This window comes from Notolepis coatsorum (genome assembly GCF_963971535.1).
Source record: "Notolepis coatsorum genome assembly, contig: SUPER_11_unloc_1, whole genome shotgun sequence".
In the NCBI taxonomy this organism is placed as follows: Eukaryota; Metazoa; Chordata; class Actinopteri; order Aulopiformes; family Paralepididae; genus Notolepis; species Notolepis coatsorum.
This window is the reverse complement of record NW_028174870.1, coordinates 1,468,831-1,613,009: the sequence shown is the minus strand read 5'-3', so window position 1 is coordinate 1,613,009 and position 144,179 is coordinate 1,468,831. Positions and strand designations below refer to the sequence as shown.

Sequence of the window (144,179 nt, the reverse complement as noted above, 5' to 3'; positions counted from 1 at the left end):
ACAGTCGTATGATCTATGAGGCGGAAGTGCTTTAGCACGCGTCTTGCTAAAAACGTCCGCCAGGTCCCAATAGATCTCAGGCACCCCTATCAAATCGGGATTAGAGGGTAGATCAGAATCTGCCACGCTCCCCACCATCCTGGAGAAAGAGGGAGGAGACAAAAGAGAAGAGGGGGGGGGAGACAAGGGTTTGGGCAAACTCCCGCTGACGATCGACTTGACGTCGGCCGCCGTTGAGAGTTCGCCCGTGCTCCAATTAATGACACGAACACATGACGACAACCAGGGATGACCCAACACCATGACAGAATAGGGGGAAAAGATGACAAAAAATGTAACCCACTCCCACTCCCCACCCGCCACCCGGATGTGTAAAGGAACAGTGCGCTGGGTGACGCTCCCACTGCCCAGAGGCCGACCGTCCAGGGCATAAACTGGTAAGGGAACCCCTAAATCCTCCACTGGGGTTCCCCACTCTTTCACCAATCCCACGTGAATAAAATTGCCCGCCGCCCCTGAGTCAATGAGAGCCTTAGTTCCCCTAATGTCACCCCCACAGTTGATCGCCACCTCAAAAAATGTACGGGAATCCGTGGTTTTGGCAGGAATGAGCCCACCTGCTGGCGCTTTCTCAAAGCCCGACGGCGCACCTTCCATTCCCGATTGGCGCCGAGCCGATACAGCCTGGACCCGACAACTGCCGAAGCGGTGACCGGTGCGGCCGCACCGGAAGCAGCGTCGCTCTTTGATGAAGCGCTGCCTCTCGTCGTCCGAGAGCGACAGCGCTCCAAGCTGCATGGATTCATCACCCAGTGGCCCACTCGTGTAATGCATGGAATTATCAACACCAGGAGAAGAAGGAAAACATACCTGGGTGTTGTTGACATGCTCCTTCTCCCTCTCCCGGTGCCGATTGTCCATCTTGATGGTGGTGTTGATCAGCACTTCCAGCTGCTCGGGGATCTCACGCGCGGAAAGCGCATCTCGCATCCGCGCTGAGAGTCCCCTGACGAACAGAACCACGCAGACGTTCTCCGCCCAAGCTGTCTCCCGAGCCAAGATCCGAAAATTGATAGCGTAAGCTGCGACCGTGCGGAGGCCCTGCCGGCAGTCGAGAAGACGACCACCAGCCTCGAAGATCGAGAGTACCCGGGAAGTATCGAATACTCTTCTCAATTCCCGGGTAAAGGCGTCCACACTGTCGCAGATTATCGCCCCCGCCTCTAATTCCGCCGTAGCCCAGGAGAGAGCTTGACCGGTGAGCAGTGTGATAATATACGCTACCTGCGCTGTCCCCGATGGAAATGATCGTGGTTGCAGCCGGAAAACGAGTAGACACTGGGTGATGAATTCCCGACAACCATCCGGTGATCCGTCATAGCGAGCGGGCGCCTGCAGATGTGGCTCGTGGGACCGTCCCTGGACCCCGAACACCCCCCGACTCTCCTCTGCGTGGAGCGCTGCTTCTCCCGTCGCCGACTGAACACCAGCCACTCCTTCTTGGGCTTGTCGGGCTGTGTCCAACGCCGACTGTGCCACCGCTTGGGATGATCCGACGACCCCGTTGAGTCGGATTAACTCGGCGCTGACCAGCTGTTGATGTTCCTCCATCCGTGTCTGGGCTGCTCCCTGCGCCTGGAGCATCTCCATGATGGCCTCCATGGAATTCTGATGGTCAGGTCTTCTGTCAGAATGGAGGTAGGTGAATTCCAATGGGTGAAGGCAATCACAGAGACAGAGAGTGTTTACTCTTGAACAGGTTCGACTTTAATAGTAAGAACACAGAGTAAATTCTAAGAGAGACAAGTGCTAATAGCACAAGTGGAAAATAAGGTAAATGGGAGCTTATTGGAGGTCCAGAGTAGAACCGTCCGCGTTATCCCCGAACGCAATTAGTGAAGACCTGACAATGAACAAGCAGAAGAGAGGTATGTTACATAGACACCAAATACCAACATTCCACACACACCCCCGTGACAGCCAATCAGGAACCACCCCTAAGTGACAGCACTAATTGACAGGGAAATGACAGGTGACAAGCCCAGTGACATATGCCAGGAATGTGGGTGGTCACCGACCACAGTCGGTGTCCAGAACGTAACAGGGCAATACATATCAAAAGTTCCAAAACATCTATTCTGTTTGTATTTGTATGATCCACTATATAAACATAGTAATTATAATATCTACATACATGGCATTTGATTGGAGGCTAGTCTCACTTTGTCCCACAGCAACATTAAAATAGTTTAGATTTGTGTATGTTGTTTATGTAAAAAAAATCTTGAAAGTAACGCAATAGTTACTTTCTGAAGTAACTAGTTACTTTTATAATTTGTAACTGAGTAAGTAATTTAGTTACTTTTTGGAAGAAGTAACTAGTAACTGTAACTAGTTACTTTTTTAAAGTAACTTAACAATGAGGTACAAAATGCAAACCTTTTAAAATGCTAAATGCATTTAGCATTTTAAAAGGTTTGCATTTTGTACCTCATTGTTTAAATGTTGTACTTTAGTTTGTATATTGTTTGGATCCTATTCTTTTAACTTTTTTACTGTATATGAAGCATATTATCAGGGGGCTCATACAGAAGCAAGCATTTTACTGTAATGTACTGTACAATTTATATGTGACAAATACAACAACACTTGAAACTAAACTAGTAAATGTAAAAGTATGCCTTTTGGATAAATAGCTCTGAAACCATTTGTAAGCAGATGTGTCAAAGCCAACATTCATTAACCTTTGCAATAGAAGAGTGATGAACTGTGTCAAATGCTTTTGACAGATCTACAAAAAAGGCAGCACAGTGTTTTCTTCTGTCAAGGTCAGATACTATACCATTTACAACTAGAGTAGTGGCTGTTGCTCTAAACTCACATTCATGTGGTCTTAATATAGAGTGATCTGAGAGAAACGGATCTTTACAAGACAGGATAGCTTGGATATTGGTCGATAGCTATTCAGATGACTTCTATCTCCACCTTTATGTAATGGAACAACATGAGCTATTTTCCAGATACTAGGAACTATACATGATGGCAATGAAAAAATAAATATATGTTAGTTTTGTAATTACTGGAGCAGCTAACCTGAGGAGAAAGAAAGAGTCTAGCTTAACCTCTCCAGTTGATTTCCTGGTATCAATCGTCTGTAACTTCAAAAACAACACAGGGAGAGAAGGGCTGCAAGGTAAACTGAGGCAGTGTGCACCAGCTCATGATCACCAAGAGGGGGCTCCATATAATTATTATCAAACAAATGTCCGGCTTTAGAAAATGTGCCTATTAAAGGCCAGACAAATGTCTTTCTGCTCAGATATTAGACAATTAAATTGTATTTGGCATTCACTACCTCAGATGCACATTTATTTCTAAATTGCCTAAATAATGACAGATGGGAAGGGTCTCCAGAGTGTCTGTGTGTTCCTTTCTCTAAATAAGTCAGATAGTTCAGGTGAGAACCACAGGGTTAATCTATCTTTTATCCTAATTTATTTAAAAGGAGCATGTTTATTGATGACAGAGAGAGAACAACATCAGGAGTGTCTTTTGGAAATAGTGTGAGATTTCGTTTTATCTAGTCAGGAGTTTTTGATACATGCTGTGGGGCAGTGATCTCTGATTCCCAACTCAAATACGCTGCAAGCTGAATTATTATTAGATCTATTTTAGAAAATCAAATCAATTGAGGTGGATTTAGCCATGTTTTTCAGGTTTGGCCTGGTGGGTTCAGTAACCAGCTGGGGAAGATATAAATTACCACTAACCTCCTTAAAGTAGTTGGATGCATTACTTAACCAATTAACATTAAAATCACCAAAGACAATCATCTCAATGTCTGAATAATGGGAGAGTAACTCTGCTAGTTTATCAATGGAGCTGATGTCACGTGATCTAACGTCACGGTGACCAAATGCGTCCACATTTTTATAGGATTCTATCACATTTTCATAACAATAGCGAATATTACTTACCCTGCGCCGTTTTCATTGAGGTTTCTTACAAATTAACAATGTTTTATTTGTCCTTTATATGCGGATAACATTTAAAATCTTAAATTGTACCATTTTGTTTCCATTTAGACACCAAACATTATGCTAATGATGCACTTTTGTTAAGATAATTAGTTTACAGCGGTTAGGTGGCCGAGCGGAGATTGCGTTCGTCACCAACCCCGGAGCTGTGAGCTGGATTCGCCTGTTCGAATCCAGCTCACAGCTCCGGGGTTGTCACCAGCTTGGCTGGCCGTCTGCACTAATACAATTGGCAGTATTAGAGGGTGGGAGAAGCTGGCGGGGTGGGTCCGGGTCGTTGTAAACAGCGACTCCTACAGTTCGGTCGGGGCGCCTGCTAAGCGCGGATAGGACTTGAGGGGGATAGTGTGGTCCTCCCACACGCTACGCCCTCTCGATGAGAATCCGCGCTGCCAGGTGAAAAGAAGCGGTGATTGGCTGGACGTGTGTCGGAGGAAGCACGTGGTAGCCTCCACTCTCCCAGATGATCTGACTGTGGGGGGTAAGTGCGCAGCGACCAGGAAGGGACTGGGAATTGGCATACGACTAACATTGGGATGGGAGAAAATCGGAGGAAAATGGAGGGGGAAAAAGATCAAAAAAAAAATTAGTTTACCATTCGCGGTCACTGTACTGAGGTCGCATTAATAGTTTACCGCTGTTCAGATCGCGTCAAAGAATAGACGCATCCCAGTGACCTGTGACCTGTGCTAAAGGTCTTGGGAAATGTATTCATGTTGTAGTTTTCAACATTTTCACCTTTTAATTTTAAACCAATACTGACAACAGAAAGTGTTGTGTATCGTCACCTTGAGAGGCTACCCTCGCACTTCCTTAAACACTGTCGCCCAAAACATAATGGGGCGTGACCGCATTTGGTCCCAGACAATAAGAGTGACTGAGATTGGTCTACGTTCCGTTAGTTGTTAACACTAAAATATCAGAATCAATCTGAGGGACCAGAATCTTCAGATGATCCATATTTAGTTGTTTTACCAGACTCTTCACATTTAAATTAATTGGTCCCAGGCCTTTCCTTTTTTTTTAATCCACTTTTTCTCCTTATTTTTTTCTCCCATCCCAATTTCGCGTTTCCAATTCTCCCCTCCCCTGTCTTTGAACGTTGCTAGACTATGCCCCCCACTGGTCGGTTGTAGCAAGGATGGAAGCCTTGCATCACGTGTTCCCTCCGGCACACGAGGAGGCAGCCTGTCGCATCTTTGCACCAGACAGCGCCGGACTCTCAGTGGCGAGGAGTAACGCATCAGAGGCTCACGCTGCCCCCGATACTTCCTGTCTTTTGCTGTGCAGGCGTCGCCCAACCGACCTGTAGGGGTCGCTGTCCACAACGTCCAAATCCCCACCCATTGAATTCCACCCGCTACCTCTGCCAATTGAGATAGTATGACGACTGGCCCAAGCCAGAGGCAATGCCGAGACCGGGGCTCGATACAAGAGTCTCCTGCATTGGTGACGCCACCCAGCCTCCATAGTCCCAGGCCTTTCCGATGTTTAAAAGCGTGTGGACTAATAAGGCTGATTCAGGTGATAACACAGTGGCATGAAGGAGGGGGAGGGGTCCGCGAGTAGGGTGTGGGATGTAAACAGTCAATCACGTGACTGGACAGCGTGCTGTAAGTTAGCCACTAGCATACGGCTGCTGTTGCGTTTATCTGATCATCTTCAATAATAAAAGGTAGAATTCATCTTTCAGAGGTTTATTCAAAAGTGAACAACAAACAGGAAAATGATACATTGCACCGGGCAGAATACAGTGGAGACGCCAAGACATTCTGCCCAGAACAGAGAAAACAAGTGTCTTATTGTCAATGAAATGGCTTTTCAGAAAATAGTATCAGACCAAACAAGGACAGGCTTTTTTTTTATTATTATTATAAATAGCAGACTTAAAAGAGGGTCTAGAATTTCAACAGTTCTTCGTTTTAGAACACAGACTCTCATCTCCTGCCACAGCAGGTGGCTGTTGTGAGTCCATATGAATTTGATGACATTCCCTATGTGAGCACAAATATAATTGACTTGTGTTAGCAAGAAAGTCTCACACTACCCAGTCTGTTTGGATGGACTCTTGTCAGTTCTAAAAAGCGAGGAACATTCCCAAAACAGATTCAACTTGTCAATGAAAGCCATGTTCTGAGCACTGGAGCCAGGTGTGAAGGCTGAGGATTCTACTCAACAGGCCAGTGTGGGAATGGGACCAGAGATAAAAACAGACTTTCCACATTAACTTAAAACGTTAAGAAGAAGAAGAATCTCTGGTCAGCTCAAGACTGCTGGCGAGCTAGCATAGACTGTAAACATAACAAGCATAGACCGTAAAAGATGAGATACTCATGTACATGTCTTACTTTATAGCCTTATGTAATAGAAATGTCAAACCTTTGGCCAATATCTCATCAAGTGGAATCAGATCCATTCTGGAGGAAAGCTGGGAACCTTTTCCTTCTCCTCTGATGTTACTGGAGGAGGAAGCTTCATGACAACTTGGTAATAGATCTGACCAACTGTAGTCGATACAGATCAATCAAATCTATCACCCTGATAGCGATATTGGGTATATGATCTGTGCATCCCTATATAGGCCTATTCGTTCAACATGTTACTTTCCTGGCAAGAGTGTAGTGTTTGTTACTTTCAAAAGTAATGGTTACAACCAATTACATTTAAATTATTCTTCTTTCTAGACTCTGTTGCCTTACAACTGTGTATCTGTGAAGAGGAGGTTCCCCCTGAGCAGCAGGAGAGGAGCCCCAGTCTGGACCAGGAGGAGCCAGAGCCCCTACAGATGAAAGAGGAACAGGAGAAACTCTGGACCAGTCAGGAGGGAGAGCAGCTCCAAGGTCTGGAGGAGGCTGATATCATGAAGGTCACATTCAACCCTGTCCCTGTGAAGAGTGAAGATGATGAAGAGAAACCTCAGTCCTCGTGGTTTAACCAAACCCAGGACCCAGAGTCCCTACAGATTAAAGAGGAACAGGAGGAACTATGTCAAGATCTAGAGGAGTCTGATAGGTGCAAGATGATCTTACATCCTGTGAAATATGTAGAATATAGTGAGAATACTCTGTCCTCACAACTCAGCCAAACCCAGGACCCAGAGCTCCTACAGATTAAAGTTGAACTACATCAAGGGCTGGAAGAAGCTGATCGCTCCAAGATCACAGTAGACCCAGTGAAATGTGAAGATGGTGAAAAGAATGATCAGCCTCTTCAAACCCAAAGGGAGAGAAACGGAGAAGCGTACTCTTTACCCAGCACTTCAACTGAACAGATGAAAACAGAACCTGATGCTGAGGACTGTGGAGTATCAGAACCAGCCAGTAACCTAGATCCAGCTGGTGATTTAGAACCAACTAGAGATGGCCAGCTCCTCTCTTCAGACTGTTCGGGAAATGAGACTGATGACAGCGATGATGACAGTCCTGAAACTGAGACTGATGACAGCGATGATGACAGTCCTGAAACTGAGACCAATGACGGTGATGAATGGAAGGAGACTGCAGGGCCAGATTTCATGACTCTGAAACCAAAGAAGACACAGAAAATACAAAGTTTGTGTAACAGCAGTCCTGGGTTCAGAAAGAAGGGAAATGTGAAGATACACATAAATAAGCATATTGGAGAGAAACCATTTGGTTGTTCAGTTTGTGGGAAATGGTTCAGTATGAAGGCAGATCTGAAGAGACACATGATAACTCATACAGGAGAGAACCCATTTAGTTGTTCAGTTTGTGGAAAAGGGTTCAGTCAGAAAGGACATCTGAAGATACACACAATAACTCATACTGGAGAGAAACCATTTAGTTGTTCAGTTTGTGGAAAAGCGTTCAATAGGAAAGACTCTCTGAAGATACACGCAATAAATCATACAGGAGAGAAACCATTTAGTTGTTCAGTTTGTGGGAAAGAGTTCAATATGAAAGCAAGTCTTAAGACGCACATGATAACTCATACAGCAGAATTTAGTTGTTCAGTTTGTGGAAAAGGGTTCAGTATGAAGGGATATCTGAAGACGCACGTGAGAACTCATACAGGAGAGAAACCATTTAGTTGTTCAGTTTGTGGGAAAGGGTTCAGTATGAAGGGAGAATTGAAGACACACATGAGAACTCATACTGAAAAAATAAACATTTTAAATTTAAGCTGGGAGTAGACTTGAAAAGAAGAGAGAACAGGTCCCAAAACGCAGTTTACATAATAGTAACCCCATGTACCTATTCTAAGCAGTATACTCAATAGGATCCCCATGTACCTATTCTAAGCAGTATACTTAATATGATCCCCATGTACTTATTTTAAGCAGTATACTCAATAGGATCCCCATGTACCTATTCTAAGCAGTATACTTAATATGATCCCCATGTACTTATTTTAAGCAGTATACTCAATAGGATCCCCATGTACTCATACTATCATTAAAATCTTAAAGGGGACATGCATTATAAATGGCTTTGTGTTTAGCATGGTTTTATAGTAATAGCGGTTAGTATCAATGGGTCTGTGTCTCTAATTACCATATTGACTCATCAGTCTAGTCTCGAGTTCACGAGATCTTCCCTCACTCAACTAAGCTGTTATGATTTGACGGTTTTGCTGACGTGAATATAGCACTGATTTGCATAACTAACTCTATGGTTGACAGCGACCGCAGAGCGAGTGGAAAATCTTCACTTCCTCAAACAGAGCGAGAGGGAGGGGGAGAGGGAGGGAGGGAGGGAGGGAGGGGAGCTTCTGTTGGGGAAACAAACCGCGCGCGAGGAAGCAGCAGTAGCACATACTCATTTACACACAACCTGGACCTCGCGGGGAAGCAGCAGTAGCACATACTCATTTACACACAACCTGGACCTCACGAGGAAGCAGTGGAGAGATAACTTTATGCTCTGTGTCCCTCTCTCTATCTCCCTCCCTCTCTATCTCTCTATCTCTCTCTCTGTGCCAGTCGCAGACTGTGTGGATGACTGTCACTCAAATTGCTTATGGGCGGAGCCAGGCCAACACAGCCTGAACTCCAAAGGGAGAAAAATTTGGCTTTTGAGTACTTGATTGGAAATATAAAACAATGATTAAAAAAAATTAAAACGTACAGATGTGTTCAATAGTCTCACAGGAATTGTGTAAAGTTGCCCAAATAGTGCTAGGAATAGCAGTGCATGTCTCCTTTAAATTGTACCATAGATATGTCCCCCTTTAGACAACAGACCTAACGCTAGTGTTGCACTTTTGTTATGCTAATTTGTTAGCCAATCTCGGCCACTGTATTCAGGTGGCGTCTCCTCACCTTTAATCCGGTGCTGACCCCTGGACTTGGGATTTGTAGGATTTGTAGTTCTGACATACACAACCTTTTCTGACATAACGTTTCACCTTTTAAACCACTGCTGCCATCTACTGGACTACAGAAAAGTACTGTATGGAAGTTGATTTGTAAATAAAGGCCCCCACAGGCCATTTACAGTTCAAAATGAATGAATGAATTTTTTTTTTAAATGTTTTATATTCATCACTGCTAACACTGAATGAAGTACAACAACAACAACAGTACTGTCATTTATATTTTCTAACAAACAAATACTAATCACAATCACTTGAAAAATATGACAAACTTGACAACCAGCACATTTTATAAACAAACATATAAACAATTGAAAACAATATAAACAATTTACAACACAATTAGGGATGTCCCGATCACATTTTTTTGCTCCCGATCCGATCCCGATCATGTGATTTTGAGTATCTACCGATACCGATCTTTCCCGATCCAATCTTAATTATTATTTAAATTTTTTTTCATCTCAATTTCGCCTCACCAATTCTTCCTTCAATTCTCCCCTCCCCTGTCTCGAACGTTACTAGACTATGCCTCCCACTGGTCGGCTGCAGTGAGGACCAAGCCTTGCATCACGTGTCCTCTCCTCACCTGAACAGCGCAATATCTCAGTGGCGAGGAGCAACGCGTGGGAGGCTCACGCTGCCCCCGATACATCCTGATTCTGCTGTACAGGCGCACCAACCGACCTGTAGGAGTCAGTGGTGAATCCTTATGGAAGCCAACGGATGCCAGGCCTCCCTATTAAAATATGAATTAATATCAAATATGAAATATGAAAAAAAAAATATATATATATATATATTTTTTTTTTAATATAGTTTACATTCTTTTTCATCTATGCATCTGTGTTATAATTTTTTTTTAAATGTTTCCCTCTTCTCCTTCTCACTCCCTCTAACACACTGTCAGACTCACTGTGCTCACTGCAGCTATAGAGGAGAGGAGGCAGGGGGTAGGTCTCTTTCTCCAGCCTCAACCATGTGATTCATGTATGTAGAGTCCAAAACCGATCCTAGCCAATCAGATTCGAGCTGACTGCCACACCTTAAAAGTTTAAAACGGGGCTGTGAGCAGAATCATGAGTGTGGCATCCCCTCTGCACACCTAATATTGCCCCGATCCTCGCAAGATTAAATCCACGGGTACCTCTCGGCGTGCCGAAGCTTTTCCTAAATCACTTCCATCATCGAAAACGAGGGGAAAAGGTCGGTTCGTGACCCTGAAAATGTCGCGTGATTTTGAAAACGCTGTATTAAGTGAGCCTATTATGGGATCCACGCGAGCTTTCTATCGTGGAAACATCTGGGCGTCCCGCAACTTTTACTTATTCACATGTAGCCCCGAAAATGCTTAGAAAAGGAAAACCGAAAGCGTGGAATAAACTCGCCGAAACGGAAAAGTGTCCCACGGGCTCGCCGTGATTCCGATCCGCGTGAAAATATTCACGGCCATAGAGGAGACCGTGGGACACCTTTCTGCAACCGAATATGTGTCTCGAATTTGCTCCCACGCGGCGCGCAAAATCGTGCAAGGAACAATCTGACCAAAAATGAACCAATGCTCCAGCAGTATTAACACTTTAACTGCCGGAGGTTAAATTCATGATATACCATCCGTTGCCAGCTCTATTTAACATGGAGAAGTTCCCCTTCTTTGCAGGGCTATAACTTTTTAAATTCTATTGCTAGATTGCCATTATTAGGGCCCATTCAATGTCCTATATGTATTGTTCATTGTGTAGCAACGTTAAACTTTTTCATTCACATATTCATACTAAAATATGGTCTAAAGTATAAGTATGTTTTCATCTCTTTCTGCAGCTTTCTCCAGAACGTGATTTATAGCCCCAAATGCATTATATTGATGATGAAATACAGTTTGATAGCAATCGGCGCGATATAAAAAATTCCAACTGGACGTACTTCTGGAAGTTACTACATGTCATCTGATGTTGACCGGATGGGCGAGGGGGCGTTTATAATTCCGTGGGCAGCGTTATACCATTCATCTAATGTGGGTCATATGTTCATCATAGCAGTTAGTATCGAACACGGTAATACTACACGCTAAAACTCACCCCAGTCTCCTCGGGCCGTTGGGCGATCAGCGTGGAGTAGACAGTTTTCCATTATGGGATGTCGAAATACCCGGTCCATTTCCAGGTTGTATAATAGTATATACGTCCAAATCATGTTGTTTATCGAGTTATTGGCAACGGATCGCTATGTACAGTATTGTGTCGAGCTCGAGTCCCGGGACCTATAGCGAGTGCCCGGAAGAAATATGGGTGAGCACCACTTCATCCACATGACTTCCTGTTGGGCGATCTGCCGATCGGCCACCAGATGGCGCTCTTGAACCGCTAGAGAGTTGAGTGGGGCTTTTCAGTGGGTCTCAGGGCTGCGGATGGAAAATATGATTCCGATCACAGATTTTTTAAATATTGATATCAAAGACGAGTTACGGCGTCCTCGGCAACTTGAGCATGGCTAGGAAAGACGCCGAAACACGTTTCCGGCACTTAAAGTGTTAATGACCCTGATGTAAACAAGACAAACGTCTTTCTCTGGTCTGCAGTGCATCCCCTTATACAATTGTGTGTATTGAGCCATACTGTATTGTACCCATTCTGCAATCTGTTAAATAAATAAAAAGAAAGTTTGACTGGCCGCACAGCCATACTGTAGTGTACATGGTGACTGCTTGACTTAAAAAAAAATAAAAAATAAAAATTAATAACAATATATAATAATTATTTTTTTAATAATTCCCCTGTTATTTTACCCACGCGACGCCACTGGTAGGAGTCACTGTCCACAACGTCCAATCCCCACCCACTGGCTTTCCCACCCCTAACACTGCCAATTGTGTTAGTATGAACGACCAGCCAAGCCAGTAGCAACGCCGACACCCAGTGTCTCCTGCGTTAGTGGCGAGCGCCTTGCCATTAATAACCGATTTGACACATTTTTGTCAGAAACTGGCGAAGCGAGACTGTTGCCTCAATAGTCCCTCGAGGGGCTCGAGTGCCGGTGGCTCACATTACATTCACCCTGAATGTTGACGTTATCCAGGTGAAACGTTTACTTCATTCAAGCGAGGTATTGCAACCGGAGTAATCTAAAAACTGAATGATGATATGCAATTTAAAACCAAAACTAAGGCCTCAGTATGAGTTTAAGACGTGAACATGGTCATGTTTGTTGAATAAAAAAAAAAAGTACGAAAAAATTATCCCGATCTTTCTTTTTTTTTTTTTTTTTTCTGATTTTCTGAAAATCACGTGATCTGCCCCAATCACGTGATCGGATCGGGACATCCCTAAACACAATACACCATACATTTATTCATTCATTCTCATTCATCCAAACACCAATAGCACCAAACGTCTTCGTCCTCCTCCTCCCACTGTACACAGTTGTCACACTGGACCCACGACACTAATAGTCCATGGGCCAGAGCCCAGAATTTCACTTGTCGGTACCACTCAAGGTGAAGAAACGTACATATAATTTTTTTTAAGATCCATGTCTGTAGATGATATTTTGGTATGATAGCCCTTCCTGAGTGGTAGCTGTATCATAATTATCAAGTCATGAAGTATACCCACCCCCTCAGGAAATTGCATTTCAGATGCTGGTGCATATCATGCTTTAGGCCCGCGGGCAACACAGCACACAACACAACACAGCGTTGGCAGCAGTTATCAATCGTATTGGAGAATTCTGTGTTCACAGATATTAGGCCATTATTATTATTATTTTGTCTCGGTCTCAATGAAGACTGAGCCGGCGAGCGAGAGTGAATCCAATGATGAATTTTGCGTAGCTAACCCGCACAGCACATTGTGCTAAGCTAGGCTAATAATAATAACTGGACTTTGGAGAAGTCAGCCAGTCTGAGCCAGATGGCTTTCTACAGAACGAGTCAATGAATGAATCACGATAGAAATAAATAACGCCTACATGCTGGCTGTGTGTGTGTGTGTCTGCATTCAGTGCTATCTGGTTGCACGTTATTAGCTTAGCTAACCGGCACTATCCGCTTCCATTAATTGTCCTAAGCTAGGCTAACGTGATAAAGCCCAAGACAACACACAACTACTGTATTGCTTTTTGTATAAAGTTGATCAATTGCATGTATTTTAACATACTGCAAAACATCTATTCAGTGTTTGTGAAGATCAACAAGTTGAAAATAAAATGGAACACTGATGTAATGATTTTTTTAGTTTTTACTGTTTATTATTTCTATATGTTTATTATTCTGATTACCACTGCCAGTAGCAGCTCATCAAAATATACAATCCCTCCTATAGTTACACATACACCGTCCTCATATCCCTCCTAGTTACTCATACAAGTAAAAATAACAGAAGAAAATCTAAAGCATGTATTGCTTTTTGTATAAAGTTGATCAATTGCATGTCTTTTAACATGCTGCAAAACATCTCTTCAGTGTTTGTGAAGATTAACAAGTTGAAAATAAAATGGAACACTGATGTAATGATTGTTTTAGTTTTTACTGTTTATTACTTCTATATTTCTATGTTTATTCTTCGATTACCAGTAGCAGCTAATCAAAATATATAATTTACTACTTTTTACAATGGGAGATAATGAATATTGAGCGTAATTAAGTTCAAGTTATCATTGGTTCGGCCCTCCAACACAGTTCAGGTTTCTTATGTGGCCCCTTGTAAAAATGTATTGCCCACCCCTGCTTTAGACTCACGTAGAGGACATCTGTCAATGTTTCACAATATTGTCTTTGGTATCATTTTAAAGGGGACTGTCATCTTTCATTCAAGCTAATATGTGAATTTTTCTGACCAATATAGAGGTCACTGGACCTCTTTGAACAGTCAACACATTTTTACACGATTTCCGCCTAAATTATATACTATATTTTAGCCTACTGTCATCTAGGAGCAACAGGGACACAGAATACAAAATCTACAACACTCTCAGGACCATAAGGATCCAGGAAATGAATAATATGCCTATACTATTTATTGTCAGGGGTGATTGTGAGCCTTAAATTATAAGAGCAGTACTAGGCTCCTATTAAACTATACAGAACAGCCACTAGGATAATGTCAGAGTGGTCTGTCTTTATCATACATATACAGGACACAAAGGACACCACAATGAGATAAGGAACCACTTAGAGTTTTATAAACAACCTATTAAACAGAACAACATTATAAACTAAATTAACAAGATCTGATAGATAAACTAATGTCAAGATCTGATTATAGTCAGGCTATCACGATCTGTGTGTACTTAAGGCTCCTTTTTTATGCTTTTTCAGGAAGCGACTTCCCGTAGAGGGCATTGTGGACTCCCTCCCTATTGTAGGGTCCTCCCGGGTAGCCCCCCTTATAAATTATAAAAGGGGGGACGTCCTCCCCAGCCGCGTTGAGGCAGGCCAGGACCGCGATGTACTCCCTGGTTCCCTGGGCCTGCCTGTAGGCGGGCTTCGTCCCGCGGGCCACGACGGCCTTCCTCCAGTTGGAGTCCAGCTGAAACCCTGTCTCGTCTCAGTTATAAATGTGTTGGAGTCCAGCTGAAACCCTGTCTCGTCTCAGTTATAAATGTGTTGGAGTCCAGCTGAAACCCTGTCTCGTCTCAGTTATAAATGTGTTGGAGTCCAGCTGAAACCCTGTCTCGTCTCAGTTATAAATGTGTTGGAGTCCAGCTGAAACCCTGTCTCGTCTCAGTTATAAATGTGTTGGAGTCCAGCTGAAACCCTGTCTCGTCTCAGTTATAAATGTGTTGGAGTCCAGCTGAAACCCTGTCTCGTCTCAGTTATAAATGTGTTGGAGTCCAGCTGAAACCCTGTCTCGTCTCAGTCATAAATGTGTTGGAGTCCAGCTGAAACCCTGTCTCGTCTCAGTTATAAATGTGTTGGAGTCCAGCTGAAACCCTGTCTCGTCTCAGTTATAAATGTGTTGGAGTCCAGCTGAAACCCTGTCTCGTCTCAGTTATAAATGTGTTGGAGTCCAGCTGAAACCCTGTCTCGTCTCAGTTATAAATGTGTTGGAGTCCAGCTGAAACCCTGTCTCGTCTCAGTTAGCGGCACGCTGGTGTAGTGGTTAACACTGTTGCCTCACAGCAAGAAGGTCCAGGCTTTGATTCCCGCTTGGGGACCAGGTTTCCATGATGCCAGGTACCCAAGTGGGTGATCTCCCAGACCTTTCTGTGTGGAGTTTGCATGTTCTCCCCGTGCTCGCAAGGGTTTCCCCCCGATAAGATAAACCCAATGGAAAAACATGCACAACAACAGATCGCTAACGCTGTGGCGTCCTTGACGAAGACGGGCAGGAGCACTTGATTGGTCCCCGGGGCGCGGCTCACGTTGACGCCCTATCTGCTCCCAGCTGCCCATGGGGGGAAGGATGACGGGATGGGTCAAGTGCAGAGACTCAATCGCATCGGCGACTGAGAAAAAGACAATGCATGTGTGTGTGTCTGTGTATCCCGGTGTGTGTGTGCCGCTCCAATTGCATGTCCAGTTTGTTGCATGCCGAATAAAGACCCCTAAAGAGGTCCTGCATTATTATTATTATTATATTATAAACGTGTTGGAGTCCAGCTGAAACCCTGTCTCGTCTCAGTTATAAACAAGTCAAGTCAAGTCAAGTCAAGAGTTTTAATTGTCACGGCATACAGGTATACAATGAAATGCGGGTGGTCTTGCCCGCAACGATGTGCAATACAGTGGTACAACATATAATAGAATCAAAAAATGAAAAAAAACAACATTGTGCAGTAAACAGGTAACAGGTAACATGGAGTGACATCTCGGTATCTGTACATAGTTATTTACAGAGCATATGGGACATGCTAGTTAGCTTTGGTAGTGCAATACACTGTTCCTGTTATTCTAATTTAAAGTGTCCTTTCCTTTGGCCATAAGTGTGCGTGTGTGCGACATGAGTGTGTGCCCGCTCATGTTAAAGTGTTAGGTGGCTGCTCGTGTGTGAGCGTGCACAGCGTGCGTGTCGTGTGTGTGTTCATGTGTGCTTGTGTGTGGATAGTTCAATGTTCTGAGCACTCAATGTTCATTGATCATGGCTCTGATGGCTTGGGGGAAGAAGCTGAGCCTAAGCCCCTCTGTCCTAGTAGCTGGGGTTCGCAGGCGTCTGCCTGACCTCAGCAGCTGAAACAGGCTGTTATTGGGGTGGTGAGGGTCTTTCATTATCCTGCAGGCTCTGGATTTGCACCTCTTGTTGTATAGAACCTGCAGGCGGGGTAGTGCAATACCCGTGGTACGCTCGGCTGAGCGCACCACTCTCTGTAGGGCCTTCTTGTCCTGTGCCGTGCTGTTTCCATACCAGGCAGTGATGTTTCCGGTCAGGATGCTCTCTACAGCTCCTGAGTAGAAGGACTGGAGTATCTTCCCCGATACTCTGAACTTCCTTAACTGTCTCAGGTGGTAGAGGCGCTGTTTCGCCTTCTTTACTACTGTGTCTATGTGTGTTGACCATGTCAGGTCCTCTGAGATGTGGACCCCCAGGTACTTAAAGCTGCTCACCCTGTCCACGGTGGCCCCGTTAATCATCAGTGGTGTGTGCGTCTCCTGCTGTCCTCTCCTATAATCCACGATCGGCTCCTTGGTTTTACCAATGTTCAGGAGCAGGCTGTTGTCCTGGCACCAACGTTCCAGTACCTCAACCTCCTCCCGGTAGGCCTTCTCGTCGTTGTCCGAGATCAGCCCCACCACCACCGTGTCGTCTGCGAACTTCACTATGGAGTTGGAGCTGAACTTGGCCACACAGTCGTGTGTGTAGAGTGAGTACAGCAGGGGGCTCAGAACAGAGCCCTGGGGGGACCCGATGCTCAGGGTGATGGTGTTGGAGGTCTGACCCCCCACCCTGACCGCCTGGGGTCTTTCGCTCAGAAAGTCCAGTACCCAGGCGCTCAGGGCGGAGCTCAGACCTAGCTCGATCAGCTTGTCCACCAGTCTGGTGGGGACTATGGTGTTGGAGTCCAGCTGAAACCCTGTCTCGTCTCAGTTATAAATGTGTTGGAGTCCAGCTGAAACCCTGTCTCGTCAGTTATAAATGTGTTGGAGTCCAGCTGAAACCCATCTCGTCTCAGTTATAAATGTGTTGGAGTCCAGCTGAAACCCTGTCTTGTCTCAGTTATAAATGTGTTGGAGTCCAGCTGAAACCCTGTCTCGTCTCAGTTATAAATGTGTTGGAGTCCAGCTGAAACCCTGTCTCGTCTCAGTTATAAATGTGTTGGAGTCCAGCTAAAACCCTGTCTCGTCTCAGTTATAAATGTGTTGGAGTCCAGCTGAAACCCTGTCTCGTCTCAGTTATAAATGTCTTGGAGTCCAGCTGAAACCCTGTCTCGTCTCAGTTATAAATGTGTTGGAGTCCAGCTGAAACCCTGTCTCGTCTCAGTTATAAATGTGTTGGAGTCCAGCTGAAACCCTGTCTCGTCTCAGTTATAAATGTGTTGGAGTCCAGCTGAAACCCTGTCTCGTCTCAGTTATAAATGTCTTGGAGTCCAGCTGAAACCCTGTCTCGTCTCAGTTATAAATGTCTTGGAGTCCAGCTGAAACCCTGTCTCGTCTCAGTTATAAATGTGTTGGAGTCCAGCTGAAACCCTGCTCGTCTCAGTTATAAATGTGTTGGAGTCAAGCTGAAACCCTGTCTCGTCTCAGTTATAAATGTGTTGGAGTCCAGCTGAAACCCTGTCTCGTCTCAGTTATAAATGTGTTGGAGTCCAGCTGAAACCCTGTCTCGTCTCAGTTATAAATGTGTTGGAGTCCAGCTGAAACCCTGTCTCGTCTCAGTTATAAATGTGTTGGAGTCCAGCTGAAACCCTGTCTCGTCTCAGTTATAAATGTGTTGGAGTCCAGCTGAAACCCTGTCTCGTCTCAGTTATAAATGTGTTGGAGTCCAGCTGAAACCCTGTCTCGTCTCAGTTATAAATGTGTTGGAGTCCAGCTGAAACCCTGTCTCGTCTCAGTTATAAATGTGTTGGAGTCCAGCTGAAACCCTGTCTCGTCTCAGTTATAAATGTGTTGGAGTCCAGCTGAAACCCTGTCTCGTCTCAGATATAAATGTGTTGGAGTCAAGCTGAAACCCTGTCTCGTCTCAGTTATAAATGTGTTGGAGTCCAGCTGAAACACTGTCTCGTCTCAGTTATAAATGTGTTGGAGTCCAGCTGAAACCCTGTCTTGTCTCAGTTATAAATGTGTTGGAGTCCAGCTGAAACCCTGTCTCGTCTCAGTTATAAATGTGTTGGAGTCCAGCTGAAACCCTGTCTCGTCTCAGTTATAAATGTGTTGGAGTCCAGCTGAAACCCTGTCTCGTCTCAGTTATAAATGTGTTGGAGTCCAGCTGAAACCCTGTCTCGTCTCAGTTATAAATGTGTTGGAGTCCAGCTGAAACCCTGTCTCGTCTCAGTTATAAATGTGTTGGAGTCCAGCTGAAACCCTGTCTCGTCTCAGTTATAAATGTGTTGGAGTCCAGCTGAAACCCTGTCTCGTCTCAGTTATAAATGTGTTGGAGTCCAGCTGAAACCCTGTCTCGTCTCAGTTATAAATGTGTTGGAGTCCAGCTGAAACCCTGTCTCGTCTCAGTTATAAATGTGTTGGAGTCCAGCTGAAACCCTGTCTCGTCTCAGTTATAAATGTGTTGGAGTCCAGCTGAAACCCTGTCTCGTCTCAGTTATAAATGTGTTGGAGTCCAGCTGAAACCCTGTCTCGTCTCAGTTATAAATGTGTTGGAGTCCAGCTGAAACCCTGTCTCGTCTCAGTTATAAATGTGTTGGAGTCCAGCTGAAACCCTGTCTCGTCTCAGTTATAAATGTGTTGGAGTCCAGCTGAAACCCCGTCTCGTCTCAGTTATAAATGTGTTGGAGTCCAGCTGAAACCCTGTCTCGTCTCAGTTATAAATGTGTTGGAGTCCAGCTGAAACCCTGTCTCGTCTCAGTTATAAATGTGTTGGAGTCCAGCTGAAACCCTGTCTCGTCTCAGTTATAAATGTGTTGGAGTCCAGCTGAAACCCTGTCTCGTCTCAGTTATAAATGTGTTGGAGTCCAGCTGAAACCCTGTCTCGTCTGAGTTATAAATGTGTTGGAGTCCAGCTGAAACCCTGTCTCGTCTCAGTTATAAATGTGTTGGAGTCCAGCTGAAACCCTGTCTCGTCTCAGTTATAAATGTGTTGGAGTCCAGCTGAAACCCTGTCTCGTCTCAGTTATAAATGTGTTGGAGTCCAGCTGAAACCCTGTCTCGTCTCAGTTATAAATGTGTTGGAGTCCAGCTGAAACCCTGTCTCGTCTCAGTTATAAATGTGTTGGAGTCCAGCTGAAACCCTGTCTCGTCTCAGTTATAAATGTGTTGGAGTCCAGCTGAAACCCTGTCTCCTCTCAGTTATAAATGTGTTGGAGTCCAGCTGAAACCCTGTCTCGTCTCAGTTATAAATGTGTTGGAGTCCAGCTGAAACCCTGTCTCCTCTCAGTTATAAATGTGTTGGAGTCCAGCTGAAACCCTGTCTGGAGTGTGTTCAGTGTCTTCAGTGTTGCTTGTATTGCGTTGTGTCTCAGCAGTGGGACTGTCTCAGCTTTTATATTCTGCCTCTGGGAGTTCCAGTGTCTTCTGGAATGTTCCTGTCATTACCACAAGTCTCCACTGGGGGGCAGCCTCACTGCAGGTGACGTCTAAACAAACCAATACTCATCTTCTAAAATTGGTCAGAATTACCTAGTCAAGTATATATTATGTGTGTGTGTTCAGATTCAGAAATACTTTTTGAATCACAATATTGCAGACCCTGTGTGACCAATTAGTCATGATGTCACAGTTATACAGTTGGACTAGGAGTCATGTTCTTATTTATTTAAAGCACAGACTTATACATACAGCATGATGACTGTGTTATTAATTTGTAACCTTAGTATGAAAAGATTAGCCAGATCTAGAAATCTTCTCATTGCACACAATCAAAACATTTTACCCCTGAATTCTAAGTAATTTTTCGCTAAACAGTAAATGTGCCTCAGTTATTAATTACAGTGAGTAGTTTATTTAGTAAACATTTCATTATGAGAATTAATATCCAACTCTCTTTACTCTGCAAGACTACTGACTGATGTGGAGACAGAAGAGAGATAATCTGAAAGAGAAGAGAACAATCCATCACTCCATCTTCAGCAGGTTAAACCAGTAAAGTAAAGAAGCCTAACCTTCACTCTACCACCAGGTGACAAATGAGGACCATCAGATATAAGGATGTCGGCACGGCAGGAGACTTTGATAAGATTCAGACCAAGTTATCCTACAATATATTTGAAGATCAGTGTTTAAAGTAACACTCTAATATTTCAGGAAATACACTTATTTGCCATCTTCCTCAGAGTCAGACAAGAATATATGGATTTCATACCTGTGTGTCAGTTTTGGAGTTGTTGGAAGTTGTATTTCTTCACTTTTGATTGAGCTAGGCTAGCTGCTCCCTACTGCTTCCATTCATTGTGCTAAGCTAGGCTAGTGGCACCTATACCTCTCTCTTGGGTTACTACACACACACAGATGTAACTGATATCAATCTCCTTGTCTGACTCTGGGGAAGATGGCAAATAAGTGTATTTCCCAAAATGTTGAATGTGTTATTTATTTTAATATTTTATTCAGAAGTTTTCTCTCAGCATCCTGATCTAGGAAATGACTCATCTTGCAACTTTGAGCTGAATTAGATCAACCACTGTTCCTGAAATCATACATTTGTAAACCCATCATCTTTTAGGTGAATATTTCTCTCACTGAAGTATACAGTATATTATGGAATTAGGCCTATGGGTGAAGGATTTAGTAACTCCACCATATGGAATGAGTTTACTTAATAAAGAGGAATAAAAGCATTATGTTGATACACTTGGTGGTGTCAGTGTGCATGAGAGGTCATCAGCCCCAGGTGTGTTGTGCTGGGACCTCCCCTAAGGTCAGCCCATCCTCTGACTCTTTTACTTGTAATAGTATTGAATTGAATTGGAAACCTTTATTTATCATTGAGGGGAGATTCAGATGTCCTTTACAGCATAAACAGCATAACAGCAATTAAAAAACAGCAATTTAAAAAATTAACATATACTGTAACATACACTTATTAGTATGTGTTAAAAACGAGATGGACAAGACGTACACAGGGATAAAAATAGCTAAAATAGGACTAAAATAGAGCTAAAAAGTGGTGAAAAGAAAAAGAAACAAGTCCAATCATGATGTTAAATAATTAAATAAATGTGTTACAGTCCACAACCCAGCTCCTCCAGTCCACGGCAGATGGCCCGTCCTGGCCCTGCCTGGTTGTGGAGCCTGATTGCCACCGGCACAAAGGACTGCCCAAAGTCACAAGTCTGCCCAAAGTACCAGTCATGCTTCAATGTTTAAAAGAAACCCCAAGGCTTACAGTGTTACAAGTCTAGGATGTTGGAGTCCTATAAGCTGAAGCTATTTTGATTTATTAGTGGGACATGAGTCAAACAAAGGGAAGCACATGGTCAATTTCCAGAATGTTTATTCATCGAATACAATCATATAAAACCAAAATTATGTCAGTTTAAATACAGTAGAAGTTATGAAATACACATTTGTACAAATTTGGTCAGAGACATAACCAATTATGAGTCGATCTTTTCAGCAGTGTCCTGTTTGTTGCCAGAGTCCGTTTGTGTGGTGCTTCCCTCTGTCTGTGTGCTGAGGAACTGTGGTGTTGGTGTCTTCTTCTCCAGGCAACATCTGATGGCAACCTCTCTCTCAGCCTCCTCAGCAGATGGAGGCTTTGCTGCCTGGATGTGGAGCCTCCCGTCCTGAGCCAGGGAGCAGGTGACGGCCTCAGGATCCACCCCTTCAGGCAGATCAAACTCCTGTCTGAACTCCTGCCGTCTGTAAGAGTAGGAGCTTTTCCCCTCCCCCTGCTTCTTCTCTGTCTTCCCACTGACTCTCAGCTTCCTGCCCCCCTGCTTGACAGACAGCTCCTCTGGGGAGAAGTCTTTAGTGTCCAGGGTCAGGCAGGGTTCACACTCGTCATGGAAATTCAGACACTAGATTTCCAGTCATGGAAAACCTGGAAAATTACCAAATATCCTGGAAGAAATATGATGTTGTCCTGGAAATGTACAATTGTATTTTAGCCCCTAGGTGTGCATTTTGATTGAAACTCAACTGTTGGTAGGATTATAGCAGTACCGCCCAATGTTGGGCCTGCGGGTCAAGTTTGGGCCACGCTCCCTTTGTTTTGGCCCAACATGGTATTTGACAAGCACACGCTTATTCTCCTCTTATTTAAAGTGCTGTAAAATCCTGATGTAATGACTACAAAACGTACATTTTGTGACGGGTGTAGCAGTCACTTGTAATGAACATGAGACACACACAAAAGGAGGAATAAAATGTAGTTTAAATGTGTCAATACTAGGCCCATGGCCTCGGTAACTATTTGTAACTATTAATAATAAAAAAAAAAAAAAAATCCCTTTTTTATTTTCTTTTTTTTTGTTATTTTTATTTATTTTTTTGGTCAACGACCAGCCCACTACTAGGCTGGGACAGCGGCCCATTGGTACTGACTGACACTGGGCTGGCCCAATCACATCTCTTACTAAGCACCCCCACGCCAGTCGTGCAGGTACAGTACATGACTGAGAGGGAGGCTGGTACATGACTGAGGTACATGACTGAGAGGGGGCTGTGGTACATGACTGAGAGGGGGCTGGTACATGACTGAGAGGGGGCTGTGGTATATGACTGAGAGGGGGCTGTGGTACATGACTGAGAGGGGGCTGTGGTACATGACTGAGAGGGGGCTGTGGTACATGACTGAGAGGGGGCTGTGGTATATGACTGAGAGGGGGCTGTGGTACATGACTGAGAGGGGGCTGGTACATGACTGAGAGGGGGCTGTGGTACATGACTGAGAGGGGGCTGTGGTATATGACTGAGAGGGGGCTGTGGTACATGACTGAGAGGGGGCTGGTACATGACCGAGAGGGGGCTGGTATACAGGACTGAGAGGAGGCTGGTACATGACTGAGAGGGGGCTGGTACATGACTGAGAGGGGGCTGGCTGGTACATGACTGAGAGGGGGCTGGTACATGACTGAGAGAGGGCATGTACATGACTGAGAGGGGGGCTGGTATACATGACTGAGAGGGGGGCTAGTACATGACTGAAAGGGGGGCTGGTATACATGACTGAGATGGGGCTGTGGTACATGACTGAGATGGGGCTGTGGTACATGACTGAGATGGGGCTGGTACATGACTGAGAGGGGGCTGGTACATGACTAAGAGGGGGCTGGTATACAGGACTGAGAGGGGGCTGTGGTACATGACTGAGAGGGGGCTGTGGTACATGACTGAGAGGGGGCTGGTACATGACTGAGAGGGGGCTGGTACATGACTAAGAGGGGGCTGGTATACAGGACTGAGAGGGGGCTGGTATACATGACTGAGATGGGGCTGTGGTACATGACTGAGAGGGGGCTGGTACATGACTGAGATGGGGCTGTGGTACATGACTGAGATGGGGCTGTGGTACATGACTGAGAGGGGGCTGTGGTACATGACTGAGAGGGGGCTGGTACATGACTGAAAGGGGGCTGGTATACAGGACTGAGAGGGGGCTGGTATACATGACTGATATGGGGCTGTGGTACATGACTGAGAGGGGGCTGGTACATGACTCAGATGGGGCTGTGGTACATGACTGAGAGGGGGCTGGTAGATGACTGAGAGGGGGCTGGTATACATGACTGAGAGGGGGCTGGTATACATGACTGAGAGGGGGCTGGTATACATGACTGAGAGGGGGCTGGTACATGACTGAGAGGGGGCTGGTACATGACTCAGATGGGGCTGTGGTACATGACTGAGAGGGGGCTGTGGTACATGACTGAGAGGGAGCTGGTAGATGACTGAGAGGGGTCTGGTATACATGACTGAGAGGGGGCTGGTACATGACTGAGAGGGGGCTGGTACATGACTGAGAGGGGGCTGGTACCATGTATTGTGCATCATTGTAGGTCAAACCATTAAAAAGTTAATTTCCACGGCAGCCATTTTGGATTTTGGTCTCTCACAAATGTCCCCCGCCTTTTTTTTTTAAATACACCCCGGCTAAATTAGTTTATCAACTCTCCTAGATGACAAATCCATTGACACAGATGACCCAACTACTAGGTCCATATCGTATCATCATAATATTATTTTTTAAATCATTAGGATAAGGGTTCCCTTGATAAAGATGCATGAAAAGGCTGTATAATATACAACACCTGTAGCTCAACTGCAAAAGTTGCTTTTTTGATTTGATTAGATTTATTTGGAAATTAAAAACACATCATAAAAACAAATTATCTTGACCAATTTGTATTCCTGAGGATATCACCTAAAAGCATTCATTAAAACACTTATTTCCAAGGTGGTCCTCGATGGAAGACATAAAAACACAGCACATATACTGTAGCCTACTCAACTGCTAATTTTTCCTCAACTGCAAAAATGTATGCCTACTTATGTATTAGCCTACAGGGAAAAACACATTCACAACAGGCAGCAAAGTTTATTTTCAGCCAAGTATGGTAATAAGGTAACTATTAGGATATGGTATGGATTACTTACTCTTAATAACTTATTACTATCTGTGGTAGCTCTAGTCTCCACCTACACAAATTGTTTTTGTGCTGTCCATTGATCATGCACCTTCACGTGGTAGGCATATTAACTGTAGGTCAAACTCCCCAAACAAACACACCATTGATTTAATTGTCATATAAATCACATACAAAGATCTAACTATTACTCTTCTCTGAACATGAATATAAAACAAGAAGGTGATCTATTAACTGTGTAAACCTTATGCAATATTCATCATTGATATTTGAATACTTGAAATCTGTATGAAATAAGATGGAACAGCTCATGCATTCATTGAATAAACAACTATTTTCTCATTACCAGTATGGTATTGTTTAAATTGTACAGCTTTTTGCACATCTTTGTCAGGGAATTCCAACAATTCTGGACCTGAATGTACCAGTTAATTGTAATCATCTCCCTCTCCTTTTGTCTAATCAAGCCAGGTTGTGGAGGAGAGAGACAGGGATGAACAGGCTATAGACTACTTTGCCCATCCTGAGCCTATGATGCAGGTGTTTTTACATCACCACCCAAAACAAGATTCAGCCAAGAGCGAGGGAGTACACTGGTCCACTTGTCCATGGCACTTACTACCCAGCTTTCTAGTGGGTTGGGGGAATAGTACAGTAGGTACGCATATTTAAGGGGACCGCAAGGATGGTGTACTGGTGGGTGGTGTCCGACCGATTATAGTGGGCCGGTCTGGGCCAAACAAATAAATGGACCTCCCTAATTTCTAAACCCTGGCTACGGCCCTGACTAGGCCTACTGGTAAATTATATGACCGTTTGTGAGCAAGTGCTGTCTTGGATTGTCAAGAAAAACTCCTGGAAAACCTTTTCTCAAAAAGAGTAGATTCAAGAGGTTTATTTGTCATATACATACCAGGGCCAAAGGCGTAGCTGGGGGGGGGGGGTAGCTTAGGATGATTCCAAGGGCCCGGCACTGAGAGGGGCCCCCCCAAAAAACGTTTTTTTTTTTTTTTTTTTTTTTTTTTTACTAGACATGTATTATTGATGCTCTCATTGATACTATGTTTGTTTCTGAAGTGTGTGTGTGTGTGTGTGTGTGTGTGTGTGTGTGTGTGTGTGTGTGTGTGTGTGTGTGTATGTGTGTGTGTGTGTGTGTGTGTGTGTGTGTGTATGTGTGTGTGTGTGTGTGTGTGTGTGTGTGTGTGTGTGTGTGTGTGTGTGTGTGTGTGTGTGTGTGTGTGTGTGTGTGTGTGTGTGTGTGTGTGTGTGTGTGTGAGATATATAGAGAGAGAGAGGGGGGGCTTTGGTAGACTATTGCATTGGTCCATTCATTGAAGATGAACGCAATGCGACATCCTTTACTAGGCTCACCCACCAACAGTGCAGGTGCTGAACTGCTGATCCGAATGTATAGGTAAAAACCATATTATGCGTTTTCATCAATAAAAAAATTGCCAAAAAATTTCTGCTTGCGCGCTTACGCGCGCTCGCATTCACTGGGGGCCTACAAATACATTCTTTCATGGGGCCCAGAATCTGGAGCTACACCCCTGACCAGGGCATACAGTGAAATGCGGATACATGCATACATTCCCAGCAGAGCTAACTTTTAAAGTACTCTGTAAAACTTTAATACATGTGTACATGGTTTTGGGTCCTTCAACAAAATACCAGGCAGTTCTTCCCATATTTTGATTTTATGCCTTGTATTTGCCGTCGTCCATATCGCCATTCAGTGTCTACTGTATATGACCCGTTCAGTTGCTCATATGATTAGCGCTTTGTCCTAACCATGCGACCTGTTTGAGTTGTGTGGAGTGTGCCGGGGGCAGGGCTGGTGGTCGGGAAGGGGCTGGATAGCCTGGAGGGTCTGGGGTCCGAAGGCAACGTATCAACATATATTATCAAACACTGTGATTTTGTGCATCGGGTGAAGTTAAAATCTCTGTTGGGTTTGCGTGTTGATTGGGATAATCTGCACATACACAGCCGAACCTCAAAGTCCAAATGCTGTTTGTCAACACGCCAGGCCTCAGCAGTAGATTGGATTGATCAGGTCACGCGGACTGGACAGTTGAGATTTACCATCTCCGTGTGGAATCACTTCCTTAATGCACAGAATACGTGTAATTTGTTCTAAATATATTCTTGTGTCTAAATATATTCCTTCCCATATATTTGTAATTGTGTAATTCACGTAAAGTTGACTATATAAGAAAGAAAAGCCATTTTTCTGCTCTTCTTCTCTCATCTTTCTGTCTTTCCCTGCATCAGTTACACACAAACAATCCGAGATTGGGTAAACCAACACACACACCTGAATATAGTTTGTAGTCTCACAGGCGTTGTCGTGCCTTCTTCACAACACTGTCAATGTGTGTGGTCCATGTCAAGTCCTCGGATATGTGGGCTCCGAGGTACTTGAAACTGTTCACTCTCTCAACCGGTGCACCGTCGATGCTGAGGGGCTGTAGTCCTTGACCCCCGACCTCCTGAAGTCCACAATCATCTCTTTTGTTTTGCTGACGTTCAGGGAGAGGCAGTTCTCCTGACACCACTGTGACAGGTTCTCTACCTCTTCCAGGTAGGCCCTTTCGTCGTTGGCAGAGATCAGGCCCACCACTACTGTGTCATCAGCAAATAGTTTGTAGTCTCACATGCAGCCTGTACATAATCACTGACGCTCACAACACACACACACACACACACACACACACACACATACACGCACGCACGCACGCACGCACACACACACACACACGCACGCACGCACGCACGCACGCACGCACGCACGCACGCACGCACGCACGCACGCACGCACGCACGCACGCACGCACGCACGCACACACACACACACACACACGCACGCACGCACGCACGCACGCACGCACGCACGCACGCACGCACGCACGCACGCACGCACGCACGCACGCACGCACGCACGCACGCACGCACGCACGCACGCACGCACGCACGCACGCACGCACGCACGCACGCACGCACGCACGCACGCACGCACGCACGCACGCACGCACGCACGCACGCACGCACGCACACACACACACACACACACACACACACACACACACACACACACACACACACACACACACACACACACACACACACACACACACACACACACACACACACACACACACACACACACACACACACACACACACTTAGCCCAATCAAGGTCAAGACAGTTACACACACTGTTATGTACCAGGAGCCTGATCACTCCTGTGTCACTGTTCAGGCAGGCCTGATCACTCCTGTGTCACGGGCAGTGTTGGGCAAGTTACTTTAAAAAAGTAACTAGTTACAGTTACTAGTTACTTCTTCCAAAAAGTTACTAAATTACTTACTCAGTTACAAATTATAAAAGTAACTAGTTACTTCAGAAAGTAACTATTGCGTTACTTTCAAGATTTTTTTTACATAAACAACATACACAAATCTAAACTATTTTAATGTTGCTGTGGGACAAAGTGAGACTAGCCTCCAATCAAATGCCATGTAGGCTATGTAGATATTATAATTACTATGTTTATATAGTGGATCATACAAATACAAACAGAATAGATGTTTTGGAACTTTTGATATGTATTGCCCCTCAACAGGCCACAACTGGGCAACATTAAATTATGCTTGTTAAGCACTATACCAAAAATAAATAACAAATATATACTGATTGATTGAACATTTTAATTAACAGATTTCAGAATGGGTACAATACAGTACGGCTCAATACACACAATTGTTAAGGGGATGCAGACCAGAGAAAGAGTTTCGTCTTGTTTACATCAGGGTCCCCCATTTTCAATTCATGACATTTATGACGAAAGTCTTTCTCTGGTCTGCATCCCCTTAACAATTGTATGTATTGAGCTGTACTGTACTGTACCCATTCTGCAATCTGTTAATAAACTTGTCAATCAATGACATACACAACATACAGATATAAGAATCTAATCGAATCATCTAAACTAATCTAATCATGACATTTAAGACATGCATGACATACAGAGATATATATATCTCTGAGCACCTGAAGCCTGTGCTATTAAACCAGGAAGTGCAGCACTGTTGATAAGGCTGTCAGCACTGCAGTAGAGCCACTCAGTGCCCTGCGCTGCAAAGAGTGAACACAAAACGCTCATGGACCCGCGGTCTCATGTTGAGTCGCTTGTGTTGTTCGTTGGATTCGTTTTTGAGCTCAAAACGTACACTACACGGACCGCTCTCTCATGCTGACTGATCAGTGATCGCTTGTCTTGTCGCGCTGTGTGTCAGACTCTGGATGCTTTAGACACCCGCCCACCTCCACCTCTGATTGGCTTACCATGACAATGTATTCAACCTCAGCCAATCGTCAGCATGTATGCTTGGCTCGCGCACTGCCCACTAAACAAGGAAGAACATATTATTGCCTCTCGGCGCAGAGATATGTCTGATGAAAGAAACAGGTTCATTCATAGTAACGCGCCGCATTTGTTTGTAGTAACGGTAATTACTGAAAAAACGAACGCCGTTAGTAACAAAGTTACTTATAGTGCCGTTATTCCCATCACTGGTCACGGGGCATGCAGGTGAGGGCTGCCAATTAGCTAATTGGTGCTGATTGGTTACCTGCTGGCATGGTTAAAACCAGGCCTTCAGACACACATGCAGGTCTGTCTGTGCTTAGGGGGAGAGTTGTCACATTCTTCCGATCCTTGTACTTTAGTTATACCAATAATTCCTTGTAGAGTAGCATTTTTTAGTTTAAACACGGGTTTTGGTGTTGGTTTGCACATAGGTTGCGTGCCTTTGAGCCAGGGTCATAACAGTTGGGCGCTCGTCCGGGATATTTACCCCTAGAAATTTGTTTGGTTTTTTTTTTTTTTTGTGTTACACAGGGTGTCATGGTATTATGGTTTGGGTGGTGTTCGTTACATATGGTGTAACGTGGGGGCTGAGCCATTTCATCAAACAGGTGAGTATGCCGTATTTGTTTGTAATTTGATGCGACTACTTATGCTGTTAAAATATATAGTTTAGTGGGCACCACATGTAGATAGGGACATTATTTTCTGGTTGTTGGTTAGCATCCTGTGCACCACGTACTCCTGGGGCAGTCAGGGAAGGGATTAGCACCATCTGCTTGTCTGGTACCATATCATGTACTGGACAGGTGGATGGTCAAGTATGATCTTTGACTGGTAGCAGGTGTGGTTGAAGATCAAGTTTCAAGTTTCAAGTTTCTTTAATAGTTGTCATACAGAAGTACAGAATACTTTTATACAAAATGCTTCTTACTGTTACGCTCCAGAGACTGTGCAAGACAAGATAAGTATGAAATAAAATAACATAGTATAGCATGTAAATTAGAAGTAAAAAAAATTAGGTCACAGTGTTCAGTTTAGACATATGTACAATGTTCGATGCAGCATAGACGTAACTGAGTTACCATATAATATACAATACTGTGCAGTGTACTAATATACAATACTATATAGTGCAAGGCAGAAATGGGATGAGGTGCAATTTAGGTACAATTTACAGTAGGTGTACGAGTTGTAGTGCAAATCCTTTATCAATAAATATAAAGTGTGTTTGTGTGATCTAAAGTGTGGAGAGTGGGTGCTAGAGTGTGTTGTTTGTTTGAGTGAGTGTGTGTGTGTGGGTGTGTGTGCTGTGTGCATTTGATGGTTGTTGCATAGTGTTTATTGTTCGTTTAGCAGCCTGATGGCCTGGGGATAGAAGCTTCTTCTGAGTCTTTCTGTGCTCGCCTTAAGACTTTAAGACTCCGGTATCGCTTGCCTGACCGCAGTAGTTCAAAGAGGCAGTTGTTCGGGTGGCTCGAGTCCTTAATAATTCTCTTAGCCTTCCCCTTGCACCGCTTGTTGTAAATGTTCTGGAGGGTGGGAAGCCCCCCTCCAATTGTGCGTTCGGCTGAACGTGTCACTCTTTGTAGTCTGCTACGGTCTTGTGCAGTGCTATTCCCAAACCAGGAGGTGATGTTGCCGGTCAGGATGGTCTCTATTGTACATGAGTAGAAGTTCCTAAGGATCTTCTGACTGACTTGGAACTTCCTTAGGCGCCTGAGGAAGTAGAGGCGTTGTCGTGCCTTCTTCACAACACTGTCAATGTGTGTGGTCCATGTCAAGTCCTCGGATATGTGGGCTCCGAGGTACTTGAAACTGTTCACTCTCTCAACCGGTGCCCCGTCGATGCTGAGGGGGCTGTAGTCCTTGACCCCCGACCTCCTGAAGTCCACAATCATCTCTTTTGTTTTGCTGACGTTCAGGGAGAGGCAGTTCTCCTGACACCACTGTGACAGGTTCTCTACCTCTTCCAGGTAGGCCCTTTCGTCGTTGGCAGAGATCAGGCCCACCACTACTGTGTAATCAGCAAATTTGATGATGGTGTTGTTGTTCCGCTGTGCTACGCAGTCATGTGTGTACAGGGAGTAGAGGAGGGGGCTCAGAAGACAGCCCTGGGGGGCCCCTATGTTGAGCATGATGGATGAGGAGGTGCAGTTGCCTGCTCTTACCACCTGGGGTCTGCCCGTCAGGAAGTCCAAGACCCACTGGCAGAGGTCATAGTTCAAGCCCAGGTCCCTGAGCTTGGCTATGAGTTTGGAGGGGACTATGGTATTGAATGCTGAGCTGTAGTCGATGAACAGCATTCTCACATAGTTCCCCTGCCTCTTGTCCAGGTGTGATGCTGCTGTGTGCAGCACATGGGCTATGGCGTCCTCCGTGGACCTGTTGGGGCGATATGCAAATTGCAGAGGGTCCAAGATGGTTAGGTCTACAGGGCATTAGTTTAAGGGTAGGTAGATTAGGGCGGCCAGAAAACACAGGTAGTGTGGTAGGGCTTGATTTAGTGTTTCTTAGGGTAGACATGTGGTGGGCCGGTTTTTTCTGCAGTTTAGACGTAGAAGCATATGTAGTCATATCAGGTTAGAAGGCGTACCTGTTTGGAATTGTTTGTTGGATTTATTTTGTTTGTTTGAGTGTTTGGTGAGCATACCTGGTAGCACCTAACACCCTGTGTGTATGACACGTCTATTTAGGGTGGGTGTGTTTTTTTTTTTTTTTTTTTTTTTTTTTTTTTGCAACCTAGAGCTCACATTTCCACCGCGTTCCCTTCTGGTTGTTATTATTGGCATTTAGCGTTATTCATGGTTCTTCAGTGGTTCTTCGTGGTTCTTCAGTGGTTCGTTGGGGGGGTCTTCGTGGTTCGTTAGTGGTTCTTCGTGACTGTGAGGTAGGGTGTGTAGCTTGGGGTGGCTGGTTCAGTGACAATGGCTTCCATCAGGGACTTTGTTGATCGCCCGTCTCATGACTTGTTAGAGAAGTTTTCCAAAGAACAACTGCTAGAACTTGCTGTACACTACAGGGTAGAGCTTTCTGCAGGGGAGAAACGTTTGAAGCCGTCTGCCTTGAGTGCGTTAAGGGTGTTACTCGTTAGGGAGCAGGTGCTTGAGGAGAGGGTGGAGGAGCCTCCTTCGTCTGGCGCGTCTCCGCTATTACCTGGTGTGGAGGGTGAGTGGAGGATAAGGGAGTTGGAGTTTAAGGAAAGGCAGCTAGAGCGAGAGCGTGAGGAGAGGAGAGAGGAGCGTGAGCTAAAGGAGAGAGAGAGGAAAGAGGAGCGTGAGCATGAGCGTGAGCGTGAGGAGCGTGTGTTTAAGGAGAAACAAATGTTGCTGGAGCACGAGCGTGCACAGAAGGAGCTTGAATATAAGCATGCTGCCTTGCAGGCGGGTGCTCTGCATCCAGAGTCACGTTCCGGGTTTGATGTAGGCAGAAATATTAGGATGGTGCCACCATTTTTTGAGAAAGACGTGGAAAGATATTTTCCCCTTTTTGAACGGGTGGCAACCACATTGAAGTGGCCTGATACCGCCTGGACACTGCTGCTACAATGTGTTTTAGTTGGTAGGGCACAAGAAGCCTACACTGCTCTGTCCCTTGAACAAAGCGCTGATTATGAGCTGGTTAAAGCTTCCATTTTGAGGGCTTATGAGTTGGTCCCCGAGGCCTATCGTCAGCGTTTTAGAGGTTATCGCAGGTCGGAGGGGCAGTCTTATGTTGAATTTGGAAGGGAGAAGGAGAACCTGTTTGACAGGTGGTGCACTTCTCAGAAGGCAGAGTCAAGAGAGCAGCTTAGGCAGTTGATTCTCCTAGAGGAATTTAAAAGATGTGTTCCTGATACTGTTTCCACACATCTAAATGAGCGTAAGGTATCGAAGATAGGCGACGCCGCTGTCTTCGCTGATGAGTTTGTGTTGACACACAAGTCCGTGTTTTTGGAGGACTACCGTGTTGAGTCCGGGGATAGGCGTCCTGTTCAGGGGGGCCATTTCCCAAAACCTGTGTCTGCTGGTCAGTTAACTTCACCTCCTAGGCGGGGTGGTTCTGCTGGTGCATTCCCAGAAGGGATTATCTGTTTCTACTGTAAAGAACCTGGTCATATCGTTGCTGGGTGCCCGGTGCTTGAGCAGAAAAATGTCAGAACCGTGGCTCTGGTAGAAACCATATGCAGAACGCCAACGTTAGATGGGGATGGGGGAAGTATCAAACGTGTGGACAAAGAGCTCGAGGGTTCCTCAAGGTTTATGATGAATGGATTTGTTTCCCTGACTAATGCACTAGAGTCCAAACAGGCTATAACAATTTGGAGAGATACCGGTGCTTTTCAGTCCCTCATTCTGGAGGGGGTTTTGCCGTTTTCAGAAAACTCTTCTTTGCATTCCGGTGTCGTTGTTCGGGGCTTTGGGGGTGGATTTGTGGAATGTTCTCACATTCCCATAAAGGGGGTGTCCTTCATTCTAGGGAATGATTTGGCTGGTGACAAAGTGTTGGCTACTCCGGTTGTAACTCCCATTCCTGTGGTTTCTGAGGTCCCTAATGAGCTGGCACAGAAACATCCAGGAGTGTTTCCTGTGTGTGCTGTAGCTCGGGAAATGTCAAAGGACAAAAGTGATGTTGTTGACACTTCGACTTGGGACATTACACTTAGTGACACATTCTTTGTTGAATTAAAATGTGTACCTGTTGAGAATTTTGGAAAGCACACTGTGGATCTAACTCTGCATAATGATTCTCTTGATTGTGGCTTTGTGTTAGGCCCGGTGGTGAAACCAGAGTTGACATGCGTGCCGGAGAAGCATGTGGCAGGAGATGGTACGGCAGTGCAGTGTCTCAGGGTCTTCCCAGCCTGTATGGTGGCTGAGGCCACGAACGAATTGGAGGAGGAGTGTGGGAAGGATGCTATGAGAGGTGCTGTTGTTTCATGTGACACCGTTCTAGTTGGAGAGGCTACTAAGCCTGACTTAGGCTGCCAGCCTTCCCACAGTAGCTCTATTGTCCCTAATGTTTCACTTGTGGGCAGGGATGGTCTCAGTATGTCAGTTGATGATTCTGACATTGATCCACATGTCCACACTGATTCTCTGCCATGCACTAGGTGTGATGGTCAACCTAGTTACCTGTGTCCTGTGGGGCAGGAGCCGCCTTCGCAACCTGGTCTGTTGAGTGGCAGCCATTTTGATTTTGATCAGGACAATGTTATTTTGGGTGACGCCATTTTAGATGGTGTTCCAGACGTTTTTGTGACTGTCGTACTGCCATGTTCCAGGTACGGTGGGGCTGTACCTGAGGCGGTACGTCCTACTCTGGATGTTCACGGTTTGCAGTATCCTGGGATGGATATGGGCGCGGTGGTGGTATCAGTGATCTATGGTTTTTGTTTTGCTGTGTTCTGTTCTGTTGAGCGCAGTTCACAGGTTGATTTTGGTTTGCAGTCTATTTTTGACAGGTCGGTATCGGTGGAGGGGCCTGTTGAAAGGGAGCATACAACACGGTTGGTGGTCGTGTTCGACAGGGGCCGACCCGCTATCACTGTTGTGGTGGTGGCCCTGGCAACTAATGGGTCACAGTTGTTTTTTTTTGTTTTGTTTATGGGTTGTTGTGTGGTGGTTGCCTCTGGGGCAACCAGTTTGGTGGGGGAGGTGTTATGTACCAGGAGCCTGATCACTCCTGTGTCACTGTTCAGGCAGGCCTGATCACTCCTGTGTCACGGGGCATGCAGGTGAGGGCTGCCAATTAGCTAATTGGTGCTGATTGGTTACCTGCTGGCATGGTTAAAACCAGGCCTTCAGACACACATGCAGGTCTGTCTGTGCTTAGGGGGAGAGTTGTCACATTCTTCCAATCCTTGTACTTTAGTTATACCAATAATTCCTTGTAGAGTAGCATTTTTTAGTTTAAACACAGGTTTTGGTGTTGGTTTGCACATAGGTTGCGTGCCTTTGAGCCAGGGTCGTAACACACACACACACACACACACACACACACACACACACACACACACACACACACACACACACACACACACACACACACACGCACACACAAATCTCTCTCTCTCTCTCTCTCTCTCTCTCTCTCTCTCTCTCTCTCTCTCTCTCTCTCTCTCTCTCTCTCCCAATTTAATATATGTAATAATATATAATACCTACATTTTCGGGTGTAATTATTATTATAATTGTATTGGTTATTACCTCTCTCCTCCTTGTTTGCAACCGCAGTGGACTACCTGCAACACACTATCAGGGGCCGGATTTGTAGTCATCCAGGTCACTGTTAACTCCCCCTCCTCGACATGCCACCCATTGCCAACAGGTGAAGGGGCACACATTATAGCTGCTTGGTAATTTGCCCTTTTGCAGCGTTGGTACAATGCGCCACTTGTTCTTGTTCTGAGAGTTCTGGCAAAGCCGATGATGCCATGAAGAATGCTTTATATCTGGCATCATTCACATTCTTAGCTGATGGCTGGCCATACAGGTGGCACACATATTTGCTAAGACCATCAAAGGTAGACTGGTCTAGGGTAATTCAGCTTTCCCCCTCCTCCCACACTGTGCAACATCCTGATGTGCAATATCCACAGTGCAATACCCACCCACTACCGTCTGACACTGTGATTGTTATTTGTGTATTGCTATTCTGTATATTGTTGTTATTTTGTATATTGTACAGGACTAACATTGTCTTATTGTATAGCATTTAATGTTTCTAGGATTTTATGTTTCTCTTTTATTACTTGTGATTTTATTACTGCACCTTAGGTTTGAGTCCCAAATCTCGTTGTATGCAAATATAATGACAATAAAGTACAATCTAATCAGGGTCCCCCACTTTCAATTCATCATGACATTTATGACATACACATTTACATTTTACATTTACACTTAGTCATTTAGCTGACACTTTTATCCAAAGCGACTTACAAGTTCTGTACGACAAGTCATCAGGAAGGGCACAACTCCATCAGCTGAGTAACAATGTTCATCAAAGTGTTGAGTGCTACAGTGTAGGTTAGTTAGAGTTAGATATTATTTATTTTTTTCTCTCTTTTTTTTAAATTCAGATAATGGTTGAAGAAGTGCGTCTTTAGTCGACGGCGAAAGATTGGACGGGTTTCGGCTGTCCTAACTGGGGTGGGTAGTTCATTCCACCATTGTGGGGCAAGGACTGAGAATAGGCGGCTTCTCCTTGATGACCCTCCCGGAGCTCGGATAGGAGTAGGTCTGAGGCAGCCAGAAGATGCAGAGCGTAGGGGTCTTGAGGGTGTGTAGTTAGAGACCATTGACCAGAGGTAGGCGGGAGCGGTTCCCTTTGCCGCACGGTATGCTAGGTTGAGGGCCTTGAAGCGGATTCGTGCAGCAATGGGGAGCCAGTGCAGGTCCCTAAGAAGTGGGCCGACTTCGGTAGGTTTGAGATCAGGCGGGCCGCTGCGTTCTGAATGAGTTGAAGAGGCTTAGTGGCAGTGGCCGGGAGGCCAGCGAGCAGTGCGTTGCAGTAGTCGAGGCGGGAGATGACTGTTGATTGGACGAGGAGTTGGGTGGCTTCTTTTGTCAGGAAGGGGCGAATCCTTCTGACGTTGCTCAGGAGTCATCTGCAGGTTCTGGTTGTCGCTGCGATGTGAGCAGAGAAGTTCAACTGGTCGTCGAGGACAACACCAAGGTTCTTGGCGGTCGGGGACACGGTCACAGCTGCATTCTCAACTGTGATGGAAAGGTCGGTCAGGGGGGAGGATTTGGCCAGCAGGTGGAGCAATTCTGTTTTGCTTAGGTTCAGTTTGAGGTGGTTGGTCGTCATCCAGGCGGAGATGTCGGACAGACAGGCCGAGATCCGCTCAGAGACATGGATATCTGAGGGAGGGAAGGAGAGGAAGAGTTGTGTCACCAGACCCCCACGGGAAGTATCCAGGTCTAAGGCTAAGGTGTGCACATGCACGGATACTCTTCCCAAAGGGGTCAGCCGACCTACCACCATGAATTTCCCCAAGACCACAAACAGACACGGGAGAATGCGCCGAGAATCAGTAAGAAAGCTTTTATTGTAGGAAAAATAGATATCTAATACAAGGGTGATACTTTTATATAAATAATTAATAGTTAGCCTATTTAAAAGACCCACGCCTCCCAGGCCTAGGGTAGTTAAAAGGAGGAAGCGCTCAATGTCCTGTAAACCCACCCCCAGACTGTTGCTCCCACCCACACTACCTATCCCCGCCCCTGAGGCACTACACACGTGAAGAAAAAGGGTTTGCCCTGCACACGGGTCTATGATTATCAAACAATAGTCTAGAATCACACCACACCTCAAAACACGGTTCACTGCAAATAGCCTAAAATAGGTATCGATATCACACCATCTCTCGGGGGGCCACGGCAAATGATTATAGGGAATATAGGTAGGTAAATACACACTAAGTGTCACACAGCAACTAAGGGGGCTGGGATAAAATAGTGGGGGCTGCTCACCGCTAGGGGTAGGGCCTAGGCCTAGAATACTCCTCTCATATCTTAACCTAGGTTTGGGCAGTGGAAGCGCTGAGTTTACAAACACTACAAACAAAGGTTTAGTTATGACCGGGGCCCAAAGGTGAGGGCCGGAAGGACGCCACCCCCTTCCACTCCCGTAGTCCCTCACGCCTTCGGGCTAAAACTGTTCTGTCCGTACTGGGGTGTTTTAGTATACTCAAAGCACCAGGCGTACAATAACGTCCTCCCGCCTGTAATGGAGGGCAAAGTCAGTAATAGCAAGGTCCCCCCGTTCCCGGGTTCGTCACAATGCACAAATTAGATATCCTCCATATCAGGGGTTCCCAACCTTTTTTCCCCCAGGGACCCCCAAACATCTCTAATAAAATACCATAAAATACTTTTTTTGTGTCATTTTAATACTTTTTTTGTCATTTTAATAACAAACTGCTTATACACAGGCATATGCATCATAATTAGACCCACTATGCTTCTTTGACTTGTGCCTTCAATCAACAAATCTCATCTTGCACCATATGTATTTCAAAATGTTGGCCAATATTCAAATCCTGTATTCATCCTCTCAAATCAGGCCCTAATGGTGAACGGTTTGCATTTATGTTGAATGAAGTAAGAATCCACTGCAGTAAAAATATCCTCACCTCGAGTGGTGGTAGTAAGGTTGACTGACATGAGAATGTCCTGCTTCAGATCCTCATTTTCGATATAATAATAATAATAATAATAATAATAATAATAATAATAATAATAATAATAATAATAATAATAATAATAATAATAATAATAATAATAATAATAATAATAATAATAATAATAATAATAATAATAATAATAATAATAATAATAATAATAATAATAATAATAATAATAATAATAATAATAATAATAATAATAATAATAATAATAATAATAATAATAATAATAATAATAATAATAATGGATTGGATTTATATAGCGCTCTTCGTGACACCCCAGAGACCCCAGAGCGCTTACAGAGTCCATTATTCGTTCATACACAGTCGTACCGGTGGTGGTAAGCTACAATTGCAGCCAGAGCTGCCCTGAGGCAGACTCACGGAAGCGTGGCGAATAATCATCGCCTACGGCCCCTCCGACCACCACCAACATTCATTCACATGCATACACATTCATACGAGGCAAGTAGGTTAAGTGTCTTGCCCAAGGACACAACGGCAGTGGGATGGACATGGGCTTGAGCGGGATTCGAACCACCAACCCTCACCTTTGGACGACCCGCTCTACCCCTGAGCCACACCGCCCCACTGTGATATACTGCACATAAACGATGAGCACAGCCTCGTCTGCGACAGTTGTAGTTTCATCAAGTTGTATGGCAAATGGACCCTTTCTAAGCTTTTCTGACAGCTGCTGCTCGCAATCACTTGACATCTTATCAATTCGGTATTTCACTACATTGTTCGAGAGTGGTACTGATTTTAGTTTATCCGCCACCTGTGGGCCGCACAGTTTCTAAACCATTTTGATGCAGGCTGGTTTGATGAGCTGCTCGCCAATATTGTGCGGTTTCTTTGCTTTTGCAATTAAAAGCGAACACTCAAAGGAGGCTTCGGTAGCCTTCTGTAAATCACTGCCACCCCTGCTCCACGCTACTCTAACATCAACAGGCTTGTTCGCCTTGAGCGTCTGTTCTTTCCTCCGAAAAAAGTCCGGATCCTTCCCAACGGTTTCTGGGTGCTTAGACGCCTGATGTCTCTTCAGCTTGCTGGGCTTCAGGCTCGAGTTTGCCAACTTTTCTCCACAAATCACACACTCAGGTCGTTTGTCTGGTCCCTCAGTGAAGCCCATGGTGATGTAATTTTTGCGATTGCTGTAGGTCCTAACTTTTTTTGCAGATGAGCTGCCGTCATCTCCTTTTCGTTTGTCACACATTTTCGCCTCTGGCGGCTGACTGCAGACGAGCCGAGAAAGTTAACTAGCGTGCTAGGCTAGCTACGGAAAGTGATACAGTCAACTGATTCGCGTTTTAGCGGCTACCCGGTAGCCTACTGTTAATGTTCAAAAATCATGTCTAGATGTTTATTTATTTATCTTTATTTTTTATTGTAGTGGAGAGACTATTCATGCTTCTGATGATACAAATATGCTAATTAAATAAATCTCTGGAAAGAAAAAAAAAGAAAAAAGAAAAAATTAACTCAAATCATCTGTGGTCTGGCGGACCCCCTGCGCCCCCTGGCGGACCCCCAGGGGGTCCGCGGACCCCAGGTTGGGAATCACTGCTCCATATGATACAACAGAGAGAGAGAAAGGTAGTTCACAGAGGATGGAGTGTCCAAAATACTGGGTTCAAATCTTCTACAGTTTTACTGGCTTACTGCATGCCGTTCCGATAATCTTCAACTTCACGCTACTAACAATATTCCTAATTCCAATGCAGTCACTGTTCTTCTATGTCTTCATTTACCACTCGGGAAACAGTTCGCTTGTCAGGCGCGTATTCTGATATCTTGTATCCATTTACTCACTGCGTGCAGTGCGGCGACAATGTCTCTCCTGTCTGAGGCTTCACCCATTCCACTGCGGGGGGGAACACTGCAGTCGGCAATAGGAACTTGTTTCACTGGAGAAAAAGCACAAAACAAAAGAGTTGCGTGTCCTCGTACTCCTACAGCTCCGCGTCCCCTGGTGCCGTCCTCTCGACTCCCGTTTCCTTCTGCTACTGTCCCCCATTGATCCTCCTTTCAACAGCGCCAGTACTTCCGGGCACCGCCCCGTCACGCCAGCCAGCCAATCCACTTCTCGCTCCCTCCAACGACGCTCCCCAGCTGCGTAAGAAAGAGGGCACACATGTGGAGACTGCATGACGTTACGTAAGCTACCCCCCCTGGTGGTCCTGCACTCGCCTGCTGTAGCTGTCTTCTGCACAAAATCACCATCCTCCCAAGATGGCTCTCTCCTCTCCCACCGGGACTTCCTGGACTCCGTCTAGACAAAAACAGGGACAGCATGGTGCAGTACAGTGACGGTGATTCGAATACCATCATAGGCCGATATTCACTTGCCTGTTATATCAGCCAGGTAAGCCTTTAGGTCCTCTTCCAGACCATCCCGGGACACGTCCTCCTCTTGGGCTCCCGCAGGTACATCCACACCCCCATACAGACACCCATATACCCCCACCCGCGACATATCGTCGGCATAAGTCATAAGCCATGAGTCGTGATAATGTTACCCAGTGATTTAGTGTAGAGGGAGAAGAAAAGGGGTCCTAGAACCGAGTCTCCATAACACTTGGTAGGAGCGGTCATTGAGGTATGATGTCAGCCATGTCAGCGCAGAGCCAGCCACTCTCATATCTGTGAGGGCCGCGAGGAGGATCTGATGGTTGACTGTGTCGAAGGCTGCAGATAGATCTAGGAGAATCAGGACAGAGGAGAGGCCTTTCGCTTTTGCTAAGTGAAGTGCCTCTGTGACCGCAATGAGGGCCGTTTCTGTGGAGTGGCCAGTCCGGAAGCCAGACTGATTAGGGTCTAGGAGGTCATTCTGTAAGAGATAAGCAGTAAGTTGGTTGGATACAGCACGTTCAAGTGTTTTAGAAAGGAAGGAGAGAAGAGAGACAGGACGGTAGTTGCCGACGGTGGGGTTCAGGGTTGGTTTTTTTCTGAGCGGCGTGACTCTGGCTTGTTTTAGGGAGGTGGGGACCACCCCCGAGTTGAGTTAGGAGTTGATGGTTGCAGTTAGGAATGGGAGGATGTCTGGTGCTATGGTCTGGAGGAGTGGGGAGGGTAGCTGGTCCAGCTGGCATGTAGTCGGTGGAGGATTTGGCCGGCAGGTGGAGCAATTCGGTTTTGCTTAGGTTCAGTTTGAGGTGGTTGGTCGTCATCCAGGCGGAGATGTCGGACGGACAGGCCGAGATCCGCTCAGAGACGTGGATATCTGAGGGAGGGAAGGAGAGGAAGAGTTGAGTATCGTTCGCAAGGAAAGATCTAGTTCCGACTTTAAAATTATGATTGCGCAAAATGGGCTAGTTTGTCAATGGAGAACTTTTTGTTCCTAAATCTACACCAATATATCTTTCACCCAGAGTGAAACTTGTGTAGTCCGGGGAGGTGGGAACAAGAATCGTTTTCTAGCCACTTTTCAGCCTTCACCATACGTGGATGCAGACCAGAGAAAGACTTTCATCTTGTTTACATCATGGTCCCCCATTTCCAATTCATAATGACAGTTCATGAGGTTTATCGTGGAATAATGATGGATACGATAACGTTATTTGAAGAAGCTCTTGGTACCCAAACTCCTGTATCCAATAATAATAATAATAAATCTATCTGATAGACGGGACCCTGATGTAAACTAAACGAAAGTCTGCATCCCCTTAACAATTGTTTGTATTGCGTCTGGTGGTTTAAGCTGTCCTGACTGTGGTGGTTTCAGCTGTCCTGACTGTGATGGTTTCAGCTGTCCTGACTGATGGTTTCAGCTGTCCTGACTGTGATGGTTTCAGCTGTCCTGACTGTGATGGTTTCAGCTGTCCTGACTGTGATGGTTTCAGCTGTCCTGACTGTGATGGTTTCAGCTGTCCTGACTGTGATGGTTTCAGCTGTCCTGACTGTGATGGTTCCAGCTGTCCTGACTGTGATGGTTTCAGCTGTCTGTCCTGACTGTGATGGTTTCAGCTGTCCTGACTGTGATGGTTTCAGCTGTCTGTCCCGACTGTTATGGTTTCAGCTGTCTGTCCTGACTGTGGTGGTTTCAGCTGTCTGTCCTGACTGTGGTGGTTTCAGCTGTCTGTCCTGACTGTGGTGGTTTCAGCTGTCTGTCCTGACTGTGATGGTTTCAGCTGTCCTGACTGTGGTGGTTTCAGCTGTCCTGACTGTGATGGTTTCAGCTGTCCTGACTGTGATGGTTTCAGCTGTCCTGACTGTGGTGGTTTCAGCTGTCTGTCCTGACTGTGATGATTTCAGCTGTCCAGACTGTGATGGTTTCAGCTGTCCTGACTGTGATGGTTTCAGCTGTCCTGACTGTGGTGGTTTCAGCTGTCTGTAGAGTGTAGGGGTCTTGAGGGTGTGTAGTTAGAAGATGCAGAGTGTAGGGGTCTTGAGGGTGTGTAGTTAGAAGATGCAGAGTGTATGGGTCTTGAGGGTGTGTAGCTAGAGACCATTGAATGGAGGTAGGAGGGTTAGGAGGGTAGGAGGGTGTACATATCGTTTCTAGAATCATTTAACCGTCTGTAGTGTGGTAGTGAAAGGTTAACCTGTAGTGTGGTAGTGAAAGGGTTAAAGTTATATCACTGCACCAATGTTTACCGTGGGCCAACATAATAATAATAATAATAATAATAATAATAATAATAATAATAATAATAATAATAATAATAATAATAATAATAATAATAATAATAATAATAATAATAATAATAATAATAATAATAATAATAATAATAATAATAATAATAATAATAATAATAATAATAATAATAATAATAATAATAATAATAATAATAATAATAATAATAATAATAATAATAATAATAATTGTTGTGAAGGATCAGATTAAACCAAATATATATATTTATTTATGGATATATATTTAATAGTATTTGTATATCGTTTGATATCCCTTGTATATTCTTTGTACATATACACTGAATATCCCTTTAGTCTACTACAGCCCATAATAGTTCATTCTCTCATTGGAACCTGGCGCCAGCAGACAGGCCCCTTGAGTCAAGTTCAATAGTGCCGACGAACATGTCCCAACTAGCCCCAGTTCCGCGTAGGAATACGGCTACCGAAATACGAATGGTACTATTTGTTCACCGTGCATATAAATAGGGCGCAAGTAAAGTAGAACTTTCTTTTAGTCCATTAGTCCTTTACCCTCCAACCTAGTAACAGACGTGAAGCCTCACCCACGACCCACGTGTGGTGCAGTATGGCCTATTTTGGCCCCAGAATAGGCATTGAGACCTCGTGTAAATTCATAGCTGAATTGTCATAGTTTGGCACTGTACCGTCGAGTGGGACGTATTTCTATTAAGTAATAATAGTCTATTATGTATGGTGCATCGTTCGGTTAAAGTTCTAAAGTGAGCAGCACCCCCATCGTTTCCTCGCGTTATCTAGAGTCTTAACCAGGCTGGGCAGACCACGCGTGGTGCTTTCATCCAAGGAGTTCTGGGCGAGGACGAGTGGACCTGCACATTGGATTACCTACCCGGACGACTGCTGAGCCTATACGGCATGGAATATCTATTTGCTTTGGGTGCTTTGATTTGTGGAGCGGATAACAGCCAACGCCAGTGAGTGTTGGAATTACCCCCGAGAGGAGCCCAGGTGAGACGGCGCTCAACCCAGACCGAGGCCGCCTCGCTTCTCCTTCGTTGTGGACCTACAGCTACCGTCTACAAGAGGGCCCAAGTGTATTCATCTGTGGATCAAGATCCTGCGGGCACTGTTTTCTGTACCTGAATTCTCCCCAGGAATCGTTGGCCAGATGGGATGCAGCTGACGGCTCTCCAAACCCCCCCCCCCCCCCTTACTGACTTACAACCAGCAGGACCCCTTTAGTATCCCGCTATAATCCTTAAGTACCATCGCTATAGTTTCCCTAAAGAACCAGGTTGTATACTTGCTTCCTGCGTAACCAGAGATTGGACATTCAGTGTTGATTTGCCTACGAATACTCATTTGCCTTACAAGTGCATTCAAATCATAAATGTAATTAAGTGAATGTTGTATATACCTTTTGCTATATTAAACCTTCGACTGTTATATTTGTGTGGACCTGGTTTCATATGTGGGAAAGTGTTCATCATACTTAGATATCGTGTACTGGATGGCCAGAAGTTAAAGTACATCAAGCGGTAGTGGTTTAATGATACCATACTTATCAATACAGTCAGGGAATTGTACCCCTCAGTTACAATTGGTCCTTCGAGCCGGAGGGTAACTAGTGTAATATTAATATAGTGTTATTAATATTGAAATGGCCTATGATGAACACTCCACGAAACGGTCCTCCTAACGTAGAACGCCCGCGGCGCAGACGACAGACACCTCAGTACTTAGAGGATTACGCTGTCAGTCAACTACCTAGCCTTCTACAGACGGTAAACGCGGTAAAAGTAGAAAGTAAAATTATGTCTGACCTTAACGACCAGGTTACCCCGACCACAGAGGCCCTAGTGGGTTCTAATGTAACTGACCAAGCTCACGGTGGGGACCAGGAGGGAACAGACATGCCTTTACCCCCCGCCAATACCGAAGAAGTAGTCCCCGACCAGCTCCGGGAGGAAGACAACCCTCCAGAGGTGGAACCCTGCACGGAACAAGATGAGGAGAGCGCCGAGGAGATAGAGCTCCAGGACTCCCCAACGAGGACAGCCAGGAGCGGCTCACCTCTACAAGCGTCTTCCCCCAGCGAGGCGGAGAGGATGCTGTCACAGGCGTTCCTCGTCAGCCTGACAGCCTCTACCGAACGCGATCGACTCCAGGGTGAACGCGATCGACTTCAGGGTGAACGCGATCGACTCCAAACACAGCAGCGGAGCGAAGAAGAGCACATACGCCTGGAGATGAGACGCCTTCAGACGGAAGAGAATATGGCAAGAGACCGGTCCGATACCCAGCGCGCCGCTGACGGTGCCCAAAGAGAAGCCGAGCGCGACAGACTACAAGCCGAGCGCGACAGACTACAAGCCGAGCGCGACAGACTACAAGCGCAGCTAATGGAGCAGCTGATCACCAAGGCAACACCCTCTCCCTCCGCCAGGGGTTCAAGGGCCTCGTCGAGACAACAGTCAAGGGCAGCATCCCCTAACCGACCAAGCGACCCTGAACTTGACCACCAGAGAGAGCCTATACCCCCCGCAGACCCCCTTCCCCGACCGGTCCAAGCGAGTACAGCCCAGGCTATACCCCCGCGGCGCTGCGCTACAGACCCCCGACTCTATTCACGGGTGAGCATGACGCACGACCAGCCCCGAGGAACAGCACCTGGACCAGCGGGCCATGGTACCCTGCCGGTACCAGCCCACAGAGAGGCGCAAGAGGAGACTCGCCTAGGAGGCCTCTCTCCCAACGCTCACCGATGTGCCAGCCATCCACGGCGTCATACATTGGCACACCGACGTTTCCAGACTTCACCCATGAGAATCGAGCACAGTACACGGAGCTCCGGATGTGCTTAGAGACAATGATGGTGGATGTCGTTGACGAACGCCACAAGTATGCAATATTACTGAAGCACCTGAAAGTACCCCGAGCGCACAATATAGCGCTAGCCTATGCCACCTCTACGACCCCATACACCACGGCTCTAGCAGCGCTGGACCAGAGATATGGACGTATATGGGATTACGTAATCCAAGAGATAAGGCATATTGACCGCCTACCCCCAGCAACAGACAATCGCTCACTAGACGACCTGTCTATAAAAGTGCAGTCCCTGGTAGGGATGCTGGGAGCGCAACGAGAAAAGGGTATGCACGAGCTATACGCCAACTCTAACGTCGAGAGGATTTTAGAGAAGCTGCCGCCCGCCAGACAAGAGCGCTTTAGGCGGCAAAGAGACCACCGTGATCCTAACGGTCCCGAACCATCCCTCCTCGATTTAGCCGACTTCCTGACGAGAGAAGTCAGCAGCCTACGCTTGGATACATTCGTGCGGAGCACACCAAGCTCCAGAGAGGGACCTAGGAGAGTAAACGATGGAAGAAGATCAGTGACTGTCATGCACCAATCAGAATCAGTACCGAGCAGTAAGAACCACAGTACCCCCTCAAGAAAAGAGAAGTGGAAGATGGTGTGCCCGTACTGCGAGAAGGAACACTGGCTGTCACAATGTGACCTGTTCAAGAAGATGAATGCAGAAGAAGTGAGTCAATGGATAAAGTCCAACAGGCGCTGTTACCGATGTGCGCGCAGTCACATGGCAGCCGAGTGCCGCCTAAAGAAGAGGTGCAGTCGGTGTGACGGAGCCCACCTAGATGTCCTACACGACAGTAACAGAAGAAAGCCTGCACCTGCACCATCGAGCAGCACAAAGGCAAGTGTCATGTACATTGACCCCGCCAGCAGCAGCGGCGCCCAGGTGCTCTTAAAGGTAGTCCGTGTAACATTGAGCCACCAAGATAAAGTCATGGACACTTACGCCGTCCTTGATGACGGGTCAGAGAAGACCCTTCTCCTCGCATCCGCTGCGGCCCAGCTGGGACTGCGGGGTAGCGAGAACCAGATGACGATTCGGACAATAAGAAGAGATTTAAAGACAATAAAAGGCGAGAATGTCTCCTTCACTATCGCAGCAAGCGGGCAGCCAGAGAGACGGTATAGGATTACAAATGCTTTCACCAGCCAAGAAATAGGACTATCACAGTACACCTACCCCATCGCCAAGCTGATGGATAAATATGTGCACCTGCGTCAACTACCTATCCCGCTCATAGACGGCGCCACCCCGACCCTGCTGATAGGCTCCGACCATGCAGACCTCATAGTCCCGATAGACCGGGTCCATACAGGACCCAGAGGCTGTCCTGCAGCAGTCGAGACCCGCCTAGGATGGACACTACAAGGCCCCCTCGCTAAATCTCTCAACCGAACAGCAGCCACTAGCTGCCTCCACTCCAGAGTGACAGAAGAAGACACCACTCTCCTGCAGCATGTCGAGAGGCTATGGACACTAGAGACAATGCCCTTTAAGAACGAAAAGAAAGACATTCGTTCTAAAGAAGACATTTACGCCATAAACCTCCTCGAGCAAGGGACAAAGAGAGTCACAGTCGGCGGAGTGATGAGATACGCAACTCCACTCCTGAGGCGAGAGGGAATGCCCACCTTTCACGCCACGAAAGAAGCTACGGAGCGGTATCTATTGAACACAGAGCGGCGCCTAGCCAAAGACCCCGCTCAAGAGAGTGTGTACCGCGCTGAGATTGAGAAGCTAATCACAGCGAGACACGTAATGAAGATTGACATTAAAGAGGCCGATCAGACGACCGATTCATGGTACGTGCCGCACCACAAGGTCCACCACAACGGCAAGGATCGCATTGTGTTTAACTGCAGCTACCAGATCGGATCCCAGAATCTGAATAAAGAGCTCTTGCCCGGCCCCACACTCGGCCCCTCTCTACTAGGCGTGCTACTACGCTTCCGCCAGGACAAGGTGGCTATCAGCGGGGATATCAAAGGGATGTTCCTGCAGGTGAGACTAGTGGAGGAGGATAAGCCCCTACTGCGGTTCCTATGGAGAGAGAGGATCGGAGATGAGCACCCAGCCATCTACCAATGGGAAGTCCTCCCCTTCGGAACCACATGCAGCCCGTGCTGTGCTACATTTGCACTGCAGAAACACGTCGCAGAGGACCCAGCAGCAGATGAAGAGGTCCGACACAGTGTGAAGAACAGTTTCTACGTGGACAACTGTTTACAAAGCGTTTCGACCCAAGAAGAAGCCGAGGCTCTCCTACTCAAGCTACGCGCCTCCCTGATCAAAGGCGGCTTTGATCTCAGGCAGTGGGCCAGCAGCGACCCGCAAGTATTGCGCAGCCTCTCCCCCGCGGACAAGGCAGCCAGTAGCGAGACCTGGATGGCGACCATCCCAGGAGAAGCCCAAGAAATGACACTAGGACTAGTCTGGCGCTTCAAAACAGACTCGCTCCACTATAGACACAAACCCCTGACCACGGAGCAGGGAAGGTCGACGGCGATACCGACCACCAGACGGAGTGTGTACAGAACACTCGCCAGACAATATGACCCGTTGGGATGTATTCTACCTTACACCACCAGGGCAAAGATGATTGTACGAGCACTATGGGACAAGGACCAGGGCTGGGACGACCCAATACCCGCACACCTTGCCTCCACATGGAGAGAGTGGGAGACGGAACTCCGCTCACTCCCAGGCGTCAACATACGCCGCAGCTACTTCCCACCCACAGTGAGGCCAGAGACATGCAAGATGGATCTACACGTCTTCAGCGACGCCTCCGAAGTAGCCTATGGATCTGTGGCCTACTTGCGTGCCCAAGAGAAGGGAGGAGAGATACACACCGCTTTCATCCTGGCTCGCTCAAGAATAGCCCCACGAAAGCAACAATCTATCCCGCGTCTAGAGCTCTGCGCAGCCCTAGCATGAGCGCATCTAGCCACGTTAATCCAACGTGAACTCACCATCCCGGTGCAAAGAACAATCTTGTGGTCAGACTCTACGACAGTACTCACATGGATCAAGTCTGATTCATGCAGATACAAGGTCTTCGTGGGAGTCAGAGTCACAGAGATTCAAGAGTTAACAGAAGCAGCAAGCTGGCGGTATGTGGACACCAAACACAACCCAGCTGACGTCATCACCCGGGGAATGTCCCTAGATGACCTCACCGTCACAACATCTACAGTGACGGACCAGAGTTCCTCAAGCTCCCGGAAGAAGAGTGGCCTACGCCCACCCCACGGGAGGCGAGTAAAGAGGAGGCTGAAAACAAGAAACCTATGTTCTGTGGATTGAGCACAGTCGCCTCCACAGACCCCAACATAGATGATTGCCTCACCCTACAGAGTGCGCAGCTAAAGACATTCCTGTGGCACCACCCAGAGATTCAGCCCACCACTGACATTTCAGCAGCTGACTACGAAGAAGCAGGACTTCTTCTACTACAACGAGCCCAGAGAGACTCGTTCCCCGATGAGCTAGACTGTCTACAGGGAGGAAAGCCCGTCCCATCAGACAGCAGACTGCTCCACCTGGCACCCGAGAGTGACGCCCATAATCTCATCAGAGTGGGTGGTCGTCTGCGGAGAGCCCCCGACCTACCGGATGACGTTAAGTACCCGATAGTCTTGAACAGCCGACACAAGGTCACAGAGCTGATCATAAAGAAATACGACGAGGATGTGCACCACGCAGGAGCAGAGAGAGTCTTCGCGGAGATCAGACGTCGCTATTGGATACTTCAAGGGAGAGAAGCAGTGCGACGCTTCCAGCGAACCTGTCTAGACTGCCGAAAGTGCCGCGCGCAGCCCAGCATACCCCGGATGGCTGACCTACCTCCCTGTCGCCTCCGACTCGGCGACAAGCCCTTTCACTCCACAGGCATGGACTGTTTTGGCCCGTTGTATATAAAGAAAGGAAGAGGAACCGAGAAGCGGTGGGGTATTGTATTCAAATGCATGACCACCAGAGCGATACATATCGAACTCCTTCCAACCATGAGCACAGACTCATTCCTTATGGCCTTCCGAAGATTCACATCGCGGAAAGGAAAACCGTCTACATTGTTGTCTGATCACGGGACAAACTTCAAAGGCGGAGAAAGAGAGCTGAGAGAGAGCTTCCAAGCTATGGGCCCAGAACTTAAGACCCACCTCGCTCCATCCCAGATTGACTTCCAGTTTAATCCCCCGAACGCACCCCACTTCGGTGGAACCTGGGAACGAGAAGTACGTTCTATAAAGACAGCCCTGTACGCCGTGCTTGGGGCCCAGACTGTGGCGGAAGAAGTCCTAATGACAGTCCTCACGGAGATCGAGGGAGTATTGAACTCCAAGCCCCTCGGTTACGTCTCAAGTGATGTAGCAGATGTCGACCCAGTCACCCCCAACACACTCTTGATGGGGCGGCTGGACCCCGCGCTACCCCAGACAATGTACAGGCCTGAAGAAGCGAACGGCCGAAGAATGTGGAGGTACAGTCAAGTACTGGCTGACAAGTTTTGGAATAGCTTCCTACTCCACTATCTACCGTCTCTACAGACCCGCCAGAAGTGGGTAAAAGAGAGAGACAATTTGACAGAAGGAACAGTCGTCATGATTATCGACCAGTCACTACCCAGAGCTATGTGGCCGGCTGGCCGCGTAAGCAAAGTGATCACCGGTGCCGATGGCAAGGTCCGAGCAGCTGAAGTGCTCGTCCAAGGGCGAACTTACACACGACCCGTGGCGAGGCTAATAGAACTGCCAAGACTCCCAGACACTATCGATGACGACCATGACCCCATGACTTTGTGAGTTGACTGACCCTTACAGCGGACCTTGAGTGGTAGACAGTGCGGTTAATCTGTCTCTGCTTAGCTAATTAGGTGGGACTAATTAGGGGGCGGCTGTTGTGAAGGATCAGATTAAACCGAATATATATATTTATTTATGGATATATATTTAATAGTATTTGTATATCGTTTGATATCCCTTGTATATTCTTTGTACATATACACTGAATATCCCTTTAGTCTACTACAGCCGATAATAGTTCATTCTCTCATTGGACAAGAACCTGGCGCCAGCAGACAGGCCCCTTGAGTCAAGTTCAATAGTGCCAACGAACATGTCCCAACTAGCCCCAGTTCCGCGTAGGAATACGGCTACCGAAATACGAATGGTACTATTTGTTCACCGTGCATATAAATAGGGCGCAAGTAAAGTAGAACTTTCTTTTAGTCCATTAGTCCTTTACCCTCCAACCTAGTAACAGACGTGAAGCCTCACCCACGACCCACGTGTGGTGCAGTATGGCCTATTTTGGCCCCAGAATAGGCATTGAGACCTCGTGTAAATTCATAGCTGAATTGTCATAGTTTGGCACTGTACCGTCGAGTGGGACGTATTTCTATTAAGTAATAATAGTCTATTATGTATGGTGCATCGTTCGGTTAAAGTTCTAAAGTGAGCAGCACCCCCATCGTTTCCTCGCGTTATCTAGAGTCTTAACCAGGCTGGGCAGACCACGCGTGGTGCTTTCATCCAAGGAGTTCTGGGCGAGGACGAGTGGACCTGCACATTGGATTACCTACCCGGACGACTGCTGAGCCTATACGGCATGGAATATCTATTTGCTTTGGGTGCTTTGATTTGTGGAGCGGATAACAGCCAACGCCAGTGAGTGTTGGAATTACCCCCGAGAGGAGCCCAGGTGAGACGGCGCTCAACCCAGACCGAGGCCGCCTCGCTTCTCCTTCGTTGTGGACCTACAGCTACCGTCTACAAGAGGGCCCAAGTGTATTCATCTGTGGATCAAGATCCTGCGGGCACTGTTTTCTGTACCTGAATTCTCCCCAGGAATCGTTGGCCAGATGGGATGCAGCTGACGGCTCTCCAAACCCCCCCCCCCCCCCTTACTGACTTACAACCAGCAGGACCCCTTTAGTATCCCGCTATAATCCTTAAGTACCATCGCTATAGTTTCCCTAAAGAACCAGGTTGTATACTTGCTTCCTGCGTAACCAGAGATTGGACATTCAGTGTTGATTTGCCTACGAATACTCATTTGCCTTACAAGTGCATTCAAATCATAAATGTAATTAAGTGAATGTTGTATATACCTTTTGCTATATTAAACCTTCGACTGTTATATTTGTGTGGACCTGGTTTCATATGTGGGAAAGTGTTCATCATACTTAGATATCGTGTACTGGATGGCCAGAAGTTAAAGTACATCAAGCGGTAGTGGTTTAATGATACCATACTTATCAATACAGTCAGGGAATTGTACCCCTCAGTTACAATAATAATAATAATAATAATAATAATAATAATAATAATAATAATAATAATAATAATAATAATAATAATCACCACCACTAAATGTCAGATCGACTAAACAAATATCTTCTTCCAAAGATAAAGTCTTCTTCTACAGCTGTTATAAGAAATACATGTATATTTTTGTAAAGAGAATAGGCCAGGGGAATATTTGTAAAGAGAATGTCCAGTACGCCTACTTGATTTTCTGGGGGAATTTGCAGTGTGTATTGTCACCCACTAGATGGCGGTGTTTAACAAAACAAGAATACGGGCATCCATTCTGCCACTCTGATTTACAGTAAATAGGCCACATCTGGCCACATCTGGCTTGAAGAAAACCAGGTCCTTCAAGTCGAGGCCTTTATTGTTTCTAAGCAAAATGATAAGAATGCTGCAGTATTCTGAGGTTACAGATTAAATAGATTTTCCTTAAATGGATTTTCTAGATGATGCAGAGCTGTTCCTGGTTAGACACCAGCAGGGAGCAGGCAGCACAGCTTGTGTTCCGCGTGTTGTTTAAATGTAGGCCCACAGACTTTAGAGACTTTTCTGGGCAATTCATTCGAATGACAATGTGATATAAATGTGTTTTCTGCCAGATTAGATTAGATTAGATTAGATTCAAATGTATTATCATTATACAGCACGGTACAGTACAACAAAAAGTGTGGCATCCAACCAGAGTGCAAATGTAACAGTAAAGTGCAATAGTAATATACACTGTACAGGTGATTAAACTGGGTATAAAATATATAAAGTAGTACTACTGTATAATAGTGCTAATCAGAGTTGTAGTATTAATATGTACATTGATACAGATGTAAACACACTATGTTAGTCATACTGGCCAGCAGAAAAATGAATAGGAGTAGGTAAGGGATATGTACAGATATAGATATAGTATATATACAGGTATGTAAAAAGGATTATATGCAGGTATATACAGACATATGTGGATAAATATATATACAGTAAATATAAATATATGTATAGTATATACAGCATTTGTGTACATGCTATCATAGAGCAGACTCAAGTCCCGCCAGGTGCCACCCCTACAACAAGGTGGCACAAGAGATGCTCCGTTCCACCACTGAGGACCTATCCAGAAATGGCGGCAGCCTGGAAGAGAGAGTGGGAGAGTGCTGGGCCAACCCGTATCCACCACTACATCTGGGATCCAGGAGATGGCGCCACAGGAGACGAGCTTCCACGCGGGCAATGGGTTCTGCTGAACCGTTTAAGATCTGGGGTCGGTCGTTTTAAAGCATCATTAAAGAAGTGGGGCCTGGCAGACAGCGCTGCATGTGTGGAGACCCTGAGCAGACTGTTGACCACATCCTGACCATCTGCCCCCTATACAGACCACCCTCTGCCCCCTATACAGACCACCCTCTGCCCCCTATACAGACCACCCTCTGCCCCCTATACAGACCACCCTCTGCCCCCTATACAGACCACCCTCTGCCCCCTATACAGACCACCCTCTGCCCCCTATACAAACCACCCTCGGAAGCCAGCTTCTTTGATGTGGGACCAGAGTTAAGGGCATGGCTACAAGATACAGAGTTGGACCTCTGACGTTACACAAAAGAAGAAGAAGTATATACTGTATGTATATATATATATATATATATATATATATATATATATATATATATATATATATATATATATATATGCAATTATGCATACAGTATATAATTCTTCTTCTTTCGTGTAACGTCAGAGGTCCAACTCCGTAAAGAAGAAGAAGTATATACTGTATGTATATATATATATATATATATATATATATATATATATATATATATATATATATATATATATATATATATATATATATATATATATATATATATATATATAAAGGATTATATGTAGGTATATTCAGACAGATATACATCACAAGGCATTAGTCCGGGCTCTTGATGAACGAGAGGTGCACCTAGTTGTTGTCTTTTTGCTTTTTGCTGCACCCGTTCTTCTTCCTCGCTTGTGAAAAACCACTGATCTGACATTGGCTGGATTGGTAATAGCTGTGTGGAGAAAAGTGAAGGCTTATGTAGCCATCTAAGCCTCTCAAGATGAAGTTTGCCTCCATAAGTACTTTTTTTCCAGACTGCATAAATAGTATCCCTCAGAGACACTGGGGCTGCTAACGAAATGAATGTTTGATTGATTGATTGATTGATTGAAAACTTTATTAACAGATTGCAGAATGGGTACAGTACAGTACAGCTCAATACATACAATTGTTAAGGGGATGCAGACCAGAGAAAGACTTTCGTCTTGGGTCCCCCATTTTCAATTAATCGTAACATATATGACATATATGACATACAGATAGACAGTACTGCTACATCTATACATTTATGACATACCAGATTTGCAAATACAGTACTGTTTGCGATACGAAAAGAGTCCAGAGAAAAAGTATATACATTTGACGTAGAAACTGTACATTGGAGGAGGTTGGGTAGGTGGGGGGGGGGGGGGGGGGGGGGGGGGGGGGGGTGGGTAGGAGGGGTGGGTGGGGGACACTGTACAACTGTACAAGCAAAACTGTACATTGGAATATTGACAAGACCATACATGGTAATTTTTACTGTACATTGGAGGGGGTTGTGTTAGGACATTTACAGGGGCCAGTTTCGAATTGCAGTCTCCCGTAGGTGTTTTTTGAGAGTGTTTTTGAAAGTGGGTAGTGATTCACATTCCTTTACGGCTGTGGGTAGGGCGTTCCACATTGATGTGGCATAATTGCGAAACGTGTTTAGTCCCTTGTTTGAGCCGAATCTGGGTTTAACATGATTTGTGGAGCTCCCTCTGGTGTTGTGATCGTGGTATTCACTGACCTTTGGGAAGTATTTTGACATGTACATGGGTACAATAGGGCACAGTGATACCGTGCAGATTGATTGATTGAATGAAAGTTTTATTAACAGATTGCAGAATGGGTACAATACACAATACAGTACGGCTCAATACACACAATTGTTAACACATTCCCTGCCACGCAATTTGAGCATCTTATACCACTCTCTGCCAGCACTGTAAGCCTATGGAGATTAGGGCTGCAACTAATGATTATTTTGGTAATCGACTAATCTGTCTATTATTTTTTTGATTAGTCGACTAATCTAACGATTATTTTTGTCATTCGATTAGTCGACTAATCTAACGATTATTTTTGTCACACCCTCAATCTCTGCTTCCTGTGGGCATGGCTCCTTCTCCAATGCATGTTTTACCTCACATGCTCAAGTCTGCACACCTGTGAATGTCACCCTGTTGTCCAGTCCCTCTGCCTTAACAGTTAACTTAACATAACATTATTGAAATGGACATAGAGAGACTAGGGCTGGGTTCCACATCTAGATAATCACTCCCTCCTATGCAGTGGTAGAAGAAGTACAGTACTTGTACTTACAGAAACACGCCAACATTTTGGGAGATAAGCTTACCGTCTTCTCCAGAGAGAGACACTAAGATAGATACCAGTTTCCTCTCTGTGCGTTCAGTAGAAAGCTATCTGGCTGCCAGTTAGCCTAGCTTAGCACAATGAATGGAAGCGGACAGTGCCGGTTAGCCTTCGGGAGAGGTGTTAGTTGGATAATGCCTAGGCTAACCGCCACTGTCCGCTTAATAACAGGCAGGTGAGGTCAGAGGTATTGCTGCTTGCACCGTTCTCGAGAAACAATTATCTGATCGACTTCAGACTCGACACTGGGTCCTTGGGTCCTCAGCAATACACCCACCAAATCTAAACGTAAAGTGTGCTGTTATAGCGCCACCATCTGGCCAAATGGCACCACATTGGATACCAAACCCCTCTCCCCTGGGTCATCAGCAATACACTGCTGAGGTGAAGCTGGAGGATAGACGTGGAAACAAGAGGTTCCTTTTTAGTTTGATTGTCCTGGTCTGTCTCTCAATAGAATACTACAATATCATGCCTCTCTCTCTATATATATATAGAACTATTGCCTTACAACCCCATCCATCCATTATCTATTTTATTCCCTCTCTCTCCTACCAGTTCTTTAAATGATAAGCTGTAGGGTCCCCCAATCGGGGGACCCTGTTGTTTTTTATCATAAATCAATCAATACAGACCGTATTAATTAATGTTGTGTTTCTTTTTCAAATGTAGCCAAGAGTAAAGACATTAACTCTATCAAAACAGCAGTCAACGTGTATATTTTCAGCACTACGTTTGTTTACAGATGTTTTTAAGGTTTACCGAAAATAAGAATTTATCGAAAAAATGCTAATTATATCTCTCTTTTATCTGACTAAATCCAGATTTTAACACTGCCATTGGAAAGCTTTTTCCCTATCCATATAGGATTTGACCATAATAAGGTCAAGTTCAAGGTCACATTTTTTATGTATAATTCAAATGGATTATATGTATTATTACATGGCGTTTTAACATTCGCCAAAATGCTTGATTGTGATTGGTCAATAGCGCTCGGTTGCCCCTAACAGCGGTCAATTATTTCTCGATAATTCACAGCTGCTACGGGCAACACGCAATAATGACCGCTGTTAGGTGCAACAGAGCGCTATTGACCAATCACAATCAACCATTTTGATCGCAGTCACGAAAGCTAAGCTTTACCATTATGTACAGCTGCACTACATCAGGTGCAATCAAGTCCACACACCTGCCGGCGATGACAGAGGAGCAACAGAACAACTGCGTCTGCATTTGATCTCGTCTTGTCGATGGTGTAAAATGAATTACGTATATTGTTAGTAAGTTAGCCCTGTAATAAGCGGGATAATGTATAGCTATACTCGGCTATACTAATTCACCTTCACTGCGTTTACAACACCGTGACGGTCAATTATTTTGCGACAATGACCTTGTAGCTATACATTATCCCTTACTTACTGTATCTACAAATCCTTCTGTTTAATCATCTTCCCTTTATTCAATTGCTTAGATTTGTACACTTGATCTCAAGAACATGCTGAATGAGCTCAGTGAGCGAAATCAGAAGAACCTCAATGTTTTCATGGTGTTATTTACCAGCAAAGATGCAAAATAATATCATAATTTATATTCTCCTTTGTTTCATCACAATTTACTCAAGCCTAGTAACAGACACAATATTTCTGACACTGGGAATACATACCCCCAGGTCCCTAGATACCAAGAACATGCTAATTGACCTTGTAGAAGTGGAGCAATCTTCCATTTACTTGGGCATGTACCTTTAGGTATTTCTGAAAATAGGGCTACAGCTTAACAGGTTATTGTCGCACAAATCCGCTTCAAGGTCCTTGACCTGCATCTGGTGCAGCGAGGGGAACGGCTCCCTCCTACCTCCGGTCAATGGTCTCTAACTACACGCCCTCAAGAGGGGGTCATCAAGGAGAAACACACTTCTTCAATCAATATCTGAAATGATTGTCTCCTACTTAATGCGAAAAAGACTGTGTGCATGTTCTTTAGCAAGCGTCCAGAAACCATCAAGCGGTCCAATGTGTTCCTGAGGAAGGAGGGAAGGAAGGAAGAACTAGAACTTGTTTCCCACTTCAAATTCCTTGGGGTCATCTTGGACTCAAACCTGACCTTTAAGAAACACATAAAGAAAGTGAGGAACACCATCAACTTCAACATTTCCAACTTCAAACAAATACGGCCCTCCCTAACACTTGAAGCCGCAAAGACATACCTACACTGTATGGTCTTCTCTCACATTGAATATTGCCTTCTAAACTGGTCATTTACTGGGGCCACAGCCATGAAACCCATAGAACAACTCTACAACAGAGCATTGAAGGTATATGACAGGAAACAGTACTCATACCACCACTGTAAAATCCTGGATAAGCATCAAATTTTAAATTTTGAAAACCTCATACGTTATAAAAGTTCCTGCTTTGTATATAAATGCCTGCACAGATTAGCCCCTCCCCCTCTCAAGGAGTTTATCCACGAGAAAAGGAACACTGGATTAGCCACTAGATCAAACACCAGAGGGGATTGTGAGGTCCATTTTAGAAAGACCGCCTTCAGCAAAAATTGTCTATCGATAAAGGGAAGTGGAACATGGAACAGCCTTCCGGTCCCCTTAAAGGTCAACCTCCACGTTGTATTTTTGTTCAATAAACAATGTGGACTAGGCCAACAGTGACTTTCATGAAGAATTGGAAAAAAAAGTATTGAAATTGACCCAGTTTTAGCGTTTTTATCAAAACATTTTGTCTGCCCAACACAATCAACATGCACATGCATATTTTAATCAATGGTTTATAACGTGCACGTGTAATGTCGTCACAACAGGTATTGGTCACCAGGGGGCTCACCAGGGGGCGCTGAGAGTCACACAGCTAGTGGCAGGCAGAGAGCCTTGCTACCATAGATATATGCTTGCTACTACTAGCCGAATGGAAATGTATCTGTTTCACCTCACTATTGCTCCGTGATTATAGCCATCCATCCATCTCTAAAGCTAACCACTATTTGTAAAAGCCACAACCACGTTACCATATTTGTAATAATGTAAATCATTGTGTCGTCGTTGTACACATATTGTGTTTATAACGTTAGTAGATAACATAGCTTAGCTTGGTAGCTATTGTGCTAACAACATATCCCGACATCCGGCTCGCTGGCCGGCATGAACGGCCGACCCAAAATGGTTCTCTCCTCTCTGTACACCCCGACCCGTCCCCACGGGTGCCCTGCCGGGGGGCCCATGGACGCGACGGCGGCGGCAGCCGCAGGGCGCCCGAGCCCGCAAAGGCTAGTGTTACACGATAGCTATGAGCTAACTAGCGCTGCGGGCTCGCTGTTGTCGAGTCCACAAGCTTCACTCGGTGCATCAGTCACGAAAGGGGCTATGATGAGCTTGGCAAGCCAGAGTAAAACACAGTTTTCATTCAATCAATCAATAACAACATTAACCAGACTCTCGTTGTGTCTATTATGCTAACGCTAACGTTACCTCATTGTGTCTATTCTACACAGATAGCCTCTCGTGTCTATCTGCTAACGTTAGCATTAGGCTAACTAACGTTACGTCCCTAACCCCCAACAACAAGCGTAACTAATCAGCGATCTTTTTGTCAGACTAAACTCTCCGCTCGGTGGCAAATTGTGTTGATGTCGGTTTTGTTTCATCAATAAATGAGGCAGAATACACAGTGACTGTATCCTTTTTTATTGCACTTGTTTCTTGCTGCAAACATACAAAAGACATCCTACGCGAGACATTAAAGATGGCGGCGTTCTGTTTTCGTTCAGACTCTCCAAACAGTGACGTCACGCGTCTCTCTTCTGACCAATCAGTGGTCTGCAGTTTTTCACGTGTCATTTCTGGAGCTCTCATGCTGATCATCAGCAGCCCTGCCTCCCCACACGGAGACAAACTGAGTACTTTATTTTAGTGGAAAAGCAACATTAGATTCGGCTCATTAATATGCAAGCCACACCTGTTGTGACGTCGGCGTTTGATAAGCTTTTTTGATTCGCGCGTGCATGTTATTCGTGCGTGGACCTTTTTAACTCTTTCAGAGTGGCATTTCCGGTGTCAAATGGAAAAAAATAAATAATGAAATTATATACCAATGATGTAAACTACCCATAATTGATCAGTAGGGTTTAACCTAGAGGTTGGGCTTTAAGGGAATGTCCCACCCTGTCCACCTTTAAGGGCCAACTCAGGAAATGGCTGTTAGACAGCCAAATATGCACTCATTAGGGATGTTAGTGATGTTGTACTGACTGAATGTCATGTTAGTGTGGTCATGTCAGTGATGTCAGTTTTTATGAATGAACGTTGTATGGTCCGTTTTGTGTTTGTTTTATGTTAGGACTACGGGTGGAAATTAGCCCTGTGCTATTCCCGGCATATTTACGTCCTTATCATGCTGTGATGTTATGCATACACATGTAAATGATGTTCATTAATTTGCATTGTCCTTAATAAACAAATCTTAAATATTTTTTTTTTTAATAAGATTAAATAACTAACCTTCGTACTATCATGCACTTTGCTAGTAAATAATCTTCCTTGCCTATATTACTACCTACTATGCTAATATGTATATACTACTATGCACTCACGACTGTAGCACCCAGGTTCAACACTGTTTGTACCCTTCCTGCTGACCTGTACAGAACTTGTAAATCGCTTTGGATAAAAGTGTCAGTATATAATTGTATGTCTTGTATGTCATAAATTACTTGATGAATTGAAAATGGAGGACCCTTATCCCCTCCACTCAAAAGACGAAAGTCCTTTTCTGGTCTTCATCCTCTTAGCAGTTGTTAGTATTGAGCTGTACTGCATTGTTAGAGCTGGATGCAATCCTACCTGGAGGGGAGAGAACAGATGGTGGAGGTAAACGGTACACTACCCACCCCCTCCCAGTGAGCTGTGGTGTTCCACAAGGAAGCATACTAGGACCGTTACTGTTCCTAATTTATGCAAATGACATGTCGTCAGCTTGTGACTGCAACCTGTTCCTGTTCGCGGACGACTCAGCCCTGCTGGTCTCTGACAGGGACAAGTTGCAGGTTGAAAAAGCCCTCAGCTCTGAACTCGGCAGAATCTGCACCTGGCTCGCTGATAACAAACTATCATTACACCTGGGTAAAACAGAGTCCATTCTCTTCATATCAAATAACAAACTCAGCAAGACCGACGGCTTCTCAGTTACAGTGGGTGACAATATTGTCACAAGGAAAGATGAAATTACATACCTAGGTTCCATCCTAGAGGCAAATCTTTCCTGTGACAAAATGGCATCCAATGTAATAAAAAAAAGGCAATCAACGAACTCGATTCTTGTACCGGATCTCCTCTCTGGTAAACAACAATACCCTGAAGACTCTGGCAGGAGCACTCATTCAAGGGTACTATGACTATGCTTGCACTTCATGGTACCAAAGCACCTCAAAGGCGCTAAAAACAAGATTACAAACATCACAAAACAAACTGGTCAGACTTCTACTTGACCTTACCCCTAGAACCCACCTCATCCCTGCCCACTTTGACAACCTAGGATGGCTTAGATAGATGACAGAGTACAGCAACTTGCAATGGGCCCGGTCTACAAGATACACTATACGACTAAGGTACCCATGTACATGTCAAAAAACTTCCCAAAGGTCAGTGAATACCACGATCACAACACCAGAGGAAGCTCAACAAATCATGTTAAACCCAGATTCGGCTCAAACAAGGGACTAAACACGTTTCGCAATTATGCCACATCAATGTGGAACGCCCTACCCAAAGCTTTAAAGGAATGTGAATCCCTACCCACATTCAAAACCGCTCTTAAAGAGCACCTACGGGAGGCTGCAATTCGAAACTGGCCACCGTAAATGTCCAAACCCCCCCACCCCCACCCCCTCCTAATAGACAGTCTCCTCCCCACCGCATGTATATATTCTCTCCCCACCATATGTATATTTCTCTCCCACCCACCCACCCCCTCCTTGTGTACAGGATCTATGGGTAACAGTACATATATATATAGTGTATGTCACAAATGTAACAGTACTAAATACCTGTATGTCATGTATGTCCCTATTGACCGCTCCTACCAAGTGTCATGGAGAGAGACCCTGTTGGCCACCCGCCCCCTGCGGACAGGTGTCCCCCAGGGCTCGGTTCTAGGACCCCTTCTCTTCTCCCTCTACACTAAATCACTGGGTAACATTATCACGTCTCATGGCTTCTCCTATCATTGTTATGCCGACGATACTCAACTCTTCCTCTCCTTCCCTGCCTCCCTCAGATATCCATGTCTCTGAGCGGATCTCGGCCTGTCTGTCCGACATCTCCGCCTGGATGACGACCAACCACCTCAAAACTGAACCTAAGCAAAACAGAATTGCTCCACCTGCCGGCCAAATCTTCCCCCCTGACGACCTTTCCATCACAGTCGAGAATGCAGCTGTGACCGCGTCCCCGACCGCCAAGAACCTTGGTGTTGTCCTCGACGACCAGTTGAACTTCTCTGCTCACATCGCAGCGACAACCAGAACCTGCAGATTCCTCCTGAGCAACGCCAGAAGGATCCGCCCCTTCTCCCGCCTCGACAACTGCAACGCACTGCTCACTGGCCTCCCGGCCACTGCCACTAAGCCTCTTCAACTCATTCAGAAAGCAGCGGCCCGCCTGATCTAAAACCTACCGAAGTCGGCCCATGTCACCCCACTTCTTAGGGACCTGCACTGGCTCCCCATTGCTGCACGAATCCGCTTCAAGGCCCTCGACCTAGCATACCGTGCGGCAAAGGGAACCGCTCCCGCCTACCTCCGGTCAATGGTCTCTAACTACACACCCTCAAGACCCCTACGCTCTGCATCTTCTGGCCGCCTCAGACCTACTCCTATCCGAGCTCCGGGAGGGTCATCAAAGAGAAGTCGCCTATTCTCAGTCTTTGCCCCACAATGGTGGAATGAACTACCCACCCCAGTTAGGACAGCCGAAACCCGCCCAATCTTTCGCTGTCGACTAAAGATGCACTTCTTCAACTATTATCTGAATAAAAATTAAAAAAGAAAAAAAAAATCGAACCCAAACTAACCTTACTGTCATGCACTTGTCTTAATAAACTAACCTACACTGTAGCACCCAACACTTTGATGAACATTGTTACTCAGCTGATAGAGTTGTGCCCTTTCTGATGACTTGTCGTACAGAACTTGTAAGTCGCTTTCGCTTTGGATAAAAGCGTCAGCTAAATGACTAAATGTAAATGTAAATGTATGCCATGAATGTCATGTATGTTGTGTATGTCATAAATGTCACTACGAATTGAAAATGGGGGAATGAATGAATGAATGAAAACTTTATTTAACAGATTGCACAATGGGTACAATACAGTACGGCTCAATACACACAATTTTTAGGGGGATGCAGACCAGAGAAAGACGTTTGTCTTGTTTACATCAGGGTCCCCCATTTTCAATTCATAGCGACATTTATGACATACACAACAGGGACCCTGATGTAAACAAGACAAACGTCTTTCTCAGGTCTGCATCCCCTTAACAATTGTATGTGATTGATTGATTGAATTGATTGATTGATTGATTGATTGATTGATTGATTGATTGATTGATTGATTGATTGATTGATTGATTGAAAACTTTATTAACAGATTGCAGAATGGGTACAATACAGTACAGCTCAATACACACAATTGTTAAGGGGATGCAGACCAGAGAAAGACTTTCGTCTTGTTTACATCAGGGTCCCCCATTTTCAATTCATCTGGACATATATGACATACATGACATACAGATAGTCAGTACTGCTACATCTATACATTTATGACATACCAGATTTGCAAATACAGTACTGTTTGTGATACAGAAGGAGTCAGGAAAAGGGAGTATATACATTTGACGTAGAAACTGTACATTGGAGGAGTTTGGGTGGGGGGGGGGGGTTGGGTACACTGGGATATTGACAACCATACTGGGTAATCTACATTGGAGGTGGTTGGGGGGGGGGGGCACACTGTATATACAAGCAAAACTGTACATTGAGGGGGGGGGGGGAGACACTGTACAAACAAACAAAATTGTACATTGGACTATTGACAAAACCATACTAGGTAAATGACTGTACATTGGAGGGGGTTGGGTTAGGATATTTACAGGGGCCAGTGTTGAATTGCAGTCTCCCGTAGGTGTCCCTTGAGAGAGGTTTTGAAAGTGGGTAGTGATCCACATTCCTTTACAGCTTTGGGTAGGGCGTTCCACATTGATGTGGCATAATTGCGAAACGTGTTTAGTCCCTTATTTGAGCCGAATCTGGGTTTAACATGATTTGTGGAGCTCCCTCTGGTGTTGTGATCGTGGTATTCACTGACCTTTGGGAAGTATTTTGACATGTACATGGGTACCTTGGTCGTGTAGTGTATCTTGTAGACCAGGCCCATTGCAAGTTGCTGTACTCTGTCGTCTACTCTAAGCCATCCTAGGTTGTCAAAGTGGGCAGGGGTGAGGTGGGTTCTAGGAGTAAGGTCAAGCAGTAGTCTGACCAGTTTGTTTTGAGATGTTTGTAATTTTGTTTTTAGCGCCTTTGAGGTGCTTTGGTACCATGAGGTGCAAGCATAGTCGTAGTACCCCTGAATGAGTGCTCCTGCCAGAGTCTTCAGGGTATTCTTGTTTACCAGAGAGGAGATCCGGTACAAGAATCGAGTTCGTTGGTTGACTTTTTTTATTACATTGGATGCCATTTTGTCACAGGAGAGATTAGCCTCTAGGATGGAACCCAGGTAGGTAATTTCATCTTTCCTTGTGACAATATTGTCACCCACTGTAACTGAGAAGCCGTCGGTCTTGCTGAGTTTGTTATTTGCACCGAAGAGAATGGACTCTGTTTTGCCCATGTGTAATGATAGTTTGTTATCAGCGAGCCATATGCAGATTCTGCCTAGTTCCGAGCTGAGGGTTTTTTCAACCTGTAACTTGTTCTTGTCAGAGACCAGCAGGGCTGATTCGTCCGCAAACAGGAACAAGTTGCAGTCACAAGCTGACGACATGTCATTTGCATAAATTAGGAACAGTAGCGGTCCTAGTATGCTTCCTTGTGGAACACCACAGCTCACTGTGAGGGGGGGGGGATAGGGTACCGTTTACCTCCACCATCTGTTCCCTCCCCTCAAGGTAGGATTGCATCCAGCTCACTGATAGACTATCAAAACCAATTGCTTTTAGCTTGTCAATCAGAATGGAGTGATTGACCGTGTCAAAGGCCTTTTGTAGGTCCAGCATGACCATGCCGCAGTATTTGCCTGCGTCCACCTCTTGTTTGATGTGGTCATTCAAATAGAGAAGGCATGTGTCAGTGGAGTGGGATGTTCTGAAGCCAGATTGGAATTCGTAGATTAGATTTTTTTCCGCTAGGTACTTTTCGACCTGTTCGTAGACTCTTTTTTCCATGACTTTCGAGATGGAGGTGAGAATAGAAACAGGGCGGTAGTTGCCTGGGTCTAATTTGCTGCCCTTTTTGTGCAGAGGGGTCACCCTCGCAATTTTGAAGTCCTTGGGGACGTGTCCCTGTTTTATGGAGAGGTTTATTATGTATGTATTGAGCCGTACTGTATTGTACCCATTCTGCAATCTGTTAAATAAAGTTTTCATTCATTCATTCATTCATTCATTCATTCATTCATTCATTCATTCATTCATTCATTCTACACTGGTTAAACTGCGTCTATACCAAAGGTAGCCGCATTTTCTGGCAGACGTTTCTGGTCATGTGACATACTGACATGTGCGCCCTATTTCCTCGTCAAACAGCCTGCAAACTACCTGGCGTTCTATCGCCATGCTCTAAGACAAACTCTAATCTTAACCAACTTCGAAGAGTGCCTAAACTTAACCAGTGTAGAAACTGGCGTCGGCCAATCAGAGAGCGTCTGCCAGAAATGCGGCTACCTTTGGTAGAAATGCGGGGGGGGGGGGGGGCGTGAGCTGAGCGGCCCTCACAGCGCATGCGCGGGTCCAGATGCATTGTGGGATATATGCGCGGTCAGAGTGCAGCGGGGACGGTAGAACTTTATTTGTCTGTAACTTTAGTCAATAACATTAAGAATAGAGAGCTGTTGTCAACCCTGCAAACCCAAATAAATGCGCGGTCCTCGAGAGAAGTGTCTCCTGGTTTACTGTCACCACTTTCCAGAGGGAACGAGCCCGAAGTCCGGCTGCTTCTAACAAGTAGTTACACGACGGAGCTCCAGCTGCAGCAGCAGAACGCTGCTTGTAAGTGCTGCTGCATAACTATTCTATATTTTATAATTCATTGATTAATGATTTATTTCTTATTTTCAAGCATAAAGTAATAATTAGATAAATAATGTGATACATAAATAATTTGTTGTAAAAAGCTAAATTCATTGGTCAAAAGTTAAAACGTGATAGGCACAAGGTCACGAGTGTCACATTTAACCGGAAATGTCTACCTCATGTTGTGCAAGTGTTCAATAGACAGTGAGAGCAGGTGCGCTCTGATGGACAGTCGAGCAAGACTATACGCTGCTCGACCGGTTTAGTTTGATATTTATGGACGTCTGGCGCTTGTAGCAGACGGTCAAAACAAAGGTATTCCATAGGACAAGAATTCAAGAAACTCTTTTCCTGACAAGCGGCCAACGAGGTATTATATTTCTTTGAGTAAATGCATTTTGATGCGCCGTTGTATTATTGTAACCGTTGCAATTGTATTGTAACTATTGTCTGTGTTCATCCAATAAATATAGTTTTCACGGCGTGAGAGGGACGAGGATGGTGATGAGCCCAAGACAATAAACGCCTGTTTCAAAAAGAACCCACCTGTGTCCGTGTATCGTTGGGGAGAGAGCTACAGTGAAAACTCGACTGCTCTACGCGGGTAGGAGAGATGAGAAGACCCAGCATCAGATAAGCTGTCGGCATAACAACCGCCAACTGCAAGCAAACGTAATTATTAGACTGTGTTGAAAGCGCAAGTTTCAAGTCAAAGCCAAGAAGTGCTCTACCACTAAAGTCAAGTCAAAGTGGTGTGAGAAGTGGTTAACTGAAATTGCAACTAAGGACTCTGATCTATTAACGTTACTGTGCCACATAGTCTAGACGCGAATGTGACGCAAAGCGGAATTCCACCCCAAAAAAGGATATTCCTTAAGACAATTTTGTGTTTTGTGATTGTAACTTAGTTTAAAGGGCAACTTAAGGCATTTCTGGTCATATTCACTCAGATATTGTGTTTTATACTTGTATATTTAGTGTCAAAGTAATTTCAAATCCTATACTTAATTTAAGTCAACTTGAAGTCTAAAAGTTTAAATGCTGAAACAGTTATTTGATGTAATATTGAGGTCTTCGCTTAGAAGGTATTTATATGGTTAACAACCTTTATGGCTACTCACATTTGACTTACTGCATACATTTATAAATACAAATCCAGTTCAAGCTCAATAGTTACACACAGCCATCCAAGTTAAGTCAAGATGTCCGACACTGAGACCTGCCGTCAAAATGTTGAATCACAATAATCACATACTCAGCCTGAAGCTAAAGACACTGAATCTACAGAAGAAGTGGAACAGTTACGTAGAGGTGAAAGAACCCGAACCCTTACAGAAAAGGGAATAGGATTTCAAGAAGAAAGGCTGAAGAGTGTAAACCGTCGATACATAATCCTCTATGAGAAGTGGAGGTGTCATGCCAGAATATGCAAGAAAATATTGTCTGATGAGGCCTCTGAGGAGGAATTGCATGAGCTGATTAGGAACATATGTCAAGTTAGACCGCGCTCTCAAGATACGACACTGGGTGCTGAAATCCCATTAAGTATTATATAAAAGAAGCAGTGAAGCCAGACCAGCACTCTCAGGTTCAAAATTTAATGGCAGCCTGAAACAAACATGTTTCGGAAATATGTATTCCTTCTTCAGTGTTATAGCTTGCAAGCTATAACACTGAAGAAGGAATACATATTTCCGAAACATGTTTGTTTCAGGCTGCCATTAAATTTTGAACCTGAGAGTGCTGGTCTGGCTTCACTGCTTCTTTTATCTGATTAGGAACATAAAAGACACTTGTCATGATGTAAAGATAATTTATGAAGAGTTACGTGGAACACAAACTCCTGAACTAGACCTGCGGCGCAGAGTTGACATGTGCATGTTTCTTTCAGAATTCATTATTCAAAAGGCAGAAAGGCAACTCGAAGGGCATACAGCAGTTGAAAAGGAAGAACCTTGGCCTGATGTTGGATCAATCCTAGACTCAACAGGTTCTTTATCAAGGTCAATGACTCAGCGATCAGGATCTGTCTCCACCCACTCTAGCATCCAATCATTCAAAAGAAACAAGGCTGCGGCTGAAGCTGCCGCCTCCCAGGAAGTGTTGGCAGTGTTGGATGAACAGGAGAGGGAGGCAACAGAACTTCAAAGGCTAGAGTCTGAAGATAAACAACGGCTGGCAACATTTGAATCTGAGAACCTAACTAGACAACAAGCCATGCAAGACAAGCGTAGAAGGCTTGAACGTCTAGAGCAGGGGTCAGCAACCTTTACTATCAAAAGAGCCACTTTTCCCCCGTCCCACAAAATAAAATGCTCAGGGAGCCGCACTTCCTATTTACCCTTAAAATGAAGATAACACAGTGTATAACGTTTTATATATCCCCAAGCATACCCCACATTTAGCATAAAACGCCTGACGATTGCATATCCAAAGAAATTGGGATTTATTATACTTTATATTTATAGTATTTGTTACGATACCTCCACCAGGCCAGGAGAGGGCGCTCTCCACCTGAGAGAGGCGAGTCATATGTAGAGACTGCAGAAGGAGACTGAAGGATATGCATTGTATGCTAGTAGCTGGACTGAGGCGAGTGTTCCTCCATGCCAGGATGGCTTTCCATGGGTCTTCTCCTCCTTCAGTCTCCTTCTGCAGTCTCTACATATGACTCGCCTCTCTCAGGTGGAGAGCGCCCTCTCCTGGCCTGGTGGAGGTATCGTAACAGTATTTATGAAATTATAAAATGACAAAAAGAACATTGTTGACATTTTATTGCTGTTTTTACAAAGGAAAACCTCAAACTCTTATGAAGGAGAAAAAACATTGGCATCTGTAGACCTAGAAATAAAACATAAACATAAACTATGCAGCTCTATTTTAGTCCTTGCCTTATTTGTGGAAAATGTATCAAATAAAAAGTAGTCCACTTTGAAATAACACTGGCATCTGTACTTGGAAATAAAACCCCGAACTATGCAGGTATATTTGAGTCCTTCCCTTATTTGTGGAAAATGTATAAAATAAAAAGTAGTCCACTTTGAAATAACACTGGCATCTGTACTTGGAAATAAAACCCCGAACTATGCAGGTATATTTGAGTCCTTCCCTTATTTGTGGAAAATGTATAAAATAAAAAGTAGTCTACTTTGAAATAACACTGGCATCTGTACTTTGAAATAAAACCCCGAACTATGCAGGTATATTTGAGTCCTTCCCTTATTTGTGGAAAATGTATAAAATAAAAAGTAGTCCACTTTGAAATAACACTGGCATCTGTACTTTGAAATAAAACCCCGAACTATGCAGGTATATTTGAGTCATTCCCTTATTTGTGGAAAATGTATAAAATAAAAAGTAGTCCACTTTGAAATAACACTGGCATCTGTACTTTGAAATAAAACCCCGAACTATGCAGGTATATTTGAGTCCTTCCCTTATTTGTGGAAAATGTATAAAATAAAAAGTAGTCCACTTTGAAATAAATAAAACATATATCTGCAGCCTATTCGCTTTAAAAAGAGTAAACATAAAAATAGGCCAGTTTGTATTTAATTATGACTTCAGTCCATTTCAGGTTGTTGGTCATCCTCTTGTTTTTTCTTCAGCCACGTACAGGAATCAACCATCGATCCTGAACATAAAAAAACATCAGCTCAGGTTCTAAAATAAATGTTTTTTTGTGCTAAATAATAGCCTATTAAATTATAATGTTCTCACCTGTTTAATGTGATTTCTGTAGCTGAACAGCACTGCTGAGCTTCTCTATGTCGGGGCTGTAAGACGTGACTGATCTTCACGCAGGACTGCAGACTCTCATCTGTGAGGCGCGAGCGATATTTGGATTTGATGTAGTTCATATTTGAGAACACCTGCTCGCATAAGTATGTAGATCCAAAGATGGAAAGGACTCCAAATGCATACTTCTTCATGTTCACATAAGTATCGGGAATGGCATTCCACGTTTCAAACACAAGTTTGTCGGGTTTAGGGAGTTTTTCAATATCGCTCCATTTGTGCTCCCGGGCGAGAGTCGCCTTCTGACGTGTGACATCTTCAAGATCAGTTGTCAGGCTTTTGAACTTGGACACCCACAACTCTTTATCAGCTATGTCGGCCAGTTCCATTTCAAGGTCGGGTTGACTTACTCTTGTGAATGCTGACGTGTTCAGCATGCATGGATCGATGCCCAGGGGTGTGACGGGGAAGGACAGTGTGTTTTTTTCTTTTCTAAAATTAGAGAATCGTTGTCCAAATGCAGTTTGCATTTCGATTATCACATGCTGTAAGTTCTCACAATTGATGTGGTTGTGTGCTTCTTTTAAATCTCTCATGGAGGGGAAGTGAGAGAACGAACCTGTCTGCACATCTCTGGCAAACACCGTCATCTTGCGCTCAAATGCCAAAACATTCTCCAGCATCTGAATGGCTGTGCTTCCTTTTCCCTGGAGACTTTTGTTCAGCATGTTAAGGTGACCTGTCATATCCACCATGAAGTGCAGCTTTTCCAGCCAATCTGGATCTTCCAGTTCTGGATAGATGAGGCCCTTGCTTTCCATGAACGTTTTCACGTGTTCCAGACACGCAGCAAAACGTTTAAGCACCTCTCCCCTGGACAGCCATCGGACTTTATTATGCAGCAGGAGATCCGAATATGTGCTGTCGACTTCATCTAAAAATGAACGGAACTGTCGGTGATTTAATCCTCTTGCCATTATTTTGTTCACTATCTGAATGACAAGGTCCATCACCTCCTTATATTCAGGGGGAAATGTTTGAGCGCACAGTGCCTCTTGGTGCAGGATGCAGTGAAACGTCAGCAGCTCTCGATCCAGCGACTTCTGAAGTAACGTAGTAAATCCCTTATGTGATCCTCTCATACTTGGTGCCCCATCAGTGGCCACTGACACCATGTGTGTGGTGCATGCATTAAAGCATTCCGTCTCCAGACGGATTTCCGTCAATTTGATTGGGGAGATCCGTCCATTTGATTCGCAGTCTGACGGAAGTATTTGCATGATTTGTAGATGCATACAGATTGAAACAAAATTGAGCCAATCAGAGGCGCCAAATATGGAAAAGGGCTTTTTTTCCTATCGCGCCAAGCAGTCATCATCACTCAGCGACTCGAGAGACAGGTCGCCTTTTTTGCAGCCTCACGCGTCAACTGCTTGTTTACCAACGTCACAGCCACCACGCTGCTTGCACTCGCTGCTATATACCGATTAGCTAACGTTAGCTTAATAGCGTCTGTTAAATGGAAGGAGTAAGCCGGCCACTAAAAAGAGAACCCACCGCGGGGTTCTCAGATGAAAAGGATCAGCGGGACCACCTAACAAAAAGTTTCGAGAGGAGAGGACGTTTGAAGAGACTGGCTAGGCAGCGCTACTGGGGGCTGTAGTGGTGAGTTAACTTGTTCCGTGTGCCGCAACGATGTCAAAAAGAAAAACAGAAACAACACGTTTGTCATTGTCGTGTTACTTCACAGTACAATATGTGAGTCCCCTGCTGTGGTTGTGAGTATACGTTTATTAGCTTAACTCCGTAGCAACATCACACAGGTGTATCTAGACAGTCTCCTCCCCACCGTATATATTCTCTCTGTCAGGATCTATGGGTAACATTACTGTATATTTGCATATCGTATATGTCACAAATGTAACAGTACTATATACCTGTAGTATGTCCCTATGCCATAAATGTCATGATGTCAATGTCATGCATGTCATAAATGTCACTGAATTGAAAATGGGGGACCCTGATGATGTAAACAAGACAAACGTCTTTCTCTGGTCTGCATCCCCTTAACAATTGTGTGTATTGAGCCATACTGTATTGTACCCATTCTGCAATCGGTTAAATATTGATTGATTGTTATAACGGATTGCAGAATGGGTACAATACAGTACAGCTCAATACACACAATTGTCAAGGGGTTGCAGACCAGAGAAAGACTTTCCTCTTTACATCAGGGTCCCCCATTTTCAATTCATCATAACATATATGACATACATGACATACAGATAGATAATACTGCTACATCTATACATTTATGACGTACCAGATTTACACAGTATTGTTTGTGATACAATAAGTCTAAAAAAGAGAGCATATACATTTGACGAAGAAACTGTACATTGGAGGAGGTTGGGTGGAGGGGGGGGGGGCTGTACATTGGAGGTGGTTGGGGAGGGAAGGGTTGGGTAGGCGGGGTGGGGGGGTAACTGTACATTGGATTATCAACGAAACCGAAACAAGTAGGCTCCCTTAAAACGCCAACGCTATTAAAAAGAAATACAGTGGAGGTTAAAATAAGAATATGACTTGGCCTGAAAAAAATTTCAGTCAGGAGATTTTTTTTTGCTTTAATCCCTGGTGGTGTTTATTTCTTTGGCTTTTAAACAATTGAGCACAGCCTCACAAATGTCCTCTCCCCGTGTTTGGCCTTTTAACGGTATCAACTCAATGATTTCTTCCTGCGGCCCATCAGAGTTCACGTATCTGCATAACAGCGCTGTCTGTTCAATATCACTTACATCACTTGACTCATCACATGCTATTGAGAACGCTGGAGCTGAATTAATGTCTTCTATTTGTTGATCTGTGATGTTTTTTGCCATCTTAATGGCCCTGTCCTTGACAGTCTTTGCAGAGAGCGGCATATCTTTAATTTTCTGAACAATTTCACCTTTATTTTTGAAGTCCGAGAAGAGATGGTCGGATATTTTTATGAATGTTTCCTTCATATATTCCCCATCTGTGAACGGCTTCCCACGCTTTATTATCTCATGAGATGCCACAAAACTAGCAACAGTTGTGTTTGGAGTCTTGATCCACTTCTTAAAAGTAATTTTGCTCTGGTCATTTTGCCGCAGCAGTTCCGAAATCGCTTTTTTCCTTTCATCTCCAGCGTGGTACTTTTCAGAAAATGCTGTGTGTTTATTCTGGAAATGTCTTTCAATATTCCATCTTTTGTTGTTTGCAAATTTATCACCACATATCAGGCATACAGGTAAGCCTGCGTCATTAGCCGTGAAAGCAAATTAATTTGTCCACGCTGAATTAAATCCTCTATTTTCCTCTGAGACTTTCCTTTTCTTGGATTTATCCATGGTTAGCTTACCATGCGGGTCGGAAACTTAACCACCTGCAGACGACAGAACAGGGAGAGGCGTGGGGTGTAACGAGGCGCGGGGGTGTGACGTATTTGAGGGGACGAATTATTTTAGTTGACATAATATTTTAGTTGACGAAATATTGTTTTTATTTCAGTGTCGAAGTATCACATCGATCTCCAACATAAGAGGTAAAAAAATTTTTTTTTTTTTTTTTTTTTTTTTTTTTGAAATTGTCAGGGAGCCGCAGCTGATTGGCTAAAGAGCCGCATGCGGCCTCGAGGCCGCAGGTTGCCGACCGGTGGTCTAGAGGAAGTCAAGAAGTTCAATGCTGCAAGAGCTCGAGTTAAGGTCTACGATCAAGTCCAAGACCACTTCGAAGTTGGAAATTTGCTGCAGGAAGCTGAACCAGCAGGAGAACTAAAAGTGTTCAACCTCACAAATTCATTCATCCCTCAAGCCGTACCAAACACTACTCAAACCATCCATGCTTCAAGTCCACCATTCATTCCTCAATCTCTAGGAGTTATAAGTCAAGCTCCTAGTCTCCAAGGTCTGCAATGGACACCTCAAGTTCCACCAACGTCAATGCCCATGCCTCAAATGCAGAACATCTCTGATTGGGTCAACATGCTAGCAGAAGCCATAAGTGCCAGTCGCCTTCCAACACCAGAGCCTGCATTATTCACTGGAGATCCTTTGAAATTCAATGACTGGCGACTGTCTTTTGAAACATTAATAGACAGGAAGAACATCCCAAAGAATGAAAAACTGTACTACCTAAGAAAGTATTTAGGTGGCGCTGCAAAGAGAGCCGTCGAAGGATTCTTCCTATTAGGCACTGAAGCAGCATACGACTCAGCCTGGCAGCTGTTGGAAAAACGTTTCGGAGACCCATTCATAATTGGGAAGTCATTCAGAGACAAGCTGCATGGATGGCCAAAGATAAGCTCTAAAGATGGTTGTGAACTAAGAGACTTTGCAGACTTCCTGAATTGCTGTGAGGCCGCAATGCCCCACATTAAGGCATTGGAAGTTCTCAATGACTGCAATGAGAGTCAAAAAATCCTGCTGAAATTACCGGATTGGTTGGTATCCAGTTGGAACCGCAAGGTGATGGAAGTCAGGCAAGCAAGCGGTGAATACCCACCATTCAAGAGGTTCGTCGATTTCCTATCAAAGGAAGCCGATCTTGTGTGCGATCCCATATCCTCACTACAAGCGATCAAGAGTCTGGAAAGCGAGAAACCAAATTATCCACAAAGTCAGACCATTCAAGCAAAGACACTGTCCACAAATACAACACCGAGCAACATACCGTCATGTGTCTTCTGCAAAAGAATAGGACATGGCCTCACCAAGTCCAGAACGTTCAGTGAAAAGACTGTTGAAGATCGTGTCAAGTTTGTGCAGGCAGAGAAGCTTTGCTTTGGATGTTTGAAAACTGGTCATCAGTCAAGAAACTGTGATAACAAGAGCACATGTGAAGAGTGTCAGAGGAGACATCCGACATGTTTGCATGACGATATGTTTAAAGAACGTCAAAGGTCAACACCTCTAAAGGGAGATGACAGGGCAGACACCAAAGACATGGCCCCAGCTGCAACAGCAACTATCAACAGTCATACAAAGAAACCTAAGCACACGAACATCTTCAATTATACCAGTCTGGGTTTCATCCACGACACAGCCAGATCAAGAAATCCTTGTCTATGCGCTCTTAGACACGCAGAGCGACACAACTTTCATCTTAGACGAAGTGGCCCAAGACCTCAACACAAACAAGGAGAGTGTCAGCTTGCGGCTATCCACAATGTCTGCAAGATCAACAGTCATACCCTGTCAGAAACTGAAGAATCTGCAAGTAAGAGGATACAACTCAGAGAAACTGATTCCATTGCCACCAGTTTTCACACGAGAGTTCATACCAGCAAACAAGTTGCACATTCCAACTTCTGAAACGGCTCTAAAGTGGCCTCACCTGGAGCAATTGGCAGACAAGATTCCACCACCATTGGATTGTGAAGTAGGCCTTTTGATTGGCTATGACTGTCAACAATCTCTTCTCCCGAAGGAGATCCTGCCCGGTGAAGAAAATTGTCCGTATGCACAGCGTACTGATCTTGGCTGGAGCATCGTCGGCTGCTCGATCCCAGTAAGTGACTGCAGTGATGCAATAGGAACCAGTCACAGAATCATAGTGCGACAAGTAACACCTGCTGTGCATCCATCGGTTGATTTAAAGAGAGAAGTACACTTTGTGTGCAAAACTCAAGTCAAAGAGAACAATCCAGCCGACTCTGCTTCAAGAGGACTGACAGCAGTTCAACTGAAGGAGTCTAACTGGCTGAAAGGGCCCGAATTTCTTTGGCATCAGAATATTCCATGCAAAGAGGACATGGTGGGAGAAGTAGAATCGACGGACCCTGAGCTTCGCAATGCTTATGTGCATGCAGTCGCGACGAAAGAAGTTAAATCAATGGTGAATCGCTTCACTAGATTTTCTGACTAATCCAGAGCAGTGAGAGCCATCGCCAGACTCAAGAGATTTGTCAAAGAATTCAAGGGACTTCAGACAAGAACAAACACAGCAACTAACCTTGAAGAAAGAAGAGAAGCTGAAATCTTCATAGTCAAACTTGCGCAAGAAGAAGCCTTCGCTGAGGACATCCAGAAAATCAAGCACCAGAAAGAAAGCCTAACCTAAATAAGAACAACCAGTTACACAAGTTGAATGCCTTCATGGACGAGAGCAATGTCCTCAGGGTGGGAGGACGGCTATCCCAATCAGCCTTGCACCACGACGTAAAACATCCCGCAATACTCCCGAAGAAATCTCATGTGTCAGCCCTGCTCGTCAAACATCATCATGAGCGTGTACAACACCAAGGAAGAGGCATGACCATGAACGAGTTGCGTGCAAATGGAATATGGATCTTGGGCTGTGGAAATGTGGTCTCCTCACACATTTACAAGTGTGTAAGATGTAGGAGATACAGAAGAACTACAGAGGTCGAACAAATGGCAGATTTGCCAGAAGAGAGAACAGAGACATCCCCTCCTTTTACCTACTGTGGTATTGATTGTTTCGGCCCCTTCATTGTAAAGGAAGGAAGAAGGGAATTGAAACTATACGGATTGTTGTTTACCTGCTTGTGCTCCAGAGCAGTACATATAGAGACACTAGAGGACATGACAACAGACTCCTTCATGAATGCACTTCGAACCTTCGTAGCCATCAGAGGTCCTGTACGACAACTCAGATGCGACTGGGGAACAAATTTCATGGGTGCTAACACTGCTAAGAGAGAGCTTTCTGAGTTGCTCAAAGGAATGGTGCGAAAGCTGAAGTTACTAGTCACTGACACTACACTTGATAAGGGAAAACCACTCACCAGATCAGTTCACCTTGAAAGGCCTATTCACAAGGTAGTTACCTTACTTGAGGCCAACTAAGTCACATACTTAGGTTCACATTCATTGAACATTTTATTTGGGTTCTTTAATATTTTTGTTTGAAAGAAATCCCACATTCAGAACTAATGAGTGATTTGGTGGGAGTGTAAGTGCTGCTGCATAACTATTCTATATTTTATAATTAATTGATTAATGATTTATTTCTTATTTTCAAGCATAACGTAATAATTAGATAAATAATGTGATACATAAATAATTTGTTGTAAAAAGCTAAATTCATTGGTCAAAAGTTAAAACGTGATAGGCACAAGGTCACGAGTGTCACATTTAACCGGAAATGTCTACCTCATGTTGTGCAAGTGTTCAATAGACAGTGAGAGCAGGTGCGCTCTGATGGACAGTCGAGCAAGACTATACGCTGCTCGACCGGTTTAGTTTGATATTTATGGACGTCTGGCGCTTGTAGCAGACGGTCAAAACAAAGGTATTCCATAGGACAAGAATTCAAGAAACTCTTTTCCTGACAAGCGGCCAACGAGGTATTATATTTCTTTGAGTAAATGCATTTTGATGCGCCGTTGTATTATTGTAACCGTTGCAATTGTATTGTAACTATTGCCTTTTGTACTGTGTCTGTGTTCATCCAATAAATATAGTTTTCACGGCGTGAGAGGGACGAGGATGGTGATGAGCCCAAGACAATAAACGCCTGTTTCAAAAAGGACCGACCTGTGTCCGTGTATCGTTGGGGAGAGAGCTACAGTGCTGGACTCTACTGCGTTCAGAACAACACAGGAGACACAGGTAGGTTCATGTCCACCTCTCCGTTTAGTTACAGTGAACTCTGCTGTTATTTATCTACTGACCGCACATCTCATCTGTTGGGCGTTTCTGCCACTTTTCCACCAGACTGGGCCTCGACCAGAGGTAGCTGGAGCAGCTAACAAGCTAAGACTGCTCAACTGTGACGATTGATTGATTGATTGAAAACTTTATTAACAGATTGCAGATCGGGTACAGTACAGCTCAATACATACAATTGTTAAGGGGATGCAGACCAGAGAAAGACTTTCGTCTTGTTTACATCAGGGTCCCCCATTTTCAATGCATCATAACCAGTGGTGCAGTCGTAATATGGGAACTGGTAACACGCCACGTGCACGCACGTGCATGCGCACAGAACAGATTTTTTTTCTTTTTTTTTAAATAGAGAAGCTGAAAAAGGTAGCAGGATGTAGCCTTCAATATATAAAGAAATTATATTGTCAACAGATATGGTTGATTTTTTACACACAAACACAAAAGCAAACTTAAAATAATCAGACAACTTGTGTTTACTTGAAGTTTGTGTGTGCATGACTCCTAGTGCACCGCAAGGGAGGTTTGGTGATGAACCTTGTGGCGCGCTCACACCCACTCGCGCGCGCAGTTATACACACACACGCACACACACGCACACACACAAGCGCATATACGCAAGTGCAATCTTTCTATCATACACGCTCTTGCTCTCTATTTGTGTGAATGTGCGCACGCAAGAGCAATTGGAAAGCTGGCGCGCAGCACGGCAGACGCTTGATTCAATCATAAGCAGGTAGACCCCCATCACGAATTCCGAGCCACATTAGTATTAGGGATGCACGATAATTATCGGGCCGATAATTATCTGGCCGATATCAGCAATTATGACGTCATCCCGATAAACCCGATAACGTTATTAATAGCTCCGATAATATATAATACATTTTTTGGTTAAAAGAAATCCGTTGTGGGTGGATTTGGATGAAGGGCGCTTGTTTTTATTATAGCCTCCTCCCGTTTTGCCAGTACTGTGGTATGACTGACAGCGTGTGGTTTAGGAACAGGGAGTTTTACACAAATCCAGCGCTCCCTTTCTTGGCTGTGACGTAGTCACGTTACATTCGGAGACAGACAGTCGATCTGCCAATTACGTCCCTCCGCTTGCACCCACCTCTTCTTCTTACCACCAATCAGAAGCTCTCGTTCGTTTATTTACCTCCGGATTGTCGGCCATTATTCTACTCGGAGCTATAACGTTAGCTGCTCCCCGCCAGCCACATTGACAAGTACCAGCGCTTATACATTACTGGCAAATGTCTTGTTGCACTTGTGGCAACGAGCGTTGTCAGCATCGACTTTAGTAAAATAGACCCAGACTTTTTTTGAGGAATTTAAACGTCGCAAACTAATCTTGTTGGCCGTTTTCTATCTCTCCTCCCTCGGTCTCTCTCTGCCTGCGCGAGCCGGCTGTGCTCTTACACACACTCACTCACACACACACACACACACACACACGCACACACGGGTGCTGTCGAGAGCAGAGCTGTGTGTGTGAGTGAGTGAGTGTGTGTGTGTGTGTGAGTGAGTGTGTAAGCGCACAGCCGGCTCGCGCAGGCAGAGAGAGACCGAGGGAGGAGAGATAGAAAACGGCCAACAAGATTAGTTTGCAACGTTTAAATTCCTCAAAAAAAAAAACTCCATAATTTCTCGAGTACCGATAGCAGTACCGATGACGTCGGAGCTTATAAATACTTAAAAATAAAAAATAAAAAATTGATTAAAAAAAAATATATATATATATTAGAGCTGGGCATAGATAATTTTTTTTAATCTAGATTAATCTACCTGCAATCCTGGAATTAATCTAGATTAAAATGGCTCAAAAAAAAATTAAAAGTCTGCCGAAGGGGTTCAAAATAGGTGTGTTCTACCCAAATAATGACCAGAGGAGGAGATTTATCCTCTCCTCTTCATCTGAGGAGTCACTAGCTGTTCTATCTCCTTGTTCAACAACATGAACATGTCTCTTTTTGTAATTTCCAGTGTTTCTTTTAAAACCAGATTTATCGTAATTTTCTGTGCCCTTCCTTTGATGCCATTAACATTGTTACACTGATATTGACAGCCCTCTCCAGTGTCAAATCACTCTGTCAGTAGTTTCTTCTGTGAACCTTCATTTCTTAATCCACACACAAACCTGTCTCTCAATGTGTCTTTTAGTGAATCTCTAAATTCACAATGCTGCTGACTGGTTGCTCACACACAGACTGCTGCAGAAGCAGGTTTCTCAACAAATTCAGTGCAAGCTCAGTGTAACAGTTCCATGAATGAATGAATGAATGAAAACGTTATTTAACAGATTGCAGAATGGGTACAATACAGTACGGCTCAATACATACAATTGTTAAGGGGATGCAGACCAGAGAAAGACGTTTGTCTTGTTTACATCAGGGTCCCCCATTTTCATTTATTTGCTCCACATTGTCATTAGCCCCTTTCGTGACTGTGATGCACTGAGTGAATCCACAGTCACTTGCTCCTCAATAGGAAACCAACCTAGATTTACCATGAAGGACTGGTTCTGGCCGAACCGTTCGTTATACAAGAATCACAGAGACATTACAAAGGTACTCACAGTTGCACAAGGGTTTCGGACAGAGATACGGGATGGTGCGCATGCGCTGTGATCACCCAACGGTGGAAATAATGCCGTTTTGAGCAGTTTATAAAAATTATTTAAAATGTTTATTAGCAACGCAGAGCTTTCAAACCATCCCGTATCTCTGTGCGAAACCCTCGTGCAACTGTGAGCACCTTTGAAACGTCTCTGTGATTCTTGTAGAACGAACGGTTCGGTCAGAACCAGTCCTTCATGGTACATCTAGGTTGGTTTCCTATTGAGGAGCAGGTGACTGTGGATTCACTCCGTGCATCACAGTCACGAAAGGGGCTACATTGTCATCAAACGGTCCAATATTTCCAATAACCCAAGCCATTTCTGTTGTAAACACTCACGATAGTCCAGTCGATCCTTCCTTTAGTGTGTAAAGTGGATTTCCTCCTCTTGTAGATGTTTCCCAGTGCCGCCCGTATCAACGTGAGCTAACATGCTAACTCGCTAACGTTATAATGTAAACAAAGCTTGCAACGGACTTCTTCTTTCTTGCATTGCGCAGATTCAGACGTCCTCATCGCCGAATTGTGTTATATCCTGAGGACTTCTTAACCTCACCTGTATAACAATGATTACCGGACCACTACTTTAGTTTAACACATTATTCTGACTACAGCTCCAGTAGTGCAATCACTTCCTGGTACCACAGCTGGGAACTACGGCAAATATTTAAGGACAATACAGACCCAACGTTGAGAAAAAGATTAACGGCGTCAATTATATTATCGCGCGACACTAGTCTCGCGATAACGCAGCACGTTAACGGCCCAGCTCTAATATATACACATATACATATGATGGGGAGGAGACTGTACATTAGGAGGGGGTAGGTGGGTGGTAGAAAATAAATACATAGGGTGGGGTGAAGCTAGGGGTGGACGGTATAAACGGTATAAATTTGCTCTACGGTATGGATTTTGACTATACCTTGTAACCGGTAGAGCAGCTCTAAAATAGCAATGACGTCATGTAACCACAGCGCGACTATTTCACTCGCATTTGCCCCTAAAAATAGATAGAATTAGTCATAGATAATAGATATGTGCAAACTGGAAAAAGTTATTTAGGAGGCTTCGCAGTGGGCGTGTCAACACGCAATTGTCATTTCATAATAAACACATATCACCGCTGCGCACAGCAAGTTTCAATTTCAGTTCCTGGCATTTTTAACCAGTGGAGAAAGGTAAGATATTTCCCTATCGTTTTTCTTATATGAATTATTCTACGTTAATAAAACATACCTGGTGATCAACTACAGTTTGCTGTGAACATTATGATGTGTAGTGTTCTGACGGCTGGGCAGCGCGAGCTGGATGTTGGATTTTGCGAGAATCATATGCAGCTGCAGAGCCGCAGAATCCACCATAACCCACCCATCTGTACCGGCACTGTGCAGTACTCCAATTCAGCCATTGGCAATTCAGCTGTTGGGTGGGGGGCGCTGTTGAGCGGTCCCCAGATAGAGCCTTAAAACAGCTGAATCTTCTGCGACATACTCTTTGCAAATAAGTCGTTGCGAGGTGGAGAGAGTCATCACGCAAACCCACGATAATGTTGCCATCTCTCTCTGCCAAATTTCTCAGTTCTTCGCTTGATATAATTAATACAAATGTCCAATATAACGGAATTCGTTAACTCATAAAAATGTGATTATAACAGACTGCTGTTTATTAATGTCGGGCGACTGCCCACAGACACCCATTTGATTTAAAGTCGGCAGCAGCACGGAGTCTCGGGACTTATTTTATTTGGAATATAATGACTGTATACGCAAAAGTAGCCTAGTTTTAAAGGAAAACTCCAACATTTTGGGAAATTAGCTTATTTAACATCTTCCCTGGAGTTAGACAAGAAGATACATACCTTTTTTGTCTCTGTGCGTGCATTTAGCTTTGGGAACAGTCGCTCCATTAGCGTAGCTTAGCTTCATCACTGGAAGTGGGGGAGATCCGGAGACTGACGTTCCCTTACACTGTATACAGTCACAAAATACACTCCAAATACAACTCCAAAACGTTCATGTAAACATGTTGTGACCCGTGTATTCACCACGTGGAGAAATAAAAAATAACCCCAACCCTAACCCTTCCATAATGTCCTTCTCAAGTATTGTCCAAAGCGGTTACACTTTGAATATCCAGCAATGCAGGCACGCACAATGTTGGCCATCATGGATCATAATGAGAACCACGAGACAAAGCGTGAACAGGCACAAACAGCAGCGGGTAAGTACTATAAAGAAAAACACTCCTCTTACCCTTAGGTGTTTGAGTTTTCAGCCATAGAAATGTCTAATGATTAGAGGTGGGCATAGATAAATTTTTTTAATCTAGATTAATCTATCTGCAATCCTGGATTTAATCTAGATTAATCTAGATTAAAATGGCTAAAAAAAAAGGCATTCAAAATATGTGTGTTCTACCCAAATAATGACCAGAAGTAAGTCCTTACTTTTTCTTTCCTCCTTATGTTTCTCAGGCCAGGTGGCCCATTACACCATGAGCCCATCTCCCGTTTCCAAAATGCATTACAGACTGTTTGAAAAAGCTGTTTTGCTATGATAATTGGTAATGAAATATCAAAATAATGTTCAATAAGATGTACTTGTGTTTAATAAGTTGTTTTATTCAGAAGTTAACACAAAAACCCCCTTTTTTTTTTGTTTTTTTTTTTTAGATTAATGCGTTAATTATATTATCGCGCGATACTAGTATAGCGTTAATGCAGCACATTAACGCCGTTAACGGCCCAGCTCTAATATATATACATTTAAAAAAAATGATAATACAATAAATATCGGTTATCGATATCGGCTTGAGGAGCATAAAGTTATCGGTATCGGTGTCAAAAAATCTATATCGTGCATCCCTAATTAGTATTCACCTCCACTGCCGTCACACAGAATGAAGGGGGAGATGCATTCAGATAGCCAACACCCAGACACCTAGTCTACCTGCGCTTTTTGTTATGTAAAACGGTGGCGGCCGGCCGGGTACTTAGTCACAACGAATGGATACAGCGCATTTTTGTGTGCGCGTACACGCGAGTACACATCCGTGCGCGATCGCGCGTACTTAGTTCTGCCTCAGTGATCTAATAACACGGCGTGTAACCGCGTGTGTGCACGACTGCACCCCTGATCATAACATAATGACATACACGACATACAGATAGACAGTACTGCTACATCTGGAGCAGCTAACAAGCTAAACAAGCTAACCCTTGTATCTGTATCTGACATGTTAATTAATTGAATGGAAGAGACACATTAAGACGTAACTAACATAATTGCTAGGATTGTCCACTAGCATTCGAAGTCAACTTCCTGTCTGTTGTTGCTACGCAACTGCAGCGTGGGGGGAAACTGCCCCTCCTGGTACATTGTGTACGCTTCATAAGTGGAGAAACGGATCATTAAAGCGGCAAATTAAAGACAATCAAGCAGAATTTTCTTCAGTCCTCCACAATGCCAAAGAGCTGCTGTGTTACGCGTTGTACTAATGACAAAAACAGAGATCCAAATCGCAAGTTTTATACCATCACAGAGGAAAAAGTGGCTGGCAGCTAACTTTAGCTACGTTAACCTAGACAAATAGCTACATGCTGAGCTAACGTCAACCACATCATATCGAACCGATAGGAGCTTATCCCATCCAATCCCACGTGCAGGTATGCAGTGGTGGGCATACACGGTCAAATGACGTTTAGGCTACGTCACTGAGGCAGAAGTGCGCGCATCCTATTATTATGCAAAGTCTAGGCGATAAGTGCCGGCCAGGGTGCCTATACGGCGCGACGACACAAAAATGACTCGTCGCGCCGTATACCCCGGCCGGTACTTATCACCTAGACTGTGTGTGTGTGTGTGGAGTGTTGGGCGTGTGTTATGTGACAAAAGACCGCCCGTCTCGTCCCCAGCTCCGCCTCATGAAAGAGGAGAGAGACATGTGTGCGTGTGGCGTTTGGCCTTGGCCCATATTACGACTGCACCACTGCCCACGTGGATGTTTGATCGGGTAGTGGCACACATGGTACCACCACGTAAGATTAGATAAGATAAGCTCCTATCGGCTCGATATATATGATGTAACCAACGTTAGCTCAGCATGTAGCTACCACAACACCAGAATCAGCGGGAGCTTATTTGACTCATATCTCGCCTTAGAATCACCAGAAAGGCTTTCGAAATAGTGAAATGCCATGTTTGCCTCAATATTTTCAAAACAAATCTTATGCAAATGTTATGAAATGAACAAGAATGTGATAAAACATGTAATAAAAACGGAGCTCAACGCATGTATTTGATGGTAGAAATCAGTTTGTTACCCTCATACCAAGATGGCGGCGGTCTCGTGACATCAATCATGTTGTCACGAGTTCCACAAATCATGTTCAACCCAGATTCGGCTCAAACAAGGGACTAAACACGTTCCGCAATTATGCCACATCAATGTGGAACGCCCTACCCACAGCTGTAAACATTTTTGAATCACTACCCACCTTCAAAACCGCTCTCAAAGAGCACCTACGGCAGACTGCAATTCGAAACTGGCCCCGTAAATGTCTGAACCACCCCCTGCTAATGTACAGTTTCCTCCCCCCCGTATGTATATATTTACTGTTAGGATCTGTTTAACAGTACTGTATATTTGCATATCTTGTATGTCACAAATGTCATGATTAGATTAGATTATTATCTGTATGTTGTGTATGTCATAAATGCCATTATGAATTGAAAATGGGGGACCCCGATGTAAACAAGACGAAAGTCTTTCTCTGGTCTGCATCACCTTAACAATTGTGTGTATTGAGTTGTACTGTACTGTACCCATTCTGCAATCTGTTAATTAAAGTTTTCAATCAATTGGGATGGAGGAGATAGCAGCAAACAGGTCTCGCCCACGCAGAGGGGAAACATTCTATCCTCTGGACTGGGCAGGATATTCCTTTATTGATCCCCTTGGGGAGATTCAGTCGCCATAGCAGCAGGGGGTACAGGTATGGTCAGGGTAATAGGAGAGAAATAAATAAAGCAATAAACAAATGTAATCTGAATTAGGGCTGCACGATTAACACTTTGGTCGCCAGGCTTATATTCACAATAAACCATCCCACGCCAGCTCTTTGTCTATGGAGAAGTTCCCCTTCTTTGCAGGGCTATAACTTTTTAAATTGTATTGCTAAATTGACATTACTATGGCCCATTCAACGTCAAGTATCTATTGTTCAGGGTGTAGCAACGTTATACTTTTTCATTCACATATTCATACTAAAATACGGTCTAAAGTATAAGTATGTTTTTATCGTTTTCTGCAGCATTCTCCAGAACGTGATTTATAGCCCTAAATGCATTATATTGATGATCAAATACAGTTTGATAGCAATCTGCGCGAGATAAAAAATTTCAAATGGACGTGCTTCTAGAAGTTACTACTTATCATCTGATGTTGACCGGATGGGGGGGGGGGTCGTTTATAATTCCGTGGCCAACGTTAGATGATTCATCTAGTGTGGGTGATATGATCATTAGAGCAGTTTTTATCGAACACGTTAAAAAATAACGCTGAAACTTACCGTAGCTTCCTCGTAGCGTTGGGCGATGAGCGTGGAGCAGAAATATTCCTATTATGGGATGTAGAAATATGCGATCCATCTCCAGGTTGTATAATAGTATATACGTCCAAATCATGTTGTTTATCGAGTTATTGGTAACGTAGGGCTGGGCGATATAACGATAACGATAAATATCGCGATATATTTTAATAATCGATATCGAATATCGAAATAAAAAAAATCTTTTTTTTTTCTTTTTTTTTTCTTTTTTTTTTTGTGACCTGCAACAGGGCAGTTTTAAAACCAGAGACAGTGGACAGACTTGTCTTTCTTGCCTGCAACTTAAAGTAATTGCTTTGCTTGTCCAAATGACAATACTGACCAAATTGAGATTTATTTTTCTCTTGTCCATTTATTTTGTTTGCTTTCTAATTTAAAATACAGTTTGAAACCGTCTGTACACAGTAGGCTATGTGTGCTAGCAGAACTAGACTCCAGTCACGAGTCACGGTGCACATGTGCGGTGGTTTGTCCACCAAAAAAGCGCCAAAAGATCGAAAATAAACTAGCAGAGCCAGAACTGTTCAACTCCCCTGGAGCCACAGCCAGCAGAGAAGCCGGTTTACTTTCGCTTTTAAACCAGCTGCAGCCTGAGAACTGGAGTGTGAGGGGATGTAACACTAAAGATGGCGGCAATGACAAAGAATTGCTGCAAAATAAACATACATCTGTTGTTTAAAAAAAAAAAAAAATTATACACTTATAACAATTTCGATAATTATCGATATCGAGAAATATGATAACATTATCATATCGTTATCGCGATATAATTTTCTTCCATATCGCCCAGCCCTATGGTAACGGATTGCTATCCATTGTGTCTAGCTCGAGTCCTGGGACTATTAGCGAGTGATCGGACCGAATTGGAATGAGCACCAGCTTCCGTTTCCGGTTTGGGCGATCCGCAGATCGGCCACCAGATGGCGCTCTTGAACCGTTGGAGAGTTGAGAGGAGATCAACAGTAGATCTCAAGGCTCCGGGGGATAAATATGATTGCGATCACAGATTTTTTAAATATTGATATCAAAGACGTGGTACGGCGTCTTTGGCAGAATGAGCATGGCGGGGAATGACGTGGTAAGGCGTTTTTGGCGACCATAGTGTTAATCGATTTTTAATCGAAATCGCCATTTGGAATGATGCAATTATCAAATCGCAAAAAAAAAATCTCAATATATATATATTAAAAAAAAAAAGGAATGAATCGAGATTGCGTTTCTATCGTGCAGCCCATTTTGCAATTGAATATTTCAAAGTGTTTTACTAGTATCCTCAGGTCACATGGGTAGTTGCCTCTTTGACACCACCAACACCTACTTAATAGCCATAATAGGAGATGAGCCATGAAGTTAATTTATGTCTATAAATGCTGTGTAGCGGCGGCCGGGTAGTGCAGCGGACTAAGCGTCTGTCTACCACCACAGAGACAGTGGGATCGAATCCAGCTGTGGTGCTTCCGGGTTGGCTGACCGTCCATACTGACACAATTGGCAGTGTTAGCGGGTGGGAAGCCGGCGAGGGTGGGTCCTGGTCGTTGTAAACAGCGACTCCTACAGTTCGGTCGGGGTGCCTGCACAGCAAGGGAAGGATCTAGGAAAGGTAGTGTGTTCCTTCCACACGTTGCACTCTCTCAGTGAGAGTCCGCGCTGCCAGGCGAAAAGAAGCGGTGGGCTGGTTACACATGTGTCAGAGGAAGCATGTGATAGTCTCCACCCTCCCAGACCGACGGTAGGGGGTATAGTGCGCAACGACCAGGAAGGGGATTGGGAATTGGCATAACGACAAACATTGGGATGGAGAAAAAGGAGGAAAAAGATAAAAAAATAAAAAATGCCCACTGTACCTGAGTAGGGTGAGTAACCTACATGCCATTACTGCTTTTTATCTATTGACTCATTATAGCTACTTTATTATCTTGAAATAATATAACGGCAAACGGGTTCTATTTGCAGATTTGAGCTCTGTGTTTGATACTGTTCCCCCTCACCTGCTTGTCCAGAAGCTTATTAGTTTGGGGATAAACCCCTCAATAATCAAATGGTTCTATTCTCTTCTCACCAACAGGACACAACAAGTCAAGGTGAATGACACACTCTCTGAGGTCAAATTCAAGGTGCGGTGAACTTTTTTTTTATGTTGTGGGACTTGTACAGCACTTTGTTCAACTTTGTCAGTGCTGTAAAGTTTAAACCTTTTTAAATCTTAGACAAATGAAACACTTTGCTTTCATGAAATATTGTAAGCTGTCATTTGAGGCTTTATAAAAGCAGCACAATGAACACAAATCTTGTCAGTGCCGAGTCCGACCTCATCTTGAATAACAAACAGCATTGCTTGTTGTAGTTAACAAAGAGAGGCAGAGTTGATTTAGCACCTAAATATATATATTACAAATTAATTTTCATATTCGAATCCCATGCCCATCGAACGAAGCTTCGAAGTATTTAACACAGCCCTAGAAATGACAGTGTGGCAGTAATGGGAAAAGGGTGCTAGCTCGCCATCAATCAGTAGCTTGCCACCAGTGTTAATTTTGGCAGCTATTTTCATTTTAGTTTTAGTCTGTCATGTGTCAAGTGCTCCTTTTTCGTTTTCATCATATTTAGTCATCTTAACACTTTGGGTGCCGGGAAACGCTTAAACACGTCATTCCCGGCCATGCTCAAGTTGCCGAAGACGCTTTACAGCGTCTTTAATATCAATATTTCAAAAATCTGGGATCGGATTCATATGTCCCCTCCGCTGGCCTGAGATCCACCAGGAGGACCCACTGAGCTCTCTGGCGGTTCAGGAGCGCCATCTGGTGGCCGATCGGCGCAATCGCTTAACAGGAAGTGCCGTAGAGGTTGTGCTGGACGGCCGTATTACTTCCGGGCACTCGGTACATGTCCCGGGACTCTGGCTCGTCACACTACATAGCGATCAATTGCCAATAACTCGATAAACAACATGATTTGGACGTATATACCATTATACAAGCTGGAGATGGACCGGGTAAATCTACATCCCATAATGATAAAATGTCTACTCTACGATGATCGCCCAACAGCGCGCGGAGACTGGGGTGAGTTTCAGCGTGTAAAGTTACCGTCTTCGATACTAACTGCTATTATCAACATTTGACCCACATTAGATGATTGGTATAACGCTGCCCACGGAATTATAAACGCCCCCTAGCCCATCCGGTCAACATCAGATGACGTGTAGTAACTTCTAGAAGTACGTCTAGTTGGAATTTTTTATATCGCGCTGATTGCCATAAAACTGTATTGCATCATCAATATAATGTATTTGGGGCTATAGATCACGTTCTGGAGAAAGCTGCAGAAAGAGATGAAAACATACTTATACATTAGACCATACTTTACTATGAATATGTGAATGAAAAAGTTTAACGTTGCTACACAATGAACAATACATATAGGACTTTGAATGGGCCCTAATAATGGCAATGTAGCAATAGAATTTAAAAAGTTATAGCCCTGCAAAGAAGGGGACTTTCTCTATAGACAAATAGAGCCGGTAACCTACGGTTGATAATGAATTTAACCCATGGCAGCCAAAGTGTTAATTTATTTTTCGTTAAGTCAGTTTTAGTCAACTAAATGTCTGATCATTTTAGTCTTAGTCAGTTTTTGTCTCAATTTTGTCTTTTTTGTTTTAGTCTAGATTTAGTCGACGAAAACGGATGACATTTTTGTCTATTTTTAGTTAATGGAAAAAAACTTGTCAGAAATAGTCAACATGGACATTTTTCTGATTTAAATTGCGTATATATTTTTTTACCTAGGGGAATCTGAGTCGACGGCACAAGTGATACACAGGAAGTATATGTTGGTGTAGACATGGTCCAATGTATTGTTGCTCCTACAGTATATGTTGGTGTAGACATGGTCCAATGTATTGTTGCTCCTACAGTATATGTTGGTGTAGACATGGTCCAATGTATTGTTGCTCCTACAGTATATGTTGGTGTAGACATGGTCCAATGTATGCATCAAAGAGAGCATTACGGATGTGGTGACGTTGTTTCTGACCAGAGAGACGACGCTGAACTCTGTCTGTCCTCTCTCTCTCTCGGTCTGTCCTCTCTCTCTCTGCTGTGTCTGTCCTCTCTCTCTCTGCTGTGTCTGTCCTCTCTCTGCTGTGTCTGTCCTCTCTCTGCTGTGTCTGTCCTCTCTCTCTGCTGTCTGTCCTCTCTCTGCTGTCTGTCCTCTCTGCTGTGTCTGTCATCTCTCTCTCTGCTGTGTCTGTCCTCTCTGCTGTGTCTGTCCTCTCTCTCTCTGCTGTGTGTCTCTCTCTCTCTGCTGTGTCTGTCCTCTCTCTCTGCTGTGTCTGTCCTCTCTCTATGCTGTGTCTGTCCTCTCTCTCTCTGCTGTGTCTGTCCTCTCTCTCTGCTGTGTCTGTCATCTCTCTCTCTGCTGTGTCTGTCATCTCTCTCTGCTGTGTCTGTCCTCTCTCTCTGCTGTGTCTGTCCTCTCTCTCTCTCTCTCTCTGCTGTGTCTGTCCTCTCTCTCTGCTGTGTCTGTCCTCTCTCTCTCTCTTCTGTGTCTGTCCTCTCTCTCTCTCTGCTGTGTCTGTCCTCTCTCTCTCTGCTGTGTCTGTCCTCTCTTTCTCTGCTGTGTCTGTCCTCTCTCTCTCTCTCTCTCTCTGCTGTGTCTGTCCTCTCTCTCTGATGTGTCTGTCCTCTCTCTCTCTGCTGTGTCTGTCCTCTCTCTCTGCTGTGTCTGTCCTCTCTCTCTGCTGTGTCTGTCCTCTCTCTCTCTGCTGTGTCTGTCCTCTCTCTCTCTGCTGTGTCTGTCCTCTCTCTCTCTGCTGTGTCTGTCCTCTCTCTCTCTGCTGTGTCTGTCCTCTCTCTCTCTCTGCTGTGTCTGTCCTCTCTCTCTCTGCTGTGTCTGTCCTCTCTCTCTCTGCTGTGTCTGTCCTCTCTCTCTCTGCTGTGTCTGTCCTCTCTCTCTCTGCTGTGTCTGTCCTCTCTCTCTCTGCTGTGTCTGTCCTCTCTCACTGCTGTGTCTGTCCTCTCTCTCTCTGCTGTGTCTGTCCTCTCTCTCTCTCTCTGATGTGTCTGTCCTCTCTCTCTGCTGTCTCTCTCTCTCTCTCTCTGCTGTGTCTGTCATCTCTCTCTGCTGTGTCTGTCCTCTCTCTATCTCTCTCTCTCTCTCTCTCTCTCTCTCTCTCTCTCTCTCTCTCTCTGCTGTGTCTGTCCTCTCTCTCTCTCTGCTGTGTCTGTCCTCTCTCCAGGGTTAGAAAAAAAAAATGCAAGGGCTTTTTTTTGCCCCCCTTAATTGATTTTCGGGGGCTTTTTTTTGTATTTCGGGGGCACAACATTTTTATAATGAAAATTAACATAAAGATTATAAAACATTGTTGACACTTTTTTTACAGTCTTCGTCTCTATGTTTGATAACGTAATGTTAATGTCTCCATATATAGGGCTCTACGCTAACCTTTTTCCCAAGGAGCACATGTGCTCCTAAATAAAATGTTAATAAATAAAATTTAAATACAAATTTAGGAGCACACAGAAATTTAGGAGCAGAGTGACAATTGTTCAAGTAACACACACACACACGATGTGTGACATGGCTTGGTTTCATGTTTTGAGGTACCTTCAATTATCTGTAAATAATACATACATACTCTATCTAAATAGATTAAATATGATTGTCCCTGAGGGCAAGTTGTGTTGTTGTCAGATCGATCAATGAAATACGTTGCGCGCTCAGCGCTGTGGAATGAAGGAAATGCGCATCAGGATCATTTGGATGTTATTCTTTGGAGTTGTGTTACAAATGGAACGGTCTTTCCCCGCCGAACACAAGTTACTTAACGTTACACAGGTCGCGCTATGCAGATGCTTAGCTTGCTAACGTTAAGATTAGGGATGCCCCGATCGATCGGCCATCGATCGTTATCGGCCGATAATCAGTATAAATATGCGATCGGGGAATTCCGATAATTAGTCATATTCGCCGATCGCGGAAACTGATCAAGTGGATATCTCACTCGCTTGTCTCAGGACCTGCAAACTGCTCCTCCTCCCTAGCCCCGCCCGTACCCGTGTAGAGTTTGTAAACACCGAGGAGGCGGACCTCCTCTGCTGAGTCTAGATAGTGCATTCGACCTGAGCTAACGTTAGCTACCTAGCTATCGTTACTGTTTTATTTTCGCCGATCGTCAAAACAGATCTCACTCGCTGAGTTCTGTCTCAGACACCGGGAGCTGCACACAGTGCTGCGCGTCTGCTCCTCCTCCAGCTCCTCCCGCACGCATGTAAACACGGGTCTAGTCTAGTCTAGTGGGACGGGACCTCCATGAGCTAACGTTAGCTACCGCTACAAAATGACCCAGTCAACTATTCACTTTTAGTTTAATACATGGTGAGGCATTGTCTAACTGAACGGTATCTAGCCGGCTAGCTACTGATAGCTCCTGATATCAACAAATGCTCCAGCAATAGTCTAGTTATCTAGTACTAGTGTATGTTACCTCTGTTAGCTCACGTTAGCTTAGCTCACTGTTCAAAACGAAATGTCCCATTCAACTAAATAGTTCACTGAGGCGTTGTCTTAACGTTATATTTCCGGCTAGCAGTAGCTACAGACAGCTCCTGATATCAATGTCTTATAACACTCATTCGATGCATATTCGAAGCCCGGCTTGCGTCGCAGTCATTAACGGGGATAGCTGAGGGAGTATGGTATATCTGCAGAGCCTAGGGTAAATCTGCAGAGCCGAATGTGATTTGATCAAAGCAGAGTATGTACACACAGACAGTGGAGATAGCGAGCATTTTGACTTGTTGCGTGGTGGCGATGTCTCGCAGATAATACAAGTACAAGTCTAATTATATAATATATATATTTTATAAAAAAAAAAAAAAAAACTTTTTATATAAAATAATTTTTAATTTCTTTTTTAATCAAAAACGATCGGTATCGGATCGGTATCGGCCGATATGGCTCACGACGATCGGTGATCGGTATCGGTGGCAAAAACGTGATCGGGGCATCCCTAGTTAAGATAGCAGTGTAACTTAATGTTACACAGCACTATGCATGCTTGATGAAAGCAGAGCTCTCTGTCTGTCTGTGTTCGGACCTCTCAAGCACCCTGTAACACGCAGCGGGCCCCGCCTCCCTCCCTCCTTGCATTCCACCCAAAAACTGAATTTCAGTCCAGTTTCTTAACTATTAACAGCGGAGCTGTTTTGTAATCTTCACTCTGCAAGTAAATGATTTTTCCGGTTCGCTCACACACATATTATTAGGGCCAAATACGAGGGAAATGCTCGCACTGTAGAGCATATATAATTAGTAAACTGTCGGGGGCTTTTATTGCCCCCCTTAACTGATTTTCGAGGGCATTTGGTCAATTTTCGAGGGCATTTTGCCCCAAGCCCCCGTTAATTTCGAACCCTGCGGCTTTCTCTCTCTGCTGTGTCTGTCCTCTCTCTGCTGTGTCTGTCCTCTCTCTCTCTGCTGTGTCTGTCCTCTCTCTCTCTCTCTCTGCTGTGTCTGTCCTCTCTCTCTCTGCTGTGTCTGTCCTCTCTCTCTCTCTCTCTCTCTGCTGTGTCTGTCCTCTCTCTCTCTGCTGTGTCTGTCCTCTCTCTCTCTGCTGTGTCTGTCCTCTCTTTCTCTGCTGTGTCTGTCCTCTCTCTCTCTGCTGTGTCTGTCCTCTCTCTCTCTGCTGTGTCTGTCCTCTCTCTCTCTGCTGTGTCTGTCCTCTCTTTCTCTGCTGTGTCTGTCCTCTCTCTCTGCTGTGTCTGTCCTCTCTCTCTCTCTCTCTCTGCTGTGTCTGTCCTCTCTCTCTGCTGTGTCTGTCCTCTCTGCTGTGTCTGTCCTCTCTCTCTCTGCTGTGTCTGTCCTCTCTCTCTCTGCTGTGTCTGTCCTCTCTCTCTCTGGTGTCTGTCCTCTCTCTCTCTGCTGTGTCTGTCCTCTCTCTCTCTGCTGTGTCTGTCCTCTCTTTCTCTGTGTCTGTCCTCTCTCTCTCTCTCTCTCTGCTGTGTCTGTCCTCTCTCTCTCTGTGTCTGTCCTCTCTCTCTGCTGTGTCTGTCCTCTCTCTCTGCTGTGTCTGTCCTCTCTCTCTCTCTGCTGTGTCTGTCCTCTCTCTCTGCTGTGTCTGTCCTCTCTCTCTCTGCTGTGTCTGTCCTCTCTCTCTCTGCTGTGTCTGTCCTCTCTCTCTCTCTGCTGTGTCTGTCCTATCTCTCTCTCTGCTGTGTCTGTCCTATCTCTCTCTCTGCTGTGTCTGTCCTCTCTCTCTCTGCTGTGTCTGTCCTCTCTCTCTCTCTGCTGTGTCTGTCCTATCTCTCTCTCTGCTGTGTCTGTCATCTCTCTCTCTGCTGTGTCTGTCCTCTCTCTCTCTCTCTGCTGTGTCTGTCCTCTCTCTCTCTGCTGTGTCTGTCCTCTCTCTCTCTGCTGTGTCTGTCCTCTCTCTCTCTGCTGTGTCTGTCCTCTCTCTCTCTGCTGTGTCTGTCCTCTCTCTCTCTCTGCTGTGTCTGTCCTCTCTCTCTCTGCTGTGTCTGTCCTCTCTCTCTCTGCTGTGTCTGTCCTCTCTCTCTCTGCTGTGTCTGTCCTCTCTCTCTCTGCTGTGTCTGTCCTCTCTCTCTCTGCTGTGTCTGTCCTCTCTCTCTCTCTGTGTGTCTGTCCTCTCTCTCTCTGCTGTGTCTGTCCTCTCTCTCTCTCTCTCTGCTGTGTCTGTCCTCTCTCTCTCTCTCTCTCTCTCTCTCTCTCTCTCTCTCTCTCTCTCTCTCTCTCTCTCTCTCTCTCTCTCTCTCTCTCTCTCTCTCTCTCTCTCTCTCTCTCTCTCTCTCTTGCTGTGTCTGTCCTCTCTCTCTCTCTGCTGTGTCTGTCCTCTCTCTCTCTCTGCTGTGTCTGTCCTCTCTCTCTCTCTCTCTCTGCTGTGTCTGTCCTCTCTCTCTGCTGTGTCTGTCCTCTCTCTCTCTGCTGTGTCTGTCCTCTCTCTCTGCTGTGTCTGTCCTCTCTCTCTCTGCTGTGTCTGTCCTCTCTCTGCTGTGTCTGTCCTCTCTCTCTCTCTCTCTCTCTGCTGTGTCTGTCCTCTCTCTCTCTGCTGTGTCTGTCCTCTCTCTCTCTCTCTCTGCTGTGTCTCTCTCTCTCTCTCTCTCTCTCTGCTGTGTCTGTCCTCTCTCTCTCTGCTGTGTCTGTCCTCTCTCTCTCTGCTGTGGCTGTCCTCTCTCTCTCTGCTGTGTCTGTCCTCTCTCTCTCTCTGCTGTGTCTGTCCTCTCTCTCTCTGCTGTGTCTGTCCTCTCTCTCTCTGCTGTGTCTGTCCTCTCTCTCTGCTGTGTCTGTCCTCTCTCTCTCTGCTGTGTCTGTCCTCTCTCTCTCTGCTGTGTCTGTCCTCTCTCTCTCTGCTGTGTCTGTCCTCTCTCTCTCTCTCTGCTGTGTCTGTCCTCTCTCTCTCTGCTGTGTCTGTCCTCTCTCTCTCTGCTGTGTCTGTCCTCTCTCTCTCTCTGCTGTGTCTGTCCTCTCTCTCTCTGCTGTGTCTGTCCTCTCTCTCTGCTGTGTCTGTCCTCTCTCTCTCTCTGCTGTGTCTGTCCTCTCTCTCTCTCTGCTGTGTCTGTCCTCTCTCTCTCTGCTGTGTCTGTCTCTCTCTCTCTCTGCTGTGTCTGTCCTCTCTCTCTCTGCTGTGTCTGTCCTCTCTCTCTCTCTGCTGTGTCTGTCCTCTCTCTCCTCTGCTGTGTCTGTCCTCTCTCTCTCTCTCTCTCTGCTGTGTCTGTCCTCTCTCTCTGCTGTGTCTGTCCTCTCTCTCTCTGCTGTGTCTGTCCTCTCTCTCACTGCTGTGTCTGTCCTCTCTCTCTCTGCTGTGTCTGTCCTCTCTCTCTCTGCTGTGTCTGTCCTCTCTCTCTGCTGTGTCTGTCCTCTCTCTCTCTGCTGTGTCTGTCCTCTCTCTCTCTGCTGTGTCTGTCCTCTCTCACTGCTGTGTCTGTCCTCTCTCTCTCTCTGCTGTGTCTGTCCTCTCTCTCTGCTGTGTCTGTCCTCTCTCTCTCTCTCTCTCTCTCTCTCTGCTGTGTCTGTCCTCTCTCTCTCTGCTGTGTCTGTCCTCTCTCTCTCTCTCTCTCTGATGTGTCTGTCCTCTCTCTCTGCTGTCTCTCTCTCTCTATCTGCTGTGTCTGTCCTCTCTCTCTGCTGTGTCTGTCCTCTCTCTCTCTCTCTCTCTTTCTCTCTCTCTCTCTCTCTGCTGTGTCTGTCCTCTCTCTCTCTCTGCTGTGTCTGTCCTCTCTCCAGGGTTAGAAAAAAAAAATGCAAGGGCTTTTTTGCCCCCCTTAATTGATTTTCGGGGGCTTTTTTTTGTATTTCGGGGGCACAACATTTTTATAATGAAAATTAACATAAAGATTATAAAACATTGTTGACACTTTTTTTACAGTCTTCGTCTCTATGTTTGATAACGTAATGTTAATATTTCCATATATAGGGCTCTACGCTAACCTTTTTCCCAAGGAGCACATGTGCTCCTAAATAAAATGTTAATAAATAAAATTTAAATACACATTTAGGAGCACACAGAAATTTAGGAGCAGAGTGACAATTGTTCAAGTAACACACACACACGATGTGTGACATGGCTTGGTTTCATGTTTTGAGGTACCTTCAATTATCTGTAAATAATACATACATACTCTATCTAAATAGATTAAATATGATTGTCCCTGAGGGCAAGTTGTGTTGTTGTCAGATCGATCAATGAAATACGTTGCGCGCTCAGCGCTGTGGAATGAAGGAAATGCGCATCAGGATCATTTGGATGTTATTCTTTGGAGTTGTGTTACAAATGGAACGGTCTTTCCCCGCCGAACACAAGTTACTTAACGTTACACAGGTCGCGCTATGCAGATGCTTAGCTTGCTAACGTTAAGATAGCAGTGTAACTTAATGTTACACAGCACTATGCATGCTTGATGAAAGCAGAGCTCTCTGTCTGTCTGTGTTCGGACCTCTCAAGCACCCTGTAACACGCAGCGGGCCCCGCCTCCCTCCCTCCTTGCATTCCACCCAAAAACTGAATTTCAGTCCAGTTTCTTAACTATTAACAGCGGAGCTGTTTTGTAATCTTCACTCTGTAAGTAAATGATTTTTCCGGTTCGCACACACACATATTATTATTAGGGCCAAATACGAGGGAAATGCTCGCACTGTAGAGCATATATAATTATATATATATAATTAGTAAACTGTCGGGGGCTTTTATTGCCCCCCTTAACTGATTTTCGAGGGCATTTGGTCAATTTTCGAGGGCATTTTGCCCCAAGCCCCCGTTAATTTCGAACCCTGCGGCTTTCTCTCTCTGCTGTGTCTGTCCTCTCTCTGCTGTGTCTGTCCTCTCTCTCTCTGCTGTGTCTGTCCTCTCTCTCTCTCTCTCTGCTGTGTCTGTCCTCTCTCTCTGCTGTGTCTGTCCTCTCTCTCTCTGCTGTGTCTGTCCTCTCTTTCTCTGCTGTGTCTGTCCTCTCTCTCTCTGCTGTGTCTGTCCTCTCTCTCTCTGCTGTGTCTGTCCTCTCTCTCTCTCTCTGTGTCTGTCCTCTCTCTCTCTATGCTGTGTCTGTCCTCTCTCTCTGCTGTGTCTGTCCTCTCTCTCTCTGCTGTGTCTGTCCTCTCTTTCTCTGCTGTGTCTGTCCTCTCTCTCTCTGCTGTGTCTGTACTCTCTCTCTCTGCTGTGTCTGTCCTCTCTCTCTCTGCTGTGTCTGTCCTCTCTTTCTCTGCTGTGTCTGTCCTCTCTCTCTCTCTGCTGTGTCTGTCCTCTCTCTCTGCTGTGTCTGTCCTCTCTCTCTCTGCTGTGTCTGTCCTCTCTCTCTGCTGTGTCTGTCCTCTCTCTCTCTGCTGTGTCTGTCCTCTCTCTCTGCTGTGTCTGTCCTCTCTCTCTCTCTGCTGTGTCTGTCCTCTCTCTCTCTGCTGTGTCTGTCCTCTCTCTCTGCTGTGTCTGTCCTCTCTCTCTGCTGTGTCTGTCCCCTCTCTCTCTCTTCTGTGTCTGTCCTCTCTCTCTCTGCTGTGTCTGTCCTCTCTCTCTCTGCTGTGTCTGTCCTATCTCTCTCTCTCTGCTGTGTCTGTCCTCTCTCTCTGATGTGTCTGTCCTCTCTCTCTGCTGTGTCTGTCCTCTCTCTCTCTCTCTCTGCTGTGTCTGTCCTCTCTGCTGTGTCTGTCCTCTCTCTCTCTGCTGTGTCTGTCCTCTCTCTCTGCTGTGTCTGTCCTCTCTCTCTCTGCTGTGTCTGTCCTCTCTCTCTCTGCTGTGTCTGTCCTATCTCTCTCTCTCTCTGCTATGTCTGTCCTATCTCTCTCTCTCTCTCTGCTGTGTCTGTCCTCTCTCTGCTGTGTCTGTCCTCTCTCTCTCTCTGCTGTGTCTGTCCTCTCTCTCTGCTGTGTCTGTCCTCTCTCTGCTGTGTCTGTCCTCTCTCTCTCTCTGCTGTGTCTGTCCTCTCTCTGCTGTGTCTGTCCTCTCTATCTCTGCTGTGTCTGTCCTCTCTCTCTGCTGTATCTGTCCTCTCTCTCTGCTGTGTCTGTCCTCTCTCTCTGCTGTGTCTGTCCTCTCTCTCTGCTGTGTCTGTCCTCTCTCTCTCTGCTGTGTCTGTCCTCTCTCTCTGCTGTGTCTGTCCTCTCTCTCTCTCTCTCTCTCTCTCTCTCTCCTCTCTCTCTCTCTATCTCTCTCTCTGCTGTGTCTGTCCTCTCTCTCTCTGCTGTGTCTGTCCTCTCTCCAGGGTTAGAAAAAAAAAATTTAAGGGCTTTTTTTGCCCCCCTTAATTGATTTTCGGGGGCTTTTTTTTTTATTTCGTGGGCACAACATTTTTATAATGAAAATTAACAAAAATTAGAAAACATTGTTGACACTTTTTTTTACAGTCTTCGTCCCTATGTTTGATAACGTAATGTTAATGTCTCCATATATAGGGCTCTACGCTAACCTTTTTCCCAAGGAGCACATGTGCTCCTAAATAAAATGTTAATAAATAAAATTTAAATACAAATTTAGGAGCACACAGAAATTTAGGAGCAGAGTGACAATTGTTCAAGTAACACACACACACACACACGATGTGTGACATGGCTTGGTTTCATGTTTTGAGGTACCTTCAATTATCTGTAAATAATACATACTCTATCTAAATAGATTAAATATGATTGTCCCTGAGGGCAAGTTGTGTTGTTGTCAGATCGATCAATGAAATACGTTGCGCACTCAGCGCTGTGGAATGAAGGAAATGCACATCAGGATCATTTGGATGTTATTCTTTGGAGTTGTGTTACAAATGGAACGGTCTTTCCCCGCCGAACACAAGTTACTTAACGTTACACAGGTCGCGCTATGCAGATGCTTAGCTTGCTAACGTTAAGATAGCAGTGTAACTTAATGTTACACAGCACTATGCATGCTTGATGAAAGCAGAGCTCTCTGTCTGTCTGTCTGTCTGTGTTCGGACCTCTCAAGCACCCTGTAACACGCAGCGGGCCCCGCCTCCCTCCCTCCTTGCATTCCACCCAAAAACTGAATTTCAGTCCAGTTTCTTAACTATTAACAGCGGAGCTGTTTTGTAATCTTCACTCTGTAAGTAAATGATTTTTCCGGTTCGCACACACACATATTATTATTAGGGCCAAATACGAGGGAAATGCTCGCATTGTAGAGCATATATAATTATATATATAATTAGTAAACTGTCGGGGGCTTTTATTGCCCCCCTTAACTGATTTTCGAGGGCATTTGGTCAATTTTCGAGGGCATTTTGCCCCAAGCCCCCGTTAATTTCGAACCCTGCCTCTCTCTCTCTGCTGTGTCTGTCCTCTCTCTGCTGTGCCTGTCCTCTCTCTCTCTGCTGTGTCTGTCCTCTCTCTCTCTCTCTCTCTCTCTCTCTCTCTGCTGTGTCTGTCCTCTCTCTTTCTCTGCTGTCTGTCATCTCTCTCTCTGCTGTGTATGTCCTCTCTCTCTGCTGTCTGTCCTCTCTCTCTGCTGTCTGTCCTCTCTGCTGTGTCTGTCATCTCTCTCTCTGCTGTGTCTGTCCTCTCTGCTGTGTCTGTCCTCTCTCTCTCTGCTGTGTGTCTCTCTCTCTCTGCTGTGTCTGTCCTCTCTCTCTGCTGTGTCTGTCCTCTCTCTCTCTGCTGTGTCTGTCCTCTCTCTCTCTCTGCTGTGTCTGTCCTCTCTCTCTCTGCTGTGTCTGTCCTCTCTCTCTCTGCTGTGTCTGTCCTCTCTCTCTCTCTGCTGTGTCTGTCCTCTCTCTCTATGCTGTGTCTGTCCTCTCTCTCTGCTGTGTCTGTCCTCTCTCTCTGCTGTGTCTGTCCTCTCTCTCTCTGCTGTGTCTGTCCTCTCTCTCTCTCTCTCTCTCTCTCTCTGCTGTGTCTGTCCTCTCTCTCTCTCTCTGCTGTGTCTGTCCTCTCTCTCTCTCTCTCTCTGCTGTGTCTGTCCTCTCTCTCTCTCTGCTGTGTCTGTCCTCTCTCTGCTGTGTCTGTCCTCTCTCTCTCTCTCTCTCTCTCTCTCTCTCTCTCTCTCTCTCTCTCTCTCTCTCTCTCTCTCTCTCTCTGCTGTGTCTGTCCTCTCTCTGCTGTGTCTGTCCTCTCTCTCTCTGCTGTGTCTGTCCTCTCTCTCTCTGCTGTGTCTGTCCTCTCTCTCTCTGCTGTGTCTGTCCTCTCTCTCTCTCTGCTGTGTCTGTTCTCTCTCTCTGCTGTGTCTGTCCTCTCTAAATGTTTGCTCAAATAACGTTAGTTTTAAGTTGGAGAAGGGCATATATCCCACAATGCATCACTCTTAAAGGAGCAGGCAACACCCTACTACTTGTATCACACTTCAGAGCGTTGAGGGACAAATGGTAGATTATCAAACATATTTAAAATAGTTTCGGGACTCCTACCACCTTAGAATTTTTTACTATCACGATTGCGGGTAAACTTGCATGTCTTAATAATAAAAATAATATATACAGGTATATAAACAAAAATAATAATATATATATATATTTTTAACACTTTGGTTGCCTAAGGTTAAATTAATGATATACCATAGATTGCCAGCGCTATTTGTCTATGGAGAAAGTCCCCTTCTTTGCAGGGCTATAACTTTTTAAATTCTATTGCTACATTGCCATTATTAGGGCCCATTCAAAGTCCTATATGTATTGTTCATTGTGTAGCAACGTTAAACTTTTTCATTCACATATTCATAGTAAAGTATGGTCTAATGTATAAGTATGTTTTCATCTCTTTCTGCAGCTTTCTCCAGAACGTGATATATAGCCCCAAATGCATTATATTGATGATGAAATACAGTTTGATGGCAATCAGCGCGATATAAAAAATTCCAACTAGACGTACTTCTAGAAGTTACTACACGTCATCTGATGTTGACCGGATGGGCGAGGGGGCGTTTATAATTCCGTGGGCAGCGTTATACCAATCATCTAATGTGGGTCAAATGTTGATAATATCAGTTATTATCGAAGACGGTAACGTTACACGCTGAAACTCACCCCAGTCTCCGCGCGCCGTTGGGCGATCATCGTCGAGTAGACATTTTATCATTATGGGATATATTATTACCCGGTCCATCTCCAGCTTGTATAATGGTATATACGTCCAAATCATGTTGTTTATCGAGTTATTGGCAATCGATCGCTATGTAGAGTGACGAGCTAGAGTGCCGGAACCTATCCCGAGTGGCCGGAAGCAATACGGACATCTAGCACAACCTGTACTGCGCTTCCTGTTAAGCGCTTGCGCCGATCGGCCACCAGATGGCGCTCCTGAACCGCCAGAGAGCTCAGTGGGTCCTGCTGGTGAATCTCAGGCCAGCGGAGGGACATTATGAATCCGATCGCAGATTTTTGAAATATTGATATAAAGACGACGTACAGCGTCCCCCGGCAACTTTAGCATGGCCAGCAAAGACGTCTAAAGACGCCCCCTGGCAGTCAAAGTGTTAATAGAAGTGCCGTACCACCGCATCCCGCGGTGATGAGACACACAAACCCGCGGTGAGAATTTCATACCGCGACAGCCCTAGTGTGAGCACAGCGATCATGACCACATTTTATAAAGCTGTCCTAGAAAGCCTGATGAGATGGGCCGTGGTTTGGTACGCTCACAGTACAGTGTAAGTCGAAGATTGAAAGGCTAGTGAAAGCAGCGATGAAGGTGACCGGAAACACCAAGTATACGTCACTCCAATCTATCTTGGAGAAAGTAGTGGTCAGCCAGCCACAGAATCTTACAGGACCCTTCTCATAATCTTTATCCCGAATATGAAGTTCTTCCCTCGGGGAGACGGTTCAGAGCAAGTAGATATAACGGCAACCGCTACAAGCTCTCCTTCCTTCCTACATCCATCGCTCTCCTAAATAATAATAGAGGTTGATTTCTTTGAGGTGCCACCTAACAGTGGGCTGTCACCTCTTTCTTTCTTGTCCAAGTCTTAATCTGTTAGTAATTTAGGGCAGGGTGCAATATGAAGCTTTTTGAAATGAGTTTACCTACTTATGTATTATGGTTGTACGTCTCTATGTATTGTCATATTTGTCTGAAGTATTTTTTACTAACTGAATGAATGATTGTATATATTAGGGGTGGACGGTATAAACGGTATACGGTATAAACGGTATGAATTTGCGCTACGGTATGGATTTTGACTATACCTTCATACCTTGTGACCGGTAGACTAGAGCAGCTAGTCACAGCAGTAGCAATGATGTTAACGTTACTTGATGATTCACTCGACGTTTGCAGTGGTCGTTGCATAGTGTTTAATTGTACTGAGTTTTTCTCCACTTGCTCACGGACCTTGCCATATAGTTTGGGCATTTCAATTTGGCTAAGGAGGCTGAGAGGAGACTTGCTTTAGCGCAGCAACGGGCTAACGTTAGCCGCTAAGCTAACGTTCTAACGTGACTCCGCGGCACCAGTTTCATTAGTGAGGAAAGGGGGGGGGGGGGGGGTTATATTGACGAGGCTTGACAACAGAGGTTCAAAGATAACTTCACATTTATTGGCTATTTGTTTCTTTATATCGCTTTATCCATCGGGCTGCTCTCGTTTCCAACTCTGTGTGTTGACAATGACATCCTGGTGTGACATCATCAACTACGGCAACTTAGGACGCTCAAACCTCAAACTCAAACCTATTACATCAACCTCTCTCGCTCTCTCTCTACGTTGTCAAACATGTACACTAAAGTTAAGTTATGTTGGAGTTTTATTGTGTTTGAGTTGTTTGAGGGAAAGAAACCTCCTGTCCTGCAGTAGTTTTTATTTTCTTTATTGTATTTCATGAAAAAGGTGTTTTTCAGAGATGGAAGTAACTTGAGAAAAGGTTTAGCATTTTTCTATTGCAGTTTTGCACAATAAATGTTCTTAAAATACCTCTGTACTATGTGAAATATGTCCTAGTAATACAAGAGTACAGTAATAGCTGCTAGTGTTTTACCCCTTCAGAAGCATTTATATAGACATTTTAAGATAAATTAATATACCGTGATATATACCATTACCGTCTATGCTTCAAATTATATTGTGATATCAATTTTAGACCATACCGTCCAGCCCTAGTATATATATATTTTTCTTCTTCTTTGTTTACACTTATCGCAGACTGATGCATCACTGATGTTCCAAGTAAATTTTCCCCTCAGGGACAATAAAGTTTATTCTTATCTTATAACACCCGCCTGTTACTATGACATCATTTATCATTACATGATACAATGTATCCATGCCTGTAGCTAAATGCTGAAAAACAGGGATATTATATGTATTGTGTGTTATCTCTCCACTCCATGCTATGGTAGTGCTTGTGCCAGCACAGGAGATACGATTACAATTAGGGATGCCCCGATCGATCGGCCAGCGATCGGTATCGGCCGATATTCAGTATAAATATGAGATTGGGGAATTCCGATAATGCGTTCTAGTCCCCGATTGCGAAAACTGATCGATGACGTGAAAAACATGAGCCAATTCTCAGCGGAGTTGGTGTCATTGTCGCATGTTAATTATCCTAAAACATGTCTGTGGTGTGGAACTATTACAAGTGTCTGAGACCGATGCAACAAATGCCATCTGCAATGTATGCCAGGATGAAATACCTTGTGGGGGAAGCAATGTAAAAAGTTTCAACTAATTTAATAAGACACTTGGAAGTCCCATCACCCAGAGGAGCATGGAGAGTTTGTTAAGCTTACCGCGGAGTAAAGAGAAAAAGGCAGATTAAAAACAAACGGCTGCTGACACAAACCACTTTAGAGAGCACCCGTGCGTATAACCGTGATAGTCAGAAGGCTAAGGCGATCACATAAAGTCATGAAATTCATAGGGCTGGACGAGACGGACCACTCCGTCACATTGAGCAAGCCCCGGTACACTCCCAGCTCGCTGAAGAGACAACAAGCATTCCGTGAAGACCCGCCCTACTCTGCCTCTGATTCGCAGACTGGGTGGGCGAATGTGATTGGACCAAAGCAGAGTAGACAGACACACACACACAGTGGAGTCGGACATGCAAAGATGCTGCTTGCATTATTGATAGCGGAGAATTTTGACTCGTTGCGTTGTCTCGCAGATAATACAGATAATACATATGAAAAGTATCATTTGCTCAGAGTCGAGAGACAGTTGTGGTTCGTCCGGATCTGGACCGGAGTCCAGACTTTTAGAATGCCTGTGTTAGACCTACAGTATAATACTGCCAGCTGCTATAACAAAACCAAAAACGATCGGTATCGGCAGTGTATCAGCCGATATCGCTCATAGACTATCTGTGATTGGTATCTGTGGCAAAAAACATGATCGGGGCATCCCTAATTACAATGTATTTTTTATATATAGGCTATGTACATATTTAAATCAATATCTTCATCAATTTTAAAAACAATCAGCCAGGCAGATTTTTTACCAGCCAAAAATTATAAATAGCTTTTTAGTATATCGCCATGTGTTATTACTATATAATACTCTCATATGCTATTTTCAATTAATATCATAAACAACATAAGGAATATTAGCATAATTGAGTGGACTGAAGGAATGAGTCAGCATTAATAGTAGGGGTGCACCGATATATCGGTCGGGTATCTGTATCGGCCGATAAGTGCCTTGTTGACTGCTATCGGCCGATAAGCTCAAATGTGCCGATAGCAGTCGCCGATAAATAACCATCAATTTGTGTAGCATCAAAAGGCAACAAAAAAAAGGTTCACTCGCGACCTACCTGCACAACGCCCGCCGTCCCCCACACACACACAAGCTACTGCATCAAAGTTACTACTTATGATTAACAAGGCATTCGTTTTGTGGCATTAACGTTATATAGTTAGTGTTACACGGACAATAACATCAGCATATTATTATTACCCATAGCAGCAAGGCATTACTCCGAGTCCGTTCATAGCTCAGTTCCATTCCGTTGCTCATTCCGTACCCAACTACCCACTACTAGTTAGTTAGCACCATCCAGGCATCAACGTGAGCTCCCGGTACGGTAGCTAGTTAGTTAGCACCATCCAGGCATCAACGTGAGCTCCCGGTACGGTAGCTAGTTAGTTAGCACCAGGGGAGGAAACTAACTTTTTGGCTTACCAGCCAACTGGCGAGTATCTGATTTTTTTTACCAGCCAAACAGATTTTTTACCAGACAAAAAAAATCGCTAATTGTGATAATTACTTCTTTGTATGTCAAGCCGCGTCAATGTTGTGTATGCATCTGGGTAGGCACACTGTGCCTTTAAGACAGCACGGTGGTCTTACGACAGTGCTGTGAAGTACTGTCAAGTGTTGTGGTAACGTCAGTTGGGTTGGTGTGCTGTTGTGCACAGTGCACTGGTTGAGCTAGCCCCTTTCGTGACTGCGATGTGCAAGCCAGGGGCTTTTGAGCATGAAATAAAATGTCTAACCTTACGTCGTAGTCCGGTGCTTTTTTGGAAACATTATAGTCATAACAGATACACCTAGCTGGCTGCTTTGAGCACATGGGGCTAATGTTAGCTAGCAAGCAGCTATAGCTAAAATGCTAACTAGAAGCTAACCACTGTATACAGTTCCAGTAGACTAACATTACACCTCTGTGATTTAAATGTGTCCTTAGTAACTTATACTCGAGGGTTGTACTAGGGTTGGATGCAGTTCCCCGTTGGTCAGTCTGTCTGTTTTCCATCTTCTGCTGTGTTTAACGTTATCTGTTTGCGAGTGCTCCTGATGGCTAGCCTAGTACCGCGGGACTTTTATTATATGTCCGCGGGTTGGCCAGTACTGCGCAAACGTTTATTAAACATTATATGTCCGCGGGTGGTCTTGTGCAGTGCTCTCGTGGCACTGTCAACTAAAGCGAACACTCAGAAGACGCGCACCGTTTGCCAGTGCAGTGATTGCAGAATGTTTTATTTTTTTGTATACTCGCCAGCAGGGGAGGAAACTAACTTTTTGGCTTACCAGCCAACTGGCGGGTATCTGATTTTTTTTACCAGCCAAACGTAAAAAATACTAGCATTTGGCCAGTAAAGTGGCCTAATTTCCTCCCCTGGTTAGCACTATCCAGGCATCAACGTGAGCTCCCGGTACGGTAGCTAGTTAGTTAGCACCATCCAGGCATCAACGTGAGCTCCCGGTACGGTAGCTAGTTAGTTAGCACCATCCAGGCATCAACGTGAGCTCCCGGTACGGTAGCTAGTTAGTTAATAACGTTATATAGTTAGTAGTGCTGTCAGGCGATTAAAATAATTAATCTAATTAATTACAGGATTTGTAATTAATTAATCTAATTAATCGCATTTTAATCGCATTACCATTTTATGCCTCATATTCTATATTCTATAATCATATTTCAAATTGCATGTGTCCGGATGGCAGAATTCAGTACTGTATCTACAAAACCTTCTGTTTAATCATCTTCCATCTATTAATTTGCTTAGATTTTTCAGGTCTGGTCAATTTGAGCATGGTGTTATTCACAGTCAAAGATAAAAAAAAATGTATTGATATTCTCATTTGGTTCATTACAATTTACTCAAAATAAAATGTTCATTCAATCAATCACCGCGCAGATTGATTGATTGAATGAAAATGTTATTATCAGATTGCAGAATGGGTACAATACAGTACGGCTCAATACACACAATTGTTAAGGGAATGCAGACCAGAGAAAGACTTTCGTCTTATTTACATCAGGGTCCCCCATTTTCAATTCATAATGAATTGTAAGTAAGAGTGCAACTTGCACCGTGCAATCCATTCTTTGTGGATCTAGCCCACAGTATTTCTGACACTGGGAATACATTCCCTGAGATTCATAGATGTCCCTAGAATCAGATACCAATAAAATGCAAATGGACCATATTAAAAAAAAACTGTAAATGTGTATTCTACATGCTTATGGAATGAATGAGATACAAAAAAAAAATTATTATAAAAAAAAAAAAAAATTGTAATTAATTTTGAGTTAATTTTCATAATGCGATTATTTGCTGTGTAATTAATTAATCTAATTAACGCGATAAACTGACAGCCCTAATAGTTAGGGATGCCCCCCGGACCCCGGTTTTAAACTGGAACCGGTACTATATTAGAAAATACCGGAGTATTTATAAGCTCTGACGTCCTCGGTACTGCTATCGATACTCTAGAGAAATTATTATTATTATTATTATTATTTAAAAGTTGCGAACGATCCTCTCTGTCTCTGCACGAGAAGCGAGCCGCAGCCAGCGAGTCAATTATTACACACACTCCTCGCGAGTCGCTCGCTAGTGCTACACATAGACATCCGGGTACTACATACGGGTACTCCTTAATGAAAGTCCCCGACGCCCCGTGCTATAGCGCTCTGCACACAGACAGCAGCTCTGCATGCACTGAGTCGTGATCATGGCGGATAGAGCGAAGCGTTCTAAAGTATGGATATACTTTACAAGGGTCAATGCCGACAATGCACGTTGCCACAAGTGCAACAAAACATTTGCCAGTAAGGGTGGCAATACGAGCAAATCAATTTATCAAAACATCTGTTGGCAAAACATGATATTAGTGTGCAGAAATGCGCGTATTCGACTGCCTTGCGCGCAGTGTTCCATCTGCATCCACTGCAGCCGTAACCGTAAGCCAAGATACGGAGTTGCCTAGGCTAATAACGAATTATTACAAATAGGCTAATAAACAAAACAATTGTTTAGCTACAAATACTACAATCTAAACTTTTTATAGATCGTCAAGCTGAGGCGTCAGCCACTATGTCCCAGGCCAGTGAGCCCAGGGCCACCACATCCTCCCTCTACCTCCCTCCACCACCCAAAGTCCTTTATCCCTAGCAGCTAGAGGAAGGATGACAGAGGATAGGGTGAACCAGTGTCACAGTTCTGTTAGCCTTTTGCATTTGTTGTTTATTATAAAAAGTCTATAATTCAGAGTCAGACACATTTAAAACATTGTTGCTGCTGTTGCTGAAGAAATTATATTAATTTATTATATTTATTTATAAAGTTATATAAAAGAACATTGCTGCTGCTGTTGCTGAAGAAATTATATTTATTTATAATACTTATTTATAAAGTTGTATTTATAAATAATAAAGCAATGTTGATTCTGTTCTTAATTCATTGTCTTTTTTTCTTGCAAAAAAAGAACCAAAAAGAACCGATAAGAGTATCGATAAAGTACCGAACCGTTAAGCAGTATCGATAAGAGTAGTAGTATCGATAAAATCCTAACGATACCCATCCCTACTAATAGTTAGTGTTACACGTTCAATATAACATCAGCATATTATTTACCCGAACACAGCAAGTAAGCAAGGCATTATTCCGTTCATAGCTCAGTTCCATTCCGTTGCTCATTCCGTACCAAACTACCCATTCTGCAATCTGTTAATAAAGTTTTCAACCAGACAAATGTATAGAAAGGCTTTGTTTTATTATAACATTTGTTGCAGTAAAATCATTATGTCTCATTTGGTCATGCTGTGGAGCGCTGGTCGGCGGGCCGGGCAGCTAAGGTATTAGCTACGTTAAGTTTGTTGTGCTCTCGAGTGAGTCGCAAGCAGATCAATGGCGGCATGCCCGAAAGTAGAAAATGAATAAACGCTTGCCGATTGGTGGTAAGAACAGCAGGAGGTGGGTGCTAGCGGTGTGGCGTAATTGGCCGAATCGACTGTCAATCAAAATGGTTCCATTGCATTGGTTGAAAGCTCTGGTTGAGAGAATAGTATCCCGCTGCAGGCCGCCAGAATGGTTCCATTGCATTGGTTGAAAGTAGGGGTGCACCGATATATCGGTCGGGTATCGGTATCGGCCGATAAGTGCCTTGTTGACTGCTATCGGCCTATCGGCCGATAAGCTCAAGTGTGCCGATAGCAGTCGCCGATAAATACCCATCAATTTGTGTAGCGTCAAAAGGCAAAAAAAAAAAAGTTCACTCGCGACCTACCTGCACAACGCCCGCCGTCCCCCACACACACACACAAGCTACTGCATCAAAGTAACTACTTATGATTAACAAGGCATTAGTTTTGTGGCATTAACGTTATATAGTTAGTGTTACACGGACAATAACATCAGCATATTATTATTACCCATAGCAGCAAGGCATTACTCCGAGTCCGTTCATTAGCTACCGGGAGATGCAAGACTAACGTTACTGGTGAAAATGTGATTTGCGTTGGAATACTCCTTTGCCAACTTGCTGTACTTTGCTTGCAGGTCTGCAGCCATTATTGCTGCATTATGAATAGCCCCAACTTTAGCCAAGGTAACGTTATGGCTAAACCTTTAACAATAGTTAACACTAGCTTTCGGTTAGCTGTTCAATGCTATTAATAACACAACTCCCTGTCAACACCCTCTCTCGGGAAGATGGCATTTAAGAAAGTATCTGCTGTTAAAATGACACAAACATTCATTTTGTGGCATTAACGTTATATAGTTAGTGTTACACGTTCAATAACAAGCATATTATTTACCCGAAGATAGCAGTAAACAAGGCATTACTCCGTTAGTCCGTTCATAGCTCGGTTCCATTCCGTTGCTCATTCCGTACCCAACTACACATTCTGCAATCTGTTAATAAAGTTTTCAACCAGACAAATGTATAGAAAGGCTTTGTTTTATTATAACATTTGTTGCAGTAAAATCATTATGTCTCATTTGGTCATGCTGTGGAGCGCCGGTCGGCGGGCCGGGCAGCTAACGTAGCTACGTTAAGTGTGTTCTGCTCTCGCAAACAGAACAATGGCGGCATGCCCGAAAGTAGCAAATGAATAAACGCTTGCCGATTGGTGGTAAGGACAGCAGGAGGTGGGTGCTAGCGGTGTGGCGTAATTGGCCGAATCGACTGTCATCAAAATGGTTCCATTGCATTGGTTGAAAGCTCTGGTTGAGAGAATAGTATCCCGCTGCAGGCCGCAAGAATGGTTCCATTGCATTGGTTGAAAGCTCTGGTTGAGAAAATAGTATCCCTCTGCAGGCCGTCAGACGATACTGGGAGAGAGATAGTGATACCATAAACATATTTCTTGATGTTTCCTTTTTTTAAGTAAGTAAAGAGGCCTACAAATACAAACATACACATACAAATATACAGTAGTTTCATTAAAAATAAAAAAAATAAATAAAAAAAATTACAAATTCTTATATACAAATATACAAATATCGGTATCGGCCGATAGTGTTAGTTGAACAATCGTATCGGTATCGGCGGCCAATTTTCATATCGGTGCATCCCTAGTTGAAAGCTCTGGTTGAGAAAATAGTATCCCTCTGCAGGCCGCCAGACGATACTGGGAGAGAGATAGTGATACCATAAACATATTTCTTGATGTTTCCTTTTTTTAAGTAAGTAAAGAGGCCTACAAATACAAACATACACATACAAATATACAGTAGTTTCATTAAAAAAAAATAAAAAAAATTACAAATACTTATATACAAATATCGGTATCGGCCGATAGTGTTAGTTGAACAATCGGTATCGGTGGCCAATTTTCATATCGGTGCATCCCTAATTAATAGTTTTAAATGCAAATAATTTATTGAAACATAGAAGTGGGGTCGGGAGGGACACACACACACTGTTTCAACGCACCACCCCCGCATCATATTGTAGTCTAGTCTGTCTTCAAACTTCCACTCCTCTTGAAACTTTTTTATATTTGAATATCAACATTATCTGTCCATCCTCAGTAATCCTCAGTTTACTATAATATACTCCTGTCCCGAGTCCTGACTAGTGACTTCATCGTCTTTCCAAACGCACGCACACACAGAGAAAGGGAGAGTGCCCCCCCCCCCCCCCCCCCATTTCCCTTTCCTCAGTCCCCACTGTCTGTTCTCCATGGCTCTGCCTCTGATCAGGATTAGCTTGTTAGCTGACGCTAACGTAACGTTCATTTCGGGCGATGTGGGCATAAAGGAATGGCGACGATGCAACGTATGTTAGATGCATTTGACCCGTTGTGAGAAAAAAAAACACCACAGACTTATTTCGGCTCGCAAAACAGGCGCACTGCTGTGTAGCGCTGCTCTGCTTTAATACGAGCAGAAGCACGGACTGGGGCGGATATGACTCGTCGAGTTGCCACAGAGTATCATATGAACCGAACGTTGCTAGCTGACGGAGTCATAGATATTATGACTGGAGCTGCGCTTGGGGCGGAAATGAGACCCACACAGGACTTTCAAAATAAGAGTATCGATATGAACTACACTCCAGGTGGCGGGCAGACCTCTCATTGTTAGTTGCCAAACCTTAAATCTGCCCGCCATTGGCGGTTGGCGCAGCGTTTCCGTTAGCCGGTAATTACCAGTATTTGACCGGCAAAATATGTTGAAGTCCGAATATTTAAATCTCTCCGGTCATAATGTCCGGTGAAAATAATTTCTCTAAGCACAATTTTATTATTTGAATTGTATTAAAATAGGCTAAAATTAAATAGCCTATGCGATGAACGAAACAATCATTACATGTTGCTTCACTCTGATAAAGCGCGGATGGCGCCGCTCGGATGTGAATCTTTTTTTCTTTCTTTTTTTGAGCCTGTCTGGCCACCATAACGACAAACAGGTATACGAGCGAGAGAGAGAGATGGCCAAAACAAGCTAAGCTTAACAAATATTTCATGAAACCAAGCACAAGCAGGTCTAATAATAATGACAACGAAGATGAGTCTTCTGAACTTGAAGTCACAGAGACCGCTGATGCCGTGGTGAAAGAAAACAGAAACAGAAATGTTGAGCGTTCAGGCCCGAGTGGAAAGTTTAATTCTCCTGGCTGAGGTGCGACATTATATCCACATTTCCCAGTTCACTGATCCAGCCAGGGTTACCACAGTTCATTCTGGAACCTCAGATCCCCGCTGATCATGGAGTTCTACAGTATCGCGTTGGATCCATACACGTATCGATTTTTTCGAATGGTGATCAGGAATTGGAATATACCAGTTGGATACCATCTGATGTCAGGTAAGGACTCTATGTTATCAGTGTTAGGATAATCAGAGTAAGTTTGATGAAGTTATAAGCTGTTTTGTGAAATGTCTTCTTTCGGTTTCACTGTAAAAGTCCGAGAGGAAATCAACGGGGCGATTATCCGCGAGCGGCCGTAATGTGCTTGCGTGCACGTATAATATTGATCATCTAGCGTTTATTTGAAAACGATTCATAAAAAGGCCGACGAATATCAACGTTGTGGAATATTCCACTAAAAGACGATTTTCATAGAATGCTCCAGAATGAGCTGTTTTTTATCTGAAAACGGGGGCTTTTCTAAATGCTCTGAAACGGAAACAACGCGATAAACAGCCTTGACAGCACTGACTGGAAAATAGTCTTTTGATAATGCGATGGGCAGATTAGACACATAGCCATAATTTAAAACATAGATTAGGCGATATTAACGTTAACATTGGCGCCGATGGTGGCATTCAGCCGGTAAAAAGGAAAACCAGGCTGACCGGAATTTCTCGAATATGTCCGGGGATAGAAATCTTGCAGGACACCCAGACCGGCACGAATATGTTCTAACGGAAACGCTGGGTTGGCGGGTACTTATTTTGTTCCCTGAGCTGTCCTGTCAGGCCATTCTGTCTATATATACACCCATGTGTTTTTCAGTTCTTATGAAAATCTTCCTGTCAGGATTTTCCTTCCTTTCCAATTTGTTAGCCTAGGAAAAGAGAGCTACCTATGTATAGCTGGTTAAGGACTGGTGGTTCTTGCTTGGCTTTCTGTGTTCCTGATGAATTCCAACTGAAAAGTTAGACCTTTGTTTGTTAGGATGAATGTAAAATGTACTGATATTTCTTTCCTTACTTTCCCCCAAGATTGGTCTGAATATGACCACCCCTCGCAGCCTCTCACACCTTGGTTTGAGAGAACTGTCTGTCTGTTTGGTGGACTGCATGAAACCGTCTCAAGTGGACCAGGAGAAGAGCTGTTTGGACTGCATGGAAACAAGTATGGAAATGTTGACTTTAATCTGTAAACATTATGACTTTATAAGTGTCGACTTTAACCTCTTAAAGGAACACTCCAACTGTTTGGGAAATTAGCTTATTTGCCATCTACCCTGGAGTTAGACAAGAAGATGCATTCCTTTTTCTTTATGCATGCAGTAGGAGTAGGAAGACGCGCACCGTTAGCCTAGCTTAGCGTCAGTCTAGTCTAGTGACTTGGTTGGAAGTAGGTTCCTCCATTAGCCTAGTTCCCAACGTCTTCCTACTCCTACTGCGTGCAGAGAAGAAAAAGGTATGTATCTTCTTGTCTAACTCCCGGGTAGATGGCAAATAAGCAAATTTCCCAAAATGTTGGAGTGTTCCTTTAAGCCAGACTCTCTAAATGTGCCTAAAAGGAAGATTGCTCCGCTTCTACAAGGTCCATTTTGCATGTTCTTGGTATCTTAATCTAGGGACATCTATGGACCTCAGGGAATGTATTCCCAGTGTCGGTTACTATGCTTGAGTAAATTGTAATGAACCAAAGGAGAATATACATTATTTTATAAATGTTTTTTTTTTATCCACTTTTTCTCCTTATTTTTCTATTTTTCTCCCATCCCAATTTCGCCTTGCCAATTCTCCCTTCAATTCTCCCCACCCCTGTCTTGAACGTTGCTAGACTATGCCTCCCACTGGTCGGCTGCAGTGAGGACCAAGCCTTGCATCACGTGTCACCTCCGGTACATGAGGAGGCAGCTGTCGCATCTTTACCTTAACAGCACGATCTCTCAGTGGCGAGGAGTAACGCGTGGGAGGCTCATGCTGCCCCCGATACTTCCTGATTCTGCTGTACAGGCGCACCAACGACCTGTAGGAGTCGCTGTCCACAACATCCAATCCCCACCCACCGGCTTTCCCACCCCTAACACTGCCAATTGTGTTAGTATGAACGACCGGCCAAGCCGGTAACAACGCAGAGAGCTGGGCTCAATACCAGCATCTCCTGCATTAGTGGCGAGCGCCTTGCCCACTGCGCCACTCAGCCGCCCACATTTTATAAATTTTTTTAATTCACTTTGAAGGTGAATAACACCATGCTAACAATGACCAGATGTGAAAAATTGCCACTGAGCTCATTCAGCACCTTTTTGAGATCAAGTGTACAACAAATCTAAGCAAATTAATAAAGGGCAGATGATTTACAGGGGGTTTTATAGATGCAGTACTGGATTTTGCCATCCGGACACATGCTATTTGAAATATGAATATACAATACCAGGTCTGTGAACGTCTTGAAAGATGGAGGACTTACAGTAGATTCCATTCATGGTATTTGCTGCCCTGTAAAGGGCGCCTGGTGGTACTAAATCCAGATTGAACTCTGGCCTGATATTCTATATTCATATTCCAAATTGCATGCACAATTCAGTACTGTATCTACAAAAAACCTGTAAATCATCTTCCCTTTATTCATTTAGTTTTTTATTTATTTTTTGTACACTTGATCTCAAGAAGGTGCTGAATAAGCACCTGGATTTTTCACGGCTGGTCAATGTTAGCATGGTGTTATTCACCTTCAAAGTGAATTAAAAATGTGTATAAAAGAATGTATATTCTCCTTTGATTCATTACAATTCACTCAAGCATAGTAACAGACACAATATTTCTGACACTAGGAATACATTCCCTCAGGTCCATAGATGTCCCTAGATACCAGGAACATGCAAATGTACCTTGTAGAAGTGGAGCAATCTTCCATTTACTTGGGTATGTACTTTTAGGCAGATTTTCTGAAAATATGGCTACGGCTTAAGAGGTTAATTCACGGATTGTATTCATTGGAAATGAATGAATAATGTATATTGAATATCAGATTAACCTCTTCCACCCGTGCGGACCGCAAATTACAACCACATCATAAATCAATCTGACTAGACCAGGGGTCTCAAACTCGCCAATTGCGGCCCGCTGGATGATATTTTGCGGCCCCCTACTTGACATCAAAGTTTAGAGTTAGTGCGGCCCGCTCACAACTTTTTGCCGAGTCGTTGCGCGAGTTGGACGTTTTATTTATTTGATCACTTGTAGGCTACCATAGCGCAGGCTCATGACAGCAATGTTACGTTAGTGACTTGGTTGAAACGTGATTCCGGAGTGATAAAGTGGAAGGCAAATGCATCCTCGCTATCTCCTCTGCAAGCAGTGCTCTGCATGTCCGGCTGCACTGCCGCTCTCTATCTGTGTACTCTGCTCTGGTCCAATCACATTCAGCGTCCTGTCAGCGTTTCCCCCCCCAACCACAGTCTGCGAATCAGATGCTGAGTAGGGGAGGGTCTTCACGGAATGCGTGTCATCTCTTTCAGTCCGAGTCAGAGCAGAGAGTTGACAGCGCATCTACAGTAACCTCATTCTCCGTGAGATAAATGTAGCTAGTAGCCTAGTTTCGCCAGCAGGCAGCCAGCAGAAAATATGGCATGTTCAAAGATGGGCAGTAAAAGAAAAGTCGACTGAAATTCAAAGGTGAATGGACTGAAAAATATGCGTTCATCCTGAGTCCCAGCACCAAACCAATGTGACTAATATGCCAAGAAACGGTAGCTCTTGTGAAGAGTGGCATTTTGAAACGCCACTACGAAACAAAACAGTTATTTTTATGCAACCTTTCCTCAAAATTCAGTGCTAAGAACCACACAAATAAATGGAATGAAATCATCATATCAAGCTGCAAGCAGAATTATTTTTAAATCTATGTCACAACGAGAAAAAACAACCAAGTCCTCACTCAGTGGCATGGGTGTTGGCTAAACACAAGAAGCCATTCTCTCTCTCTGATGCATACATAATAAAATAATGTATGACTGAAGTGATGGAGACCATGTTTGAAGGCAAACAAAAGCAAATCCCCCTCAGATCGCACAGCAACCAGAATAACTGAAATACTGGCTGGTGATTTGAAACAGCTTTGTGATAGAATAAAAAAATGCACAGTGCATTTCCATAGCTGCATAGATGTCCCTAGATACCAGGAACATGCAAATGGACCTTGTAGAAGTGGAGCAATATTCCATTTACTTAGGTATAGGGGTGCACCGATATATCGGTCGGGTATCGGTATCGGCCGATAAGTGCCTTGTTGACTGCTATCGGCCTATCGGCCGATAAGCTCAAATGTGCCGATAGCAGTCGCCGATAACTAACCATCCATTTGTGTAGCGTCAAGACAAAAAAAAAATATTCACTCGCGACCTACCTGCACAACGCCCGCCGTCCGCCCCACACACACACAAGCTACTGCATCAAAGTTACTATTTATGATTAACAAGGCATTCGTTTTGTGGCATTAACGTTATATAGTTAGTGTTACACGGACAATAACATCAGCATATTATTATTACCCATAGCAGCAAGGCATTACTCCGAGTCCGTTCATAGCCGGGAGGCAGACGACTAACGTTACTGGTGAAAATGTGATTTACGTTGGAATACTCCTTTGCCAACTTGCTGTACTTTGCTTGCAGGTCTGCAGCCATTATTACTGGATTAAGAATAGCCCCAACTTTAGCCAACGTAACGTTATGGCTAAACCTTTAACATTAGTTAACCCTAGCTTTCGGTTAGCTGTTCAATGCTAATGTAATAACACAACCAAGCGAATCCATCAGAGCTCCCCATCAACACCGCTCTGTCGGGAGGATGGCATTTAAGAAAGTATCTGCTGTTAAAATGACACAAACATTCGTTTTGTGGCATTAACGTTATTATAGTTAGTTACACGTTCAATTACATCAGCATAGTATTTACCCGAAGATAGCAAGCAAGCCGTGCATAGCTCGGTTACATTCCGTTGCTCATTCCGTACCCAACTACACATTCTGCAATCTGTTAATAAAGTTTTCAACCAGACAAATGTATAGAAAGGCTTTGTTTTATTATAACATTTGTTGCAGTAAAATCATTGTGTCTCGTTTGGCCATCCTGTGGAGCGCGCTGGTCGGCGGGCACTGCCGGGCAGCTAACTTATTAGCTTGTTGTGGTTCTGAGTTTGACTCGTCTCGCATTCTCACAAGCAGATCAATGGCGGCATGCCCCGAAGTAGAAAAATGAATATTCGCTTGGTGGTAAGCAGGAGGTGGGTGCTAGCGGTGTGGCGTAATTGGCCGAATCGACTGTCAATCAAAATGGTTCCATTGCATTGGTTGAAAGCTCTGGTTGAGAGAATAGTATCCCGCTGCAGGCCGCCAGAATGGTTCCATTGCATTGGTTGAAAGCTCTGGTTGAGAAAATAGTATCCCTCTGCAGGCCGCCAGACGATACTGGGAGAGGGATCAGTGATACCATAAACATATTTCTTGATGTTTCCTTTTTTAAGTAAGTAAAGAGGCCTACAAATACAAACACACATACAAATATACAGTAGTTTCATTAAAAATTTAAAAAAAAATTAAAAAAAAAATTAAAAAAAATATTAAAAAAAAATTAAAATACTTATTTTTTGCCACAATTATCGGTATCGGTATCGGTATCGGCCGATTGTGTTAGTTGAACAATCGGTATCGGTATCGGTGGCCAATTTTCATATCGGTGCACCCCTACTTAGGTATATATTTTAGGTGGATTTTCAGAAAATAGGGCTCCGGGCTTAAGAGGTTAATAATCAGAATAATCTGAAATTAATTTCAGATTCAGAGTTTTATTTGCCACATGGAAGCAATACAATCATAGAGTTTTCATACAAAATCATAAATACCATACCAGGAAGAAGAAGAATTCTTATAGTTACCTGCCCCCTTTTCCTAAACTAGTAGTTTTACTTGATGGTTGGCGTACAACCTAATTTACACAAAATAATAATTTATATAAATAATAATAAAGAAAAGAAAAGATCTCACTATTCAGATCACATCAAGACGCTGAATGTGATTGGACCAGAGCAGAGTACACAGATAGAGAGCGGCAGTGCAGCCGGACATGCAGAGCACTGCTTGCAGAGGAGATAGCGAGGATGCATTTGCCTTCCACTTTATCACTCCGGAATCACGTTTCAACCAAGTCACTAACGTAACATTGCTGTCATGAGCCTGCCCATTGGGAATGGGCAGGGTTATATTAGAAGAAAGACAGTGTAAACAATATAATTAACTCTGAATATAATAATGACGAAAAATAAACAGGATACACAACACAACAAGGTGCACTACAAGGTGCAATACATATAACCTCATCGCATGCACCTTGTTGTGTATCCTGTTTATTTTTCGTCATTATTATATTCAGAGTTAATTATATTGTTTACACTGTCTTTCTTCTAATATAACCCTGCCCATTCCCAAATCATATTCAGAAAGTATCACAGAGACTTATATTGACCGCGGAATTAGTTATTATTAGTAAGACACAACATTTCCGTAGTAATTGACCACCAGACTCTTTCTCTTAAGGCATTAACTGGGTTAATTAATCTAAATGTTATATTGTAACTGTCTAGTTACACATTGGTTCCGAAACATGTATGTTCCAGGCTGCAATTTTGAATCTGAGAGAGCTCTGGTCAGCGAAGCCGGCGCCGTTCGCGACCTCCATGTTTTGGGGCTATTCATCAGAAAACTCGGATCCCGATTCGGCTCCCATCCGTCGGGCAAGAACTGGCGGTTTTCAGCCTCTCTCTCTGGAGCTTAACGGAGTTTCGAGTTTGGGATTCACCGTGTTGAATGGGGCGTCTGAACTAAGCGAGGACCTCATGCGCGGCGAAGAATGCGGAAGCGCTCTTGCACTCTTCCGCTGGCATTAAGCTACACGCCTCCGGGACGCAGCTGGACCCTGTTCTGATATTGCAACGCCTCAATACCGCCGCCTGGTGGATTTCGGGCGAGTTACACTCCACGCCAAACCGGAAGTGGCGCTCGGTGCATCAGGGAAATTCCTCCGCCAGAGATATATTGTAACGTGGGTCTAGATACACAATCGAGTGCATTAGGCGTTTATTGCGTCATACAAACGGGAAATGGATCTAGCAGATCGACGTCAAATAATTGGAATATTTTTCCTCCGTCTCATCGGCGAACGGTAAGAGGAATCGTAACGTTATTTTCAGCTTGATTGTCCATTTCCTTGTTTGCAATCAGTCTGATCAACGTATCAACCCATACTAAATAAAGCCGTCACTGACGATCAAGGAATTATAAACGACCCCCCCCCTTTCCTTCACGCATGATGAAGCATAATGTATACCGATCATATACATTTGAATTTTTTTATATAGCGTGTATAGGAAAGAAACGCCAATCGATAATCTATCATATGCGCAGCGTCGGGGCCTATAACTCGCATTTTAGGAATTACTGCAGAAAACCTTAAAACATACTTATATTCACGACGGTATTAACACAACAATGTATGAATGAAAAAATATAACATTCCCACATCCGGAACGATAGATACCCGATGTTGAATGGGCCATAGTAATGCCGATATAGCTATAATATTTAAAAAGTTATAGCCCTGCAAAGAAGGTAAACATCTCCATAGGCTTACAGCGCTGGCAGACTGGGCACAAAGATGGGCATGTGTTAAGCTCGCTATGGAGAGAATTCCACAACTTTACACCAATAACTGAAGGGCATCTGTTTAAGTGTGGTACGTGCAAACTGATGTTAAAATGTTTATTTCCTCCTACTAAACTCACTTTCTAAATGAAAAAGATTTTGTCCTTTTTCTGGCAGTGTCTTATTTCTTGCCCTAAACATAATTGACATTGTTTGAAACTTGACCATGTCTTCAAGTTTAATTATTCTAGATTTAATAAATAATATGTTTGTGTGTTCTCGATAATTCACTCTGTGATTCTTACAGCCCTCTTCTGAATGAATGAATGACTTTTATTTATATAGCACCCTTCACAGCACGAATGCACAGGGTGCTTTACACTACAACTTAATATAAAAAACACAATAAAACAAAATCAGATATAAATGACAACAACAACAACAGACAGCAGTTAAAAACAGTGAAACCAGATAGAGAAAGTAGAATAAAAGAATTTGGATAAAATCATGAGTCACTAATTAAAACAAAACTATAAGAACAGTTAGGACAAGAAAAAGTGCCTATGTACTGTATGACCAAAGGCCTGTCTGAACAAATGTGTTTTTAGTTGTTTTTTAAAAGAATTTTCAGAGGGGGCAGTTCGCAGGTCCAGGGGGAGAGCGTTCCAGAGCCTTGGTGCAGTCACCTCGAACCCACCTTGTTTTCAGCCTGGACCTGGGGACCACCAGGAGGTGCTGATCGGCAGATCTGAGTGAGCGGGTGTTGGTGTAGGGATGGATGAGTTCAGTGATGTAGATAGGGGCCTGACCGTGGAGTGCTCTGAAAGTGAAAGTGAGGACTTTGAAGTGAATTCTATAGTGTACTGGGAGCCAGTGCAGCGATACCAGAATGGGAGTGATGTGACATGATTTTTTTGACCTTGTGAGTAGCCTGGCTGCAGCATTTTGGACCATTTGTAGTATATATAATGGTTTTATATTGGTCCCATAAGTATTCCCCCATACTTCAACACAATAACTGAGGTGGGATGAGTGAACAGTAGAGTGTTCTCATTGCCTCATACTCTAACACATCCTTTACTTTATTCATAACAAAAATACTCTTGGACATATTTTTTTTAACATGTGCTATGTGAGATTTCCATGTTAGTTTATCATCCATAATTACACCAAGAAAACAAAATTCAGTAACTCTCTATATCAACTCCATCTATGGACAGTACTATATTTTCATCTCGTTTTCGATTGCCAAAAATAATAAATTTAGTGAAAGGACGCCACTGGGTGAGGGTCTTTCATTATTCTGCAGGCTCTGGATTTGCACCTCTTGTTATATAAGACCTGCAGGGGTGGTAGTGCAATACCCGTAGTACACTCAGCTGAGTGCACCACTCTCTGTAGGGCCTTCTTGTCCTGTGCCCAAGGACGCGGGAAGTCGGTCAGACTTGGGGGTGCGGGAGTCGGAGATAAATAATAATAATAATAATAACGTCATATTAAATGCATGCGCGAAGCGCATCATTCGTGATTTTCCATTCATTTGAAAGATCAATATTTTACACTACAACAGACAAACTTGAACACCAACATGTGGACAGTTCACACACGAAATGCAGCAGTTTTTTCTCTAATCGGAAGACGATTTATTGTCGATAGACGCAACTAGCGTTTGGATTTTCGTTTCGCACACCGCACAGGATCTGTGTGTGTGTGTGTGTGTGTGTGTGTCACTGTCACAACAACAATCGCTGCAGGAGCGATAATAAACACACATTACCTATTCCGAAGACGGTAAAACACCGAAGGTGGTCTTGCGTTCAGGAGTGGTGGAAATAAACTCCTTCATGACAACATGAATGTCCAGTGAGTCCAGAATATCCTGATGCATATGCTGCAGCAAGTCCAGGTTATTATTATTAAAAAAATCAGATATCGTTTTTGAGACATTTCTTTTCTGAGACACAAGTAAACACACTCCACTTCAGTCAGTCCTCCCTCTCTGCAATTCGTTCCCGCTTACAACATCGCCGACACAGGGCTGTACGCTAAGCTTTTTCACTAGGGGCACACTTGCCCCTAAATGAGAAATTTAGGGGCAAAAAATATTTTTTAGGGGCAAATTTTTAAATAACAATTTACCATTATTTATATCGATTGTTTTTGATTTAAATTTTTTTTTTTTTTTTTTTTTTTTTAATAAAATATATATATTATATAATCATACTTGTAGTTGTATTATCTGCGAGGCATCGCCACCACGCAACAAGTCTAAATGCTCGCTATATGCAACCAGCTCCACTGTCTGTGTGTACTCGAGTAGCCTCCAGCTACGGCCAGGATTCCCCGGAGCTGCAGCTGGACCCTATACTGTAGCCTCCAGCTACTGCCAGGATTCTCCAGCGCTGCAGCTGGACCCTATTGACAATATTCAGCGTGCCCTCAGCTCGAATACGCATCGACTCAGTGTTATAAGACATTGATATCAGGAGCTATCTGAACTATTTAGTTTAATGGGACGTTTCGTTTTGAACAGTAAGCTAACGCGAGCTATCATGCACTACTAGACTTACTGGAGCATTTGTTGATAGCTATCAGTAGCTAGCCGGCTGGCAGGCTCACCGAGGTCCCAGTGTCCCACTAGAGACTAGTGTTTACAACAGCCACGGGTGCGGGAGGGAGGAGGAGCAGCAGACGCCGCAGCTCTCTCCGTGTGTCTGAGTTCAGTTCAGTTCGGCTCACTATAGGAGGTCGAACGCGTCGAAAATATGAAACAATACTAACTTTACTTTTCTTCATAGCTAAATCAGACAGTCAGCCAGTCTATCAGAGTGAGTGCTCAGTCGATTGTTCCCGCTGATCATACCTGCTGAGTGCCCACTGCTCAGCTCGCGTGAGTGACGTCATCGCGTCATCACACGCCTTGGATAATTTAGGAGTGAAATGCGAATGCAAGGCTTGAAAGCACTACTCGCAAGCCCGCCCCCAGATAATATTTACCAATCGCAACGGCCAATTAAAGGGGCAATTCGCGACGATATCATCGCAGTGTACAGCCCTGCGACAGATATATTCCTTTACTGCGAATTGTCCCAAAAACTATTCCAGGCCGCTATTTATTTTACCAACGGATTTCCAGTTCCGCATTGGCGCTTCCAGGCCGCGTCTATTCGAATCCCAACTGGTTCATGAGTCAGCTACACGCTGCTTTAATAACACTGCATTATCGAGACAGCGCCCCTATGGATCTGGCAATGAATTCCAAGAATAGGGTAAATCTGCAGTGCCGCTCCGCTCTATGACATTGAGTAGCCTCGGTATTCCAATGGAATAAAGGCCAAAACAACCTTGCAGTTGCAGTTACACTGTGAAAAAAGCACCCCCTATCTTCTCCCAGATGGTAAATCACCCTTTTGGAATGGACTCAATGAAAATCGATGGTGGAAAAAAATATTCCAGTCCTCGTTTCACTTCTCACCCATGCAGCCGGAGTTACCAGAGTTCATTCTGGAGCATCTGAGCCGCGGCGATCATGGGTTATACTGTACACACGTTCGATCAATATACTTATCGATTTTTTCGAATGGTGATCAGGAATTGGAATATACCATTTGGATACCATCTGATGTCACGTAAGGAATCTATGTTATCAGTGTTAGGATAATCGGACTCGTTTTCACAGAGATATACGCTTTTTTGTGATATGTGCTCTAGCTGTTTTCACTGTAAAAGCCATGAGGAAATGAGAGCAGCTATTATCAGCGCGCGGCTCGAACGTGCGTGCGTGCACATATACTATCGATCATCTAGCGTTTATTTGAAAACGATTCATAAATAGGCCGACAAATATCAACGTTCTGGAATATTCCAGTAAAAGGCGATTATCATAGATTATCATGCAATATGTTGTTTTTCACCTGAAAACGGGTGCTTTTCAAAATGCTATCAAACGGAAATGAAGCGATAAAAAACCAATCTGCCTTGACAACATTGACTGGAAAATGATTCTTTGATAAGCGATGGGCAGATTAGACACATAGCATAGTTTAAAACCTAGATTAGGCGATATTAACGTTACATGGGCCGTGGACCGTGGCATCAACGGGGTAAAAAGGAAAACATGGCCTGGCACTGAAAGTGTTAACATGTGCTGGACCTATCAAATAAACTATCAAATCAAACTACTGCTACAAAAGTAACAGTCACTTAACTTTAGCTTTTGCCCCTTTTATGCATACAATGCCTATGTTTTGGCTAGTGTTGCTCTTCTAGAAAAATAATCCTTTCAGGGTTGCCTATTGAAATACTGTACACCTCCAGTACAGAAACATTGTTTATGAGTTTCCGTGTCAGGTAGACCATTGATTGACAGTCGATTCTGCCAATTACGTCACACCGCTTTCACCCACCTCTGCTGTTGATAACGCTAGCCAAGTTAGCATACCCACACACACGCACAGTGGGCCAGTGACTTTGGTGTAGGGGCTGGGCGATATGGCCAAAAATGATATTGCTATAATGATATCGATAACAATAAAAAAAACGATAAAAAAAATCATTTTTTTTTTTTAACAAATGTTTTTTATTTTTCCTTTTTTAACATAAAACTAAACTATTAATAGTAGAAATCTATGATAAATCACAGGACAATGACCGACATAATAATAACAATAATGACAGTCCAGTAATTAAATCAAAATAAATGTAGATTAAAAGACATACAAATAATAAATACAATACAATACAATACAATATATATGCTCTTGCTCGCTTTTCCTCACTCTTTCCTTCCCCTTCCCTCCCCCTCCACCCCGTTTTAACAACAGATGTATGTTTATTTTGCAGCAATTCTTTGTCGTTGCCGCCATCTTTAGTGTTGCATCCCCTCACACTCCAGTTCTCAGGCTGCAGCTGGTTTGAAAGCGAAAGTAAACCGGCTTCTCTGCTGGCTGTGGCTCCAGGGGAGTTGAACAGTTCTGGCTCTGCTAGTTTCTTTTCTATCTTTTGGCACTTTTTTGGTGGACAAACCACCGCACATGTGCACCGTGACTCATGACTGGAGACTAGCTCTGCTAGTACACATAGCCTACTGTGTACAGACGGTTTCAAACTGTATTAAATTAGAAAGCAAACAAAATAGAAGAGAAAAATATATCTCAATTTGGTCAGTATTGTCATTTGGACAAGCAAAGCCATTACTTTAAGTTGCAAGAAAGACAAGTCTGTCCACTGTCTCTGGTTTTAAAACTGCCCTGTTGCAGATCAGAAAAGAAAATGCGATTTTCTTTTTTATATATTTTTTTTTATATAGATTATTAAAATATATCGCGATAATTATCGTTATATCACCCAGCCCTAGGGGTGTAACAATGCATCGCAATGCATCGATCCTAAGGGGAAAATTCAACTGCATCGATTTGAAAATGTTAGAATCGATGTTATTGTCATGTCCGTTACGGTCAACACAACGACATACGCTACTGCATCAACGTTATGATTAACAAAGCAAGGCATTCGTTTTGTTGCATTAACGTTATATTACTATTGCTATCGATAAATCTAGGTGTTCTAAAATCTATTGCTATTGGTAAGACTAGAATAAGTTAACTTAATGTTACTGTCTCGGAAAAGCCTCGCATAGAGCAATGGTGGACTTTCATGAAGTAAACAAGCAAATGAGAGCTTCCGATTGGTAATTTCCTTTATTTCCCTTGAAACCAGTCACGTCACTCTACTGTGATTGGACCGTTGGCTTGAGTGCAATGTGGGACTTGTAGTTTTTTAACGATTTATCAGCGGAGGAGAAAAAAAAAGCACGACTGAGGCTGTAATCTTCACTCGCACACCGTGCGAGTAATTGATTTTTCCGGTTCGCACACACATATTTCTAGGGGCATATGCGAGCAATATGGTCGCACTGTAGAGCCCTGCCCCCCCTTCCATGCATTTATGGTGGAACATGATATTGATCATATGCATTTTGCTTTTTAACTCTAGCTTGTGTATGGCCGAAACGCCATCGATTTAACGTTATTAGCTTAGCGACCCATAACTAGCTTTGCAGGAATTAGCCTAGACCATTCCGGTATAACGTTCATATTCACAACGCTATAAAATGGGATCGTATTGATGAAAAAAGTATTTCTTTATGGCATATTGAAGGGAAGGTTTATACTGTCAATTGACAATGACGATGGACACATAGCAATAATATAAAATATAGATTTAGCTCTACAAACAACCTCACGCACAGTGAAACGTTGTTATGAGAACCTGGCCTTATAGAGTGATATTAGACTGCGCCCAGTGGCCGCGAAAGTGTTAAACTTGCTAAACTCTTCACTTCTCTCATGCTCTCGTATCCTCTAAACAATAACAAACCTGTGGCGCCGCCTCTCTGGGTGGGTGTACGTGACGTAAGTTATGCGAGTGTCTTTATTTCTGTGAGAGGGAGAGGTGAGACAGGAAAGCGCTGTCTCATCTCAGCCTTCATTAAGTATCGTTAATGAACTGTACCCGATATTTATTTAATATTGTCATATCGCCCACCCCTACTGGGAAGAAACAAAGAGTTAATGTACTATAGGCTACTCTTTTTGACATGGAGTAGGCTAATTAGCTTTAACAATACTGATTCCTGAGCCTATTTTATTCAAAATTAAGATTTGATTGATTTAAATATGTTTATAGCATCTCCTGTGCTGGCACAAGCACTACCATAGCGTGGAGTGGAGAGATGACACACAATACATTTAATAACTCATGGAGATAAACCAAAAAAGCTATTTAACATTTTTGTCCGGTAAAAATATCTCTGGCTGATAAAAAGTAAATTTTGTTCCCTGAATGAAAAACGGCATTTAGCTACAGTATGTATATATGTAATGATAAATAATGTCATAGTAACGGGCGGTTGTTATATTATTTCAAAATAATAAAGTAGCTATAATGAGTCAATAGATAAAAAGCAGTAATGGCATGTAGGTTACTCACCCTACTCATGTACAGTAGGAATTAGGGTTGGGTACCGTTCACATTTCAACCGGTACCTGGGAATCGATACCGGTACCATACTGTACTTTCATTATAACAAAATATTATTTCTGTTGTAAAACTAAACTAAAGTCTAAACTTTTCAATTTCAACATTGTTATCACACCACACAAACTAAAACCCCTCCCTACCTTCCTCTCCCAAACTGTTCCTACAACAATTTTTTTATGTAGCATGATCATGTATACATTTATTATGCATTCTTTTTTAAGTTTAAATATCAACATTATCTGGCCAAATACTATCAAACTCCTCTGACCTCATCTGGTCTTTCCAAAGACCAGTGTAGTGGCCGACTGTCATTCCTCTGTGTGCTGACAGTCGTCCACGATGCACCTGCTATTGTGCCTTTTCACGCTGTACCAAAGTTGTGATGTTGAATGAATTGAATGTCCAAAGTTGCCGCCGGTTCGGTTTACAGGGTTTATTGTTGTCCAAGGGTAAATGATGGTGAATTAAGGGTTAAACAGAACAGTCGTCAATTGCTCCGTGTGGTCAGTTCCAACAGTGAAACAGTAGCCGTTCCAACAGTGAGACAGTAGCAGTTCCAACAGTGAGACAGTAGCAGTTCCAACAGTAGCATTTGAAGGTAAAACCTCGGCAGGTGCACAAGATTCCATTGATCACCTTGGCTATTTATAGTTATTGGGTGGTGAGCCCCCTAGTGTCCAAACATAAATGGTTCAGTGCATGGTTCTAATATATATATATATATATATAATATAATATATATATAAATGGTTCAGTGCATGGTTCTAATATATATATATAATAATAATAATATATAAATCCACCAAGTCGGTTTCTGCCTCTACACACCGGCCCCTTAATTGTGCACCAAAACACAATTATAAAATGATATATGCATCAAAGAGGCAAAGAAGCCGACATAACCTACAGTCAATACTAATGTCCTCAATAATAATAAACGATATGAAATCACAATTCTACACACGAAGAAACTTGACTGGGTCCTGTTGTTTTCACCTGTTGTCCCTGAGAATGGGAAGAACAAATCAGTTAGTTGTCAAGTAACAGTCAATAACATTCAAAATGTTTCAAAGCATTAGGCTGTTGGTCAGGCTCCGGTCCAACAACCGTTTCCGTTATTATTATAAACATACTAAATCTATTTGAGCCAAAAACATAATGCCCTTTTTCTTTTCCCTTTTTTCTTTTTCTTTTTTTTAATAACATAGCCATATAGCTCTGATAGGCTATATGCATATGTCTATTCAATGTTTATTCATTGTTCAACAGAGCCCTATAGCTCTGATAGGCATATAGCCAATGTCTACTGGTTGTGACCTTCCATCAGAGTCGTCAGGACTGTCGGCGGTAAGTCGGTCAGGAAGTATCAGCCGGCTTTCCCAGGTTTCCCTGCTCCGTCTTCACTTATAATTCTTTCTCTTGGAAACTGGCATGATTGCAAGTGTTTGGTCATCACTGGCCCCGGTCTTCTCCATCATCTGATGCTAGGTTGCTGCTTCCGCTTGTTTGGTGTAGATCAGTGTGAGACTGAGGGGCTTAGGTATGAGAGGTTGTTGGCAGCACATGCCGGCTTCGACCAGCAGGGGCAGCACATCTTGTCTTATGGCTTGTAGCAGTATGGCTTGGCCGCTGGTCCACCTCTTCTACCTCTTCTTTATCACTGTCCTCCTCCTCGTCTTCATCACTGTCCTCCTCTCCTTCATCACTCTTGTCCTCAGCAGGTCCTTGCAGAGTAGAGCTACGTTTACATATACGAACATGAGGCGTGCTCGCTTTGTCGTCCTCTTCCTCATCATCGACGTCATCGACGCCGTCCTCTTCTTCATCATCGACGCCGTCCTCCTCACCACCATCATCATCGACGCCGTCCTCCTCACAACCATCATCATCTTTGACGACGTCATCGACGCCGTCCTCCTCACCACCATCATCATCGTCATCATCGCTGCCCTCTTCTTCATCGCTGTTCTTATCTCCTTCATCATTGTCTGACACAGCGACTTCCTCTGTCACTGCTTCTTCTTCTGTGGAAACAGACTTTAAACAATCATTTTCATTGAAATAGCTTTGAACAGTGTCAACTGCTTCAGCTGAGAATGCATCTGTGTTGTCCTCTGCAGACTTTAGTAGGGCATAACTGGTATGTGCAAGTTGGTAATGTCCATCACTTCTCACAGCAGAGTTCGACATAATTTCCACAAATCTTTTGTCTTCAACAGACATCTTCTTCTTTTCCTCACAACTTGCTAGTGTTCTTAATGTTGCATCTGCAGCGTCAATGACAGTTTTCATCTCAAGCTCCTCTTGTAAGGTATTTAATGCTGCTCGTCTGTTTTCCAATTCACGATTTAATGCTGCTTGTCTGTTTTCCAATTCACGATTTAATGCTGCTTGTCTGTTTTCCAATTCATGCTTCAAATCCCTTTGTTGTTTTTCAAGGTAATTTTTTTTCTTTAAATTGGCAAGACGTGCCATCATGGCAGCTTTTTCAGCTTGAGTCCTTTTAAGCATAGATGAGGCTGTTGAGCTCACACTACTTCTATGACTGCTTGGCTGGCGAGGCACGTACTTTCCCATCTTGGCTTCAGACATTGTTACTGTATTTATTTTATTCTTTACATATAACAAAGTGTAACTTTAAATGTTATCGTATGGCGACGTGGTGTGACGTCAGAGCCTTCAAAGTGGGTTTATTCTCTTCCCGCTGATGAATGCTCTGCAGTAACATAGTATTGTCCACCGCTATATATGTCGGAATTTAAATCAGACATTCCATTGCGTTACATTTAGTGTCCATTTTCCATACGTCCAGACAATAATAATTGTGACGGTTCCACACATCAATACGGCGCATAGTCCGTTCCATTATCCACAGTATCACAATTTAATTAGTCCGACGCTAGAATGCTCCACAGCGTTCGCAAGGAAGCGCACACAGTAGCAATGTCCTGAGTTGGTTCCATTCATAAATACAGCAGCGTTTCCGTTATCCAGTTCTTCATCAATGGAGGTTTTATTTAAAATCTTCTTACCTCTGCTTGTCCTTGGTGAGGGAGGTGATCCAACTTTATACTCGCATATCACGTCCTTCTTTCACGAGGATATTTTTCCTCCTTTTCACTCGCGTCCTTCTGTCGTGAGGGTAACTTCAAACTTTGTAGTGGCCGACTGTCATTCCTCTGTGTGCTGACAGTTGTCCACGATGCACCTGCTATTGTGCCTTTTTACGCTGTACCAAAGTTGTGATGTTGAATGAATTGAATGTCCAAAGTTGCCGCCGGTTCGGTTTACAGGGTTTATTGTTGTCCAAGGGTAAATGATAGTGAATTAAGGGTTAAACAGAACAGTCGTCAATTGCTCCGTGTGGTCAGTTCCAACAGTGAAACAGTAGCCGTTCCAACAGTGAGACAGTAGCAGTTCCAACAGTGAGACAGTAGCAGTTCCAACAGTGAGACAGTAGCATTTGAAGGTAAAACCTCGGCAGGTGCACAAGATTCCATTGATCACCTTGGTTATTTATAGTTATTGGGTGGTGAGCCCCCTAGTGTCCAAACATAAATGGTTCAGTGCATGGTTCTAATATATATATATAAATGGTTCAGTGCATGGTTCTAATATATATATATAATATTATATATAATAATAATATATAAATCCACCAAGTCGGTTTCTGCCTCTACAACCAGAGTTGGGAGGGATGGACACTCATGTGCACACACACACAGAAAGGGAGAATGGCTTATGAATGAAGTTAAATCAACTATCCAGTTTGTTTTATAGTGTAACGTTTGGCTACTTGAAGGGGAGAGAGAGATAGAGAGAGAGAGACTCGTTACGCGAGTCAGTGAATTGCGGAGCGCTCACTGCACTCAGTTGTCTCGGAATGGATTTGGTAACTGTCATTTCTGCGTCTCCGTAGACCGTACCGCGTCACCGTTTTTAAAGTCGTAGTGAAGATTGATTTATATGAAAACCGATTTATGTATAATTTAAGCAAATTCCCCGCCATTCCGCGATAATTCAGAATTCCGTGTTAACCTCTTAACACATTGGGTGCCACGCCCCTTCCGGGAAGTGCATCTGGCCTTGCCGTCCATTAACCCCATGTAAACGCTTTTTCACTAGGGGCACACTTGCCCCTAAATGAGAAATTTAGGGGCAAAGAATATTTTGTTGGGGCCAATTTTTACATAACTATTTTACCATTATAGTAGGGCTGGGCGATATGGCCTCCAAATTATATCGCAATATTTTTTGGCCATATCACGATACACGATATATATGGTGATATTTTGACATTTCCTCTAAAGCACTTTAAAATGCTTGATGCATACAGTCACGCCAATATGAAAATTATAATAAGTCCCTGCAACATATGTTTGCATTATTAAACCATGAAGATGCTTTAAAAAATTATTTAATGAAAATGTACTAAGAGTAGTCTACTGACAACACTAATAAAAAAATGTATTTACATCTAAGACTATTTATATAAAAACTCTTGGGTGCCTTTTTTTTGCACAGTACTGTGTTTTCTATCCACTTTAGCCAAACACACATACACATATATGTATATATATATATATATACACACTACTGTGAGAAAATAATAATCACACACAAAGGGATAATGGCTTATAGCAGACTTAATGATTTTAGAATATTTCAGATAATGAAATTAAATGTTTATATCATCAACTATCCAGTTAGTATTTATACTGTCTGTAACGTTTGGCTACTTTAAATCATTGAATGTAGAGCGAGAGAGAGAGAGAGAGAGGGGGCGAGAACGAACCTCTGGTTTTGTTCTAGGTTCGCGCTTTGATCGTCTAAGCTGCCGTAGGTGATGACGTCACACTCGAATGTAAACAGGAAGAATTTAACACACGGAGAATCGTCGGAGATGGAAACTGGATGATATACAGAAACGAATAACCAATAAATATGAAGTTATGTTTAAACTTCTGTTGTCAAGCGTTGTCAATATAACCCACCCCCTTTCCTCACGAATGAAACTAGTGTTGTGGAGTCCGCTTTGACCGTTTTCCAGGGTTAGCAGCAGCTAACGCTAGTTAGCTTAGCATACTCCTAATGGATACCTTGGTTAGCAGCTACCGTTAGCCCATTGCTTGTGTCAATTAAATTGCATGTTATTAAAGGTCCGCGCTGGTCTGTCTAATGAAATTACAACCGCAACATTATGTCGCACTGTACAGCCCTGGTTGTAGGCTAATGTTTTACTATTTTTTTTATCCAATTTGTATGGATTAATTTAGGAGTGAAATGCGAATGAAGGGTTGAAATCACTACTCTCAAGCTTGCCCCCAGATATTATTTTCCACTCTCACGGACCAAATTAGGGGGCAATTTGCGATCTATCTCGGCGCAGTGTACAGCCCTGTATAGAGTCCTTACCTGGTCTCTGATGTAATGAGAAAAAAAAATGCAATTATCTGATCGCCATTCCAGTTATCCACAGCGATCCTGTCTCGGACGTTATTGGGCATTGCACATGAATGGGCGGGTGGGGCCAGTTGTCCAAGCCATCCCTACAAGCGCATGTTTTGCCGGAGTGTTTAGGACCCGCCGCAGCTCGGTAGAGAAAAGAAACTACATTGTTTCTAATGGAGTGCAATAGCGGCCGAAGGTGTTAGCGGGCGGTATAAGACCATCTGCCAGCTCAGACACATTCAGTACAGCATGCACAAGGTGCCCCGCTGAATTATGAATGGCAATAGCGAATAAAAGAAATACCGTGAGAAAAACGTAGTTATACGTTAACGGCACCCAAAGGGTTAAGCCCGGAGCCCTATTTTCTGTAAATCTGCCTAAAATACATACCTAAAGTAAATGGAACATTGCTCCACTTCTACAAGGTCAATTTACATGTTCTTGGTATCTAGGGACATATATGGACCTCGGTGAATGTATTCCCAGTGTCAGAAATATTGTGTCTACATTACTAGGCTTGCTTAAATTGTGATTAAACAAAGGAGAATTATGATTTGTCTTTGCGTCTTTGACAGTGAATAACACCATGCAAAAAATGACCAGACATAAAAAACTGCCACTGAGCTCGTTCAGTACCTTCTTGAGATCGCATGTACAAAAAATCGAAGGAAATTAATAAAGGGAAGACGATTAAATACATATATCGATTGTAGATACAGTACTGAATTATGCCATCCGGACACATGCAATTTGAAATATTATTATAGAATGAGGCCTATAAATTACCTTATTATAGCCAACTTGCACATCTATGGATCGGGCCAAATCTGCTCTTTCCAATGGCAGAGTTCAATTTGTATTTAGTATCGCCAGGCGTGCATGAAGAACAGAGAATCTACTGTAAATACAGTCAGCTTTTTATTTTTTGACAGGTCCACCATTTTGAATCTGTTTGCAATGCCGATTGTTGCTAAATGTTCACAGAAGGTAGACACACCAACTGCGCTCCAAACTATGCCAATAACGTTCAGTTTTGTGGTATATAATCCAGAGAAATAAAAAATAATAATCAGGAAGTCATTTGATTCCTGAAAGCTGGAGAACCCTAGGAGATGTAGTTTTTTGAAATTTTAACGCTCATTGAAAGTCTTTCCTTCATCATAATGACTACAGCAAAATGGCCGCTCGGATTTATTTCCGGTCGAAATTCGCGATCTATTGAATACAATTCCTAAACTCGCATTTCATTAATAACACTTTAACCTTTTGGTAAACTAATGTATTGCTGAAAATATACACTATGACTGCTGTTGTGACATGGTTAGGATGTTTACTGTTGGATACATTTGGGGGGAAAAACTAACATTTTGTCATACAGTCTCTAGACAGATTGATTTATGACGTGATGTCATCTACGGTCCGGTACCGGACCGCACAGGTGGAAGAGGTTAATATCTTATTTCCGCGAATCCGCAATTGCGGATTCCATAGGGCCCTACTCTGACCTCATCTGGTCTTGAATTGGTACTCGGTAGTACCGACGTAATTCGGTCTGTAACCCTTAAAAGTACTGGGTTCAGTACCGATCCCTAGTAGGAATCCACACTATCCGCTGCATCCGCATTTACAGACATAAACTTCATGGCTCATCTCCTACTCTGGGTATTCAGTAGGTGGTGTCGAAGAGGCAACTACCCATGTGACCTAAGGATACTAGTAAAACATTTTGAAATATTGAATTGCAAATAGAATCGATTGTTGTTTTTCTGGTAAAACAATAGTTTAGATGAATCAATAACAAAATAATCTTTAGTTGCATCCCTAGTGTCGGTGCCATGTACAGGAGTTCAGTCGTAGGTGAAGAGGTATTCAGCATAGGTTCTGACATACGTTTCTTCCAAATAAAAGGAGAAAAGACAAAGTGCCTTAATTTTTATTTAGTTTACACTCAGAATTATTAAAAAAGTAGTCATGGATTATGTGGTTATTTTGTAGACAAATGTTTCCTCCAATTTACAGAAATTGTACTATATTGTGATATTGTTACTGAGATATGAAATTTCCTATAGCTTGATATAAGATTGTATCCATAAGGTGACACTTGATCTGTTGAGCCCTAGGTGACACTTGATCTGTTGAGCCCTAGCCATATTAAGAGACTAAGTGCCTTTAATTTTTATTTAGTTTACACTCAAGGATTATTAAAAAGTAGTCATGGATTATGTGGTCATTTTGTAAACATGTTTCATCTAATTTACAGAAAACATACTATATTCTGATATATATCGTTACAGTTATGACATTTCCCATAGCGTGATATAACATACAATACATAATAAATGTATTCATGATCATCATGCAACATAAAACAATTGTAGGAACGGTTTGGGAGAAGGAGGGGTTTTAGGTTGTGTGTTGCGAGTTCCAAAAATGTTTACTTAAAGTTTAAAGCTCAATATATCAAAACGTGGCACTTTACAGTGAACAGGAGGTATTTGTATTAAAAACAATAGATTGTTTTTCATTTAAATGTCGAACAGCTCAAAAATAAAAATGTCAAATGATATTTCCGTTGCCTTTTTTGAGTTGATCTAAATGTTACTGATTGTGTTAAATGGGCATATAATATCATCTCATATCGATCGCAGGCACCTAAATTGAATTGTATTGTATCGTGGCAGATGTTGTGATATCTGCAAATATCGTATCGTTGTTCAAAGAATCGTATCGTATCGTGATGAGACTGGTGATTCCCACCCCTTGCGTGATATAAGGTTTGATCCATAAGGTGACACTTAAATATGTCATAACCTGAGACTAAAGAGGCTTTAGTCCCGGACTAAATTTAAACGGACCTTAACCATAGCCATGATGTAACCACTCCTTCTCCATAAACTGTTGACTAACTGGTGCTTTAAACAAAGTGGTTTAAGTCTAGAACTGTAGACGACTCTGGACTGCACTGTGTTCTTAACCTGTTAAGCCCTATTTTCTGAAAATCCACCTAAAAATACCTAAGTAAATGGAAGATTGCTCCACTTCTACAAGGTCCATTCGCATGTTCTTCTAGGGACATCTATGGATCTCAGGGAATGTATTCCCAGTGTCAGAAATATTGTGTCTGTTACTAGGCTTGAGTAAATTGTGATGAAACAAAGGAGAATATAAATTATGATTTTTCTTTGCGTCTTTGACAGTGAATAACACTATGCTAAAAATGACCAGACATGAAAAACTGCCACTGAGCTCGTTCAGCACCTTCTTGAGATCACGTGTACAAAAAATCATAAGGAAATGAATAAAGGGAATATGATTAAACAGAAGGTTTTGTAGATACAGTACTGAATTCTGCCATCCAGACACATGCAATTTGAAATATTATTATAGAATATAGAATATCAGGCCTATAAATTACCTTATTATAGGCAACTTGTACATCTATGGATCGGGCCAAATCTACTCTTTCCAATACCAGAGTTCAATAATTTGGATTTAGTATCACCAGGCGTGCAGGAAGAACCGAGAATGAAATCTACTGTATGTACAGTTCCATTCTTATAATGGATATGGCTCCGCCATTTTGGATCGGATGACAACGGGGATTGTTGCTAAATGTTCACAGACACACTAACTGCACTCCAATCTATGCCAATAACGTTCAGTCTTGTGATTGAGAATCCAGGGAAATAAGAGAAATTAAAAAAAATTCATACATAAGTAATTTGCTTGCAGGAAGCTGGAATCGTCTGGGAAAGGTAGTTTTAGCTAATTCAAAATGGCGGATATTCGCTAAATTATAAACGCATTCCATAAACTAAAATCTCATTAATAACACGTTACCCTATTGGTAAACAAACGTATTGTTGAAAATATACACTGACAGGATTATGGTCTTTACTCTTGAATACATTTGAAGGGAAAAAACGCAACATTGTGTCATACAGTCTAGAGATTGATTTTTGACGTTATGTCATTTTGGGACCGGTACCGGACCCATCTGGCTTAAGAGGTTAAACTATAAAACCCAGCTACGTACCATTATAAACCTGTTACATGGAAATTAAAGCTGAATAAAATCACCAAATCTCTCCTTCCTCTGATACTCTTCTCCATCCAGATAGCTGTCCTGTCAGGCCTGGGAAGAAACCAAGAGGCTTGGATGGAAGAAAAGGTCTCTGCTGTGGCCAGTGTGGAAAAAGCTTCAGTTCAAAGATGAATCTCGATAAACACCAACGGCGCATTCACACAGGAAAGAAACTCTACTCCTGTGACCAGTGTGGGAAGAGCTTTAGTCAACTGGGTAATCTGAAATCACACCAGAGAATTCACACAGGAAAGAAGCCCTACTCCTGTGACCAGTGTGGGACGAGCTTTAGTCAACTGGGTCATCTGCAAAAACACCAGATGATTCACACAGGAAAGAAGCCCTACTCCTGTGACCAGTGTGGGACGAGCTTTAGTCTTCAACATCATCTGAAATCACACCAGATAATTCACACAGGAGAGAAGCCCTACTCCTGTGACCAGTGTGGGAAGAGCTTTAGTCTTCAACATCATCTGAAATCACACCAGATAATTCACACAGGAGAGAAGCCCTACTCCTGTGACCAGTGTGAGAAGAGCTTTACTCAGCAACAGAATCTGAAAAGACACCAGATAATTCACACAGGATGGAAGCCCTACTTTTGTGACCAGTGTGAGAAGAGCTTTAGTCGACTGTCTCATCTGGAAAGACACCAGAGAATTCACACAGGATGGAAGCCCTACTTTTGTGACCAGTGTGAGAAGAGCTTTAGTCGACTGTCTCATCTGAAAACACACCAGAGAATTCACACAGGAGAGAAGCCCTACTCCTGTGACCAGTGTGAGAAGAGCTTTAGTCAACTGGGTAATCTGCAAATACACCAGAGAATTCACTCAGGAGAGAAGCCCTACTCCTGTGACCAGTGTGAGAAGAGCTTTAGTCATTGGTCTAGTCTGAAATCGCACCAGATAATTCACACGGGAGAGAAGCCACATCATTGTGGTTTGTGTGATAAGAGATTCAATACATTAGCATATTTCAGAAAACATGAGAAAATTCACTTGGGAGAGAAGATTCAGGGAAATGTCAAACCTGTCAAATCACCTGCACGTTCTTAGAGGAGAGAACCCCTACAGCTGTAGCCAGTGTTAGAAGAGTTCCACTCATAATTAGGGCTGTCACTAACGACTATTTTGTTATCGATTAATCAGTTGATTATTTTTTCGATTAGTTGATTCATCTTTACCAGAAAAATCTATTTTAATTGAATATTTCAAAATGTTTAATGAGTATCCTCGTCCTTTTTAGCTTTAGATTAAATTTTTTTTAAAGAACAACCATCCAGAGAGATTATTACCGGCCATAAATAGCTTTTTAGTATATTTCCATGAATTATTATATGTATTGTGTGCTATGTATGGTAGTGCTTGTGCCAGCACAGGAGATACGATTCAAATGTATTTTTTATAAATAGGCTATATACATATTTAAATCAATATGTATTTAGCAATTATTATCGCTAATTATAATAATAATTTCGCAATTATTATCCTTTTGAATAAAATAGGCTCAGGAATCAGGATTGTTAAAGCTAATTAGCCTAATCCATGTGAAAAAGACAAAAATTAAGTGAAATATTTATTATCAACTATCAGGGTGACAATATTGTCACAAGGAAGGATGAAATTACATACCTGGGTTCCATCCTAGAGGCAAATCTTTCCTGTGACAAAATGGCATCCAATGTAATCAAAAAGGTCAACCAACGAACAAGATTCTTGTACCGGATCTCCTCTCTGGTAAACAAGAATACCCTGAATACTCTGGCAGGAGCACTCATTCAAGGGTACTACGGCTATGCTTGCACCTCATGGTACCAAAGCACCTCAAAGGCACTAAAAACAAGATTACAAACATCTCAAAACAAACTCGGACTACTGCTTGACCTCACTCCTAAAACCCACCTCACCCCTGCCCACTTTGACAACCTAGAATGGCTTAGAGTAGACGACAGAGTACAGCAATGGGCCTGGTCTACAAGATACACTACACCACTAAGGTACCCATGTACATGTTGAAATACTTCCCAAAGGTCAGTGAATACCACAACCACAACACCAGAGGGAGTTCCACAAATCATGTTCAACCCAGATTCGGCTCAAACAAGCAGCACGGTGGTGTAGTGGTTAAACACTGTCGCCTCACAGCAAGAATGTCCAGGGTTCGATTCCCGCTTGGGGACCAGGTGCTCCTTTCTGTGTGGAGTTTGCATGTTCTCCCCGTGCTCGCAAGGGTTTCCCCCCCGATAAGATAAACCCAATGGAAAAACATGCACAACAACAAGATCGCTAACGCTGTGGCGTCCTTGACGAAGACAGACAGGAGCACTTGGATTGGTCCCCTGGCGCGGCTCACGTTGACGCCTGTCTGCTCCCGGCTGCCCTTGGGGGGGAAGGAAGACGGGATGGGTTAATCGCAGAGACGAATTAATGACCTCTGAGCAGGTCCTAAATTATTATTTTAAACAAGGGACTAAACACGTTTCGCAATTATGCCACATCAATGTGGAACGCCCTACTCACAGCCGTAAAATAATGTGAATCCCTACCCACCTTCAAAACCGCTCTCAAAGAGCACCTACGGAAGGCTGCAATTAGAAACTGGCCCCTGTAAATGTCCAAAGCTGCCAAGCTGCTTCTAAACTGTAAAGGCTCAGCAGCCCCTCCCTTCCAGCTGGAGCGAAACACGGAAGTTATGTGACTGTCGAGTCCTGGCTCTCGGCAGAATCACCATTAGTGGTCGAAGAGAAGTTAATTCTATTTTGAACGTGATTCACTGCATTAGTTAGATTACACGTTGCCCATGTTATGACTTTGAACGTCTGCCATTTCCACCGCAAAAGGCACATACAATTAACAATACGACGCGTGGATCATGAATATGCAAATCTACGAAATTTACTTGGCGACTGAGTCGACGAATCGTGACAGCCCTACTCATAATGAATGTGTGGCCGAGTGTTAAAAACACTTCAGTACGTCATTACAGCTATCGGTCCATCAACAATCATAAGAATAATATTTGAGCTTTTGACCTAGAAGCCTCTGAGAGAGAAGCAGTAGCATAGACACAGTTTTTATTGACGACAACCGTTGTGTTTCTGTCGCTCTGAGGAGTGAGACAGACGGTGTGGATGTTCCTGGGACAATATGTCATTGGTATGAGAGTGAACACACATTGTTCTAGTGTTTTAAATACTAGAACTTTCTGACCTCAGTATGGGGTGACCATCCAAAAGCCAAGCTAGTTAACAAACATGTGGTGTGTACACACTGGAGGGGAAACTGCTTCTGGTGTTGACTTCTATATTTTTATGTGGACACTAGTGATGTATTGAACTAATGTCACACATATTGTCAACATTCCTAGTAGGACATGTTTTTTACTTTCACAAGAATACGTGTTTATTTTAGAGTAATGTTCCATGTATTGTCTTAATTTGTATTCTATTAAAGACAGTATAGTCACTTTAACCTAGGGCTGGGCGATATGGAAAAAAATCATATCGCGATAACGATATGATAATGTTATCATATTTCTCTATCGATAATTATCGAATTGTTATAAGTTTTTTATTTTTATTTTTTTAACAACAGATGTATGTTTATTTTGCAGCAATTCTTTGTCATTGCCGCCATCTTTAGTGTTACATCCCCTCACACTCCAGTTCTCAGGCTGCAGCTGGTTTAAAAGCTAAAGTAAACCGGCTTCTCTGCTGGCTGTGGCTCCAGGGGAGTTGAACAGTTCTGGCTCTGCTAGTTTATTTTCGATCTTTTGGCGCTTTTTTGGTGGACAAACCACCGCACATGTGCACCGTGACTCATGACTGGAGTCTAGTTCTGCTAGCACACATAGCCTACTGTGTACAGACGGTTTCAAACTGTATTTTAAATTAGAAAGCAAACAAAATAAATGGACAAGAGAAAAAAAAATCTCAATTTGGTCAGTATTGTCATTTGGACAAGCAAAGCCATTACTTTAAGTTGCAGGCAAGAAAGACAAGTCTGTCCACTGTCTCTGGTTTTAAAACTGCCCTGTTGCAGGTCACAAAAAAAAACTAAAATATCGATATCGATTATTAAAATATATCGCGATATTTATCGTTATATCGCCCAGCCCTACTTTAACCCACTCTCTGCCACCACTTTGATCATCTTATACCGCGCTGTAAGTCTATGGAGATGTTCACCTTCTTTGCAGGGCTATAACTTTTTTAATTGTATTGCTAAATTGACATTACTATGGCCCATTCAACATCGATTATCTATCGTTCAGGATGTAGGAACGTTTAACTTTTTCATTCACACATTCATACGAAAATACCGTCTACTCTAGAGTATAAATATGTTTTTATCGTTTTCTGCAGTATTTCCTAGAACGTGAGATATAGACAAATGCATATATTAGATTATCAGATACCGATGCACGCTATATTAAAAATTTCAACTGTACATGGTCCTAAACGTTATGACTTATCATCTGCGGGTGAACGGGTCGTTTATAATTCCGTGACTGACGTTAAATGATTTATGTAGTATGGGTGATATATTGATCAGAGCAGTTTGTATCGAAAATGATAAACAAAAACGCTGAAACTCACGTCAGTCTCCTCGTACCGTTGGGCGATGAGAGTGGAGCAAACGGATCCCAGTTATTTGATGGGGATCGAGGCGATCCAGTTCCCGTTTGTATAATACTAATATACGCCCAAATCATGTAGATTATTGAGTTATGGCAAAGATCCATATCCACGGTGTGTGTATTGAGTCCCGCGACGATAAACGAGTGGCCGGACGGAATAGGGAGACGCACCGGGGTCACAAGAGATCCACTTCCGATTGCAACTCGCCGATCAGCCACCAGGTGGCAGTATTGAAGCGTTGCAGAGTTGTGCTGGCTCCCACAGCATCTGACAAGGCTCCGTGAGTGAAAAATGAATACCATGGCGGAAATATGAACATGAAACACGTCGTACGCCGTTATTGGCAGAATTCGCATGAACTTGAAACCCGTCGTACGACGTTATTGGCGGGAAAGGGTTAAGTAGCCTTTTACACTTAGTTGTCTGTTTTAACTTTGACTGGATTGTGTATTGCATGGAATGTTGTTGTCGCCGTGCTGTCATTGAGCTGTTTTGTTTTTGTTTGTTGTTTTTGTTACTCGTGAAGCTACAAATATGAATTGCCCCACGCGGGATCAATAAAGTTGTCTGATTCTGAATGGATGTTTATTTATATGAATTTATCATCTTTAGTGGTTTTTCTACCATCTAACTGCTTGTTACTAACTATTTTGTCGTTATTGTGTATATTGACGAGTAATGGCTGTAGCATTGATGAAACTATCAAAACGTTCTAGGGTTGGAATCTACTTTCAATTCAATCAATTAAAATCTAAAAACAAATAGTTTACTTTCTGATGATGGATCATCCATTCACATTTACTTGTCATTAGGTTGGATAGTAAAACCTTTTCATGACAGAACTTGTACAATATTTTAAATTAAATCTTGAATTAAAAAGTTAATTGATCCCAACTCTGAAACATTCTCATTAGAATGTATGATTATCTAATAATATGGATGAATTGTAAGCGTCAAGATAAGTGGGAAGGTGTGAATTGATGTCTTAGAAGTAACTAACTCCGAAGTATGAAAATGAAATATTACATTTGAACCTACTTTGTATGAAAGGCTTCATCTTCTGAATGCAACATTTTTAGAAAATGTTCTGCTGTTGACTAGAACGTTTAGAAACGCCTTCAAACAATATCTGAAATGATAAAGAAATAAAATATTGTACTACTATCCATCTTGCTAATATGTCTATACTACTATGCACTCAGAGTGTAACACTCAAGCTTGATATTATTTGATGAACAAGGCCACTGACCCTTAGCTGCGACAGATGTACCTCCTGGTGACATGCTGTTCACAATCTGTAAGTCGCTTTGGATAAAAGCCTCAGCTAGGGAGCTCCAGTAGCTCACCACGTACCGCGAGCGCTATTTCAGCGCCGTGGACAACCGTGCTCGTCACGGATCTGGGGTTTAGCGAGTTCGAATCCCGGACTGCAGCCGTGCCTTTCCCAGAGTGTCTTCCCCCCCATCTGAACCCTTTCAGCCTGTTTCTGTCGGTCGTCCTTGACCAGAATAAATGCGATAAAAGTATAAAAGAGCCAGGGGAATGGCCAAAGTTTAAAAAAAAAAAGGCCTCAGCTAAATGACTGAACTGTAAAATGTGAAAATTCAAAACTCCATTGTCGTTGTTTATTTATCCTGATGAGTCGTTGAGAAATAAATCAAATTTTTTCTCCTTTTTTATTTTTTATAAACAATCCCTTACAAGGTCAAACATGTACATTCAGTTGAAAAGATTGCTCCAGGTAAAAAGTTGAGACCAAAAATACATGAAGCAAAAGTAGAATCCAGTAGAAAAGTAGAATCTAAAATCAGGGGGGAATTAGGAAAATAGTGTTAAAACAGTTCAACCTTGAATTCTGGTTAGAAGTGTCGTCTTAGAAATTACATTGAATAGACAGGACAGTTTGGTCCAGTTATTTAGGTCACATCTACCTCCACCTTCATGTAATGGAGATACATGAGCTATATATATATTTATAAAATGACTTCATGAACCTTTACTCTGAAACTAGAGATATGGGGCATTAAGAGAGTTTATGGTGTATCTATATGCATTGATGATAAAGAGCGGTTTCTGAGACATTTTCACAAGTAAAAGCTGGGACCAATTTTTGCAGGATGTCCAGATTGTTTTTTATTATATTGTTTTGTCAATCTGAAGAAGCAATTAAAAAAACTTTAAAAATGTAGTCTGATAATCATGCCAGAGTGGTCTGGGACCCCGATGCCAAGCCTAAAGGCCTCCCAGGGGGACACCTAAACATACGCAGTATCACCCCTAAAAGTGAACAGATTAAACAACTACTCTTAAGGGGTCCCCACACGGCGACCGATTTTAGCCAGGCGACCGATTTTTTTAGCGAGCCGACCGACAGAATTGTATCGCCTCCATTGTTATGAATGAGAGAACACACACGGCAGGAGATTTTGAAGCGACGGTCGGCAAGCTATTCCTGTCGCCTCGCTAAATATCGCCTCAATCCTATTTTTTGAGGCGACGGCACAAGGACAATGAGGAAATAACATGACTTCTACAGTAGAAGTAGTACAGAAGTTCTACTGGTGTATCATTTGTACACCTTTATACAACGGCATGCAAATTTCTCGATTCTGATTGGCTGAAACAGTCATTTTACACGTCTTTATTGGCAACAATCCACGCTGCTGGCCCAGGACCCGCCCACAACCGACCCACATCACATCACTCCGCCGGATCACAAGAAGGTGGCCAATAATCTTTACAAATGGATATGTTGATGCGACTAAACGACTAAATATCAAGCGATTCTGTCACAGCGAATGTCTTAGTCGTTTAAACAATGTTGGATGATGTAATTGATGGGTCTTGAATCATTCTGTAACAAAAGAAAAATCGCGGATTGATTGATGGATTAATTTGCGATTTTTTTTTCAATTTCTTTTTCCTTTCGACTGTCAGCGCTCGCTCTAGTCTCCACCCACCGCCACACACACACGCACACACACACACGCACGCACACGCACGCACACACACACACACTCTGCCTGCAACGCGGGGGATAGTCAGAGAGCTGGGTGCTGCGCTGTTCTAAGTGAGCATGGCCTATTGAGTTGATTGATTGATTGATTGCTAATTTTATTACTGTACGCTTGGTTTCCAACTGGTTAATAAATAAATAAAAGAATAGGGCGAAGAAAACGTTTTTTTCCTATAGGGCAAAGAAGACTTTTTAATTTGTTTTACCTACTTTATATAGAAGCATCTAAGAATGAAGTTCTATGGAAAGTA

The 144,179-nt window shown here is 43.7% G+C and overlaps 1 protein-coding gene and 1 long non-coding RNA gene across 2 annotated transcripts; both read left to right on the top strand.

Annotated features, from left to right (window-relative positions):
- Positions 1-65,890: 65,890 nt before the first annotated feature.
- Positions 65,891-68,555, top strand: LOC311237588. Its single transcript, XR_014620295.1, has 3 exons — positions 65,891-66,111; positions 66,609-66,807; positions 68,027-68,555. It is a non-coding gene; the product is annotated as an uncharacterized lncRNA (long non-coding RNA).
- Positions 68,556-85,030: 16,475 nt separating this feature from the next.
- On the top strand, positions 85,031-141,561 carry LOC311237585 (uncharacterized protein). Its single transcript, XM_084338424.1, has 4 exons — positions 85,031-85,140; positions 87,821-87,836; positions 113,039-113,171; positions 136,304-141,561. The coding sequence occupies exons 3-4, from the start codon at positions 113,051-113,053 to the stop codon at positions 137,326-137,328; spliced, it is 1,146 nt and encodes a 381-aa protein (XP_084194550.1). The 5' UTR covers positions 85,031-85,140; positions 87,821-87,836; positions 113,039-113,050; the 3' UTR covers positions 137,329-141,561.
- Positions 141,562-144,179: the final 2,618 nt, after the last annotated feature.

Excerpts from the sequence above, each read along its gene's own strand:
- LOC311237585 (XM_084338424.1), top strand. The coding sequence starts at position 113,051 with ATGACCACCCCTCGCAGCCTCTCACACCTTGGTTTGAGAGAACTGTCT. Across the intron at positions 113,172-136,303 it reads TTTGGACTGCATGGAAACAA|ATAGCTGTCCTGTCAGGCCT; the intron begins GTATGGAAATGT and ends TTCTCCATCCAG.